The sequence below is a fragment of the Lepidochelys kempii genome, chromosome 6 (genome assembly GCF_965140265.1).
Source record: "Lepidochelys kempii isolate rLepKem1 chromosome 6, rLepKem1.hap2, whole genome shotgun sequence".
NCBI classification, from domain to species: Eukaryota; Metazoa; Chordata; order Testudines; family Cheloniidae; genus Lepidochelys; species Lepidochelys kempii.
The window spans coordinates 34705074-34831280 of NC_133261.1; the positions used below are offsets into that span (position 1 = coordinate 34705074).

The 126207-nt window shown below is 40.1% G+C and overlaps 1 protein-coding gene across 15 annotated transcripts; it reads right to left on the reverse strand.

The window, feature by feature from the left end:
* Positions 1–20634: 20634 nt before the first annotated feature.
* Positions 20635–119859, reverse strand: STK33 (serine/threonine kinase 33). 15 transcript variants are annotated; one of them, XM_073347491.1, is made up of 16 exons: positions 119714–119859; positions 86168–86257; positions 84481–84626; positions 75448–75747; positions 70505–70621; positions 66837–66950; positions 65149–65253; positions 59155–59293; positions 57977–58065; positions 47716–47800; positions 41097–41172; positions 36169–36281; positions 35810–35895; positions 24317–24562; positions 22696–22779; positions 20635–21457 (listed from the first exon to the last, which is right to left on the reverse strand). In XM_073347491.1, the coding sequence occupies exons 4-16, from the start codon at positions 75655–75657 to the stop codon at positions 21290–21292; spliced, it is 1632 nt and encodes a 543-aa protein (XP_073203592.1). In that variant the 5' UTR covers positions 75658–75747; positions 84481–84626; positions 86168–86257; positions 119714–119859; the 3' UTR covers positions 20635–21289. The 15 variants fall into 15 exon arrangements, with proteins under 15 accessions (XP_073203592.1, XP_073203594.1, XP_073203591.1 ...); XM_073347493.1 differs by lacking the exon at positions 119714–119859 and adding an exon at positions 119520–119700 and having other exon boundaries at positions 75448–75725; XM_073347490.1 differs by lacking the exon at positions 119714–119859 and adding an exon at positions 119520–119700.
* Between the last annotated feature and the right edge of the window lie 6348 nt (positions 119860–126207).

The following is a 126207-nucleotide window of genomic DNA, read 5'->3' on the forward strand; positions in this document are numbered from 1 at the left end:
ACCCCCAAATAGCCCTGAAGTATGAGGTTTTATTTACCTTCCAGAGCTCTTGGGTTTTTGTTTTGATCACCACAGCAACTTTAGATTTCCTGGTTAACCATATAAACATCCAATTCCTTTTCTGAATCTTGATAATCTTTCAACTTCGGTGATACCTTGTGGCAATGAGTTCTACAGGCTAATTGCCCTTAGCAGAAAAAAGTATTTCCTTTATCAGTTTTTAAATGTCAGGTTTCAGCCGTGTTAGTCTGTATTCGCAAAAAGAAAAGGAGGACTTGTGGCACCTTAGAGACTAACCAATTTATTTGAGCATGAGCTTTCGTGAGCTACAGCTCACTTCATCGGATGAAGCTCACGAAAGCTTATGCTCAAATAAGTTGGCTAGTCTCTGAGGTACCACAAGTCCTCCTGTTCTTTTTAGTTTCAAATGTGTTGCTTTTCAGTCTCATGGCATTCATTACGGGTGAAATTGAGGTAAGAGTTTGTGCTCCAAAGCAAATCAGTACCAACAAATGCTATATGTGTGTGTACCATAAGAAAGAGCAATTTATGGCTCTTCGATACCTTTTAAAAATAAAGAAAAACAATGTGGACATCTCTTGCCACCGATCTGTGCAAATGTCCTGCTGAGTTCAACAGGAGCTGCGTATGTGGAACAATGACAGGATAAACGCTCTTAGGGATCTAATTTAAAGATGCCTCGGGACAGCTTTACATTGCATGTCCCAGTGAGCAGAATGGGACATATCATCCTCTCCTCTGTGCACAACACCCATTAGCGTTAATTTGAATTATCCATGTTCACTGAAAGGAGAACGTGACCTGGTGCAAGCTAGAGGAATGTCTTGGATTCTCACTAATGCCACATGTTCCCTCTGCTTTTCCACCCAACCGCCATGGTGACATGTTCTTGAGAGACACAGTGAGAACTGCAGCAATACTCATCCTGACTACAACACGCAAAGAGGCCACTTCTCCTCTGTATGTCAAAAGCAATTCTAACTTGGATTGGGATCAGAAACGGATACTCTGGATATTCTACAGTCCTTAATCTGAAAAGGTCAGTTTTCTGCCTCTTTGCTGTTACTAAAAAAGCAACAGTGCCATCCCATGAACTGACTGACTTAGATCACATGGAGGAAAATACGTTTCTTTAAAACATAATTTTATAACTGCACATCTTGAGCCCCTATTTAGACAAAACTCACTTTGCAATATGCACTCTTAAGTCAGTGGCAGCTCTGCCTGAGTAAGGATCGCAGGGCTCGACCCACCATTAGCATTTGTCTTTGGGGAGCCATTTCTAACCCCCTCCCTTGCTTTACTCTAGTTCTTGATTCCCCAGAAGACAACCCTAGTGGAGCTTCATTTTATTTTATCCTAAGAATATATTAATGTGACAATGAAAATGGAAAGTTGTACAGTTAATTTACCAATAGTGATACAAACCAACTGAAATAGCTGCTAAACAGACTAACAAAAGCTGCCACCCGTATCCCAACTGCATGGGTTCCCAAGGCCTAATGTCAGTAGAACCACAATGGTTTCGCTGTGGGGGTGGAATAGTGGAAGGGAATATCCTGCACACTGCAGAGTGTCACTTCAGTGTGGCTTTCTCCCTAGATCCATGGAGGGGAGCTGGGAGCAGAGCAGGAGCATGACACAGTGAGTTCATGAGCTATGCACATCCACCAAACTAATGCCCGCAGAGAGAGGCTGAGGCATTACTGTAGCTCATGGACAACAATAAGTGGCTACGCGGCAGAGGCAAAGCTGTCCTCAGACCTGCCACTGGGTGGGCAAAAAGGAGTCCATTCCCATCAGGGCTTACATAGGTCTCCCATATAAGGCTCATTTACTCATGCTTGAGGGGTTGGAGGAAGGGGTGTGGCCAGTATACGGTCCACTGTGTGGGGAAAGTACCATAATTGAGCAGTCGGTGCTGCTGGTGCCTCTTTGCACTAGAGCGCCCCAGTGCAGGAAAGAGATACCAGTTTAGAACACTCCCGGAAAGAAAAGGACTCTGATCCCCAGCAGAATGTTATCTCAGTCTCCACCCCCCTCAGGATCTCCTGCACAAGACTCCCAGAGCCTGCAAGAGTTTTGTTATGTGGGTACACGCCCACTAGTGACAGGGGCAGGTATGTTTCACTTGTGCAAAAAAAGAGCACAAGGGGTTTACTAATGTAGAAATACTTTGAGGCCATTGAAGTCGTTAGAGTAACACCAATTTACGTCAGCTGGGGATCTGGCCTCAGGAGCGCAGATTATGATATTGGATAGCAGCATCAGCATGTCAGAAGGAGAAAGGAATGGGGCCAGAAACATGGCAGCAAAACATCTAGGTATGGCCTCTGATGTCATAAAACCAGCAATGTGATCTGAACTAGCGGGGCCGTTGTCATGGCCAGTCCCACAACCCACCTTACTGCTGCTTATGTGGGTTGAGAGAATTCCTGGACTGGTGCTCCTAATAGCATGTCTGGCAAGGGACAGGTAGCAAATGTTCTCTACTCACATCTGTTAAGTTACCTTTCTACACAAGCTGGTTTTCATGTTAACTAGACCATTAGCAAACTGCAGTTCCTACATATTACAAGTGAATCCTGCCTCAGGAAGCATTAACTTACACTGGGTTTTTAATGTAATATCAGCAGGGTTGGAGAAGGATTATATGGCATGAATATTTCCTCACACGATTCCACCTACTTCCCCACTAACCACACACCCCAAATCTCTCTTCCGCAGAAATCTGGGAGAACAGACATGCTTCTGCCTTCATGGGGCAGCCTCCTCTATGTGGTTTTTTGAGCCTGTTTTTGTGGTATCTTGAACACCACTCCCTCGCTGCACAGTGTATGAGACAGAAGATTACATGGGGTACAGCTAAGAATAACACTGATCAACTAGTGAAAGTGATTTTCATGACTAAAAGCACTAAATTCAATTTGCTATTCATTACAGAGTCATTTTGGGTACATCTATATGGGGATAAAAGCCTCACAGCACGGCTGCGGCTGGCCTGGTCAGCTGACTCGGGCTCAGAGGGCCCGGGCTGTGGGGCTAAAAATCTCTGTGTAGACATTCAGACTCAGGCCGGAGCTCAAGTTGTGTTCAGTCCTGGAGCCCCAGCCCTGCAAGCCTGAGTCACCGCAGATGTTTTATCTCTGTGTAGCCATACCTATTGTTCCATATTCATGAACACTTTGCACAGGTGCTAAGTATTTATGAAGATATTCACAAATCCTGAAAGCTTTCTGAATTTTAGCACAAATGATAAGTTAAAAATGGATATCAGATGTTTATTATTTAAACTATTTCAGTCATCCAATCAGGGAGCTATAAACAATACCTTGTGTCTTAGGGACCATCCAATCAACATGAATTATACATAGCAAATAGCTATAAGTGAACATTTCACAAATAACCGCACTGTTGACCTGATTCTCAGCTGGTGTAAATCAGCATGGCTCCATTGGATCTGGCCTTACATGTCCAAACTATTTTGCAAATGCTACCAATAATGGCTATATTTGAGGAGAATCAGGATCAGCTCACATTTGACCAGCGAGCTCCAAAAATGGGCTAAATTCTCAAAGAATATAATTGTAAACCATTAGTTCAGCCCAGCACGAGCTTAGAGCAACAATCTTTTCATCTGTTCACTTGTTCATTGTTGAGAACACTTATAGAAGAGGCATTTATAGGAATTAATGTGAGATAGGCACTAAGAACAAAAAAACCCCAAATTTGATGTAAATAGGCATCTGGAAACATTTCACAAAAGAGTCTCTAATGAAATCCTTGGAGAGCCTGGGTAATCTTTAGTTCAACAATTCAACTTTAGGTTCTCCCCCCCCCCCGGTTTTTTTCTCCCTTCCCCCTTTTTCAGATGTTCTCCAAGGTGTGTGTGCTAGGAAATATATTTATGGCTAGACAAGTTCAAACATAACTTAAAGAAAAAGTGTTTTTTATGTAAGTTTTACAAGCTGAGGTCAGTACCTTACTGTTCAGTGAAGTCCCCAGCAGATAAAGCGGAGGAGAAAGTCAGGGACAAGGCAGAACAAAGGAAGAGAGTTAAGTTAAATTGTTAGCAGACCCCAGGGCCGGCTCTAGGCTTCAGCAAAACAAGCAGGTGCTTGGGGCGGCACATGCCTGGGGGCGGCATTCCAGCGCTGGCCAGGCCTCCCCTAGACATGTGCCCCAGCTCGCCTCCGCCTGCTCCCCTGAGCGCGCCGCCGCCGCTCCACTTCTCCTCCCTCCCTCCCACCCACCCAGGCTTGCTGGGCGCCAAACAGCTGTTTGGCACGGCAAGCCGGGAGGGAGGGTGGAGAAGCCGAGCGGTGGCACGGTCGGGGGAGGCGGCGGTGGTGGCGGAGCGGAGGCGAGCTGGAGCGGGGAGCGGTTCCTCTACCCCCGCTCCCCTGTTACTTCCTGTGCTTCCCCCCCACACCCTCGCTCACCTCCGCTCCGCTAGGAGCTAGGGTGGTGTGTGGAGAGCCGCAGGAAGCAATGGGGGGGAAATGTGGCACCCCCGGGGGAGGAGGCGGGGCCGGGGATTTGGGGAAGGGGCAGGGGGCACGAAAAAAAAGTGGGGGCGGCCAAAAAATTTTCTGCTTGGGGCGGCAAAAATCCTAGAGCCGGCCCTGAGACCCCAATCTAGTTTAAATTGTGTTTTGTTATTTGAAAATAAATGTTTCCTGACACCCTCCTCCACGCCTCGTCGGCTTCTCACACAATCGCCTCTGCCACACGTCCTCACCATGTGTGGTACAACCTTCCTGAACTCATCTCAATAGTCATATTTCCCTAAAGACTTGCTTCTTCTGCCTTTGGATTTTGTCCACTGATCACTTCTTGGGCTGCTGCTCCTTTTATTTCTAAGCAAGAAAGCAAGTACAAAATAGAAATGTAGCTACTAGACCTGGCTATGACCTATTAGATCATCTAATCCAGCTCCAAGCAGGATTGTTCCCTACATTATGTTTTCCGTTGCTATGGCCAGTCTAATTTTAAATGACCATCCTCATGGAGCTCCCATTGCTTCCTTTGGGAGACCATTTCACACTCTGATAGAACGAAGTATACAATTTTCTCCCAAATAAGTACAGTATTTTCCCGCGCTCCTGTAATTTTCAAATCTATCTCATCGTAAACAGGCTGGCATTTTCAAAGACGCAGAAGGGAGTCAGGCACCCAAAGCCCAAACTCCTTTGAAAACCCTATCCATGATTCACAGCTGTGGTCCAGGCACTGTTGAAAGGTTGCCTTAAACTGTAGCACTGCAGGTACAGTCCATCCATTGTACTGAGTACTCATCTCCTCCATTATTGCTCCTAAACTCTCCTATCCTTTTAATTAAACAGTAATGCCCTGTGTGTTTGGTGCCTTTGAATTTGATGGGGTTTCCATTCATTAAGAGCAATAAAAGAACCACTTCTAATTCATAAAATTATAGTAAGTGACAGAAATACCCACTTTTTCTAATGTAAGCATCTGCACAGCTGAATGTTTTCACTATGCAGTTGGGAATCACCCATCACAGTACATTAATATTGTATTAGAGGATGTAGATCACTTTTTCGTTCTTAATTGGTACTTAAAAATTTTCCTCTAGTGAAAATACTGATTGATTTTATGTTTAAATGAACTTGTTCACTGCAACTGCAAATATCCTGCACGCAAAGTATTTTAAACTAACAAATGTCATGATAAAAAATTGATAGACCGTACCTGGGGAAAAAATGCTATTAAAATTAGCTTTATGCCGATTTCACATCTGTATTCAGAGATACTACAAATAATTGTAGGATATATATAAGGAACTTTGAAATAAGTCTGCACAACTGTGCTGCATTTTTCAGTGTTCAACCCTGAAAGTTTGAAAGTCATAACTCAGAACCCAAAAAAATCACGAGATTATTAAGAATAATAAATGCTGTGTTCTTAGAATCATACAACTGGAGGGCTGGAAAGGATGTTGAGAAGTCATCTAGTCCAGCCTCTTGTGCTGAGGCAGAACCAAGTGTACCTAGACCATCCCTGACAGGTCTTTGTATAACCTACTTTTAATAACCCCCAATAATGGGGATTTCACAACCTCCAGTGGAAACCTATTTCAGAATTTAACTACCCTTTTAGTTAGAAAGCTTTTCCTAATATCTAACCTAAATCTCTCTTCCCACTGATTGAGGCCATTACTTCTTGTCCTATCTTCAGTGGACATGGAGAACAACTGCTCACCATCCTCTTTGTAACAACCCTTAAGACATTTGTAGTCTGTTATCAAGTCCCCCCTTAGTCTTCTTTTCTCGAGATTAAACATGCCCAGTTTTTTTAATCTTTTCTCACAGGTCAAGTTTTCTAAACCTTTTATCATTTTTTTCTGCTCTCCTCTGGACTATCTCCAATTTGTATTCTTTTTATTTGCCTTGTGGATTCTGAACCTTTTTGGTTTTTATGTTTTCAGACTTTTCTCTGCAACCATGATAGCTAGAAACTATTTCTTTTTTAAAACGAGATTCTCAAATAATCACACAACTCCAGGAGCTGGAGCTTTAAGAAAAACAACAAAAATCCCAAGGTTTGTGATAAAATCACAAGAGTTTTCTAAGCTATGCATGTTGACTCACTGATGTGTGTTCACCACTTTTAGAAAAAATACCCCAAAATGTGACATTGGAGTATTATTTTCCCCAGTAATCTTTTTCACCGTTTAGGCTTCCTTGCACTCTCTTACCCCTCAGTGTAGTACAATGTGTGCAACTGTAGAAAGCAGATGAGGTTTCAGGTGGAACATATGTTGGGACTAGAGGCTCAGAAATTCAAAGCTGGGGTTTGCTCCAAAGAGCAGGTTGGCGACAAATAGAATCTCAACATATAACTCTGGTTTCTCACTACTTTCATAGATTTATAGAGATGAAGGTCACAAGAGACATTATGATCATATAGTCTAACCTCTTGCATAACCCAGGCCATAGAACAGCACCCAGGTATGTTTGCATCAAGCCCATAGCTTAATGTTACTATGACTTAAGCTTAATAAAGCCCTGTTTCTCACAAATTTGCCTGCTTGCTGAATCACTTATTGCTAATGAAACACTAAGCCCATGGACTCACTGGAGTCTTTTCCTTAGATACACTTCCCAGTTTGTCTGTGACCCATTGCAAGATGCATCCTTATCACTGACCAAGACAGTGTGTTCCCAGCCCTAGAAGGCAATCAAGTATTGGACACCTTTGCTTCCCATTTTACAAAGAAGTTAACAAAGAAGTTGCATGAGATCACTGAAATCAAAATAGGGAATGGAACTAGGGTCTCCAACATGGAAAGCCCAGGGCTTAGCTATTCAGCTCCACTGCCTGAAAGCATCAAATATGTGTTTTGGTTCTTGGATTGCTAACCACTACACGACACCCGAGCCAGCAATGGGAGCCCAGAGTCCTGATCACAAATGTTCTATCAAATACTTTTGTAACCTCCCCCGGCAAAGCATGTGTCACATCCCTTCTGGCAGATGGTCCACACACAGCACAGCAGCTGTTCCCATCTCTGAAGTGGTGGGGTGTGAAGTGGGGAAAGACCTGATTCAAATCTTGCAGCAGAACCTTGGAGGGGAATTTTGTCATCCAATGTGGTTTGCATTTGTTTTGGTTTTATTTGTTGTTTTTTGGGTTCTTTAAAAATCTGTGTCTGTGGGGACCAGGGCACTTTGGGTTGCCAGAGGCTGTGGATTTTGGGAAGCTGAGTTGCAGCAGGCACAGACAAGCCTAGTTCATGCTAGAAGCAGGTTGTGGGGAGGTGCATCATAAACCTGGGAGCGTCGTACTGTTCACCTCTCATGTTTTAAGAGCATTACGCTGGGCAATGGGAAACAGAGATGTGCCCACTGCTGGGGCTGCAACTGAGTCCCTGAGATACTTATAGGTCATTGGAAGGGAGGCAGTGATAGGGGGGGCGTGTCTCTGGGGATTTAATAAATAAATAAAGGTCATAGGTCTTAATGAACTCATCTCATTACCCTTTGAAATCAGAGGAAAGATTCCCAATCACTTCAAAGGGCTTTGGATCAATCCCTAAGTGACTGTCTAGGAAGGAGTACTGCGGAAAGGGATCTGGGGGTCATAGTGGATCACAAGCTAAATATGAGTCAACAGTGTAACGCTGTTACAAGAAAAGCAAACATCCTTCTGGGATGTATTAGCAGGAGTGTTGTAAGCAAGACACAAGAAGTAATTTTTCCGCTCTACTTCACACTGATTAGGCCTCAACTGGAGCATTGTGTCCAGTTCTAGGTGCCACATTTCAGAAAACATGAGGACAAATTGGAGAAAGTCCAGAGAAGAGCAACAAAAACGATTAAAGGTCTAGAAAAATGACGTATGAGGGAAGATTGAAAAAACTGGGTTTGTTTAGTCTGGAGAAGAGAAGACTGAGAGGGGACACGATAACAGTTTTCAAGTACATGAAAGGTTGTTACAAGGAGGAGGGAGAAAAATTGTTCTTCTTAATCTCTGAGGATAGGACAAGAAGCAATGGGCTTAAATTGCAGCGAGGGCGGTTTAGGTTGGACATTAGGAAAAACTTCCTAACTGTCAGAGTGGTTAAGCACTGGAATAAATTGCCTAGGGAGGTTTTGGAATCTCCATCACTGGGGATTTTTAAGAGCAGGTTAGACAAACACTGGTCAGGGATGATCTAATAGTTAGTCCTGCCACAAGTGCAGAGGACTGGACTAGATGACCTCTCAAGGTCCCTTCCAGTTCTATGATTCTATGCAACCAAGTGAGTGGTAAGTAACCACCAAAAGCATGAGTAGCAGAAAAAAAATTGAGATTAGTTTTGCCTTATAAACAAAGCTATGAAAACCTCAAACATGTGAAGAAAGCAAAATTGTTAGGTTTTCAGGATTAGAAAACAAGGGACCTGTAAGGAGGTAGTGAGAAAACTGGACCTGACTTACATATCAAGAGAAAGTTAATAGGCTGCGTGTGTCCTGCACCCAGGTAGCCTCTGTCTCGGGGTTACCATTTCATACCTGCCAGGCTCTTGTGCCAAAACAACAGCAGAACGTCCATTTACATGAATGTACATAACATGACATTAATTTATACACATTTACATCCATTGCTGGCTGCTGGAGCCTTGGGATGGGGTAGAGAGCCAAAACCACAAACACCAGTTCATGCCAATACTTCCCACCCCTCCCCACAGCACAGACATAAGTAAGTCCTATCCCACCAGATACATAACTATAGCCCCACCTCTTCACCAAATCAGAATGTAAGGAAATAATGTCCTGCTCTGTCAACAGACACGTGAAGAATGTGTTTCATGTGGACAGATGGACATTCCCAACAGACCTGTAGCAGGAGCTGAAAACACTCTTCAGAAACTCTTAGAACTGGCAGGTCTGCCATAACAAAGCACAAGGAGGCTTTGCTGTGGGCGCTCACAGGAGAACCTTTTTTATAAGAACTACTACTAACAAGGGGCACGTCACGAGCACATGTCCACACCAGGACCACACAATGGAAACGCTATGTTTCTATTTCAATAGGGGGAGGAACTGAGTCTGTTTGGGGGCATTTACAGTGGGTCAACCCAGGACAAATTCCACACTGGACAGGAGCGGAGAGGTGCACCTGTCCATACACTGTGTGGCATAGAAGGCCGTGAAGCCTGCGTTGGCTAAGGCAAGGAATTCTCAGCTCTCTGTTGTGCTTCAGTGCTGTTTCCCCCAGGCAAAGCTGTTGTACCTTTTGTCTTTGCTCTAGTTTTCAGGACTTGGCCTCAGGAATTTATTTGCTGATATTTGAAATCCATATTAGCAGAAGCAGGTATCCAAACCCTGGCCGATGCCAATGTGGGGGCTGTGTTTTAGGTGTCGTTGCTGAATACCACGAAGTCAGCGCACCTCTAGTGTTCTGTTCTCTAAAGAAGGCAGGAACAGAAGGGGAGAGGAAGAGGCTGGAAAGGACAAGGGTTGAAGAGTCTAAATAACATTAGAGAACACCCCCCTACTGAATTTGGAACTGAACCTATTATTCCTGGGGCAGGGAAAGTCAGGAAGGGCAAGGATGGTCTCATAGGTAAAGCAGTTAGAATGTTGCCCTGGAGAACTGGATTCTATCCCTCTCTCTGCCTGGGTTCCTATGTGATGCTAGTCAAGTCACTTACACTATACTTTCTACAGGTGGCCAGTCTGTGTCTCTTAGTTTCTGAGTACTCAATTTGAGACTCCTGGGGTCTGATCTGCAGAAGTGCTGAGCACTCACAGCGGCAATTGAGGTCAATGGGAGCTTTGCGCTGAACATATGAAATGCTATAAAATGCAAAATATTCTGAAAAAACTGACCCCCTAACCTGCTCAAATTGGGCACCTAAAATTAGTGGACACATTTGAAAATTTTTGACTTTAATCTCTGTGCATCAGTTCCTCATGTGTAAAAAAGGAATAATAATACCACTTCACCTCACTGGTAAGTTGTGAAGATAATTTCTTTAATATATGCAAAACACTAAGAGTCAAGAGCATCATAGAAAAGCGGGTGAGGAAATTAATATTAATATTCAGTGCAGGGTTGGGGTGATGTGCCGCAAAAATGGCATGGGACCCACACATTAGATGATCAAAAAATATATGCTGACGAGCAACCCAGTTAGCACCATCCATTCTGTGCACCGAATGAGGCAGGAGTCCTGTGGAAAAAATAGTACATGATTGTGTAATTAAAGTCTGTATGCTAATGCATATGCACAAAAGGGGGCAAATTAAGATCGCACAGGCAACCTTAATTCAGGCATTTCCTAACTTTTGAGTGCTTGTCTCAAATATTATTTTAGTGTCATTTCTTTGGATGTAACATTAGTAGGGCCCTACCCAAATTCATGGCCATGAAAAATGGGTCACGGGCCATGAAATCTGGTCTTCTGTGTGCTTTACCCTGTACTATACAGATTTCATGGCGGAGACCAGGTTTCTCAAATTGGGGGTCATGACCCAAAAGGCAGTTGTGTGGGGGGGGGGTCGCAAGGTTATTTTAGGGGGGTCGCAGTATTGCCACCCTTACTTCCATTCTGCCTTCAGAGCTGGGCACCCAGAGAGCAGCGGCTGTTGGCCGGGAGCACAGCTCTGAAGGCAGCGCCGACTACCGTGCTATGCCACCCATACGTCTGTGCTGCTGCCTTGAGAGCTGGGCAGCTGGAAAATGGTGTCTGCGACTGAGGGTCCCGCAGTCTGAAGGGCCCAGCTCTGAAGGCAATGCTGCTACCAGCAGCAATGCAGAAGGGTAACAGTACCACCCCCCCTGACAACCTCCCCTACACACAACTCCTTTGGGGTCAGGACCCCTAAAATTACAACACAATGAAATTTCAGATTTAAATAGCTGAAATCATGAAATTTACAATTTTTAAAATCTTATGACCGTGAAATTGACTAAAATAGACTGTGAATTTGGTAGAACCCTAAACATTAGAGAAGACAAAGTTAATGTGTGTCTTGCACTTGGAATGGTGGGTTTGGAGGGGTGTGAAGATTTAATGTAATAGTTCTTTAAGGTCTACGGGACAGATAAGTACATAAGTGCAAGGGTCAAAAACTAGGATCGTTAACCTATTAACTTTGTTATATATTTACTATGAACTAAACCAGTATAATTATAACATGGAATTTTATTAAATGAATAACTTGCACAATAAAATTAATAAATGGTCTTTCTCCACAGCTTGCAGCTCTATTTCCCGACTTTGTGTATCCTATTCCATGTCTGGTTAAGGAGAGTCAAACATATATAAATACAATGGTCCACATTTTCTAAAGTGATGTGTGATTTTGGGTGCCCAGTTTGAGATACCTTAAAAGTCCCTGATTTTGAGAAAATTCTGAGCAGACACTCTTGGAAAAATCAGGCCTCCTTAATACATCTCAAGTTGGACACCGAAAAATTGAGAGAACCAAAATCACTAGTCACCTCTGAAAATTTAAGATGTTCCATTTATATATGTTTGACTTCTTAATTAAATTAAATGTCCTAACCTATTGCTTTTTTTTTTTTTCATTTTCCAAAACTTGATTTTGTTTTTAATGGAGCTGAAATTAACATGGCTCTTTGTTTTTTATACTTCTTTGTTCATCAGCATTGTTGATTATTTCACACGGCCACAACTCAGGGGAGGAGGTTTGCGTGAGTCAATTAACGCTGCTGTAGAGCAGAGCCCAGGGGAGAAGCTCACATATGGCAAGATATGATGTGCAATTTGCTATTTTTTAATTTCTCAGTCAGAGAATGCTGGCCTGTTTAATATTTAGAAGCCAGAAGACATTCCTGATCGCATTAGGATGTTTTTAAGGTAGGTCAAATTTGGAATTTCAGTAATTTGATATTATTTTAAATTTATAGATGCCTTATGTGCTAAATATCTTAACTTCTTGAACATATACAACAGTGAGATTTAAAAATCAAGACCTTTTTGCTATGTAAAAATTTGCTTTCACTGTGCAATTCCTTAACCTGAATGTTACAGCAGAAAATCAGTAGATCTAAAAATAGTACAGTAAAGACTGCCAACATTAGGTCCAAATTTTGCCCCCAGTTACATCTGTGGAACCCATGTGGACCTGTGGGAGAGCAGAATTTGAGCCAAAGTGTTTAATGTTTCTTATAAGCATTTCATTATAACCTACGTTAGACATGAAAAAGTCCTGTTAGGCCATCGTGTTCAGTTCTTTTCTTCTGTTCAACTATGGTCTGCCCCAGGCTGAATTTTAAATATGGAAAATACCATAATCATATATACACCAAATAATATATATCAGTCAATTAATAGCAGTGTGCCCTATCACCCCCTTCTCCAAGATACGGGAGAGGATACCTCAGTAATGTTTCCTTCCTGAGTTTTTTCACTGCAGTCATTTCAGGGGGCAGAGGAGGGACACACACAAGAACAGACCACAAGCCCAGCATGGATTCTAAGGGTTAGTTGGAGGCCCAGGCCATCTATGTGGAGGCCATGTGTCTCTACCCTTATTCTGTGTCCCTAGTGTCTTTCCCTCCCTGCCCCCACCAACACTCTGCCAACTCATCTTCAAACAGAACCTGTAAAAGGGTTCTTCTGTTGACCCACCGCTACCGGGGTGGGAACCCTACAGGGAGATGCTGATGACTCATTCCGAGGAAAGTGAGAGTCTCTATGAACAGAGGTCTCTGCAAGGAAACCCTCGGAATGATCAGCCGTAAGGAGGAAGAGTAGGCTGAAGCTGAAGTTTTGTTTTTCTTATTTGACCTACCCATTAACCCCAAGAAGGGGCCAAGTTTAGACTAAATACAGGATGTGAACCTTCTCTGAAGAGCAGAGGGAGTACTTCACCCTCCTCCTGTAACACACAGCTGTTGACAGTATGGAGTATTCTCTTTTCATTGTTCTGTGCCTGTCCATTAATGTGCATTCCTCTATAGCATTACCTTTCTATGCAGAAGCTTATTCAAGTCCTTCTAATTGCCACTGAACTTGTCCACACCAACAATCTTTCTAATAAATCAGCCATCTTCATCATCCTATTGTGCATGCTTTCTCCCAGACCACTAAGAAGAGAAGAATCCCAACCGTGGCCCTTTTGGCACCTGAATCTTCTTTCTTCTGATCAAATTTCTTCCAGTCACTGGTTGCCATAAGTCAGGGAAAAACAATCCATTGATAAGTTAGGTCATTGTGACTCACTAGCAACTGACAGGATTGGGGAGCAATGGCCCCAGGAACCGGGAATACAAAATGGATCCACTCATCTTTACATAACAGATTCAAATCTAGATTGGTAGCAGCTGAAACTCATGACTATCTAATGACTTTGTGAAATGAGCCTGGTTTCTCAGTCTAACTCCGAAGTGTCCACATCACCACTGTTTGCTGGCAATCTCAGCAGAGGTGCCAACAACTGAATAGGACATGCAAACTGAAGTACCATTTTACTGCTAGAGGTGGTCCCTACAGGTTTGGTTAGGGGCATAAATAGCAGAACAGTCTAGGGAAGCTTGGACTGTAGTTGCCTGTGCTGTTTCCTATTGTAAATAAACCAAGGACATCAGGGTTCAGAGCCATCAATCAGGCACCTTTTTTGAGCACTAAAATTCACTAAAAGTAAACAGGCAAAGGGCAAATGACTGTTCTTTTTGTCTCTGACATAACTTCTCTTTATTATAAATTATGTGGAGACTTTTTTCCTCAGAAGTCATTTGCAATAGCTGGAACCGTTATGTTGCTGAGTTTTTCCCGCCTTCTCTGACTCACACCACCTCTCCTTTTCTTTGATCGTACACAGCAATGCACAATCTTTTTCAAAAAAAATTCTTAGTTTTAATGCTGAGAATGCTGCAATAACTCCCTAGTGCATTCTCTGGCAGACAGGGTTCTAATTTAGACTACTCTAGTACTATGGACTACCCTGTCCATATATCTTTTTGGATAATTAGCAAACCAGATACTTAAGAAAAATAAGTCACTTTTATTGCAATCTTTTATTGTATTAACAGACTCCAAAAATGGATACAGTGATGCTTATAGTGCTTTTCTGCTTTCTGGGCAGATTATAAACAAATGCATGATAAGCTATGCTATACTGTTATATTACATAGCATTAACATGAACGATAAATTCACTTCTAGCATACTTTTTAATTAAACTTCACTCCTATTATTAAATTCAAATTATACCAGCCAAGAATATTGGTTCAAAGTAATTTTACATCATACATCGGGCTTCCTAATAGACATTTGTTTTGATTGTGGTAGAAAGGTAAATTAATTCATTGTTCTGGTTCAGAAATCATACTTGGTGTAGATAAGTGAACAATGATGAGAGATGTGAGGTAGCCAGATCTTAGCATTCAAACCGTTACGAAAACTGGAATTTTCCAGCTCCCTCCTACATATGTGGAGGGGGGAACAGGCTAGACACTTAAGGTACGTCTCCAATGCACACTCTTTTCAGCAATGTGTAGAGTACATAGACGACATGCCCCCGCCCAGCACAGGTATAAATAGCAGTGTCGATGTGCTTAGGTGAGTAAAGACACACCTGAACTTGCTGGGTATGTACTCTACATGTACTCTACTCACCCATGCAGTGCATCCCCCATCTACACTATTTTTAAGTGTAACTCCCATCCTGTTCCTTAATATGGATAAGAATGTTCCTAAGGTCAGATCATCCCAGAAGATGTGCATGTGCAAATCCTAGCCAAATCAATAGGAGTTGTGTGTTACTCTCCTGGGATGATCAGATTTCTGGCATCTAGATTACAGAATCATCCTGCCTGGGCTCTTTTGGTCAATTAATAGCATACTGCTGCACAAGGGTGGAATAAGGCTAACCAGTGCCTGTATTCATCAACATTTTAGGCTCACCAGCAGTGTCTTCCTTCTAGTTCCCACCCTCCTCCTTCCTCTACCGGTCATTCAGATTTACACCCCAGTCCTACTTCCTAGACAGACTTCCTTCCAGCCACCCCTTACTACCTGAGCTTCCTCTTAAGCAAGGCAGGTCAGATCCCCCTAGCAAGCAGCTGACCAGCAGCATTCAGATTCCTATTAAATCTCAACCTACAGCTTGGCCCTAGACTTATTGCTTTGTCCACAGCATCTCTGACCATGGTGTTCAGAATCCAAGGATCCCACTGTAATCTACCGCTGGTACTCCATCAAACTGGCGGAAACTGATCATTTTTCGCATTTAACCGTCAGAGAGAGACAGAGAGAGAGAGAGAGATGGTAGGCCATTTTATAGTCTAAAAACTGTTTAATGCAGATAGATGAGAAAGACAGGAAGCAGATGGATCCTTGAACCTGTTGTAACTGACATTTTTTATCCAATGGACATGAAGCAGGTAGGCAAAAATAATCAGACACTCATATAATATATAATGCCAGCATGTAGGTACAAATGATGCCTAACACCTGTACTCTTTTTAAATAAGCCTGAGCATTACCTCAGGTAACATGTTCCTAGAATCAGAGTTAGGGTTATGCTTAAGTATGGACCAAATTTAAAATCCAGATATGTGGAGAGTAGTTAACTGATCCTTTGTTAAACCATCTGAATGTGATGAGTTAGAGTAACCCATTGCAAGGGGTTACCAAACAGCAAATTTTAAATGCATGCGCACACACACACAAAAACACACACACTCGCATACAAACTCTGAGGCAGAAAGTAACATAGGGAAAGAGTACAAAGAAGTTCCACAACAGGTGTCACTGGAGAAATGGGATTGGTTGTTTCAAAAAGGAGAGGAAACAAACCATCTTGTACTTTTAATCTCCTTCAAGACCAGTTAGGAAATGCTTCTCATTCCCTTAAATACTTACATACAAGATACTGTCCATACAATCAGGAAAAAAAGCTATGTAACTGTTCTTAGTCTGTTTAAAAGGATATTCAGTGTAAAGGGCTACTGTTAGAAAGTGAATACTAAGGGATTGTAGTAGAAAAGGAAAAGGATTCCTACATACCATCCTCTGGATACATATTCACCAACACACAGCAAGAGCTAACACTCTGATGGAAATGAAGGAAAATAAAATGTTACAGTGATTCTTAAATCTTGTCTGACCCGAAATTGAAATTATGACACTTTTCTTATAAAACATCACTCTACCAGTGCATGCTGCCATGTCAACAGTATATGCACCCACTGGCTTTACAGTTCAAATCTGAAAAGGAAGATACTTTTTGTCTTTTTATTCATGGGCTGTGAAATCCATTTACTGTATGAGACTTCTAATGTCACTTCCTCTCTCTCAGGTGAACCTTGTGGGGTAAAGAACAATGTTAAATGTTTTCAAATATATTTTGTGGCTGCTCACAAAAAGTGTAATATTCCTGAAAACAAGTATAGAATTTCACAACACAGTTTTTCAGAGGGGCAGATTTACCAAGCACTCAAGTGTTACAACATAAAAAAACCCAGTGAACTCTTGCTAGTAAGACAATGGGGAAAAATATGACAAATGCAATAATGCAACCATTCTGTATGGAAAATTCTTCTCTTTGGGTGTCCTGAAATCAACAGGTCATCTGTTTTGGCTCCCTCATGTGCCTCACCTATTTTTAAACATTTTGCTTGCAAACTTTATACACCTGAAGGGGTGGCAAAAATACACCAGTCAGCCTCTTCTGAGAAAAATAAAACAAAAAAGCCTGACATTGCTCTGCACTTAATTCGGTCTAACACGGCAACGAGTAAGTTTCTGATTTATAGTAAACCTGATGTTCACAGAGCAAACTACGTGCTCAGTTCAAAGACGCTGATCATTTCATACAGAAAAAGGGTTCTGCTTTGTAATTGTACATAATATTAATATTTGAAACATTCTTAAGGGTGATTGTACCTATTAAAATTGTATGTGTGGAATGAGAAATAAATGAAGTGGTGTTGCATTTTTAAAGGATCAGGTTACTGTTGATTAAAGCCTTATCTACATTAGTATTTCAGATTTCCCGCTGGTGCAGTTCCACTGGTGGTAGAAACAGTGGGAGCACTAGTGTAGACAGGCTGCCACCAGCCACCAACATTTAAACTACTATGTCATTTAGCCCTGCTCTGCATTGGGTTAGACGAGAGTCGTGGTTAAAATGCTGATAGACCAGCCTTGCTATCACTTGCAGCAAATTGGAAGGAAAATGTCAACCGAGATACAGCGCGAAAGTTAGGAGCAGCAGGAAAGGCTGAGGTGTAAGTCTGAGAAAGACACATAATATGTTGATCTGAATGTTACCATTGACTCATCTTTCATCTTGATGACACAGTGACAGGCAAGTGGTAAGGGGAAAGAATAAAAAGCACTAGGAAAAGGGGTGTAAGGAAGAGAGACACATACCAGGATGGGGGAGCAGAGGAAGAGAGCACAGTACTGGAGGCTGCTTAAGTGGATATAAGTAGGATGGAATGGGAAGCAACAGAGAGTAGGAGCAGAGGGGAGAAACAGGCACAGTGGAAAAAGGGGGAAACAAAAGGGAAATGGGCAAAGTCCCTTGCAAGCTATTGAGCTCAGTGGAGTGGGTAAGCAGTGATGCAGAAAGAGCTGGGGAGAGGAAGACAACAAGCACTCAAGATACAAAGCGGGAAAAGGAGGAAAGACCACATCAAAGAAGGAATGAAAGGGAGGCTTGATAAAAAAAAAACTTTAAAGAAGGAAGAATTCAACTGAGGGAAAATGTGGACACTGAAAAGGAATGAAGAAAAGACAGAAGCAAGAAACAAGGTAAAAGAATGCATGGAGCTACAGTAAGGGGTATTTTTAATTTAAGAATAGGTTTATCTGATCAAACCCCAGCAATTACTGATTTAATGGAGGCTTCTCCAGCCTTTGGGATCCTAACAAGGGTAGAGTCATAAGCCCTTTCCAATCCCTGCACACCAAATTGGATGCTATATTTCACCCAGAATATCTGACAGGTAAACTTAAAAATTTTATCAAGTGTGTCAAGGAGGCAGGGGCTATCACTTCTCAGTGATGAACAAGTAAGCCTGCCAGGGAGAAAGGGGAGGCCAAAACTCACAACAGTCTTTCCAAGGCCTGTGGGATGAACCCTCCCCAAAGTCATACCGCAAACCTGATCATTTGTTAGCACGCACGTGAGAAGTGCTGCTCAGGGAGCTGCACCAGCATTCCCCAGCCTGTCGGGTGGTGGGGTGGGGAACAGGTGCATCCCTGCAGCAAGTGCCGCTTGCTATGTGCATGGAGGTACCAGTGACCAGATGTCCCGATTTTATAGGGACAGTCCCAATTTTTGGGTCTTTTTCTTATATAGGCTCCTATTACCCGGCAACCCCTGTCCCAATTTTTCACACTTGCTGTCTAGTCACCCTACCTCCACTAGCACTACTGTACATGTGCCAGCTTCCTCTCTGTGGGATTCGAAGGGGTGCCGAGACAGCAGCAGCAGTAATGCAGCTTTTAAGCCGGCCCCGACCTGCTCTGCAACCAGGGGGACAATACCATTCTGTCTCCACTACCGCCAAGGAAGGCAAATACTACCTCCCACCGAAGGAAGGACAAGAAGAAGGGAAAGAACACTGGAGGACAGAGGAAGCAATAACAATTTAAAAGAAAACCAGAACTATACATACAGGCTGGAAAAAGATCGAGAGACCACTAGGAAAAAGACAGAGAATGGACTACAAACAGATGAGATATGGCAACTGCAACAAAGCACAGCATACCAGGACAAGGCAGCTCCTGTGTAGAGGGGGCCCCACGCTGATCCGCCAAACAGGCACGTTCAAATCAAAAAGGCTAGGAATCACTAAGCTCCACAGAATTGGGTACCTATGTAATTCGTCAGGAGAGTGGGAAATAAATAATTCTCCTGACTTTAAAGGTAAATGTTACTTATTGTACAGTACCAGCACTGTAAAAATGGTATACTCCTTTGATGTGGGGCAGTAAATTTTCAGGTTCCCATGGTTCAAAAGAGCAGCAGTGGCAGATTGTCAGCATGTCTGCTGGGCTTCTAAAAATTCCATATATGTTATAAAAGAGCTTATCTGAACACAGAACGCAGGCACCCTAGACACTGTATCAAGTCAGTGAAAGAACTTCATTTTGCAGCTATGCAACTACTGTGATCAGGTAGGACTGACCTGAGGTTGGCTAATGATGCAGCCACAGCTCTAACAGAGTGAGTTCCGACATGTCCTTAAAGTGACTGTCTCACTAAAGGAAAAGAATGAGCAATGCAAGTTAATAGCCACAAGAGATAGGTCAGACTGTGGCCTAAAGAACTAACACGTTGGTGTCATGAGACTCAGAAATCCGGATGGACTTTTTAAGAGGCTTTGTCCGCTTCAAATAAAAACAGAGAGACTGTTAGATCCAGTATGTGGAACAGGACTTTGCTGAGACAACCAAGACTGCATAGAAAAAATACTGGAAGGACTGCCTGGTTAAAGTGATATTCTGATAGAATTAAAATCAGATGAATATAGAAATTTATACTCTTATCAAATTTAGTATAGTCTGGAGAATTTACATCCTTGAACTCACTGTATGTTGTAAGATAAAAACACCAACTAGAAGATTAACAATCCATATAAAGGTACTTAAACATGCAGGATTTATCTATAGGCTTCAGAGAGCATTTGAGTGGTTTTTCATTGTGTTGATATTGAATGATTCAACAGAGATTTTAACGGATTTATCATAAATGTTTTTTTAAATGTCCAGATTCCTGCACAATTTGTTTGAATTTAATAGGATTATTTATGACCCAAATAGAAACAGGTCAAAATGTGTGATATCTAGGTTCTGACAAGAACAAAATAAACTCAAGTATTTTTGTGGGGAACAAGAGAAAAATCTATTTGGTCCCCAATACACAGTGAATGTCCTGAGCATAAGTGATTGAATAATTTGTAATATAAAGTTTTAACTAACCAAGAATTTGCTCCCCCAGTGGAACAATGTGAAGGTTTACAGGTAAGACTTACCTTCAGAGAGAGGCCCTGAGTTTTGAACAATAGAATACATTCTCATTTTACACAAATGCACAACAAGTAGCTTAACAGCACACTTCACTGTCCTTTTGAACAGGAAGATAAATTACCATGTAAAGGCCATTATTCTAACATCTGCTTTTATTTAAGTATTTCATCAATACATCAGAAGTTTATCAGCAAGAACCACAACAATTTGATCATGCTTCAAAAATACATCTCCCATTTATCAAGTTTAAAATAAGTTTTGTAAGCAATCTACAGTGACCTAAAATAGCAGTAACAAATTTCATTGACCCAACTATTTGTGCTATAATGCCTAGAGCAACTTTATAAGCAATTTCCTAGAAAATTCTTATAGTGCGAAGGGCATGCTGTTATTAGGAACCCCACCATTACAGATTCTGGCCTCTCATTTTTTCCCCCATAAATGTTTGTGACAAAACTAATGAATCTAAGTAAAACATAGCAAGTGGATTCATAGTAGTGAGCTACTCACATGCACAGCGCCTGCTAGCGTAGAACAAATAAGTTACATACATATTTAGACAATTTGATAATCTTCTGTGTGACAACAATACTATCAGTGGATGTCCTCTTACAGGTTAGGAGTTCACACTGCTTTGGAATCTTCTTCAGTGTTAAAGGAAAGCCAGAGCTTTCTGCCTATTACAGGGCTCAGGAAAGCAAAAAGGTTAACAGTTCAGGATGTACTTGTCCGTTTTTATGCAGTGTTCTCATTTTGGCACAAGTAAGTTGCCCCATTTCTATGTTGTTCAAAGTTGATAGAACTCCTATGATTTCTTTTTGGTTTTAAGTGTGGTAGTGGGTTTTTGTATGTTTTTATTTCCCGATCCCTGGCTTGAAGACACAGAGGACTTTTCTGTTTCCCCCTTCCTCTCTTGACTCTCCTGATTTCGCCTTGAATTTGACACTGGAGATACTGACCTACCTGCTGGGAACTATAATTAAAAAAGAAGTTTAATATATGTGTGTTTTTAAATATGAGGGACCAAAATAATGTTAGACATCACAGTACAAAAAGCAGATGAGTTATGTAGTGGTACCATGCCAGTATTATCCTACAGCAATGTAAAATAAAAAAGTATTTAAAGACAGTAAAGGACATTATAAAGTGCAAGAGAAGCTGATTTATGAAAAATGCAGCTCTTTATCTTCTTCTGCGGTATACTTACACAGCTTACATTCCACTAATCTAAAATCCCATGCTTTGGGGACAAGACTACATTCTTAATACCTGTTTAGGACTACTTACATCCAACTATAATTATCTGATATTAGTCTTCACTAGCCAGACTTCTGTACCAAGATTTATGATTTTAAGGAATATAATAATCACTATTATTGTTATTCAATTATCATAACAATCCAAATACATTTTCAAGCTCTTATCTTTATTCTTTATAAATGTGTAATTAGGACTATTTTTTCTGTTCTGCATCTTGATTAACACTTGGCCAATGCAGGACCGTACCAATATTCTTTAGTTCACCAAGTCTTATTCTCTAATTTCCAGGTTTCTCATCTTGCTAGGACTGATTTTTTAAAAAAAAACTGCTAAACTGATAAAGCAGTTAACAGCCATCCCATAAATGTCAATCATTTCATTTTTTCCTGACAAAGTGCAGTTAACTATTGTAAGAGTACTCCTTGGGCCAGAGTCTCAGCTAGTATGAATCAGCTGATGACTTAAATGGAATGATGTCAATTTACACCAGCTGAGGAACTAGCCCTTAATGTTTATCTTTATAAATTCTATTTTTTTCTTCTGCACAAATCTCATCCTTCACTCACTTGTGCTGTATCCTTTTAAGTCAAAGAAATTTTAACACAGATAACATAGGATTTACCACAAAAATTTTAAAAATTGCGTGCTTCTTTAGCAATCCATACCGAGGAACCTACAACAAGTGGCCTGATTTTCCAAGATGCGAGGCATCTACCACTTTCCATGGGAGATGCTACATCTTCAAGCACTTTTGTTTCATAACAGAAATCAATTGTAAATCTTATTGCAAAACAGTATTTTAAAAAGTGAATAAGAACTCGCCTGTCTCCAGTTAAACACTATTTTTTCTCTTATTCTAAAAGTGTCTTAAAATAAAATGTCAGCAAAGAAAACATAAAACTAAGTAAAACTGAAGATAATTGGAAAAAGTGTTTCTGAGAGAACACTTACAGCCATGGATGGCTTGGAGGTTACACTCTTCTTTTTAAGTGTCCCATTTGGTAAAGCACTTGTGTTATTTTTTTTCTTGTTGACCTGTGAAAGAAGAATCAAGTGGTTGGAGTAATAAACCAAATATACTTAGGCGGCTAGAAAAGGGCCTACAATATGTCTACACTGTGATAAAAGACCTGGGCTGGAGCCTGGGCTCTGAGACTGGTGCCACACACTGCTTAATCGTAGTGTAGACATACTGGATAGCCTCAAACATAGCTCTTGAGAGGCAGATGGATCGATTAAATATTTAACTGACAAAAGTTAGACCCATTTATGAGGCTCTTTATATATATTTTTTTACTTGCAAGTCTACCATCAGTGAACTTCGTACACAGCTCAGTTCTTCTGTGTGTGTTAAGCACACCTTTCCCTAATGGCAAAATCCAGCTCCTTCCTCCAATGGAGACCCCAGATCAAATGGTCTTGGGAATAGTTCCACTGTATGGACAAGAGGGTGTTAGCATTTGGGGAGCCCAGCTCTGCATAGCTTGTGTATGTGTCTCTCGGCAGTTGGTGTGCAGGAACATGGTGACTTTGAGGAGCGTATACTTCTCAAATGCACAAGGCATTGCCACCACCCCTCTTCCCCCACTGCAGCAGGGGCTACCACAGCATCAAGGCTACAGTTGCAGCTGAGGAGCAGCTCTGCAGTTTGAGTGAGGAGAGAATTTCTTCCCCATATCCCTATGGAACTACCTATGCAAAGTCCAGTTATATAGGGGGGTGGAGGAGCTTCTAATTCAAACAAGAATATTCTGCTCTGATATAGTCACAGAATTGCAGCTCCATATCCAAGGCTGATTCTCTGCTAAGTGGAACCTTTTCCAGAGCAGGCACCATCCTGTATAACAGTGAAGACTTCAAGGTGCTGCACAGGAACAGTCTGCATTTTGATCAATAAATCTAAGAGACAGAGAAGTCATATCTAGTGCAGAACCACCAGCATTTGCATTATGGCTTTTAGTCTCTTCAGGCCAGGGATTCAGCTGCTTTCTATGAAAATTCAATATTTTAAGCAACAAGTCATCTGAGAAATCATAGCAATGCTTATTATATGCATTATACCTTGGTATTCACTATGTCACTAGTGGCTTATACATGTGTTGCTTGTGAACTATTGTTTACCTTTTCCTTCACTTCCCCCAGGATGGTTTCTCATGACTCCTACTTACAGAATGCAGAAGGAATGTGGAAGGAAAGAATGGTGTATCCATCAGAGATTCTTCCTCATCTGCCCTAAATATCAGTTCCTTAATATCCTATTCCTTTTCTGTTAAGTTTCTGCACACACACCAGCTTAAGGAGTAAACAGGAGCAATAGATTCTTAAAGAATTAGTACTCTGAGTCAGTCTGGTTTTGTTTCTCTTCACAGGGTAATTGTACAGTTGACAGCTCATCCTGTATCCTTGTATTTATTCAGATTCTGTACCCTATGTATAAATCTTTCATTAGGTTCCAGCGATCCTCTATGGCACTAGGTCATGTTCACCATTCCTTACCTTACCAATTTATTGACCCCTAATAATATTTAGCACTTATATAGTGCTTTATTTGTTCAGAGTATTGCATACATACCTGTTTTGTGGGTGTCCAGGGTTTGCTATTCCCACTCTCGGTTTCAGTTTCTGCACCAACCTCTGAGTTGCCATTGCTGCTAACAGGACTTTCCTGCTCTTCAATCATGTTATCCTGACTCAATGCAGTAGATGGATTATTCAGTTCTTCTTCGACATTGCAAACTTCACCAATGTCCAGGTTGTTATTCCATTCCTTCATCAGCTCTAGGACATTAAATGGTCTCTGGACAATATGTGTTTCACCCTACATGGTAACAATTGAGGGTTTTTTTTCACTTATTGGATATTAGAATATTAGAAAATTTAACACCAAAGTAATTTGCCTATTTGCTGTAAGCTCCATATCTAAAAACACATGTGTTTTTGTATTGCTTTCTACCTGAGATCCCAAATACAGTAAATAAATGCCAGAACGTATCCTATTTAAAACTACTATGGCACTGATTTCTCAAGAGAGGGGCATGGTTTGAACCTCCCCCACCCCAATGCAAGCAAAATATTTGGACCAGAAACAAACAGTACAGTCTGAAATCCTATGGAACCTCCATAAAGAGTGGGAGAACTTCTAGGGGGTCGGAGGAAACAGTGCTGTGGAAGCAGCGCTGCCCTTTTTTAGATCCATCAGGCTCTTGTTCCCTCTGCTCAGGGAGGCAGAGGAGACTATAGGAACCTAAATAATTATTCTATTTACCGTCACTTCACCTTGCTTGTGCAATTTTGTAAAGCCTATACCATTCATTCATACATTCCCTCTCTCTGTGTTGTGATTCTGAAAGTTTGGAGAGAAGTTCAAATGTACAATGTGTGCAAGATAGGTTTGCTTTGAAGAGTAAAATTTGTTTTTCTGTTGAGTTTTTGAAAGGAGTTCTAATACTAAATAATACTCTGTTCATATACCATCTATCATCGAGAATCTCAGAGAGTTTTACTAGCATTAATTGGAAATACAGAGTTGTTGTGTAGTTTAATTATCTCCTCTGAAGAGATAGGTAAACTGAAACACAGAGCATGTGATTTGTCCAAAGTCATATAGTGAATCAACGGCAAAGTAAGAAGTAGAATACATGAATCCTTACTCTAAGTCCTCGATCTAATTGCTAGACACAATATGTCAATTAAGAGTTCTGACTCAGACTTTGTCTTTTTATACTTGAGTGTTAGTGCCTGGAATGAATTTCTTTTATGTGAAATAGGGCACATGTGCCGAGTAAACTAGGAATGGATTCATTTACTTAAATCTGCAATTAAATGTGGGCAAAATGGATGGCACAGACACTAAACTAACTACCTCATTTGCAGGCACAATCAGGCAGTTAAATATATAAGTACATTGAATTGTACCCATAAAATCAGGCTGAGTTTAGGCCTCTAAAAAAAAAATCTAGGCCTTAAAGAGCTCCACATAATTATTTAGCACATAAAGAGAAGTGGGAGTTTGTATTCTGACAATTTTTAAGAAAGTGGAATCATTTAAGTTAATTGTCTGCGTTGGCTCATTTGAACACCTGTTGAGTTTAATTGGCTAGCATCTGCTGCTAATTGTGGGTAGAGTGGTGGATTACTAATTGGCTGTCTTTACATTGTTTCATTTTCTTTTGTCTTCCTTTTTCAGCTTTTTCTGTTTGGGTTTTAAGAGTGTATGTTTCAGTAAGATTCAAGACACAAAATGAAGAGATGTCCAGTTATTTGTGAATAATGTAAGATGCGGTATTTCCTCCATAAAGACACCCAGCACATATCTAGAAAGACACACAGTTTCAAAGCTTAGTGAGCACCAGTAGACTGCTGATCTTAAAAGCCAACTTGCCCCACTACAGAAAACTCAGGAAAATTAAAGGTTCATCAGTGAGAATTTTCAAGAGGAAGCAGAGAGGTCTGGGATATGTTGATCAGAAACCACAGTGGGAGATAAAATCTGGGTTACAGTAAAAAGAATGAGTCACGGATATAACCAGGACTAACAATTTCACTAAATGCTTTTCAGTTTTACTGGTAATTGATTCTGTGAATCTGAGATTTAAAAAGAATAAAAACTCCCCCAAAAACAATTAAAACATTGAAAAATACACTTCTGCACACAATAAGGGCCAGAGAACTGGGCACAAGAAAAGGCAATGGCAGCAGGGAACTCAATAATTCAAAATGTAGGCTTTGACCCTCTGATGATAAAAAGTGCCATGTATCTGCTGCAAGTGCTGAGTTCCCTCCATTCCTATAAGACTTCAAGTCATTAGGAGTTAACACAGGGCAGCACTTCTTTGGATGAAAATATGGGGGAAGTCATGACTGAGTCTTTATAAGGAAACAAACTGTATATTGCCAGGGTAGCACTCAAGCACAGGCAAAATCCTGTCAGCTGTTGAGAAAGAGCCAGTCTTGAGTCACATTATAGAAATAACAGTGGAGTCTTCAAATCAGGGTGGAGATGTAGTAAGTTGAAGAAAAAGATGTCTAAACATGTCCAAATATGCTACTGACAACACGAGGAAAGCTGGCAGAGGCAGATAAAAACTTTAAATAGACTGATAAATGTGGTGCACCCGGAGGAATTTTAGGGTTAAGAAGCTGTGGAACATTTTTTTTTAAAAATAAAGAACAGAATAACTATGTAACTAGGCATGGGGGAGCAAGCGTGTTGCCTCGCACATACTTAATGTGACAAAAACACTCATTTTTATGATTTTCCATTCAGAGTGAAGTGAGAGACAATGATTAGCTAAGAGAACTCTGACTACATCTGTCAATATATAAGAGATATGTTAATATAAAGAGACAGGAGCTTCTCACCCACAGCAAATGCAATATACACATAAAATAAATAACATGGGATAAACTTGCAAGGACAGCAATAAAATCAACTAGCAAACGTAGTTCATAAAAGCAGAAGCGAAAGTAACTGGAAAAATTATTGTACAACTGCTTCTCTTCTTGAAATGTGTTATTAATAAAATATACTATTTTGCGTCTAGTGGAAAAATGTGGAAACCAAGTTCTGAACTCAGTTGTAGCATAAAAGATGTCTGTGAGAGACCAACTCCCATCTCTGTTTTAAATGCTTTGACCCTCATCATTATTTTCAAATACATGCTCTACAGAATCACAGAAGTCACAGGGTGGTGCCACAAGTACTCCTTTTCTTTTTAGGGTTAAAATGATTGTCAGATGGGTCATTTAGTCTCTGTGTAAGCTGATGAGCTATCTCACCATCCCAGGAAAGAACTAGTGCCATGCCTGAGTCTATTGCAGGCGTCTGCCTCTGGGCACAATTTATTGTTCAAACACAAAACTCGTAACGCTAAAACAAAGCAATTTCCCTGACCAACAAAGGATGTAGTCTCCAGAGACTTTCCCCTTGTGTCTCTCAGGCCCCAGAAAAAGGACATATCTTGTCCTTAAATACCTGGTTGGGCTATGTGATGGACAGGTAGTCCTTATCCCTTTCCTGGATGTTTTACCCTGTCACATCACTCCTTTGCATTCTTCCAGAACTGAAAATGTCATTATCATTATCCCTGATAGAGACGGATCAAGTGTAGTAGTAAGTATCAGTAATAATGGCAATTCCACCAACTCCTTTGGTAATCTGTCCCATTAGCTAAGCTGTTTTTATAGTTAAGTTTTCCCACATTCACTTTTTGTCGTGTTCTCTTTAAGTTCTCTTTAATTATGAATTCGTTATTGTCTCTGTCCCTCTGTCTAGCATCCATTTGATATATAGAGAGAGGGTTTTTTTTAAAACTCAGCATTTTGTCACCTCCTTCTGAACTGCTGTTAATTTGATATGGTTGTCTGTTTTCAACATCTTAAACTCTGTTAGGACTTTAATATCTGCTCTAATTGCAGACATTGTTCTTTCTTTCTTGGCTATGGAAGCCTTTTTGTCTGTGTCTTCAGAGGTGGCCTTTCCACTTGGGTTATACATTTTACATCTTTCCAACCTCAGCTATTTACCATCCCCATCCCACTGGGGATTTTTCCAGTGGCTCTAGGTCATCTCTCTGCCATGTCCACGTTTCATCAGAACAGAATCCACGGAGAGTTGTGCTTTGCCTCCTGTGGTGCCTCCACATCCTGTTTCCTGTGCAGAAGCACACAGGTTCCGAATGTGTTCAGGGTGGTTTGCAGCTGTGACATGTGTGGAGGAAGACAGGATTAAGGACAATAAAACACTAATGTTTTTCCTGTTGGTTATTTAATGAAGGGAGTGACTTCTCTGTAAGGCTCTGATTCAACAGTCCTTCCCTATTTAGCTAAGCACTTAGCCTGGAATTTTAAAGGTATATATTCATGCATTCCAAGGCCAGAAGGGACCACTGTAAGCCTCCAGTCTGATCTCCTATATAATACAGGCCATAAAATAGCCTCAAAATAATTCCTTGGGAATAACATTCAATCTTGATTTAAAAATTGCCAGTGATGGACCCTTGGTAAACTGTCCCATTGGTTAATTACTCTCACTGTTAAGTCTGAATTTGTTCAGCTTCAACTACCAGCCATTGGTTCATGTTATATCTTTCTCTGCCTGACTGAATGTGATATATGCCATCATGTGCCAGCAATGCCCCTCTGCCATGTACATTGGTCAAACTGAACAGTCTCTACGTAAAAGAATAAATGGACACAAATCAGATATCAAGAATTATAACATTCATAAACCAGTTGGAGAACACTTCAATCTCTCTGGTCACGCGATTTAAAGACATGAAAGTTGCAATATTACAACAAAAAAACTTCAAATTCAGACTCCAGCAAGAAACTGTTGAATTGGAATTCATTTGCAAATTGGATACAATTAACTTAGGCTTGAATAGAGACTGGGAATGGCTAAGTCATTATGCAAGGTAACCTATTTCCCCTTTTTTTTCCTACCCCCCCCCAGACGTTCTTGTTAAACCCTGGATTTGTGCTGGAAATGGCCCACCTTGATTATCATGCACATTGTAAGGAGAGTGGTCACTTTAGATAAGCTATTACCAGCAGAAGAGTGGGTTTGTGGGGGGGGGGGTGAGAAAACCTGGATTTGTGCTGGAAATGGCCCAACTTGATTATCATACACATTGTAAGGAGAGTGATCACTTTAGATAAGCTATTACCAGCAGGAGAGTGGGGGGGGGAGGTATTTTTTCATGCTTTGTGTGTATGAAAAGATCTTCTACACTTTCCACAGTATGCATCCGATGAAGTGAGCTGTAGCTCACGAAAGCTTATGCTCAAATAAATTGGTTAGTCTCTAAGGTGCCACAAGTACTTCTTTTCTTTTTATATTAATTACATTACCTTTCTTTAATTCTTTAGTAATTGAGTCCCATATAAATCACTCCATTATTTTGCCTGGGATCAATCCCAGGCTGACAGGCCTATAATTACCCTGGTCATCCTATTTACCCTTTTTAAAAATTGGCACACCATTAGCTTTTTTAGTGTCTTCTGGAACTTCTCCAGTACTCCAAGATTTATAGAAAATCAACATTAATGATCTTGTGAGCTCCTCAGCTAGCTCTTTTAAAACTCTTGAATGCAAGAGTCTGGACCTGCTGATTTAAAAAGATCTGGCTTTAGTAGCTTCTATTTAACATTCTCCAGAGATACTAGTGGATGCACAGACAATCCAGGATGTTTTTGGAAAGTGTAGGGGACAACTTCCTGGTGCAAGTGCTGGAGGAACCAACTAGGGGCAGAGCTCTTCTTGACCTGCTGCTCAAAACTGGGAAGAATCAGTAGGGGAAGCAAAAGTGGATGAGAACCTGGGAGGCAGTGACCATAAGATGGTTGAGTTCAGGATCTGGACACAAGGAGGAAAGGAGAACAGCAGAATACGGACCCTGGACTTCAGAAAAGCAGACTTTGACTCCCTCAGGGAACTGATGGGCAGGATCCCCTGGGAGAATAACATGAAGGGGAAAGAAGTCCAGGAGATTTGGCTGTATTTTAAAGAATCCTTATTGAGGTTGCCGGAACAAACCATCCCAATGTGTAGAAAGAACAGTAAATATGGCAGGTGACCAGCTTGGCTTAACAGTGAAATCCTTGCCAATCTTAAACACAAAAAAGAAGCTTACAAGAAGTAGAAAATCGGACAAATGACCAGGGAGGAGTATAAAAATATTGCTCAGGCATGCAGGAGTGAAATCAGGAATGCCAAATCACACTTGGAGTTGCAGCTAGCAAGGGATGTTAAGAGTAAAAGGAAGGGTTTCTTCAGGTATGTTAGCAACAAGAAGAAAGTCAAGGAATGTGTGGGCCCCTTACTGAATGAGGGAGGCAATCTAGTGACAGAGGATGTGGAAAAAGCTAATGTACTCAATGCTTTTTTTGCCTCTGTCTTCACAAACAAGGTCAGCTCCCAGACTACTGCTCTGGGCAGCACAGTATGGGGAGGAGGTGACCAGCCCTCTGTGGAGAAAGAAGTGGTTCAGGACTATTAAGAAAAGCTGGACAAGAACAAGTCCATGGGGCCGGATGTGCTGCATCCGAGGGTGCTAAAGGAGTTGGTTGATGTGATTGCAGAGCCATTGGCCATTATCTTTGAAAACTCATGGCGATCAGGGATGTGGATCGGGGATCCCAGATGACTGGAAAAAGGCCAATGTATTGCCCATCTTTAAAAAAGGAAAGGAGGAGGATCCGGGAAACTACAGCCCAGTCAGCCTCACCTCAGTCCCTGGAAAAATCATGGAGCAGGTGACACTAAACTGGGAGGAGTGGTAGATATGCTGGAAGGTTGGGATAAGATACAGAGGGACCAAGACAAATTAGAGGATTGGGCCAAAAGAAATCTGATGAGGTTCAACAAGGACAAGTGCAGAGTCCTGCACTTAGGACGGAAGAATCCCATGCACTGCTACAGACTAGGGACTAAGCAGCTAGGCAGCAGTTCTGCAGGGGTTACAATGGACGAGAAGCTGTATATGAGTCAACAGCGTGCCCTTTTGCCAAGAAGGCGAACGGCATTTTAGGCTGTATAAATAGGGGCCTTGCCAGCAGATCGAGGGACGTGATCATTCCCCTCTATTCGGCATTGGTGAGGCCTCATCTGGAGTACTGTGTCCAGTTTTGGGCCCCACACTACAAGGATGTGGAAAAATTGGAAAGAGTCCAGCAAAGGGCAACAAAAATTATTAGGGGGCTGGAGCACGTGATTTATGAGGAGAAGCTAAGGGAAGTGGGATTATTTAGTCTGCAGAAGAGAAGAATGAGGGGGGGATTTGATAGCTGCTTTCAACTACCTGCAAGGGGGTTCCAAAGAGGATAGATCTAGACTGTTCTCAGTGGTGGCAGATGACAGAACAAGGAGTAATGGTCTCAAATTGCAGTGCGGGAGGTTTAGGTTGGATATTAGGAAAAACTTTTTCACTAGGAGGGTGGTGAAGCACGGGAATGGATTACCTAGGGAGGTGGTGGAATCTCCTTCCTTAGAGGTTTTTAAGGTCAGGCTTGACAAAGCCCTGGCTGGGATGATTTAGTTGGGGATTGGTCCTGCTTTGAGCAGGGGGTTGGACTAGATGACCTGTTAAGGTCCCTTCCAACCCTGATATTCTATGATTCTATGAATGGAAAAAGTGTTATCACCATATGATGAGACTATATCATCTGTTTTTCCCAAAATAAAGAACAGGAATATTTACTGAACAACTCTGCATTTTCTGTATTATTATTTATAAATCTACCATTTCCATGGACCAATACCATTGCCAGGATTATTTTTGTACCTAAACTATTTAAAAAACTCTTTTAGTATTTTTCTGCTCAGTGTTCCAAAAACTAGCTGATTTTGGAGACTAAGTCTTGTTGAATGTCAATATGATTTAGGCTCCTAAATCACTTTTGAAGCTCAGAGTTAGGCTCCTAAGGCAGTTAAATGCATTAATTGCCTTGGGAAAGCCACAATTTCTCTGTGGCTCAATTTGCCCATCTATATAATAGATATAAATAATACTGATCTACTTTATAGGAATGTTGTATGAGTGAATCAGTTACGACCTTTCTGAGGCAATGCCTAAATACATTAAAAAATCTGGGCTTTAAGGCATTGTATACCTTTAGGAACATTTTTAAATGCCCTGGACTTAAATGGGAGTGAAGCACACCTTTATGTAATCTGCAGAATAGGAATGGGTTTAAGCATGTGCTTAAATGTTCTGCTGAATTGGGACCATAAATTAAATAGTAGAGGTTTGTTTTACTGAAGGTTGATTTTGAGAAGTTTGTAGCCAAAAGAAATGAAAAATCTCATTCTGCATGTGGAAGTTTATACTTAGAAAGATGCTGTGCCTCCAGGTTCCACGTCAAGCAAGATCATGTACTGGTAACTTCACCAAAGAGAAATTGTATCACCACACCAGAAAATGATAAAACATCCACCCTGTGGAAGAATTCACCTTCAACAGTGCTCACAGACTGAACCAAGGAAAAAAAAAAAACATGAATAGCAGGGGGAAATCCTTTGTCTGAAAGGAAACCCCTTGTCTGAAAGGAAACAGCACCCTCTGCCAGTCTCAGTGCTGAGAAAACACCTCAGACATTCTCACAGTGGGCAGTGAAGCAAAAAAGAGATGTAGTACCTTCTAGCTTAAAATATACAGTGCTAGATAGAAAGGAAATGGAATATAGGTTGTGTGCAAATATCAAGGTTGAACAGTTGATAGGAAATTATAGGATTGCACTAAACTATGCACAAAATAATAAACTATATTGGTTCTAAAAATTCCTGAAGAGAATTATATGGATGATGTTCAAAATATAATGTACCAGCAGATCCTTTAAACACAAGCCGTACAATTATTCGCCTTCACATGACCTTAACAAGATTCCTCTTTTCTGGACTCTTTTTTGCCTATTTTTTCAGATGATGAAAGGGGAAAGTGAAAAGGGTTGGGAAAAGCAGCAAAATGGTGTATATCAAAAATAATCAAAACCAGAAATAAAATTGTATTAATAAGTATTTGTAAAGAATTAATCAGCAATCCTTTGCACAGCCCACAGCCAAACTACATAGCGTCTGAAACAGACAACAGATAAACCTCTGTGGTAATTACTAACTAAAATTGGTCTTGAGGTTTGTTGATTTAACTGTAACTGCAATGTAATTCTACAATTAATTTTGTTTATTATTTTGCCACATTTATCTTTGACATGTCACTTTTTGTTATGCAGGATGACTTGTGAATGTATAACTTTTGGGTACAGGTGGTTGAGATTTCCTGATGGGAAATTGTAATGCCAAATGCATTAACTCTTATGCAGGAACTCATGTGTCACTTGGCACCGAGGGGTTAATTTTTTATTTTTTTATGCACTACAAATCTCTACATGATATTGCACTTTCATGTTACCCATCTGGACACTTCAAAAATGCTATCAAAGCACAAGCATGAAGTAGAAACTAGTGGCCTGATTTTCAGTACTGGGCACCTACAACTCCCACTGAAGTTAAACAGGAGCTACAGATCCCTCAGATATCTTAAGGAACACTGAAGACAACACATAAGTAGTATCACTTATCACTGAAAGTCCTCACTTCCTCACTCTACACTCCTTAGCAAATCTAGCGAGTTTCTTATTGGAAACTGAAAAACATTTAACTACTCCTCTTCGAATGCCACAATATCAGTGCCTCGTATACAAGAAAACAAATGTTTGGGGGCAAATTAAATAAAACAGTTTACTAATAAAAAACAGTTGCAGGACTCAGGTCTGAACAGAGATATGCATATATTCAACAGAAGTCCCATCTACATTTAAGGAAACCGCCATGATAAGTGCACCCATTTTTTAAACAGAGTCAGTTAAAATGGGTATTTTCTTAGAGGTCAGTTATGCGTTCCCACACTTAATTTATAAGAGTGGTGGTAGGAGAGAGATTGCTGTCTGCAGTACTACTGGCTCCGGAGAGTTTTGTCATGAAGGAACAGCTTTACATTATGCTTGGAACCTTGTACCTGGGGTTCTGTTAAATCAGCACATCCCCTGGTTCCCACTTTTCAGTACACTCGTTCTTGACAGAGGAGTGGTTGTAGATGCCTTCTGTAACTACACTCCCCTCACCAATGGACTTCCTGCAGCTGGGGGGGTTGCTCTCAGGGTCTGTGATAGCAGAAGCCAATATGATCTTGGGCTAAAAATCCATCCCATTATCTATAAAAATCCAAACTTGACAGAGAATCTGGGTTATTGTCCTGTGCTGAAACTAAAATTTGCAGGTGTTGGACACATAATTACTACCAGTAATTATAAAAATAATTTACATGGGGCTCAGTGAAAAATGCATAGCTAGATCTGAGAAAAACTATTCTCCTACTTACTTTTTAAATGAAAAATAACACAGTAAATTAAGTCTAGTGTTTGAGAAATGTATAGTATGAAAAGAAGGAAAGGTTTATTATGAATTAGGGGAATGTTCTGTTTAAATTTTGTAGCTCTTATACATGATTTACACTAGAACTCCACCAATGTACAGTTTGGTAAGCCACAAACCAAAAATTACAGCCGATTTCCAGGTCCACAGTTTACTGATGCACAGAACAGGGAGGTTCTCTTGGTACGTCAAGGCAGAATTAATATAGGTGTCATCACACTTCACAAGCCACTGAGAGAGTGCCAGGGTCAGCTGTGGCCCTGCCTCAAGAATTCACATGACAGTAGTTGATTGTCTCCTCTGAGATCTCCCTGCTCAGCTGGAGCAGGGCCATGTTATTGCTGCTGGAGTGGCTCTGTTGGGGCTGAAGGAGTGATGAGAAACTGGTAGCTCATTCTGAGTGACGTATAGAGGTGTTCTAGCTCCCCTACAGAGCCAATGATTCTTGATGAGCCTCAGGTGCCTCTGTGTCCTCTTAGCATTGAGCCCAGCTGCAAGAGCAATTAAGGATGGCTACCACTACTATTTTGTTGCTATCTCCCCATCTCCATCCCCTCTGCCTGACCTTCCAATTAGCTGCATAATGGGGTGCATGTGTTTTGATAACCATCTGAGTGTTTAATAGTCTCATCGTTTAGATGTTCTATACCATAGTGCAGTGATTATAGAACTTAGAGAATGGGTTTGGAACTCCTAGATTTTCTTCCTGGCTCTATAACTCACTTGTCTAGGAAAAGTCACTATTTCTCTGTGGCTCAATTTGCCCCTCTAAAAAAATAAGTATAATTATATTGACCAACTTTACAGGAATGTTGTGAGATTTAATCAGCTAGGACCCGATTCTGTACTTCCTTATGGAGATGAAACACCCTTTGAAGTCAACATAAATTTGCCTGGGCAAGAAACGCAGTCTCAGGCCCTGGTAAGAGATTAAGGGCCTTATCCAAAGCCCACTGGAGTCAGTGGATATACTCCTATTGACTTCAGTGGGAACTGGATGGGGCCCAAATAGGAGGCTATGTCTGTTTATTTATTGGAAAGGACAGAGGTGATACAGCATCCATGGCTGGAAGGTCAAAATTCAGTTAGAAAACATAAGATGGGAAGAATTTTTTAAAGAAAAAACTCAAAACTTACTGTTATCCACAGGTTATCAAGCAATTCATTAGCTGTGATTCGGTGGGCAGGATCTACTCTCAGAAGTAGCTGCAGTACATGTTTAGCTATAAAAAGACACTTTGATAAATCTAATTTCTGTTAATTATAACAAACCCAACACATCTCCCAAATGTCTGTGAATGCTTTAATTCAGCAGAGAATATTTTACTTATAATGAGATGAAGTTAGTTCATGAAATCATTTAAGTGAATTTTTTTCTTAGACTCAATTTTACTTTTATGAGAAAATTACTTAAGGAGGTTCAAAATACTGTAATTGTTTGCTGAGTTCATTGTTGTATTCTTGGTGTTTGTTTTGTCAGATAGTTGAGTACTTACCAGCCTCACTAACTGTTTGCCAGATTGGATTATTAAAGTGCAGTTCTCCTTTCTTTATTAGTTCAAAAAGGTTTTCTTCTGAGCTTGCTATAAAGGGTGGGTCACCACATAATCTACAATAAAAGTAAGGTCAATTAATAGATTCTTACCATTTTCCACTCATGGAATAACAGGTACACAAAATAAAACAGACCAGATGACTGGAGAAGGTTCACAAGGGATCTGTAAGAATATTTCAGGATCTGAAAAATATACTTTACTAGGAGAGATTAAGGGGTTTATCAAAAAGCAGGTTAAGAGGTAACTTAATTACAGTCTCAGTCACAACCCACAAAGGGAGAAGATGACTAATATCTCACAGATTTTTAATCTGGCAGACAAAGGTGTAACAAAATCCAATGGCTGGAAGCTAAAGTTAGAAAAATTCAAACTGGAAATAAGGTGCAAATTTTTAACAATGATAATAAACTATTGAAATAATTGACCAAGACATGTGATTGGTTCTCTTTCAGTTGAAGTCTTTAAATCAGGACTGGATGTTTTTCTAAGAGATATGCTCTTGTTCAACCACAAGTCACTGGGCTCAATTTAGGAATTATTGTCCTGTGGTCTATGTTATGCAGGTGGTTGGACTAGATGATTATCATGGTGCCTTCAGATCTTTAAACCTAATAAATTATTTTGCATGGGGTTGTTCAAACAGAGGTAAACACAGTCTCAGCCCGCAAAATGCACGAGTCAGAAAGAGCCTAGTTCAGTTCTCAGAGCCCAGGTTGAGTTTGTGGCACTAGCAATTAGAACATTTTTTTAAATCTGTAAATTGAAAAAAAATTGACATAAGTCATTGAGAGAGAAAGATGGAAACTCATGATATCCTTTGACCAAAGTCAATTTTCAGGAAAGAACTGCACTATAGGAAATTAAGTAACTTTGATCTTTTTAAATTTGACATTTACTATATGTAGTCATATCTCGACACTTTATTGAGCTACATAATGTGGAAATTGCCTGATGTGGTATAATCTAAACTAATGTGTCAACAGAAAAGTGATTAAGAAAATAAATCTACAGAAGTGTCAGAAAAATATCTAGGAGATACATGTGTGTAAATTATTTGCGAACACAGACATCCCTGGTATTTCTTGGTATCAAATAAATTATATAACAAATTTCTTGATAGTAGAGTAAGTACAATATTAAAACAAATGACTGGACTACATGGTATTGGACTTCATGTCCGCCAATTCAGTTTACACTTAAAGGAAATAATACAATACAGCATTACTACATTTTTATCTTTTATATTAATTATATACAGACTAACGTGGAAAGAAACAAACAAATGAACACATTCAAAACAAAGCTGGGCAAATATTAAGAAAACATTTGTGCAAATATTAAATAAATGAACTTCCTTTGCATATGTTCTTGACTCTTTTGTGTTTGGTTTCTGTGAACATTCTAGTTTACCGAAAGGAATGTTCACAGAAACTCCAAATTCGAAGTGATCACAATATAATATTCATGGAAAGTAAATTTTGGACTTGTAAATGCAAAGTATTTACCATGGAAACTACAGTCTACTGAATGATGATCAAATCAGAGAGCAGAAATATACGACTTATGTTTTGAATAAAAACTAATCACCAGAAATTAAATTTCAAATATTCATAACAAGTTACTTGTGAACAATCTACAGACAAAGACTTACATGGCAAATAATTTCAAATAGTGAATAAATTCTGCTCGTGGACTGTTTGAAAACAGAAATAAAGCCTAAATTAATCAAATAAATTATTTGCCACAAATTAAGTTTTTAGCTCTACTCTCAAAACACAGAAATAGCTACTGAAAATGTAGTTGGCATCTCCTAGTGAAGGATGTCTGTCACTTTGTATCAAAGTATAAAATTTTTATCCTGGGATTTCTTTTACTTTGTTTTAATTTTTAATTTTGTTAAAGGTAAACATAAAATTAATATTTTAGCATTTTTCCTCCCGTAAAGCTTTAATCTCAAAATCACTTTTAACAAAAACTACTCTGTTCTCTTTTATCCTTCATGGTTTTTTCCTCTCCCTTCCCCGGCACTTATCCACATGGAACTCAATTTCAAGAAAAGAAAGAATTTTAAGCGTGGCTTCATTTTAATCTATGATGCTGTAAATATTGGACAGTGACAGGATTTGTGTATCCCATATCTGCCGTCAGCTATTGGTTAGTGCTATAAGCAATGTATACACTAGCCACGGGGCATGGATGAGGGAGGGAGGGCTAGATTTGCCTCCTTAGGTAAAAGCCTTACCTATAGGGTAACATGTTAGCTAGCTGTCTATATTAGCACTCTCTGAACTGCTACAAAGCAGTGCTGATTGCACACAGGAAAGAAACTCTTTACCCCTACCCAGTACACAACAGAATTTAGGCATACACTTAGCATACTGAGCAACAAGATTCCTTTATTCATCAATAAACTAACATACTTCTACATGTTAATGGACTGTCTTCATTGATTACTATTGTTTATGATTCTATCACTTCACATTAAAATAGAAACAAAATGGAAAGTTTAAAGTACACCTCAGCTTAAATTATATATAAAAATGCATTATGCTGGCATTGTCCCATTATGCAGAGACAGTCTGAGTCACCTTATGCCCCCCAGATAAGTAGAGATCAAGCCTCTGGTGGCAATAATACACTGGGTGTCAGGATGGAGCATGTCAAAGGGAGGCATTAGTAGTAGCCTAGAAGGGTCAAAGTCGTGATAGTGGCAGTAATGGTTGTAATAGCTTCTTTAAACCCATTAAGGGAAGACCAGAAACTTATGCCATGATGCAGAGGGCGAGGGAGGCGCCACTTGCAAAAACAGAGTTAATAGAAGAATATCCTACCGCTTTCTCTAATACTATTTTCAAATTAAGCAATAAAAGAAGTGTGAAATGGATTCTATTAACTCACGTACAGTATGTTCAATCTTGTGCTATCAACACAACTAGGTGTGAATTAATGCTACATTGTTCTAGCATTGCTGTGATTATAAAATGCTAATTTAAAAATATTTATATTGCTAATTAAGGAATAAGGTCAGAAGTTCTGAGCTGTGACTGTTAGCAACACAATTCACTGTTCCGAATTTTACAAGTTCTGAGCAGTGAATTGTGCTGATTGCAGACACAGCTCAGAATTCTTATTAGCCAATCAAATCACCCAATTTCTAATGCCCATTTTAAAATATATTCTATTGTACTGAGTTGTGCAACTATAACTACTGCCATACCAACATTAATACCATAAAACAGGACCATAAAACTGATGATGCACAAGCATAAAAAAGTTCACATAACACAATACACACTAGAAATAAAAATAAGAATACAGGTAATAAAACTACGATGAGGCCTTTGTTATGCTGAGAACAAAAACAAAGGTGGGTTAGTTGCAAAGCAAAAAAAACCAAAGACAGAGGAACCACTGCACGGAGAAAGAAAACAAAATCCCCAAAATGGGGAAGGTATGAGAATATGAATTGTGTGTGTGTGTGTGCGTGCGTGCACGTGTGCACACGCGCACAAAGGGTAGAACATAAAAGAATCAGATTGCACGCAAGAGAAGTAGAAAAGTCTTGGCATAGAAAGCACACTAGTGGATCAAATAGAAGGAAGCAAGGCTCTAAACCATGAATACATTAAAACCATGAATTAGGGAGAAGGAAGCTAAGAAGAGAAAGAGACCAAGAGAAAAATTAAGAATATGCAAATACTAAATCAAAAAGAGCATCTGTAAGCAATGTCACCTTTAATTTATGTAAGTCTCACTTTTCATTCTTTATAGACTATATTATGCAAGGCACTCCTGTAAGTATTTTTGCTGTATCTTGTTTTTAATAATTGGGATATGCTTGTATGATTTTTCAGCTAATAACTAATTTTGACACATTTCTCTCTGAGAAATAACATCTCATAATTTGGTAACAATGAATGTACTGCTGTCTAGGCATGGTACTGCTGCTACATTATGAGAAGCTTTATTAAAGACATGCATACAGTCCCTCCTACAACAGCATGCTTTGATAGCATCAAGGTAAATCACAAAGTCAAATCCAGCATCTTTTCAGACAGACATGTAAGGCCCAGAATGAAGTGGAATTTCTTCATTACTGCTACATGAGGACAGACAACCTGTGCAGAGAGACTCTGCAGCCGTTGCACACCATAACTGCCTGCTAGCTACTATAAACTGGAGAAAAGGTGCTGCAGTGCAAAACAGCAGGGTGTGAAATGTAGAACGCTCTAATGTGTCATGCTCTAACTATCCCATGCAGACTGTGCTGATGCCAACTAAAAGGTATCTAGTTCGCATTGATGTAGTCACATTTCAGACAGGATTACATTAACATGCATTAGGTATCTTTTAGCTCATGCCAGCAGGATCTACACAAGGCAGCTAGAGCATGACACATTCGAACATTCTACAATTCACACCCCTCTAGTCTGCACTGCAGCACCATTTAGACAAGCCCTGCACCTTTCCCTGCACATTTCCCTGGGTATGCAGCTTTTTTCCTTGGGTTGTGCATTCCATTTGAGGATTTACCCTATAATTTGCAAGTCAATAGCCAATTCCCTCAGGCCAGCATGTTAAAAAGACAACACCTAAATCCTTAGTTTAATTTTTTAGAATGACAATGCAATGTTCTGTAATCAGATGTTATTTCAGGACTATAAACTGTATTCTTCAAAATCTGAGCATACTTTTAGCTCTCTTTTTGGGACATTCATTTGTAATATATTTCATATAGGTTATTATCTCAAAGATCTCCAGTCTAAAACCTCTTTGCACACAAGTTTACTTTTTATTTTAATGAAAATTCATAAGCAGTTTTATTATAAAGGGACAGTACATTTATATTGATTTTACAAACTACTTACAGCATGTACATAATGACGCCTATGCTCCAAACGTCACACTGTTGGCTATAGTCATGGGCACTGATAACTTCTGGGGCTACCAACCAAGCAGAAAAAATAATATTAATAATAGAAAAAATTACTTTTCAATGCTTAAACACAAAGCATGAAGAATGTGCTGATGTGGTATAATTTATTCCCCCATGAAAAAAAGAACCAACAGCAGATGTTTAAATGAATAATGTACAGGCCTTAACAATTCATGTTGATGTGTCCTCACTTTTATCATTTAGCTTCTAACAGGATTGTGACATTGTGACATTAACTGTGTGACTAAATGTGGTATTGTTTTTCAAGTCGTAAATTGTTAAAACATTATTTATAAAACACTGATTTAAAGTACAGCATGATACCACATAAATATTTTTCCTTTCTGAAAAGTAAGTGTAATATGCAAGAATATGCACTTTTTCTTCATACAGCATAAGGGCTTTTGGTAACACCTATTGTCTAACATATACTCTGTACAGTGTACAGAATTTTTAAAAATTAACAATCCTGAAAATAAAAATGTTTTTGAACACTCAAATAGGTTTATATCTTTATTTCTATGTGTACTACATTACAAAATGCACACACTGATCTATTCACTAATCATTTTTATGTTGATACAGCCGTATGTTAAAAAAAAAATGCTGCTCTAGGGGGCCAAATTGGTGATGGTTTATCTACTACATTATGGGACTGAAGGTCATGAGCTCACTGCAAGACTTGAAGTCCTTGTTCCCAGAATCAATGAAAATGACATGTTTTGCCCCAGAGAGAAAGAGAAAGCTAAATGCTTCATGGATCACTACCCCAACATACGCAGCACTGGAGCAAATTGACAGTGGCTGTCTTAGTAGGTGTTCTCCCACCATCTCAACAAAGTCTGATTAACTATCTCAACCTCAATAACATTTTAACATACTATTTAACATTCTGTTGTCATTTAAAGTCTCCTTTTCAAAGCATTTGCCCCTTGCTTTGAAGATATCAAGCTACAGAATGTACTTTAAAGTACTGTCATAATATCAAAACTGGTAGACAAAACGTTTAAAGAAGTAATCCCATTGTTGGTATTTGCCAAATTTATCAAAAGCTACAAATCAAACTATCATCTCATCCTTAAGATATTAGCTAACGTATTATATTTTAAGAATATTTTATACTAGCATTAATCTAATCTATTAAAAGAAGGGGAAAAGATGGTTCCATTGTGAAGTGCGAGAGCTGGAGAATTCATACAGTTTCATGTCTCCAAAAGAAGAAAATACAGAGGACCAGATTCTTCGCTGGTGTAACTCCAATAAAGGCAATGAAATGACATCACCAGAGGATGTGGCCCAAAGCATTTTTAAGTGCCTAGCTTGTACTTGTTACATACGCTGACTAGGAAGAACAGCTATTTCTAGATTAGCTATAAAGGTTAGCTACTGATCACAAACTAATTTCATCCTACACAGAACCCTCCTTTTAAAAAATATTTCGAGATACAGTAGCATTTTTTTGGAGGCTGACATGCCTGTGGGGCTAAATTTTTTATTCTTCATTATCTTTCCCAGAAGGAGATCTGTTTTTACTTTGTTAAACAATCCACAGTCAGGTTTCAGAGTAACAGCAGTGTTAGTCTGTATTCGCAAAAAGAAAAGGAGTACTTGTGGCACCTTAGAGACTAACAGATTTATTTGAGCATAAGCTTTCGTGAGCTACAGCTCACTTCATCGGATGCATACCGTGGAAACTGCAGCAGACATTATATACACACAGAGATCATGAAACAATACCTCCTCCCACCCCACTGTCCTGCTGGTAATAGCTTATCTAAAGTGATCATCAAGTTGGGCCATTTCCAGCACAAATCCAGGTTTTCTCACCCTCCACCCCCCCACACACAAACTCACTCTCCTGCTGGTAATAGCCCATCCAAAGTGACAACTCTCTTCACAATGTGCATGATAATCAAGGTGGGCCATTTCCTGCACAAATCCAGGTTCTCTCACCCCCCTCCAAAAACCACACACACAAACTCACTCTCCTGCTGGTAATAGCCCATCCAAAGTGACCACTCTCCCTACAATGTGCATGATAATCAAGGTGGGCCATGTCCAGCACAAATCCAGGCTCTCTCACCCCCCCCTTTTTTTTCCGGGACACACACACACACACAAACTCACTCTCCTGCTGGCAATAGCTCATAAAAACTGACCACTCTCCAAGTTTAAATAGAAGTTTAACCAGAACGTCTGGGGGAAGAGGGGTAGGAAAAAACAAGGGGAAACAGGCTACCTTGCATAATGACTTAGCCACTCCCAGTCTCTATTTAAGCCTAAATTAATAGTATCCAATTTGCAAATGAATTCCAATTCAGCAGTTTCTCGCTGGAGTCTGGATTTGCAGTTTTTTTGTTTTAAGATAGCGATCTTCATGTCTGTGATTGCATGACCAGAGAGATTGAAGTGTTCTCCGACTGGTTTATGAATGTTATAATTCTTGACATCTGATTTGTGTCCATTTATTCTTTTACGTAGAGACTGTCCAGTTTGACCAATGTAAATGGCAGAGGGGCATTGCTGGCACATGATGGCATATATCACATTGGTGGATGTGCAGGTGAATGAGCCTCTGATAGTGCGGCTGATGTTATTAGGCCCTGTGATGGTGTCCCCTGAATAGATATGTGGGCACAGTTGGCAACGGGCTTTCTTGCAAGGATAAGTTCCTGGGTTAGTGGTTCTGTTGTGTGGTATGTGGTTGTTGGTGAGTATTTGCTTCAGGTTACGGGGCTGTCTATAGGCAAGGACTGGCCTGTCTCCCAAGATTTGTGAGAGTGTTGGGTCATCCTTCAGGATAGGTTGTAGATCCTTAATAATGCGTTGGAGGGGTTTTAGTTGGGGGCTGAAGGTGATGGCTAGTGGCGTTCTGTTATTTTCTTTGTTAGGCCTGTCCTTTAGTAGGTGACTTCTGGGAACTCTTCTGGCTCTATCAATCTGTTTCTTCACTTCCGCAGGTGGGTATTGTAGTTGTAAGAAAGCTTGACAGAGATCTTGTAGGTGTTTGTCTCTGTCTGAGGGGTTGGAGCAAATGCGGTTGTATCGCAGAGCTTGGCTGTAGACGATGGATCGTGTGGTGTGGTCAGGGTGAAAGGTTTCCGGTATAGGGTGGTGTTTATGTGATCATTGTTTATTAGCACTGTAGTGTCCAGGAAGTGGATCTCTTGTGAGGACTGGACCAGGCTAAGGTTGATGGTGGGATGGAAGTTGTTGAAATCATGGTGGAATTCCTCAAGGGCTTCTTTTCCATGGGTCCAGATGATGAAGATGTCATCAATATAGCGCAAGTAGAGTAGGGGCTTTAGGGGACGAGAGCTGAGGAAGAGTTGTTTTAAATCAGCCATAAAAATGTTGGCATACTGTGGGGCCATGCGGGTACCCATAGCAGTGCTGCTGATCTGAAGGTATACATTGTCCCCAAATGTAAAATAGTTATGGGTAAGGACAAAGTCACAAAGTTCAGCCACCAGGTTAGCCGTGACATTATCGGGGATAGTGTTCTTGACGGCTTGTAGTCCATCTTTGTGTGGAATGTTGGTGTAGAGGGCTTCTACATCCATAGTGGCCAGGATGGTGTTATCAGGAAGATCACCGATGGATTGAAGTTTCCTCAGGAAGTCAGTGGTGTCTCGAAGGTAGCTGGGAGTGCTGGTAGCATAGGGCCTGAGGAGGGAGTCTACATAGCCAGACAATCCTGTTGTCAGGGTGCCAATGCCTGAGATGATGGGGCGCCCAGGATTTCCAGGTTTATGGATCTTGGGTAGTAGATAGAATATCCCAGGTCGAGGTTCCAGGGGTGTGTCTGTGCGGATTTGATCTTGTGCTTTTTCAGGAAGTTTCTTGAGCAAATGCTGTAGTTCCTTTTGGTAACTCTCAGTGGGATCATAGGGTAATGGCTTGTAGAAAGTGGTGTTGGAGAGCTGCCAAGCAGCCTCTTGTTCATATTCCGACCTATTCATGATGACAACAGCACCTCCGTTGTCAGCCTTTTTGATTATGATGTCAGAGTTGTTTCTGAGGCTGTGGATGGCATTGCGTTCCGCATGGCTGAGGTTATGGGGCAAGTGAAGCTGCTTTTCCACAATTTCAGCCCGTGCACGTCGGCGGAAGCACTCTATGTAGAAGTCCAGTCTGCTGTTTCGACCTTCAGGAGGAGTCCACCTAGAATCCTTCTTTTTATAGTGTTGGTAGGGAGGCCTCTGTGGATTAGTATGTTGTTCAGAGGTATTTTGGAAATATTCCTTGAGTCGGAGACGTCGAAAATAGGATTCTAGGTCACCACAGAACTGTATCATGTTCGTGGGGGTGGAGGGGCAGAAGGAGAGGCCCCGAGATAGGACAGCTGCTTCTGCTGGGCTGAGAGTATAGTTGGATAGATTAACAATATTGCTAGGTAGGTTGAGGGAACCATTGCTGTGGCCCCTTGTAGCATGTAGTAGTTTAGAAAGTTTAGTGTCCTTTTTCTTTTGTAGAGAAGCAAAGTATGCGTTGTAAATGGCTTGTCTAGTTTTAGTAAAATCCAGCCACGAGGAAGTTTGTGTGGAAGGTTGGTTTTTTATGAGAGTATCCATTTTTGAGAGCTCATTCTTAATCTTTCCCTGTTTGCTGTAGAGGACCAGCAGGATAGTGAGTTTGTGTGTGTGGTTTTTGGAGGGGGGTGAGGGGGTGAGAGAACCTGGATTTGTGCAGGAAATGGCCCACCTTGATTATCATGCACATTGTGAAGAGAGTTGTCACTTTGGATGGGCTATTACCAGCAGGAGAGTGAGTTTGTGTGGGGGGGGGTGGAGGGTGAGAAAACTTGGATTTGTGCTGGAAATGGCCCAACTTGATGATCACTTTAGATAAGCTATTACCAGCAGGACAGTGGGGTGGGAGGAGGTATTGTTTCATGATCTCTGTGTGTATATAATGTCTGCTGCAGTTTCCACGGTATGCATCCGATGAAGTGAGCTGTAGCTCATGAAAGCTCATGCTCAAATAAATTGGTTAGTCTCTAAGGTGCCACAAGTACTCCTTTTCTTTTTGCGAATCCACAGTCAGCTAGTCAATCTGTGAAACTCATTGCCTAAATGTATCATTGAGGCAAAGAGCTCAGTAGGATTTGAAACACAATTAGATACTGGATGATGAGGACATCCATAATATACAAGATAAAAAAAAAAGTTTAGAAGGTCATAAGACATCTACTAACTGATTTGGGAGGAGGAAGGGAGTTTTAACAAATTTGATCTATGGGCAGGTTACTCCATAATTACCAACTTCAATATTTGGTTCAACTTCTTCCGAAGCATCAGATACCAGTCACTGTCAGAGAAAGAACCACACATATGGCAGTTCCTATGTGAAGCAATATTATGTCACATCTACATTAAAAAGGTAAATCAAACCAGTTATAACACTCAGGGGTGTGAGCAATGTACACATTGGTGAACACAGTTACGTTGACCTAAGTCCCAGTGTAGACAGCGCTAAGTTGACAGAGAATTCTTCCGTTGACCTAGCTAGCGCCTCTTGGGGAGACAGATTAACTACAGCAACAGGAGAACCCTTCTCTACGTTGTAGTGAGTGTCGACAGTCAAGCGCTACGGCGGTACAGCTTCAGTGCTGCAGCTGTGCTGCTGTAGCAGCTGAAGTGTAGACATAGCCTCAGTGTTTAAACCCTTTGTACCTCTTTTTCCCTTTGCAAAGTTTAGGAAGACTAGGGTCTCCATGTCCTCCCATTTTATCTGAGGGAGGTTTGGGGGCGGGCGAGATGGTGATGTATGTGAAATTTGAGAAGCGCAAGTTTCCTGTTTCTAGTTAGGACCTTTAATTCTGAGCATGCCGAAGGCCTGAGTAAGGGTTGGGATTCTGCTTTTTGGGAGGTGGGGAATGGGTCGATGCCTCTTTCCCTTAGATCCACAGTGTGAGCTCTCGCTGGAAGACCTCAGACCTTTCTAGCCTGCTCTCCGGCTGACTGGAGAGAGGAAGGACATCTGAACAAACAACAGTCATGTACTTTGTTAGTATTCAACAGCTGTGTTATCCTTGTTATACTGGGAGCAAAAATTCAACAAAATGCATTTCTAGTCTGTGGAATCCACTGCTACCGGAGAGGCCAAGAACTTAGTAGGATTAAAAAAAGTGAATTAAACAATATGGATACTGTGAACATCCACATTTACACAAGATAGGATACGAAGTTTATAAGGAATATAAAGCCTCATGCTTCAAGGACACAAAGTTGGTCACTATAACTGCAAGGGTTAGAAAGAAACTCCTCCACTATTATTATTATTATCCATTATAGTTACTGGCACCTCCCACTGAAGCATATGGTAAAGACTATTATCAGAGACAGGATATCAGACTAGACAGATCATTGGCCTGATCTGGTATGCCAATTCCTTTAAGGGAGGGGGAAGCTCCTGACAAAAGGAGCTAAGAAGTAGCACCTCTCCATGGCTATTTGTGAGCAAGAAAGAACACGAAGAGTTATATTGCATTTCTTCATGTAATAAGAATAAAACAAACATTCATAAACTGTATGAAGTGCTGAACTTACCCATGTAGGTAGGAGTCCCACACGTAGACTGAAACATGCTTTCACTGCCACCTGCTTTCTGTACAGCTAAACCAAAATCAGTCACCTACAGGAAACAACACAGTAAGGAAACTATCCATACTGACATGAAGCTGAAGTTCTTCTGTCCAGCTTAGAGTTTATTGTTTGTAGCAAAATGGCTGTAGTCAGAGAGAATGGAGTTTGACTGGACCTCTCTCAAATCATCCCACTCAATCTCCTACCTCAAGTAGGAAGGACTCTATCCAGGGATTTCCCTACACCTCCCCAATGGGGGTGCTTACCCCCCCTGAATTTCCCCAACACCTCCCTGCCACAGGTTTGTGAACTACTTACATGCAGTTTTGCCAATTTAGCAATTGTTTGGAAATTTGAATTGAAATTGAAACATTAATACACACTTTAAAAGCATATAAAGTGTATCATAAAATATGTGTATCTGAAAAAAAGAATAGATTTGAAAAGTATGAACATAGACTAGCTTCCTTATACAGCTGTTTTTTATAACAATGTCAGTGCATTCATTTCGGTGATTGTTGGCCAACCTAATAATTTCAAATTATGATTTATAAGCAAAGTTTAAATGAGCTCTCCCTGACAGCTAGTGATGAGCTGGGTGCTGGGGGGAAAGGCTTCAGGACAAGAGTGTATTTACATTCACACCTAATCTACCTAGGTATCCAGCAAATAGAGCTGTGTTGCCCAAGTGATAGATTTTAGCTGGGGTTGGGTTACAAATCATTTGAATGCAGATGGTAAAGAAATGTTGTTATTCTTATTGTATGAGTAAAGGGCAGGAGAACTGTACTTACCCTGTGCTGATTGAGGGCATCAAGAAAGAGGGTGGGGGCAGGTGTTTTGCTTGATGGTCTGCCTGAGCCTCAAGTAGTATTTGACCTGCCCCTCTCCCCTGTTTAAAGACAAAGCTGATTAGGCTCCATAGACAGTCTTTTGTTCTGTTAAGTGACCACTACAGCTGAAATCACTGATAATCAGGTCTAAGTGCTTAGACCTGCTGTGGGACAGTGTTTCTATGGAAGAGAAGGCCCAGTCTGCACTAGCAGTGAGGTTCCCCCACTGAGAGCTCAGCTGAAATCCCTGAGAGCCACGTGGAACCTCAAGAGACCAACTCGCAGAGGTCACAATGGCAGGTGGCACCAGAAGGTGACGGTGCAGGGCCACTGGCAACAGAGAGATGGAGTGAACGGTGGCACAACGAATAACAGTGGCCAGAGTGAACAGTGAGCAGCTGGAGGAACGAGCAAGGTGCCTTCTTGCCCCCCACCTGGGATGTGAACTCATGTGAAAGCAGCGCTGAACTCTGAGTCTCCTCTGACCAAGGACAACACCGGTGAATGTTAATGAGGCTGTTAGAATGCTGGAGACACAACACAGTTCATGCGAACAAACATGGCTGTGGCATCATACTTTCTATTTAAGGAAGAGGTGACACACACTACAAACTGGAGGCCAATGTTAAGTGCATTGTCACTTGTTCATCTTGAAGTTGAACACTGGTTCCGAACAAGACCAGCAAATGCTAACTATCTTTCTGCAAGATACTCAGCTGACTGGTTAGACGCATGTGGTGCAACAGTGAAAGATTCAACAGTTGAAAAAGTGACGAACTCTCTCTTCACATTCAAATAATTGCATATATGGCTGATGAATGCACCAATGCAAATGGTCATCAAGTATTAAGTAATTGTGTATGTTATCTTGATGTCAGTGGTAGGCCAGTAGATGCATTTCTAGATGTTCGAGTTATAGAAGACAGATTGACTGCATCTGTGACAACCCACATCTTAGAAGAGTTAAATGCTTGTCAATGGGACCCCAAAGAGATGGCTGCTTGTGCACTTGATGGAGCTGCAAACTTCTCTGGAAGACATGGTGGAGCACAAGCTTTGCTCAGAGAAAAGTGTAACCCTAATCTCTCCTATACACACTGCAGAGGCCATCTACTCCAACTGGCGCTAGTACGAGCTGTAGACTCTTCAAAAAACATTTAAAAAGCTATAAATTTAATGTCTTCATTATATTCTTTTTTCAGCAAGAGTCCAGAAAGACTGAATATCTTGGAAAATATAGAAGATACACTGAGACTGAAGTTCAAATTAGTCCAACCTGGGAAAACCCTCTAGCTTTCTCATGAGCGATCCTTGGCTGTTGTCTTAAAATTACTCCAGCCATTATTACTGGCTTTGGAAAGTATCTACCAAGATGGGATGGAGCTAAGTAGTGAGGCTGGTGGATTACTTTTGCTACTACATACAGAGAAGACTATTGCCATTCTCTCTCTTGTAAGTCTACTGTTGAAACCACTTGGGTCATTAAACAATGCCATCCAGGCATCTGCTACAACAGTAGTAGATCTTTGTCCAGCAACAGAAGCTACATTTGGATCAGTCAGAGAGCTATCCATTGAAAAAGTACTGTAAGAAGCAAAGACTTCAGTCCAGAAGTTGACTAATGAAGGCATTTATATTGAATCCTTCAGTGAAGAGGACAAGAAGTGTTTGTTAAGACAACTGAAAAAGTACACAGACTTGATTCTTAAAAATCTACAACAGCGACTTCTACATTCTACTCAACCTCTACATAGCGATTACAGATCCTAGTCTTATAAAACACCGACAGTTGAGTGGAGTGAGGCACTACCAGCAATGGGGCTGCCACGTGCTCAGGACAGAATAGAGAGTTTGAACACAGAATGGAATATCATATGACAAATGAATGAAGATTTGACTTCAACTTCTTTTTTACCATCACTAGTGGCTCGACCTGATCTTTATGCTATGTTTCCTGGGCTGAAAGAAGTAGGAATTCATCTCTTGCTACTCCCAGTCACAACAGCTACAGTTGAACATTCTTTTTCATCATTGAATAGAATTTTGTGTTTTGAAAGAAGTCGCCTTCTGCCTGATCATGTGAATGAACTAATGAGCATATCAATTGAAGGAACAGAAATACTGGACACACGAGAAGCCACCAAAGATGAATGCATTGCATTCAAGAAGTTCATTAACAGAGTTGTGCAAAATTATAACAAGAAACCAAGAAGGATGTAGATGTAGTGCTTCATAGAAGGCTTGAGTAGCCAACTTTAATTTGTGTGATGATTTTAAAATCTAATAAAATGGTCATGAAACATTTTTCAGTTTTTATTATGGTGCCATACAGCCCACCTTCACCCTCATGGTCTCACCCCGCATCGACCCTGACCCCCGCCCCGCAAATTTGAACACACCCCCTAATTTCAATTCTTGGGGAAAACACTGACTCTACCCCATTCCTTTCATACATGTCTGTTACTTTGTATCAAACACTGCTAATGTTTGTTCCATAACTACCTTGCTAGGCAACCTGTTCCACTATCTAAGCATAAGATATTTAAAAGGTTTTTCCTGATATTCAAGGTAACCTTAAACCCAGAGGTCATCAAAAAACATAAGGACACCAAGGATAATGGGCAAATTCCTGTTAATCATTTTGCTTTCCATGTTGATATGGTAGGCTGGGAGGCTCACCTAAAATCTACTACAGATAGTAGAGGCAACAATCAGATACAGTCCATGGTGGGGGTAAGTAGGGAGAGGGCCAGAAGTCAGGAAGGAAAGTCAAGAGAAGCAAAACCAAAATGTCTGGAAAATGAGAGAGCTGTTTATTAAGAATCACACAGAGTTTGGACTGCTGCAGAAAACAACTCCTTACTCTATCAGTGACTAGAGAATCCTCCCATGTGGGCCCACTTCTTGCAATGATTGCATGTTCCTTGCACAGCAGTAGGAAAGTTGAGAGGGAGCAAGCAGCAGCAGGGGAGAGGGGCTGTTGAAAGCATTATTCAGCTGCCTGAACCAGAGAAAAGAGGGTGAAGGCTCTTCGGCAGCTCTTCAGAAACAGTTGCTTGGCTGGTCAGCAGCTTGGGTCCACTGCACTCTGCTTTGCTTAACACATTCTGCACTGTACTCTATGTGTTTGTGCCTACCTATTAAATCACTGGTGGCTCCCTTAACCTTACAGGCTGGCTCTTTAACAAAAAAACGGCAGGGGGTGGAAAAATAATTATTACAGGCAGTTCTGTGGGTAATGTTCTGCTGCTCTGATCCAGAGTGGGATCCCAGCACCTTCCTTGAACCAAGAAATGACAGACACTGGAAAAATTGGTCTGGAAAAACCCCAAACACCTTTTTCATTAGTTAGTTAGTGTGACGTTATTGACATGAGCTGGGACCGTATAGATCATTGTTGCAACCAAAATCCTGTAGTGGCACCAAAACTTGTATAAAGGGGGTCGAATGAGGTGTCTAAGACAAGGTTATGATTTGCTGGTTATGATTAAGCTGTCTATATGTGTATCATTTTTATAGTTAAAGTTATGAATATTGGCTCTATACTGTCTGTATTTCAAACCTGTGCTATGCTTCTGGGGAACACTCCAGACAAGTTGATGTCAGCTCTGCCTAGCCTGCTTGATGGCCCATTAAGGACCATCAGCTATACAACTGATCCATTGCGAGAAGGCAGACTTGCCTTATGACTCAGCAAGGTGTGCAGGGACCTGCCTATGGACAGAACTCTGAGGTTTTTCAGTGCCATGTGATGGACAGCTTGTCTTTGAGACAAAGAAAGACCAACCACATGGCAAGAGAATATAAAAAGCTGCTGCAGCTCCTCCATCTTGTCTTCAATCCTGCTTCTTACCTCTGGAGGAACTTTGCTACAAACTGAAGCTCTACACAAAGGACTGATGACCCATCCCAGCTGCGGATGTACTTCCAGAGACTTGATTTGAACCTGCAGTTTATTCTATCACTGCTGCAAGCCTGAACCAAGAACTTTGCCATTACTGTATGTAACTGATTCCATTTAACCAATTCTAGCTCTCATCTATATTTCTTTCCTTTTATGAATAAACCTTTAGATTTTAGATTCTAAAGGATTGGCAACAGCGTGATTTGTGGGTAAGATCTGATTTGTATATTGACCTGGGTCTGGGGCTTGATCCTTTGGGATCGAGAGAACTTTTTTGTTTTTACTGGGTATTGGTTTTCATAACCATTTGTCCCCATAACAAATGGCACTGGTGGAGATACTGGGAAACTGGAGTGTCTAAGGGAATTGCTTGTGTGACTTGTGGTTAGCCAGCGGGGTGAGACCAAAGTCTGCTCTGTTTGGCTGGTTTGGTTTGCCTTAGAGGTGGGAAAAACCCCAGCCTTGGGCTGTAACTGCCCTGCTTTAAGCAATTTGTCCTGAATTGGCACTCTCAGTTGGGTCCCGCCAGAACCAGCATCATTACAGTTAGTTAGTTAGCTAGTGTTTAAAAACCAAATTAGAGGTTTATTCTATATGAAACTGATGAGTGTGAGTAGGTTTAAAAAAAAAAGAAGAAGAAGCTGTTACCCACACTTTTAAAGATGGGCACTACATTAGCCTTTTTCCAGTCGTCTGGGACTTCCCCGGATCGCCATGAGTTTTCAAAGATAATGACCAATGGCTCTGCAGTGCATAAGGACCCCTAGATTGGGGCAGTGGCTGAACTCTATTCAGGCTCAAAAATCGTAAAACACCCCTGGGAATCCAGAGCATACAGGCTTGGACTCCCCTCAGAGCAATGGGTGGCCAGGATGGGGCACTTGCTAGGATCCGTGAAAACAAGCACTTCCAAGGTGAACTAAAATGCTGAATTTCTACTAGTCGATAGATGTAAAATGCCTGACAGTAAGCCCCTATACAACTGTGATAGTTATACACAGGAACCCAAGGAGAGGCCATCACAAAAATAACCCAAGTGGGATAGGTGAGTATCAGAAAGGAAAACATCTGGTAACAAATTGTTTTCCATTCTGGATCCTGACCTCTCCCCTAATGGGAGACATTTGGGATATAGAGAAGAGTAGGGAAAATTACAGGGAGAAGGTATGTAGGACAGAAAGAAGGTTCTTTCTTCCCTAAAATTAGCAGTATTTACTACTACTACAGGATCACCACCTGGAGCAACTGTCTATCCAAGAATGAGACTGTGGAGAATTAAAGATAAAGCTCAAAGTGTTTTCAAAAGGATGAATGAACTAGTATCTGGATTGTGAAGGAAGAATCTTACATTATATGGGCTTCATGTGGAAAAGCCCATCAATTGGGGGACTGCATCACTCTGGTTGGTATCTTTACTTTCCTTTGCATCTCTTGTAGACAAAGATTCTAGACCTCTAAAATTAATCTCTGAAGCCCTCTCATGCATTCATATCCATATAGGAATCTCCATGCAAGACTTTAAAAGATGCATGTAAAGATGCCTTGATGACTAAAGATGCCTTGATGACTCTTGGCTCTGAATCACCTTAAATATTAGTGCTTGAATGTTGCTGAATCGCATAGGGAAGACCGGCTCTCCTTGTGTTTCTCTCAACCCCCAGATTGACAATCTTCCAAGAGTGGATTAGAGAATTCTTCATATTACAAACTTGTTTATCCATAGCATGGAGAGACACTAAGTCTCTCGCGAGGTCTCTGGTGCTGACATTCGGTCAAGTATGCCATCAATGGATAAGTTTCTAGACTCCTCAGTGGATAATATCACTGCCAGTTCTTTCATAGACACTCTCAGGGATGCAGACAGAATGAAAGGTAATGTTTTGTATTGGTATTGGTGACTGCCAGTGAGAAGGGCTGAGGGTAATATGCAGACAAGTGCCTGCCAGTTCCACCAGTATCAGTAGAATCCTTCAGGAGTCTGCTGCAATCCTGGAAGTTAAATTCTGAATTTCAACTTCTTCCATCAACTTGTTCAGCCTTTTGAGAACTCAGGCAGACCAAACTCTTCCTGATCTTTTTCTTACTATCAGGTGTAGACTCCTGTGTACCTTGTGTCTTGAGGGACAGATTCATCTATCCCTAGTCCTAAAAGCTATTAAATACCTTCAGAATGATTTGATGTTTTCCCTTTTTCTCCAAGGTTGTGTAAGAGCCCATATCTTCACAGCATACTGCCCTATTCCCAGCATTCATATGTCTGAAGTTGCCAGGACCCATATGCTTGAGAAGGAATATCCTGCCCTCTAGTGCTATTTCTGGATGGAGGCAAGTCCAGCTGCAGTTTGGAATGGAAGGAGGGATTGGTCCTGCTCCTGGGTCTGGCCTTTCTCCTGGTGTCCATGGCCCAAGTTTTACCCTGGGAAGTTTTACCCAGCAGAGTCCCTCCTTTCATACTTTGTGGTAGACAGGAATTGAAAGGAGTTTCTACCCTTATACTCAGGGCTCCCCCTAAATCCAGGGGTGTATGGGGCTCTGCCTTGTGCTGGCATATGCCATACACGGAGCAGCACCTATTCCTTCACCAAGAAGCATCTGTCTCCTGGCTGTTCCTGTAGGCCAGTGGTCTCCAAACTTTTTGGCTCGCGCACCCCAGGGTGAAGACCAGAAGACCTGCCGGAGACGCGATGCCGAAGGAAGAAGAACGGAAGACTTACCGCAGGCGGGCCGCCGGAGGGGAACACCAGCCATGGACATGCAGAGCTGCTGCCGAAGAAAAAAAACCGGCGGAGTGCCATCCGGCGGCACTCCTGCTGCAGTGCACCCCCTGGGATCATCTCGCACACCCCAGTTTGGAGACCACTGCTGTAGGCCTCCACATTCCTTCTGTAGCTGTTACTCCTCCGTCTAGTGCAGGGGTCTCAAAGTGCCAGTCCGTGGGCCATCTGCAGCCTGAGAACCTCCCCACTGCAGCCCGTGGAGGAGAGATGAAGGCAGACACACTGCCGGCAATGTCTGCTGCAGGTGCCGCTACCCTCCACCCCCTCGTAGCTCCCATTGGCTGGGGGAGAGACAGAGATACCATCACTAGTCGCCAGGCAGAGTCAGCCATGGAGGCTGCATCAGTTTTCCCCCCACAATTAATATAAACAAATCAAAATACCGAACACAACTATCTGATGCACACCTCGCTGCAATCCTGAAGGTTTCAGCTGCTCAGTCAGTGAGGCTGAACATCAACAAACTGACAGAACTGAAGTGTTGCCAGGTGTCTGGCAAACGCTAAAAACTCTCTGGCAGGTGAAGAGTTGTATACAGTTGTATGACAGTTTTATTATTTCTAAGAAATTCAAAATAAAAAATAGAATATAAACATTTTCTTTTCTGAACACCATCTTCAGTGACATTATTGGGCTGCTGGGAGGATTTGATGACTGGCACTGGCCCTAAGGTAAATTGAGTTTGAGACCCCTGGTCTAGTGTCAAAGGAATAGTGAAGATTCAGGCAGACACCATTCCTCAAGGCTAGAGAGAGAGAAGTGAAGATCCCAGCATCCATACTCCCAAGTCTTGTAAGCTCCGGTGATGGGTAGGGGCAGAGTACAGATCACAGCAATCCTCCCACTTCAGGCAGTAGGCTGAAGGAAGCATGTAAAAATCTCAGGAAAGCAGCAGAAACAGGTGCAACAGCATGAGGGTTCCACAAAAAGATGATGGGGCTGACAGCAGCTGTAACTGATTTTGTGGGGTGAGGGGCAATTCATTACTTTTGTGGGGGAAGAGGCAGCAATGGCAGTAATTGATTTTGAAGGGGATGAGAAAGAGAGAAGGAAAAGAGAGAGGAAGATTGCGATTGAGAGGACAAAGGGAAAATGAGGAGCAAGGTTTTCTATAAGCCATGTACTTGCATATACATAATGCCTGGAAAACAGGGGAGCTGTTCTCCCCTGATCTCTGTGGCTCCCCTATCCTACAACCACTTCTATTGCCACTAACTATGAAAGGATCTCCACAGCTCAATCTCTCACTTTCTCCGTTGGTCTTCAGATTGTTCCATCAGACCTAGTCTACTATGAAGAGGACAAGGTAAACAGAGGGAAAGATCTCTGCAGATAGCCCCATTAAAAAATGGAGCCTAGCAAAACCTTAGTGCCCTGAGGGACAGAGGAGCGAGAGAGGAGAAGAAAGATCTTGCTTGGTGCAATTCTAAACTGAGGTATAAAAGCAAGACTACCCTGGATAAGCCAGGAGGGCTGAATCACTGCTCTATTTGCACTGCTGGAGACAGAGAATTGGGCATAAGAACAGAATAGGTGTTCTGACTCATGACAAGTCTGAAGTGCCTCTGGTATTTGCAGGAAGAGAGGTGTAGCCCACATGTCCCACACTGGGGGAGAGATCAAGATCCAGAATTTTATGCTTCTCAGAATGAAAATAAGTTATGCAAAGTGGACTCCAAGGTACATGTTGGCTGGATTTTGCACCATGGAATTTTCCAAAGCGTTTTATAAAAGCATCAGTATTACACAATGTATGAGATATAAGAACATAAGAACGGCCATACTGGGTCAGACCAAAGGTCCAGCAAGCCCAGTATCCTGTCCTCTGACAGTGGCCAATGGCAGGTGCCCCAAAGGGAATGAACAGACAGGTTACCATCAAGTGATCCATGCCCTGTCACCCAATCACAGCTTCTAGCAAACAGAGGCTAGGGACACCATTCCTGCCCATCCTGGCTAATAGCCATTGATGATATAGATGATATAGATAAAGCAGTATGTTCTATATAGATATATATGTCACAACATAGAACATACAACTTTATCTACTGGAGCAGATCAGCAATCCAACACTTCAATTCTACAAGGTTGTAATAATACACAGCAGCTGCTATTAAAATGGGGGAACAACTAGTATATCACATACGATTTATTAGCCTTCAAGGACCAATTATTACAATTAAAATCTATAGATAAAAGTACATGGTACATTAATTGTGTTTAGTTAGTATATATTTAGTAATATCCAACAAAGCCTAGAATGGTATATAATTTATATTTAAATCAAGGGCTTAGTCTAGATGTAATTTTTCTAAATTACTAACACATTTACATTAAATAGGCAATACACAATTTAAAAATTATAGCTTAGAATTCCTGCTAACTTAGTGTTACTAAGAGTTTGGAACTATCCTAAGGTAGATCTAGATTAATAAGGTATGCTTTCTTTAAGGTTTGTTTCAACTGACCTAAAGGTATACCACAGCTATCTGACCCTGCAAAAAAGTATCTTTCAGCAGTGGCACTTAGCTTCCAAAATGATTCATTTCAATATCTGCATTAAGTTGGGCAGGTTTCTTAGTGTTCTTAATAACACAATAGAGTGGCTCTATTCAAAAGCTACAAATAGGCATTACTAGGGGGCTGACTTTGATATTTGGGTATCTAAACCATTGCTCAAAGCAAACAGTTGCTACACTTTCTAGTCTTACCTTTATATTTAATTTCATTTCATTTTCTTCATCAGTTTCACTGCTTTTAACTAAAATGTTTTCCAGTTTTAGATCTCTGTGAACAATATCTGTCAAGGAAGAGAACAAAAACTAAAAATGTATTTATCACTTGTAGTCAAAATATTCTGACAAATGTTTTTATCTTGTGGAAATTACTCATTCAAATGAGTTTCAGTTTCAATGCATTTAGTTTTCCATTACTGAAAACTTAAAAGGAAGGAGTATTTGCCCTTTGATTCAAGGAGTCTTTATATGAAGATTCCAAATCTGGATCAAATTTGGATCCATCCCCCTGATGATCTGTAATAAGAAAAACAGTTTGCATTGCTCTGTGTTATACAATAGCAGACCTGTGAACATCTTATAGAAAAAACTAGTGGATTATAGATTTACAAAATGTGCATATATTTTCATAAGTCTAGTCTCATCTCACATCCAATAGACCAAAGGGGATGAGATTGTAGATTTCTTTATTTCCCTTTCTCTGCCCACCAAAAATAGAGAGAAGACCAAAGCCATATTTGCTTTGAAGAAGGGGCCATTCCACAGAGAAGGAATCATATGTCTGGGTGGGAGAAAAAGAGGAGCTGCTAATTCCTCCAACTAATTCCAAAATATAGAGATGAATACAATTTTCTGTGTTATTCAAATACAAATCTTCATACTCCTACAATATAGGGAAAAATAACTGGATACACTGAACTCTAGTTTTCTGTCTGAATTGGTTAACTCTGTCATGGGCTGTGGAGGATTTTAATGCTTCCCTGGAGTGAATTAAAATGCTGATGTTGACTGCATCCCACCAAGTGGAGGACAGATAATTAAGGAATATCTAGAGCACTACACGTCTGCTTCTTTCTCTCTGCTGTAATAGACTATTTACTTAGCTGCTGAAATAAGTTAATGCTGTAATGCAAAGTGGTTGAGACTTAAGAAGAAGAAATTCATATTATTGTCAGATGGATGGTGCTGGAACAAATAAGTAAAAGGAAATGTTAACGGTTTAAATAGTGGGGGGAAAGCACTAATGTAGGATCCTTCACTTCTAGGCCACAGGGACACCAGTACTCTAGGAAATAAATAACATTTATAAACAGAGATCACTTAAAACTGACATTCAGAGCCAATGAATAAATGTATAAAATGAACATCCTTGCCTTTTTTGTGAAGATACACTATTGCTGATGCAAGGCTTTGAATTATGTGCCTTGTCTCATTCTCTGTAAATTGTCCTTTACTGTGAAGAATTTCTTTAAGTTCTCCATCCTCGCACAGCTCCATTACAAGGAACATCCGCTAACATTAATAAAGAACCAAAATAGTGATTTTCTTGTGTGTATATATATATATATACACACACATATATATACACACACACACAACACAAGAAATACTGAATATTTTGAGTACTAAAACTCTCAAATTTTCAAGAACCTGTACAACAAAAATAAAAAATATGGATTTTAATGATTGTTCTAAGAGTTTTTCATTCAGCATATTGTCAACTTCTTAAAAAAGAGAATCCTATAGAAGCATAGTTAAACCTAAAAAGACACAACAAGATATTCTTTAATGACTATGAATAAAGCTATAAATACATATTACATGAGCAACCTTTGACTAATTAAATAAAAGATAAAATATATACTTACAGCTCATAAAAAGTGATCTGTGCCATTGTAATGGACATCATACAGTGGCATCATTACAGTGTCCTTGAGCTTTGTGCTGTCCAAAGCAGCAACAACCAACCCCCTTTCACAAACTGTGAAGTAAGTGACTAAAAAAATGACACTAAGCCCTAGTCTAAACTAGGAGTTTAGGTAGAATTTAGCAGTGTTAAATCGATGTAAACCTGCACCCGTCCACACGATGAAGTCCTTTTTTTTAATTTAAAGGGCTCTTAAAATCGATTTCCTTAATCCACCTCTGACAAGTGGATTAGTGCTTAAATCGGCCTTGCTGGGTCGAATTTGGGGTACTGTGGACGCAATTAGACGGTATTGGCCTCCGGGAGCAATCCCAGAGTGCTCTATTGTGACCGCTCTGGACAGCACTCTCAACTTAGATGCACTGGCCAGGCAGACAGGAAAATGCCCGCGAACTTCTGAATTTCAATTTCCTGTTTGCATGGTCACCTGCAGCTTGCCATGCTGGCCAGAGCTCATCAGCAGAGGTGACCATGCAGAGCTCATCAGCAGAGGTGACCATGATGGAGTCCCAGAATCGCAAAAGAACTCCAGCATGGACCAAACAGGAGGTACGGGATCTGATCGCTGTATGGGGAGAAGAATCCATGCTATCAGAACTCCGTTCCAGTTTTCAAAATGCCAAAACATTTGTCAAAATCTCCCAGGGCATGAAGGACAGAGGCCATAACAGGGACCCGAAGCAATGCCACGTGAAACTTAAGGAGCTGAGGCAAGCCAACCAGAAAACCAGAGAGGCAAACGGCTGCTCCGGGTCAGAGCCCCAAATATGCCGCTTTTATGATGAGCTGCATGCCATTTTAGGGGGTTCAGCCACCACTACCCCAGCCGTGTTGTTTGACTCTTTCAAGGAGATGGCGGCAACACAGAAGCAGGTTTTGGGGACGAGGAAGATGATGATGATGAAGTTGTAGATAGCTCACAGCAAGCAAGCGGAGAAACTAGTTTTCCCGACAGCCAGGAACTGTTTCTCACCCTGAACCTGGAGGCAGTCCCCCCCGGACCCACCCAAGGCTGCCGCCTGGACCCGCCAGGTGGAGAAGGGACCTCTGGTGAGTGTACCTTTTAAAACAGTATACATGGTTTAAAAGCAAGCATGTTTAATGATTAATTTGCCTTGGCATTTGCAGCTCTCCTGGATGTACTCCCAAAGCCTTTGCAAAAGGTTTCTGGGGAGGGCAGCCTTATTCCATCCACCATGGTAGGACACTTTACCACACCGGGTCAGTAGCACATACTCGGGAATCATTGTAGAACAAAGCATTGCAGTGTATGTTTGCTGGCATTCAAACAACATCCGTTCTTTACCTCTCTGTGTTATCCTCAGGAGAGTGATATCATTCATGGTCACCTGGTTGAAATAGGGTGCTTTTCTTAAGGGGACATACAGAGGTGCCCGTTCCTGCTGGGCTCTTTGCCTGTGGCTGAACAGAAATGTTCCCCGCTGTTAGCCGGGGGGGTGAGGGGCTAGCCACGTGGTGGGGGGAGGCAAAATACGACCTTGGAACGAAAGCACATGTGCTGTGTATGTAATGTTAACAGCAAGGTTTACTGTGAAAGAGCGTAGCCATTGTTCTAGAAAATGTGTCTTTTTAAATACTACTGCCTCTTTTTTTTTCTCCACCAGCTGCATGTGTTTCAATGATCACAGGATCTTCTCCTTCTCAGAGGCTAGTGAAGATTAGAAGGCGAAAAAAACGCACTTGTGATTAAATGTTCTCTGAGCTCATGGTGTCCTCCCACACTGACATAGCACAGACGACTGCATGGAGGCAGACAATGTCAGAGTGCAGGAAAGCACAGTATGACCGGGAGGAGAAGTGACGGGCTGAAGAGAGTAAGTGGCAGGCTGAAGAGAGGGCTGAAGCTCAAATGTGGTGGCAGTGTGATGAGAGGAGGCAGGATTCAATGCTGAGGCTGCTGGAGAATCAAACCAATATGCTCCAGCATATGGTTGAGCTGCAGGAAAGGCAGCAGGAGCACAGACTGCTGCTACAGCCCCTGTGTAACCAACCGCCCTCCTCCCCAAGTTCCATAGCCTCCTCACCCAGACGCCCAAGAATGCGGTGGGGGGGCCTCCAGCCACCCGGCCACTCCACCCCAGAGGATTGCCCAAGCAACAGAAGGCTGGCATTCAATAAGTTTTAAACGTTTAAAGTGCTGTGTGGCCTTGTCCTTCCCCTTCCTTCCTCCACCACCCCTCCCCGTGCTTCTCTCCTCCATCACCCCTCCTGGGCTACCTTGGTAGTTATCCCCCTCTTTGTGTGATGAATAAATAAAGAATGCATGAATGTGAAGCAACAATGACTTTATTGCCTCTGCAAGCGGTGATTGAAGGGAGGAGGGGAGGGTGGTTAGCTTACAGGGAAGTAGAGTGAACCAAGGGGCGGCGGGTTTCATCATGGAGAAACAAACAGAACTTTCACACCGTAGCCTGGCCAGTCATGAAACTGGTTTTCAAAGCTTCTCTGATGCGCACCGCGCCCTCCTGTGCTCTTCTAACCGCCCTGGTGTCTGGCTGTGCGAAACCAGCAGCCAGGCAATTTGCCTCAACCTCCCAACCCGCCATAAACGTCTCCCCCTTACTCTCACACATATCATGGAGCGCACAGCAAGCAGTAATAACAGTGGGAATATTGGTTTCGCTGAGGTCTAACGGAGTCAGTAAACTTCGCCAGCGCACTTTTAAACGTCCAAATGCACATTCTACCACCATTCTGCACTTGCTCAGCCTGTAAATTGAACAGCTCCTACTACTGTCCAGGTTGCCTGTGTATGGCTTCATGAGCCATGGCATTAAGGGGTAGGCTGGGTCCCCAAGGATATATATAGGCATTTCAACATCCCCAATGGTTATTTTCTGGTCTGGGAATAAAGTCCTTTCTTGCAGCTTTTGAAACAGACCAGAGTTCCTGAAGATGCAAGCGTCATGTACCTTTCCCGGCCATCCCACGTTGATGTTGGTGAAACGTCCCTTATGATCCACCAGTGCTTGCAGCACTATTGAAAAGTATCCCTTGTGGTTTATGTACTCACCGGCTTGGTGCTCCGGTGCCAAGATAGGGATCTAGGTTCCGTCTATGGCCCCACCACAGTTAGGGAATCCCATTGCAGCAAAGTCATCCACTATGACCTGCACATTTCCCAGGGTCACTACCCTTGATATCAGCAGATCTTTGATTGCGTTGGCTACTTGCATTACAGCAGCCCCCACAGTAAATTTGCCCACTCCAAATTGATTCCCGACTGACCGGTAGCTGTCTGGCGTTGCAAGCTTCCACAGGGCTATCGCCACTCGCTTCTCAACTGTGAGGGCTGCTCTCATCTTGGTATTCTTGCGCCTCAGGGCAGGGGAAAGCAAGTCACAAAGTTCCATAAAAGTGCCCTTACGCATGCAAAAGTTTCGCAACCACTGGGAATCGTCCCAGACCTGCAACACTATGCGGTCCCACCAGTCTGTGCTTGTTTCCCGAGCCCAGAATCGGCGTTCCACCGCATGAACTTGGCCCATTAGCACCATGATGCCCACATTGCCAAGGCCCCTGCTTTCGAGAAGTCTGTGTCCATGTCCTCATCACTCACGTTACCACGCTGACGTCGCCTACTTGCCCGGTATTGCTTTGCCAGGTTCCGGTGCTGCATATACTGCTGGATAATGCGCATGGTGTTTAATGTGCTCCTAATTGCCAAAGTGATCTGAGCGGGCTCCATGCTTGCTGTGGTATGGCGTCTGCACAGAAAAAAGGCGGGGAACGATTGTCTGCCGTTGCCCTGACGGAGGGAGGGGCAATTGACGACATGGCTTACAGGGTTGGCTTACAGGGAATTAAAATCAACAAAGGGGGTGGCTTTGCGAGAAACTGAATGGCCCCCTCAAGGATAGAACTCAAAACCTCAAGGATAGAACTCAAAACTGGGTTTGGCAGGCCGTTGATTTCACAGAGAGAAGGAGGAGAAAATGAATACAAAACAAATGTGGTCTATTTCTTGTTTTGAGCCACTTCATCTATCTTTATACATCTTGCTGGCAGCAGACTGTGCAGTACGATTGCTAGCCATCATCATATCCTAGGTCTTCGGCAGAAGATGGTGCAGTATGACGACTAGCCATCATCTTCTGCTGCCTGGAGGTTAAAAGACAGTGCACTGCCGGTAGGACTGAATCGTCACGAGACAAAACTTAAAAGGGAAATGACCTGGCTGAGTCACTCCCATGTTTGCCCAGGCGCCCGATTAAAAGAGCACCCAGGACTACGTCGATGACGGCTACAAGTCATACTGCACTGTCCGCTGCCAAAAGGCAATTAACTGCTGCTGTGTAGCAATGCAGTACCACGTCTGCCAGCACCCAGGAGACATACGGTGACGATTTGCTGAGCGGGCTCCACGCTTGCCGTGGTACGGCGTCTGCACAGGTAACTCAAGAAAAAAGGCGCAAAACGATTGTCTGCCCCTGCTTTCACGGAGGGAGGGAGGGAACGGGGGCCTGACGATATGTACCCAGAACCACCCACGACAATGTTTTAGCCCCATCAGGTACTGGGATTTCTACCCAGAATTCAGATGGGTGGCAGAGACTGCGGGAACTGTGGAATAGCTACCCACAGTGCAACGCTCTGGAAGTCGACGGTTGCCTCGGTACTGTGGACACACTCCGCCAACTACATGCACTGAGAGCACTTGTGTGGGGACACACACAATCGACTGTATAAAAACGCTTTCTACAAAACCGACTTCTATAAATTTGACCTAATTTTGTAGTGTAGACATAAATTCACTCTCAAAAAAGCTTCCATCAAGCTCTGGTCTTCCAGCTATTTCTGAGAAAATGGGACAAATCAAAACTGAAAGCTAGCTTCCAGCTGGGTGTTTTCTGCCTGTAACAAGTGGCAGGGACACACTGCAACCAGTGGACTGCCCCCTCACACAGTGCTACAACAAACATGAGGAGACAAAAAATAAATGTCACTATGACAGTACCAGACTATAAACTAGCTAATCCTGAAAGAAAAGAAAGAATTGGGTTGTGAATTTACAAAAGGAAAAATAATGTAAAACCCAAGGCCAAATCTATGCTAGCCAAACAGAAGAGCTGTCTGCTCCTATTAGAGACAGGCACATAAGTAAGTAAGGCCAGCAAGCTAATTCCTTTAAACAGGAAATGACAACACATGGACTTTGATTATCTTTTCAACTGCTGGCAGAAGGATTTATATTTACTGCCTAGAACAGCCTAGAAAAAACTTAGGAAAAATTAAAATGTAAATTTCTCCACAATTTTCTAGTCACCAGTGGTGAGGAGAAATGTCCCATAAGAAAGGGAAGTGTACAAGAAGGCAAGAGGAATTACCTCAGAATGAAGAAAAGAAAGCTTCTACTGATCTCTGCACCTTTCATTAAGTATTAATAGCATTCAGAGTATTGCAATTAATGAACCCTTACCTTAGGGGTCTCAAACACCTCTTCTAAATGTATTATATGCTCATGGTTCACTCTTTTTAAGATGCTCACCTCCCGTTCAAGTAGCTTCACAGCAGAGCTTCCAGCCTTAATTTTAAATGGAAAATGTATTTTACAGAACATGACAATATTCATGATATGACCATATATATGCCATAAGACAATTTCTGTTAAAGGAATCTACAGAATGTGTTAAACAAATGAACATGTCTTACATTTAGAAAAAGAGTTACAAAATAAATCCTATTGTACTTTGAGGTTGCTACCATTATAGTTTAGCTTTTTCAACTAATAATGTCTTTCATTTATATACAGTCTTTCCATCATAAACCTTTCTGAAGCACTTCATAAAATTGTGTGCATGTGTACACATGTGCATACATGTGAGAAGGAAAATAGTAATTACTTTCCCTAAGATGGAAAAAATGTGAAAACACACATATGTGTGAAAATAAAAGGAGTACTTGTGGCACCTTAGAGACTAACACAAGTACTCCTTTTCTTTTTGCGGATACAGACTAACACAGCTGCTACTCTGAAACCTGTCACATATGTGTGAGAGACAGGAAAAGGAATTACTTGACCTAACATGGAAAGAACATGACCACTGTTTAACACACACAGCAACGCTACACAAACATTCAAGACAGAAAATGAAGAAGACTATCAGGGGAATGCAGATAAACAAAACGTAATTACTCAAATTGGAAGCTGGCCAGCTTATTGGAGCTAACATCTCTAATCCCGTGAACATTTGCAAGGGGATCTCAAATGAACACAAATTATTTTTGTCTTGTTCATTATAAAGTAATAAACAGAACACCACCTCTTATTCCACACTGGGCTTTGGCTTAGTACCACGTTGGATGGAAGAATACAACCTACTCATCTTGGAGGTCTCCTATCCAAATATGATCAGACCCAAGCTTACTATTCTTGTCATATGATAAGACATGATTATAAGAACCGTATTTTCCTAACTTGTTTACAGTAACTTAATTAAGGAGAATTAATCATGGTCAGTTTAGCAATTTGATAATGGTAATACTATGAGCAGTAATACAACAATAGCTCTAAATCTGGATCAGCTAGTAGCCTGTCACACCAAAATAACAGGGGCTGCTAATATTAAAGTTTTAACAGTATTGCACCTTTTCCAGATCTGTCATTCAGCCATAAAAAAGTCTGTTACTGGCTGAAATTTGGCATGCAAGCTCTCAGACTATGTTCATATAGTTTTTTGAATGTAAATCATCATTACAATCAGTTAAGCTAATATTTTGTTTTATTTAGGATTTTTAAAAATTCTCTAGCAAAAAAGAAATAAACTTTAAATGGTATTCACTTAACGCCCAATGTTCTCTAAATAGATTTGGATAATTAAGGGTCTGATCGGGCAACCTTTTTCTTCAGTTGTGACTTCATGTAGGAGTAAGAACCTCAAATTGCATTTTTATATTACATTTTTAATAGTTAAAACTTGATGTGACTCACTTTCAACTACAAGAAACAGATAGTGAGAATATCAACTAAACAGTGAGAGTAAATACATGCACTGATTGCAATGTGAGTTTTGGATACACGGAGATACTGCAGAAACAGATTGGATAGAAAATCAAAGGAAAAGTAAGACAGGTTTAAAATAAATCAGAGATCTACATAATATTTACCTTTTCCCTGTTCACTTTTTTGATTGCCCATTTTTTGCCAGTTTCCTTGTGTGTTACTTCAATTACCACCCCAAAACTGCCTTGTCCTAATTTTCTTCCAAAATAATAGATTTGCTAAGGAAACAGAAACAAGAAAAAGACATTTTGTCTTAAAAACTTTGGTGACAAAATATAGTTGTCACTGTTAAAAGTATCTGAATTGGAATGTTTAAAAGATCTCTTTAACAGGAGATGATGAACCCTGCCCATGTACACCAACATTCATTTTTAAGAGAACACCTGTTCCAATTTTCAATGCCAGTTGATATGAGAGGCTAGACCTGTGATGAGTTATGTAAATCTCAGTATGAATTTTCCATCTGAAAATTTTGAGAATTTTGTTTTTTATCGTCTGACTATTTATTATTCCACAAATTAGAGTGTTGTCCACAGTTACAAAAGAATAATAGATAAGGTAAGTTAAAACAAACATTATGCAGACCTAACACAGGCAAGACTCCTAGCATGTTCAATGGTAGTTTAGCCTTAGAACAGCAGCATTCAAATATGCTACACACAGAAATCACAATTCCTCTATGCTTACAATACATAACAAGAGGAAAATTTAAGTTTCCTGTGTACCTGTGATTTGCAAATTTATATGTAAATAATACAACAGGCTCTGATTAAATGTCTATTGCAATTGCTGGCAGCCTTTCAACTAACTTCAATGCTGACTGGATCAAGTTCTTAATGATTTGAGATCTTAAACATTTTTTTCTTTTAAACAAAAGCTTAGTACTTTAAAGGTGACCAGCAAAGGAAAGTACTGGGTTTGTACTCCAGTTTTATTTCTATTCCAAAGATACAATTTCTAAGACAAGATATTTCTAATGTACTAGGGTCCTGTTATGTTAATCTCAACACATTTCCAAAAAGTAACAAAAACAAATACAAAAGAGAACAACAAATATCTGTTGTGAACCCTTTACAGACTTCTCAGCACACCGACAGATGGATCTTTTGGTTAACTTTTCTGCACTGGCATATAGCCCCAATCAATGAACTGTTAATTTTGGTCTGTTCCTTTTCATAGAGGGGTGGGGGCGCAGGGATGTTCTCTCAGTTAAGAGTAAATTCATTGCTCTAACAAATTAATATCCTGAGACACACGATGGACTGCAAATGAAGTGCTGCACTTCTGACCACACACAGCAGGTCATTTTAGAGCACTGGTTTCTGCACCTTTGAAGCAAAATTCATGGAGAAAACAAATGGGTGAAATTCTGTGGCCTGCGTTGTGCAGGGGGTCAGACTAGATGATCATAGTGGTCCCTTCTGACCTAAATATCTATGAATCTATGAAATCGTAGAATCATAGAATATCAGGGATGGAAGGGACCTCAGCTGGTCATCTAATCCAACCCCCTGCTCAAAGCAGGACCAATCCCCAACTAAATCATCCCAGTCAGGGCTTTGTCAAGCCTGACCTTAAAAATATCTAAGGAAGGAGATTCCACCACCTCATTCCAGTGTTTCACCACCTTCCTAGTGAAAAAGTTTTTCCTAATATCCAACCTAAACCTCCCCCACTGCAACTTGAGACCATTACTCCTTGTTCTGTCATCAGCTACCACTGAGAACAGTCTAGATCCATCCTCTTTGGAACCCCCTTTCAGGTAGTTGAAAGCAGCTATCAAATCCCCCCTCATTCTTCTCTTCCGCAGACTAAACAATCCCAGTTCCCTCAGCCTCTCCTCATAAGTCATTTGTTCCAGTCCCCTAATCATTTTTGTTGCCCTCCGCTGGACTCTTTCCAATTTTTCCACATCCTTCTTGTAGTGTGGGGCCCAAAACTGGACACAGTACTCCAGATGAGGCCTCACCAGTGTCGAATAGAGGGGAACTATCACGTCCCTCGATCTGCTGGCAATGCCCCTACATATACATCCCAAAATGCCATTGGCCTTCTTGGCAACAAGGGCACACTGTTGACTCATATCCAGCTTCTCATCCACTGTAACCCCAGCTCCTTTTCTGCCGAACTGCTGCAGAGCCATTCGGTCCCTAGTCTGTAGCGGTGCATGAGATTCTTCCGTCTTAAGTGCAGGATTCTGCACTTGTCCTTGTTGAATCTCATCAGATTTCTTTTGGCCCAATCCCCTAATTTGTCTAGGTCCCTCTGTATCCTATCCCTACCCTCCAGTGTATCTACCTCTCCTCCCAGTTTAGTGTCATCTGCAAACTTGCTGAGGGTGCCATCCTCCAGATCATTAATGAAGATATTGAACAGAACCGGCCCCAGGACCGACCCTTGGGGCACTCCACTTGATACCGGCTGTCAACTAGACATGGAGCCATTGATCACTACCCGTTGAGCCCGACAATCTAGCCAACTTTCTATCCACCTTATAGTCTATTCATCCAGCCCATACTTCTTTGGCTGGCAAGAATACTGTGGGAGACTGTGTCAAAAGCTTTGCTAAAGTCAAGGAACAACATGTCCACCGCTTTCCCCTCATCCACAGAGCCAGTTATCTCATCATAGAAGGCAATTAGATTAGTCAGGCATGACCTTCCCTTGGTGAATCCATGCTGACTGTTCCTGATCACTTTCCTCTCCTCTAAGTGCTTCAGAATTGATTCCTTGAGGACCTGCTCCATGATTTTTCCAGGGACTGAGGTGAGGCTGACTGGCCTGTAGTTCCCAGGATCCTCCTTCTTCCCTTTTTTAAAGATGGCACTACATTAGCCTTTTTCCAGTCGTCCGGGACCTCCCCCGATCACCATGAGTTTTCAAAGATAATGGCCAATGGCTCTGCAATCACATCTGCCAACTCCTTTAGCACTCTTGCATGCAGCGCATCCGGCCCCATGGACTTGTGCTCGTCCAGCTTTTCTAAATAGTCCCTAACCACTTCTTTCTCCACAGAGAACTGGTCACCTCCTCCCCATGCTGTGCTGCCCAGTGCAGTAGTCTGGGAGCTGACCTTGTTCGTGAAGACAGAGGCAAAAAAAGCATTGAGTACATTAGCTTTTTGCACATCCTCTGTCACTAGGTTGCCTTCCTCATTCAGTAAGGGGCCCACACTTCCCTTGACTTTCTTCTTGTTGCTAACATACCTGAAGAAACCCTTCTTCATTAACCTTCTTCATAAATCTTCATTAACCAAGCATTTTGAAGTTAGACGATATGAGATGTCTCACTATGTGTTTTCTTCTTTTAGGTTTGAGATAAATGAGCAAGAAGAATGGGATTCAAAAATTTCAGGAATACCCCTTTTATTTTGGTACTTGTTAAAAAAAAGGTGTTAGCCTCTCACTTAAACAGGAGGAGAATGACTTTTTGGTATTGGCTTTTTCAAAAGTAGCTGTACAGTGGTAACAGGGAAAGGATCTGGACTCCTCAATAGAGGGGTCTGTCTCCTTGTTAGCTAAATATAGTGAACAGGAGCCTTAAGACAGAAAATCATGACTCAGGTTCCTTTGGCTGAAAAACAGCTGCAATCCATTTTAGGAATAAGGTGCTAAAAGATCAAATTGTTCTTTTTGGGGAAAAAAGGGAAGCTCAAATTCCCAGAAATTATTAAATATTATACAAACAAAGCTAAATGTCTCTATCTGCTGATGCAGAACAGTTAAACCTAAGGTTCGGCAGGATATTATTAATGATAAAAGTGGCTACATACCTGAATAGCCGCTCCATCATCTATTCGTGTGTGAGGAACTTTGCTTTCTGCAGTACTGCTGCGAGTTGACTGGGTGAGCATTTTTCTATAAGGTTCTATTAGCTCTGATTTTGGCATCTTTATACAAAAATATGAAGCATGAAATTAAACTACAATTCATTATTTTAAAAATTCTTAGATTGTTTCAGATATTTCAGTACACCACCTGCTGCAAGATATGTAGTACACTAAATCACAGTATGTAACAGTTTAAAAGATGAACAAGATTTATAAAACAAGAATTTAAAACCAATTACAGGATTCCACATCACCTAAGATTAATAGTCAATAAACTGAAGTTGCAAAAGTTCAACTTATTGACTATTAATAAGTTGGCAAAATATCTATACAGAATTACGTAAAAACCAAGAATAAGTTTTGTCTTTTGCAGGTTTCTATTGCTTGTATTCAATGGGCTATATTCTGTTTTAGTGTAAATGGAACTATTCCATTAAAAGCAGCAGACTTGTATCTGCTTACAGAGGGACAGGAAGTAGCTCAAAAACTTGATCACAATAACCACATTTAATAACATGGCATCTTTATACACAATTTACTTTACTGGGCTGTTCAAAGTGGTGCCAAAATATTATGGAAATATCATATGGTCCTACACTCCCAATTTTAATCTGTGTTTTTGAATTTTTCTCAAACAAAATGATCACACTAGAGTTCCTAGTGAAGCTGGTCAGAAAATTTTCGACTAACCAGGTTTTTGTCAGAAAATACAGATGTATCGAATCCAAAACTTTTTGTGGGAATGTACCAATTTTGACAAAATTTCATCAGGAAATGGTTTTGCAGGTCCAGGACGAACTTTCTAGTCAAAACTACAAGGAAGAGGGGGAGGGGTTTCAACCACTCACTTAAGATGTGGGAGACCCAGATTCAAGTCCCTAGTCTGAATCTATTGGCTATTCTGAGTGGGTCTCTCAGTCTCTCCTATTACAGCTATTCCACTTCGTATAAATAAATATTTATTGGGCCAGAGAGAGAGAAAGGGAGAGAGACGGACTACAGCCCAGTGGTTAGAGCACTCACCTGGGATGTAGTAAATTCGGATTGAAGTTCCTGTTCCAATAAATATTTAATTATTGATACAAAGTGGGACAGCTCCAACAGGAGAGATTGAGAAAGACCCACCTCAGAAAACCAAATAGTCTGGTGGGTAGGGCATACATCTGGGATATGGAAGATCCATGCTCAAGTCCCTGGTCTGAATCAGCATATTCCGGGATGGTGCACTCTCTCTTCTTAGAAAAACTTGAAAAGGTCTTGGTTTCCTCCCAGTACCGAACAGGAAAATTTCTGAAATCTCAAAAAAGTTAATGCAATGAGCAAACCATTTCCTGCCCAGTTCTAGATCCTAGCAATTTGATTCTCAATCATTTAATTTCTTGGGTGGTAGAGTACAGGAGTGCCACAGACACATTTAAATCTTTTGTGGAGGTAAACATTACAGCCATTCGCCAAAATTAATGACCAAGGCAAGCACTTAAGTACTTAGCTGTAGACATGCATTGATGTCAGTCATACTAGTCACATACTTGAAGGCAAGTACTTACTCATGTGCCCAAAGTTAAACATGTGCCTGTGTGCTTTACTAAATTGAGACCTGAATGAAGAGGTCATAACACTCTTAAACAGAGGAAAAAGAAAAGGAGTACTTGTGGCACCTTAGAGACTAACATATTTATTAGAGCATAAGCTTTCGTGAGCTACAGCTCACTTCATCCGATGCATACAGTCAGAGGAGTTTAACTATGTTTAAAAATGATTGTGTGTTGGGGACAGAGCCGTCCTTAGGATTTATGGGTCCTATGCAGTATTATTGAACTGGTGCCCTTATGCCTGATGGCAACCTGGGCTCACATGTGTATTTTAGATAAAGGTGGTCTTTTGAAGGATTTATTTAAAAAAATAAATGTCTGAAGATCCAAGCATTTAAGGCTAAAGATGAATACTCAGATTGTGCATTTAAAAATCTATGGAACGATTTTTTAGAGATGTGATTTTATAATCTTCAGCAACACACTACCAAAATATTTTTAAAGCAAATTTTAAACTAAGGTCCTGTACACTAACATGTTCTGAGTAAATATTATAGTAATCCACAACTGTTTTTGTCACTAAATTCAGGCATTGACAGTATATACCTGGGGGTTGGCTGTTAAATGGCTTCATTACCACTTGAATGGCTCTTTAACGAAAAGAAAAGGAGGACTTGTGGCACCTTAGAGACTAACAAACTTATTTGAGCATAAGCTTTCGCGAAAGCTTATGCTCAAATAAATTTGTTAGTCTCTAAGGTGCCACAAGTCCTCCTTTTCTTTTTGCGGATACAGACTAACACGGCTGCTACTCTGAAACCTGTCATTATGCAAGGCTCTTTAACAGTTTCAATGTTGTGCTAATAGGTCTGGCAGGCTGGAAGCCTTTTTCACTTTTAAGTACTAGATCCCCTCCGGAGAAAGACTCACCAGGCTGCAGCAACCAGCTGTGGTGGGAGCCTGCAGCAAGGGTCAGAACAGGGATAGGAAGAAGCGGACGGGTGGACACTAAGACCCAGGGGTGCCCCAAATTTTCAGGTACCCTACTCAGCCGCGTATGCTGCATATGCCTAAGGACAGCCCTGGTTGGGGACACAAAAATTCTTCTCATATAGCTGGTGACTGAATAGGAGTGAAATAGCGATGAATGCAGGCCTTAGTATGAATGGTCCAACAAGTGCCCTTGACTTTCCTGGTCATAAACTGACCTACAGAAACAGCTTCAAGTGGTAACAACTCATTTTACTCATATACTAAGGTGATGGACACCATATAAATGCTTGTTATAAATAAAATAAATAATTATCTGCAATAATTATGCCTGAAAAGAAAAATATGCTTTCAATTGATGAGATATGTTACAAAATTGTTTGAAATAAAGTACTGTTATGTGAATCTGATACTGAATTAAAAAATAGAAAGGGTTTCTTATATTTTAAAAGATGATCGCCATTCTCATGCAATTTCCTCATTTATTTTCAAGCACCACATAACTCCTGGCAGGCCTAGCATTGGATATTTCCTCTATACCTGTGGCCAAATAGTCACTATAGGTTTACCATATATACAATTGCTATTTCTAACAGAGATTATTCTACAATATTATCAGATACTCTATACTATTTAAGTAGTGAGGGAATAACTGAGGCTGAATGTATTTTAGCTTTCTTTGCTAAACACATTTCCTGTTTTGTCCCCCCACTTACAGAAATGCTGGAAAAAAGTCACCGATGGTATCTTCAGATATGACTGATTTAAGAGGATACTGAGTTTGTGTCTATCAATTTAGAAGTGTTTCTTTAAAGGGGACCCATTTATGTTAATATATTTCAAATGGTGGATTTTCTTCTGGCATTCAGTTTTAAGTGCTTTTTCATTTTATTCTTTTCAGATCTATATTTAATACAAACTCCTCCAATAAAAGCTTTTAAAGCTTCCAGTTGTACAATTTTAGAACCTTCAGTATTAGAGAGATTATGTTCTGAGATAAATATGTCCCCAATAAATGCATTAACTACTGCAGGAACAATACTTAAAGAAAGAAATTCTGTACATCAATAAGAATGGCCTAAAGAGAAATTAAAGACAGACAGTCAAGTTAAAAACCATATTTTGTCTGAATTTTTTACCTACTATTATACAGCATATAATTATTATGTACTATTAAAACATTTAAGATTACTATAATTGAAAGAGATTAGAGGGGAAAATAAACTGACCAACATATTCAAACCTGGATGCCTAAAGGTTCCTACATCAAAAGCCTGATTTTCAAATGTGCACACAACAGTTCTATCGATTTCAAGGGGGAATTTGTGAGTACTCAGCTCTTCTGAAAATTAGACCACTTCTATTTAAAGCCTTGATTCAACAAAAGCTATTAAGCATGTGCCTTAGTCCGTCCTTGTTCAGGATGTGATTCAACAAACCATCCTTTAGCAAAGAACTTCAGCTTCTGCTTTACTGAATTGGGTCAAGGAGGCCTACATATGGAGTTTTCTAGATTGTTTACTACATGCATTACCAGCACCTCATTTACAGTTAATTTCACTGTATAATCTAACAGACACATTTCTTAGGGCTACAATGTAATTTGTCTCAGAGTACTACAACTCCTTGGCCTATCTCTTAGGGAGGTGGGGAAAAAAAAAGTCCTCTAGAACAAGGGTTTACTCATCATTTGTTTACAACTTAGGTTAAAAATGATATAATTCTGTATTCATATGGTATAATCTTCAATCTGAGTTAAATGTACATCATAGTATATGAATAACTTAGCACTTATAAACCACTTTGCAGTTTCAAAGCATTAACTAATTAATCCCATTAAATCCATTTAATATGTAACCTTTTCATGTCTCTTGAGGTAAGATATTAACACTACATTTCCTTCAAAAGAAAAAAAATCAGGAATTTACATGTTTTAATATATTAGATTAATTTGTTCTGCAAATTTTCTACTAAAAGTATTAGATTTTTTTTAATAGTGAAACAGCTTCTTCCGTATAATTGGTCCTATATAGATATGGTCAAGCACAATGTGTTACTTCATACTCTTCTCAAGCTATCCAAAATTTCTAGAGAACCAAGATTTTTTTAAAACCATTGCAGATTGTTACATGCAGTATATAAGAGCTAGGAATTATTATTATTATTAGGTACAAGGCTTCAAAAACATTGTGAACAGGGAAGATGTTTTAGAATGTAGTTAGAATCTGGGCCATTCTACTATACACGCTTATGAGGGCACACTGGGAAATACAGTCCTATTTGTTCAAGCAGAAATGAGCACTAATTATTATGAAATAAAACCTTGGTGGAAAGGAATGGTATCTCTAAACCCAATCTGCTCACCTCTGTTACAAGAGAGATTTGTTCCTCTGACTGGTGACGCAAGGTGTCATCATGGGAACTTGAAAACTCAGATCTCTCTAGCAGAGCACTTCCGGAGCACACTGGACCCTTGTTGCAACTGGGGCAAAAAAATACAACACCACTTGGTTGAAATGAAGCAGAGCACTTGATGCATTTTATGGTCTTCTTGCCCTGGCTGAGATCAGTCATCTGTTCAGTGTTGTAGAACTTGTTGTGCAAATTAAATGGTAGCACAAAGACTGGCAGGAATGTGTCCACTGTTGAAGGAAGAACAAAAAGCTGAGGAGAAGAAGGGGAAGGTCACAATTAGTGAATTTGTGGCACAAACTTATGTTCTGATTATGAATGTCTGCCACACTGAGAAGGAACTAGACTGGTACAACACAATATACTGGTTTGTACAGCAGATCTGCAAAAACAGACGTTGTAGTTAAGAAAATTTTCCTTCAGCTTTTCTTCTCACGCTTGGCACATTGAGGGAATCATAGAAATTGGAGATGGGAAAAATAAATTCCTGATTACCAATGCAAGATTGTTTTCCACATTTATTTTCTAGTTGTTTCTTTTTCATAAATGGGATATAACACATTTGTTAAAATACTTCAAAATACTTAATTAAACCTAACTAATTGTAATTGGCATATTTATATTCTTATTTTGACAAATAAAATATGCAGAATTTTCAAATATTGTGTGCAGAATTTTTAATTTTTTGGCACAGAATTCCCCCAGGAGTAACTACTACCGGGGAAAGGGGCATGAAGGAGGGCTATAATGGTGGTCATGAAATAGTTTTGCTCACTTAAAAGATAAATATTTTGCTCATTTTTTTAGAAAGGGCCAACATTAAATGTTATTCTACATTTCCTGCCTGGTTCATGGTTTTTGCAAGCTGGCATACTGTGGAATGGTGCTTATCGGATTAGTCTCCTTTCTCGGCTGATCAGTGAACTGAAGGATAAATTTCTGGTTAACATTATCAATTAAACTATGCAGAAAAGGAGGGATATGGTTTTACAAAACCTTCATGGATCTTTCTATCTGGCAAAAACAAACCAGAGGAAATAGTTTAAAAAGTGGAACAGAAAAAGAAAAAAGAAAAGGACCTGCTGCTACTGTAAATCAAAGTACTTCCAACAGTGGAAAACACTGATCCTACGATTGGCTTCTTGCCTGAGACTTCTTTTTCCATACACTTTAATCATGTTCAAAGAGTCATGTGACCTTCCATGCAGCCTTTAGTATATCAGTAGAACAGGCCAAGACAGGCCAGCCCTAAAAAGTTTCCGATGCTTTATTAGTCCCTTAAACTACAGGCTATTGCAGGGGATCTGATCAGTCAATTAGAGATGAACAATAAGTGACAGAGAGCTTTATTTATCACAAGTAGAAAAATGAGAAAGGCAAAAGGGGAATCCATGGGACAGCAATCCTAGTGCACACAGGGTGTGACATTACACTCCATATTCTTTATGGAAATATGCTTATGATATGATATGACATAACTGAGATGTACTTCATGCAAGCTGGCTCATGTAAGATATCACTGGAAAGGTTATGATTTACTGGATGCGATTATCCAATTTGCATGCCTGTATCATTTCTGCATCTGAAGTTAGGAATATTGACTATGTATCTCTATTTCAAATGGGCTACTTTGGGCATCATCCCCCAACTAGCCCTTCAGGTACAAAAATGAGAAAGCCAGACTGTGCTAATGGCCCATTGGCAGAAACAATGGACTGTAAAAGAGCTTAGTCTTCCTGTGGATGCTCCAGACAACCTAAGAGCAATGGTGGCCACAGCCCTGCAGAGAAATGGGTTCGAGTCACCTGGTACTGAATACCCCACCTCCCCTTTTGGAATGCAAGTAGGGTAACCAGACAGCAAGTGTGAAAAATCAGGATGGGGGTTGGGGGTAATAGGAGCCTATATAAGAAAAAGACCCAAAAATCGGGACTGTCCCTATAAAATCGGGACATCTGGGCACCCTAAATGCAAGTGGTTTTCCATTGGAAGACAAAGCATTCCTGCCTTACACAAGAGCTATGTAAGGCAGGGGAGTGACATTATCAGGGTTCTCCTCTGCTTCCCCACCCAAAGAGACACTGAAAAACACTGGAAGCAAGAACAGAACTGGGGGGAGAAGGGTTAAACCCAAGCTGGAAGGGCATCTAGCTTGTCAGTAATAATACCTGAGGTGAGACCAGTGCAGCTGCCTTTCAAGACTGTCTGTAATCTGCCTGCAACAATATCTAGTGTGAAAAATTACTATTTCTAACCAATTTCTTTAGCGAAACAAGCTTAGTTTGTGTATTTTGTTTTATTTGCTTAGTAATCTGCTTTGTTCTGTTTGCTATCTTTTAACCACTTAAAATTCACTTTTTGTAGTTAATAAACATATTTCTTGTTTATCATATAACCCTGTTTGTGCAATGCATATTTGGGGGAGGGGAGCGGGTAAGAGGCTGTTCATTACTTCCTCCACATTGAGGGAGGAGGCGGATTTCATAATATACCTTTGGGTCTACACTCCAAGAGAGGTAGACACCTGAGTGCTGGGGCAAGTCCCTTAAGTGGAGTCTTCCCAGAGCTGATCTCAGTATCTGTGTCGTTCTGCAGTTGGGTGTGGCCCTGCCTGTATGTGTGCTAGAGGAGGCTTAAAAGCCTAGCTCAGCAAGACAGGTAAAAAGGGAGCCCAGGCTGGCAAAACAGGCGGGCTCAGTGGTACCTCAGCACATCAGGTGGCATCTTGAAGGGGGGCAAGCTGTCACACAGGGTAGTTGTTAGATTTATCTAGTCTCTACTCTTACCAATAAAAACAAAACATAAGGATTTAAGATTCAAACTCCTAATTTAAAAATATAATGTATTCACATCCTCAAATACTCTAACACACAATTCCTGACATTAATATCAGCTCCTGTTTCTACCAAATTATGAAAAATGTAAGTTTTATATAACTGAAAAAGCTTTTGTGGAGAAAGGAGAGAAATTGTGTGGGTTTTTTTTAACTATAGCAGGGCAATAGGGTACATGTGGTGCAAATTGGGAAATAGCAGAGGGAGAAGAAAAAGTAAATAATTCACATGTGAGTATGCTAGCAACAGGCACCTAGAAGCATAAGGAACGTTTTTCTCATATACTTGTAGCTGTCTATTTTTGCCACTGTGAATTAAAAGTGTGATCAAAGCACAATCTGAATGTACTTTTCCTTTACAACTCAAAAGTGTTTTTAAGTGCTTTTGATCAAAGTTAACAACTGTGAGGGATCCAGGAGAGACTGGAACTCAGGGATACATACAATTGCTATTTGGCAAGGCAGGTATATTAATAGCCACTTTTTCTATTTGTGAAAACAGGAATGTTCACACACTTGAAATTTCAGCTTTCTAGTGGGTAAAAGTATTAACTTCTATTTCTCACAGGCCATGAAATATTGGACCTTAAATACGCATCTCATGAATATGTTGCATTTTCTTTTACTTCAATTTCAACATGATTTTAGCAGCTATGGTACTCAGATTTTCAATGTTATTTAAGCTGCTAAAATCATGTTGGAAATTTCAATGCTATTGCTTATTAATCTCCAATCTGAGCAGATCTGCTTCTAAACCTCACAACTGCAAACCCAACAATAACCGACTTCCTCTGTGGCCTCAAGAAAGTCATTTCACTTCTCTGCCTCATTTTCCTTATCTGTTAAATTAAGATGATTCTACTTCCCATACGACATTGTTGTCAGTGTTTGGTAAATGTTAATGTCTGCAAAATACTTTAAACAGAAAGTGCAATACAGGTGCTATATTATTATTTTGACGTGCTATTGTTATTTTATCTGTAATATGACAGCACCTAGAAAACCCAAATTACTTACTAAGACACATTCTAGTGAACCCGCAAATACTTTTAGGTTCAATATGTTTTTCTTAATTCTGGTACTGGGGCATTCATTAAAAAGAGAAGAACTAAATCCTTGCCCCTTGCTAATGAAAAACCTATCAGATGTTCAAAATAAAGCTAGCAATAATCATAGCTAGCATACTCTCAGCAGGATGACCCAAGCCAACAGAGAAGTTGACAGAAATCTTGTTCTCTGAAGCACTGAACAGGAAAAAAATAAAATGCATCTAGTAGCATTTGTTTACCAGTCTGTGATCATGCACTGCAAAGCTGATCCTGCCAATTAATCAAGTAATATATAAGCATGCATAGAAGGATATTTGCATTCATGAGTAGCTACGGGGGTACTTAGTAATACATACTGTATGTACGCCTACAGAAAAGACCGTCCAACTCTGTTTTAAAATTAATGTGAAAGTGGCATTTTTATAATAGACACCAACATAACTTCTCCCCTACTTACTAGCCATTTTTCTTAGAGGCTTGCAATTTTCTTCTTTCATCTTGGCTCCTTTGTAGGCAGCACAGGTAGAATGTTAGACCAAGAAGGTGAAGCACTTCTATATTACATTGTACCAAATCTTTAAACAGGTTCACTATCAGTAATTCACAGCCGTAAAAGTACAACGTGTAAAAAATACCATTAAACCTGGTGAAAGCAGGCCATCCAATATTTTTAATTGAGCAGGTTAAATTATCACACTTAAGAGATACGCCGAAGCACTTTTAGGTGCTATTACTACTCACAACCAATTTTTCTAGGACAACAAAAGCCAAATTAAAATAACCACAGACAAATCCTGTCATTGATTCCCCTGATCTATAACAGACAGTCAGGACATGACTCTTGAACTGGAAGATTGTCTATTTATAGTGCAATATACTTATTGTCTACTTACAGTGCAAGTGAAGATTGTCTATTTATAGTGCAACCCTTTGTTGTTAATTTGACTATTTTGGTGTCATCATAATTTTGTTTAAAAAACTGTTAACTGAGCCAAACAAGTGGCTCAGATTGATGCATACACACATCTGTTTGTCTGGTTTTGAAATGAAGTGCACTGTAGTACCAAGTAAAAGGTTAGGTTTGGGAGCAACACTTTGGTTCCAAGTTTACAAAACCAGAGAGACCAGACAAATTGTTGATATCTCTGACAGGATGGTTTTGCTCTTTAACAGTCTGTCTTTTTTATGTTGTCCCACTGGAATTCTGTTCTTCCCTGTGTTTTTTGTTTTGTTTTGTGTGGTGTGAGTGTGATATGAAGTGTGCAGTGTAGACAGGTTTTTTTAATCCCATCAGTCACTGCAGTGTTCTTCTTATCCTTCCCAGAAAATAAGGAAAAATGGCAAATACATCCTCCTGTGTAAAAGCTAATGGCGGTGGTCAAGTTGCTAATGACTGGAACAGCCATGTCAGCCAAGCCCTGGGGTACAGGAACAGGAAAAAATGCAGAAATCTCAAGAGAAAGGAAACTACCCATAAAAGTTTTCGTTCAGAGCTGACTAGTGGCCATGAAATTATTCTGGGCTAAGATCCCATTTTCATTATTTAGGGTAACTTTGTTGTGTCTGGGTACATTTTGGTTTTGGTTCATTTCTCTATGGTGAGGTAGAGATAGATATAAAAATTCTATTTTTTTTTCTGGAGCACCCATTTTCTTTATAAGCCACCACCACTTGGTCTCTGTGACCATGATATCTTTGGATTTCAAAAGACAAAAGACCATTGTCTAAGTGCTGCTTACAAAGTGATTGTTGAAGCAGTATTAACTGCAGCCCAAGATGACTGCTGAAGCAGCATTATCTGCAGCCTTAGCAGAGGCTATGTATTCCACCCACCTATAGTGAGTAACCCAAGGATACAGGTGATAGTATTATGGCAGGGGACAGGATCGACACTTTGGGGAGAAGGAAATCATTGGCCTCAGCTCACCATCTACAGCTATAGAGAAAAACAAAGAAGAAAACTCAAAAAGAGGGGGAAATGATTAGCCATAGCAAGCCAAAGCAACTACACCTACCAGAAACTAATTTTATCTTATTAGAGTACTGCTTTTCACATACATGCCAGATATGGAAATATTTCTCTTCAGCACCTACTTATTAACTATGCTTGCAAGTGTGCTTGTTACTGTCCAAAAATGACAATACTTTAACTCCAACTTAAAATATAAAGAATGCAACATTCAGCCACACAAAGCAATGGAGTGGATCGACCACACAGGCACAAATGAATAATTAACTCGGAGATATCAACTAATAACTTTTCTCCTACAAAGTGTTACTGTCTGTTGTTTTATTTAAAGTACATAATCATGTCAATTTTTTGTCTGCAGAGATAAAACATTTTAGGGTGCAATGTTAAGCATTCCCCAAATATCCAGAGAAGAATAATCTGGAAGTCCAACCAAAAATGAAAGCCATCATCTAGACCAGGGGTGGGCAAACTTTTTGGCCCCAGGGCCACACTGGGGTGCAAAACTATATGAAGGGCCAGGTAGGGAAGGCTGTGCCTCCCCAAACAGCCTGGCCCCCACCCCCTATCCCGCCCCGACTGCCCCCCTCAGAATCCACCCACCCCCCGCTCCTTGTCCCCTGATGGGACCCCCGCCCATAACCGCCCCCCAGGACCCTCCCATGTAACCCCCCTCCCCACCCCAAGAACCTCTGTCCTATCCAACCGCCCCTGTTCCCCTTCCCAACCGCCACCCCCGAACCTCTGCCCCATCCAACTGCCCCCATCCTCTGACTGCCCCCTGGGATTCCCTGCCCCTTACCCAAGCCCCTTACCATGCTGCTCAGAGCAGCATGTCTAGCAGCTGCACTGCCTGGCCAGAGCTAGACATGCTGCTGCTCTACGCTGGAGGAATGTGCAGACCGCCGCCCAGAGCGCTGCCCGTGTGGCGGCGTGGCTGCAAGGGAGGGGGAACAGCAGGGGAGAGGCCGGGGGCTAGACTCCCCAGCCTGGAGCTCAGGGGCCGGGCAGGACAGTCCTGCAGGCCGGATGTGGCCCGCAGGCCGTAGTTTGCCCACCTCTGATCTAGACAAAAGAGCAGCACAGAGAACTGTCTGTCTCTTCTGGGCAGAGCTAATTGTTTTTAGAGATATCAAGCAGATGAGCTACTAACTTCTCTTGGTGAGAGAGAGAAACTTTTGAGCTTACACAGAGCTTTTCTTCAGGTCTGGAAAACACACTCAGAGGGTATGTCTACTCTGCAATTAGACACCCACGGCTGGCCTGTGCCAGCCGACTTGGGCTCATGAGGCTTGGGCTTAGGGGCTGTTTAACTGCAGTGTAGATTTTCGAGTTTGGGCTGCAGCCCGAGCTCTGGAACTCTTCCATTTCACAGGGTCCTAGAGCTCAGGCTCCAGCCAAAGCCCGAATATCTACACTGCAATTAAACAGCTCTTTAGCCTGAGTCAGCTGGCACAGACCAGCAGCTGGTTTTTAACTGCAGTGTAGACATACCCAGAGCATCACAGCTAAATACAAGGTGGAACAGACATCTCTATATCTGACCTATTGGTTCTCATCCTCAAAGTAAACCTGCACAACACTTTCAAAAGACAAGCCTGGGATCTTAAATTCATAACTTTGCTAGACCCTAAAAATCAGGGACTGAATAGACACTGGATTTATGGCTTACTACAACAATCTGTAACCACTAACAACCCCCTACAGCTGACTTCCCTCCCTTTCTTTCCCCCCTGACTGGAAGAGTGTTAACGGGACACTTTGCCTTGAATGGTCCCTTGAAATATGTGTTAGCTGCTTATGCTAAACTATCTGTTCTACCTTGTATTTAGCTGTGACACTCTGAGTACGTTTCCCAGACCTGAAGAAGAGCTCTGTTTCAGTTCGAAAGCTTGTCTCTCACCAACAGAAGTTGGTCTAATAAAAGATATGACATCACTCACCTTGTCTCTCTAATATCTTGGGACCAACACAGCTACAACCACACTGCATACACTAATAGTTTTTATGTGGTCACTGTTAAGTGCCTAAAAATTAAGGAGATTAGATAGAACTGAAGGAAAAATTTATAACAATGCAAATCTGGAATGGTTGTTCATTAAAAGCTTGTTACAGTGTTTTAGTAGAAGGTACTTTAAATATAAAAAAGCACCTAAAAGCAGTTATTCTTTATCCCTCTTTTGTTGTTGTTTTTGCTTTGTTTTACATCTCTGTTTTTCATACATACTCTAAAGATGGATTCAAAATTAACAAGATCAACTTTTTAACAAAACTATTAGAAAATACAACTACTTTATATTTTTGTACAGTAGTACCTTTTATTCAACAATCTCAAAAAACTGAAGGGGGAGATTTTCAAAGGCACAAATGTGAAATTGTTCCCAGTCACTGCTTATCAGTCAGTGAATAATCTTTTTTTTTCTGGCCATATTTTCACAAGTGATCTCTACATTTATCCCAGAAATTTCATCAATGCATTTTTTCAATCTGCAAAATTCCAACAATTCACTTACCATGTGCAAGTTTGAGTTTTGCATAGACAAATCATTGTGGGCAAAATACTAGAGCGACTTTCAAAAATGTCCCTTTGATCCCAATTCTGCCTTGTAATCCACACACAGACTGCTGAGCCTAAGTGGTTCAAAATGCAGAATGGAGGCTTAATATTAATCGCTGCAGACCTGATCTAAAGCCCACTGAAGTAAAGGGAAACACATTGATTTAAGGGGGCTTTGGATCCTGCCTTCAAGCTGTTCACATAATACTAAATTTACAGTTGCTTTGTCAGGAAAAACAAATAAGACTTATACCAGTCAATTTATAGCCTATGGATTTCTACATTGTTCTTGTAAAAAAATAAAAATAGAGAGTTTATTTCCTCCTGTTATAAACAAGTAACATCAGAAAACATGCATAAGCAAATAACTCAGAAAAGTACATAATGAACTTTTATCAGATAATCTTAGGGATAGCTTTAAAAACCAAACTGTCGAACCTCACCAGGCAGAAATGGATTGAAAAGGCAGGGAAAGAAGAATAAAAAAAGAAAACGGATACATGGAAAAAGTGGGCAAGAGACAAACTATGTAAACAGGTTATTTTTCCTTATCTGTGAGTTATATTTAAAAATGTACCCCAAAATGTTCATAAATTAAGGCCGTTCTTCCATGTCGGGATTCTGTTTGCCAAATCAAACCACTCACACTTCTTTTTTCAGTTTGTCACCAGAATTCTTCACTAGAATTACAGTCCTGCTATGTACAGTGAAGCTATGATGTTCCTATATTATAAATTACAGCAATATTCATAAATGTAATGCAGTAAGATTTTCTTTTATTTGTCATTTGCATGTATCAGGATACAGTAGTGTATGATATATTTAACTGGAATACCAAATAACTACTATATTTCAGAACATATCTATTTATTTAGCAAAGTACTTTTATTTAGTGAACATTATAGTTCGGTAATTGTATTCTATATCTGGACAAAATTGAAGAATATTTTGCAGATTACACACATTCTGCAGATTTGGGAAAGCATTTGACATTGGCAAGCATTGTAATACCAACAATAAGAGAGGGAAAGACATTTCAGGGACAGCACCAAGTTAACAGCATATTTTAATAGTTCTCATCTCAGTCAATTAAAAAATAATAATTTATAGGATGAAAGTTTTTGGCTGGTTAATACTTTGGAGTACCTAACTGTTTTCAAAAACAAATTTCCTATACTGGAGAAAAAAAATCTACATTACACAGACATGGTACAGTCCTCTGATACAGGTAACAATTAGGGTGATATTATTAATCAACTCTGCTATGAATTAGTTAACACAAAATTACTGAATCTATGGATTGTAAAAACCCACCCCAGAATAACTACAAATGCAAAACTTTCATTGACTGCAATATGAATTACTGCACCCCAATTTTCAATACAATTTATTCTTGTGTCGTCACTTATAAAAACATATTCTAGAACACTTCCAATTAGTCTACATATTCAAATACATGTAAAATATGTTGGTATCTGATTCAAACTGACTCTAAATTCAGCACTACAGCTAATGAATAATCAGGAATTCTAGTAACAAAGTCCAAGAAACTACAAGCAACTAAGATTGGTTATGATGCAATGAAAAATCAACTACTGTGTGCATTTAGCACAGTAGTGACCTTGAGTCCTCTATACCAAAATGTTGGTAGATACATGACAATTTTAACCACTACCCACAGAGGAATGCTATTTCTATAAGTGATTTTCATTAAAAGATGTGAAAATTCACCAATAAATTTCTTTGTTTGGTGGCTTCCTAAAAATCTTACAATAGAACCATAAAAACAATGAAACTAGATTCTGATTTCATTTACATTAATATAAACCTAGAGTAACTCCACTGAAGATAATAGAATTACTCTGGATTTACATCAACCTCACCAAGATTAAGATCTGGCCTAATATGATTAAAATTAGTAGAGCATAGAGCGCATCATTTGCTGATACCCTTGCCCAGGAAAAGGCAAGAAGCCTCAGGCATGCTATTGCTCGATTACACAATTTCATCAACAGGTTGAAGGGTTTAAAAGGTAGTTGAGAAGTGTGGAGGATTTCATTTTTCACAGGCAAAGGATCTTTTTCCTCAATTAAAAGGACACCATCATGTCATTTCTTCAAAGTTAAAAAAGTTTTGTCCTTTGTTTCTAAGAAGCTTGACAATAACATTTTCGCCCTGTATTTCCCCCCAAAAGTATTTTCCTTTTTAACTGGGGTTAAAATATAGTTGAATAGGTATTTTTGTTTAAGAATAAAGTACAGTACCTTATCATGCAAAAATATCCACAGAAACCAGCAACATTGATAATACCATCACAGGTCTGGTAACAGTGTTAATAGGTTCTGCTAAGGCAACTGACAGAAGACAAAATATTGTTTTAGTGCATCCCATAGAAACAGTGTCAATGATTTTATTTATATTTCTCAGTGATAATAAGCCAAATATCATGGTGCTCACTCTGATTTTAGTAAAGTTTTGACTGAGTAAAGAGTAATGGACTTATTACAGAAGTAGAGCAGTGGCTATATATTGAGATTAGGTCTTGTTTTTGCACTTCAGATAGGGTTTCAACCTCTTTGTTTTGCATGAGGAATACAGTATATTTACAGCACATAATCTGCGTGTAAAGACTGTATTTTCAAGGAAATATGTAATTTAGTTTATAAGTTAAAATTAATTGAAAATGAGACCTCTAAGATAACTTTCTCAGTTGTCTCACCTTTTGTAGAATTCTTTTTCCTAACTAATGAGTGATTCATTACTATTCATACTTTCCATATAGTTAAAACTCATTGCTAACGAGCGATTTATGCACATTTGTAGAAATTAGGATGCAGTTAAAATTGTTAATAATAGTTTCTTTCCCATTATATTCACTGTTCCCTTACTCAAAAAGGCCACCATTTCCCATAACTTACATTGGCACTGACGTGACGTAGTAAGACTGAATCTACTCATATGCTCAGTAAAGATTTTACTGAGGGAGAAGGGTAGTATGCCCTTAATAAAGATGGTACTGTCTCCCATTCTTATGATAGACCTAAAGTCATTAGCTGCTCTCAGGAAACATAGCCACGATTCCATTAAAACCTCCCCTCCTCAAAGTAGAACCACTAACCCAGGAACCTATCCTTGCAACAAAGCCCGTTGCCAACTGTGTCCACATATTGTTCAGGGGACACCATCATAGGGCCTAATCACATCAGCCACACTATCAGAGACCCGTTCACCTGCACATCTACCAAGGTGATATATGCCATCATGTGCCAACAATGCCCCTCTGCCATGTACATTGGCCAAACTGGACAGTCTCTATGTAAAAGAATAAATGGACACAAATCAGACGTCAAGAATTATAACATTCAAAAACCAGTCGGAGAACACCTCAATCTCTCTAGTCACTTGATTACAGACCTAAAAGTGGCAATTCTTCAACAAAAAAACTTCAAAAACAGACTCCAACAAGAGACTGCTGAATTGGAATTAATTTGCAAACTGTATACAATTAACTTAGGCTTGAAATAAAGACTGGGAGTGGATGGGTCATTACACAAAGTAAAACTATTTCCCCATGTTTATTCCCTCCCCCCGCTGTTCCTCAGACTTTCTTGTCAACTGCTGGAAATGGCCCACCTTGATTATCACTACAAAAGGTATTTTTCCCCACACCGCTCTCCTGCTGGTAATAGCTCACCTTACCTGATCACTCTCGTTACAGTATGTATGGTAACACCCATTGTTTCATGTTCTCTGTGTATATAAATCTCCCCACTGTATTTTCCACTGAATGCATCTGATGAAGTGATCTGTAGCTCACAAAAGCTTATGCTCAAATAAATTTGTTAGTCTCTAAGGTGCCACAAGTCCTCCTTTTCTTTTTGCGGATACAGACTAACACGGCTGCTACTCTGAAACCATATAAAGTCGTCTCCTATTTCCCATTGTCTTCAGTAGAACTTATGCATACCTCAATCTTCTTACCTGCTGATATTCAGCACAAGCAAACAATACACGACAATTGACCAAAATTTGGAACAACCAGGGTGGATACAAATAGATGATTTAAAAAACAAATTTTAAAATCAGATTTTTGTATTTAAATAGGATTTTTTTTTGATAAAATGCTTTTTGAGGAAAAAACCTATCTAAAGATAAAGAAACATTATAGCTCAAAGATATCTCACCATGGAATAGGGATTATAAATTCTAATTCTATAGTATGAGACAATATATTCATGTAATGTTTAAGAAGAGTTTCGTAAATAAATTCCAATAGTTCATGGATTAGGGACCCAATCTCATGCGGTTCCAGGGGCTTCTGTGTAGATTATTTAGGTTAATCTTTCTGTCTACCCATGGGAATCAGTGCTCAGTCTAGAAGGTGCTTAATTCTGCAGTTTTCAAACTGTGGATTTGTCTCTCCAGAGATAACATGCTTGTTAACAGCAAAAATGTTTTAAAATAAATATATAGAGGTGAGAAATAACAGACCTCAACCCTGTTGTCCCTCCGCAAATTTGTGTACACAGAGTCAATCCCTTACCTCTCTAAAAGTGCAAAGTTTCAAAAAGTTCAATGAATAGAAGATTGTTGGGGGCAGAATAGATCTGGACAAGGAGAAGTCTGGAGATAAATATGAGAAGGGAGGGGCAGGCAGTAGAAACAAAAGTAAAAATGCATGAGCAGCATATTCCAGAAGTCTTGAGGTCTTTCTGAGTGTAGCTTTCATTGATTTGAGATCTACCATACCATTCTCTCACTAGAAGGAAAAACCTATAATGGCAGCAGGCCACAAAAGACACCCAGTTTGGGAATATTTTAATGAAGTTCCTCTACCAGAGGGTAAGACAGGCATGAGTGCAAAATGCAAACAGTGCAACAAAGAAATGAAAGGCCTGGTTGCCCAAATGAAATAACATCATGAGAAGTGTTCCTTCTCAGGAGGAAGCTACACTGAAGATGATGAAAGGAACGTGTCTCAACATGCAGGATCTTCAGGTTGGTAAACGTTTTTATTTCACACTTCTTTCTTAAGGACTGCCTGTTTTCCTTCTGGACTATTCTTGAATTCTCATGTTTGAGCAAAAAATATAGTTGTTACTCTATAGATGTTACTATCATCTGAGATGCAGTTGAGATAAAAAATAAACAGCTGAAACAGGCAGATTTTCCTTTTACAATCTCACCTTTTAAGTAGTATTGAGTATCAGTGAATTCAATGAGTAATACTAAATGAGCAGTATGGTAATAATTAAATAACTGCATTGACTTATTTTGTTTAGGAGAATCCATCCCCAACGTACAGGGTTCTGAAGACTATCCACATTCAAGATCATCATTGCCATATAGTTTCAGAGTTATCTGCCAATGATAGTGTTTCAGTCATATCATGTACATCACATAGTCACAGTATATCACCCGTAGCAAAAAGAAAATAGAAATCTCCATCATCCAGAAACAACCATAGATAAGTTTGTGATAAAATCCAGCAGATTACAAAAAGAGGTAACTGATGAAAAAATAGCCCTGTTTGTTTATGCAACAAACTCTCCTTTCCGCATAATTGAGAACCCACACTTCATTATCATGGTTCACTCATTAAGACCAGGATACAGTCCACCCAACAGAACAGATGTTGCAGGCAAATTGCTGGATAAAGTGTATGAAAGAGAAATTGAGCAGTGTGCAAAAGGTCTAGAGGGTGAAATTGTTAACCTGAGTCTTGATGGGTGGAGCAATGTCTACAATGATCCTGTTGTATGTGCTTGTGTGACAACAGAAGGGAATGTCTTCCTTACAGAAACAATTGATACATCAGGAAATACACACACAGCAGAATACTTACAAGAAGTAGCAGTAAAAGCTATAACAAACTGTGGGGAAAAAATTCAAATGTCTAGTACGCAGCTTGGTCACAGACAAGGCTGCAAATGTATCCAAGATGAGAAGAAATTATCTAGAAGAGAGTCCCAAGCTAATAACATACAGTTGCAGTGCTCATTTGATGCACCTCCTAGCCAAAGACTTCAGTGTTCCAGAAATAAGGGCTAATGTTCCTGAAATTGCAAAATACTTCCGTAACAACCGCTTTGCAGCAACTGCTCTGAAAAAAGTGGGAGGAACCAAGCTAACTCTCCCACAAGACTCGGATGGAACTCAGTAGTGGACTGTTTTGAGCACTATATCAAGAACTGGCCTAATCTGATGATAGTTTGTGAACAAAATCGTGAAAAAATGGATGGCACTGTCACAGCCAAAGTTCTCAACATTGGGCTTAAGAGAAATGCTGAACACATGCTGAGTACCCGGAAGCCTATTTCTGTAGCCTTGAACAAAATGTGGGGAAATAGCTGTTTTATTGCTGACGCTATTGAAATTTGGAAGGAACTGAGTGAGATCTTAAAAAGAGAAATATGCAATGACAGAGTTAAATTTCAAGCATTAAAAAAAAAAAAGAATGGGACAAGCACTATCTCCAGCTCATTTTCTTGCAAATATTCTCCATACTCGGTACCAGGGTCAAACCTTAACTGCTGAAGAAGAGGAGTTGGCTATGACATGGACATCCAGCAACCATCCCTCCATAATGCCAACTACAATAAAGTTCATAGCTAAGGGTGAACCACTCAAGAAACATATGTTTGCTGATGATGTTTTAAAGAAAGTCAGACCAGTGAACTGGTGGAAGTCACTTAAGCTCTTGGATTCAGAGACTGTTGAAGTGATAATCTCACTTTTAACAGCAGTAGCTTCTTCTGCCAGTGTAGAAAGAATATTTTCTTCCTTTGAACTAATTCATTCCAAATTGACAAATCATTTGGGACCTGAAGAAGCAGGAACGCTTGTTTTTCTTTTCCAGATTAACAGGAAAATGAAGGTGAAGACAACTTCTGAGTTAGCTGCAGATGCCAATATTTTAAGTTTCTCACGTTGACCTGGCTGAAATAGTCGATTTAATTTTTGTTTTTAATATTTCATTTAACTAGTTAAAAACAATTTTAACAAAAACAAACATGATTTAAAAAAACTTGAATGTTTAACTAAATTCAAAAATTCATATGCTTGTTTTGTTATAATATTATATGTTTGCTGTTGAAGAAAAAAATCCAGAATACATAACGTTGTTGTTTTAGTTACATAAAACAATTTAAAAGTCTCTCTGGTGATGTTCTCCTCCTAATACAGCATGGCAACAAAATCCTCCAAATATTAATGATTAATCTGTTGAATTGGAGATAGTTCACCTCCTAATGACTTCATAAATATCTGCTTCAATTACCTTTGGTAAATGAAATAACCAAACAATCATTCATTTTCTGATATACCTGTAACACGAATCTGAAAAGTTTTCAAAATAAATCACTTTACAAATGTATAGTGTAGGTTTCATTTTTAGAAGGTACACATCTATCTCTGAGTGGTGAAGAATATGTATTAAGGTTATAACAACCCACAAGAATGCATTTAGAAATCCATGATTAAATAGAGTCTTCCTGACTAGTGATTTAAATCAAGATTTAAATCAATTTGATTTAAATCAAATCCACCCTGGGAACAACTGGATTTTATTTTTTGTTGCACCATAATTAACAAATTATAATGGCTCTTAACTAAAAAAAGTATGTCATTCAGGATAGTCTCAGTATGTAAATCAAAGAAACTAGTTTTGTTTTGTTTGTGTTGTTTTAAAGGGAAAACTAGGGAAACAAAAATTCTATCAAGTGTGACCACTGGGACATATGTGGATTCAGCAGGGTATGAATCTACCACATGATCTACAGGAGTAATTTATCTACTGTGTGGAGCAAATACTAGAAGGGGCCATGACACGCACTTAGCCAGTTGCTTACACCAATTTTTGTTAAACTGCAATAGAATCTTGGGGATACGGATTCCTCCTTTTTGTTCCTGAATCCTGGAATTCAAGTGCAATTAAGCAGTTAGAGTAGTAGTTACAGATAGGATAGACAAGCTCATAGATCGCTCTGAAATGCTGTGTGGCTAAACTTAGTCTGCCAAACTAGACATGTGAATTTTATTCCCAATTTCCGCAGAAGTGACTATGTGCAACTTCTCAACCAACTTACTTCCTAAGGTTAGGTATGAAGCCTTGATCCATAATATGGGTGACATAGAGTATGTAATGAGTAAACAATAATGAGTGAAAGAGGTGTGATTTCAAGTCATGGTTCCCTGACTCCTAGCTCCCCTAAGCTAAAGGCTATTTTGATAGAGATCTCTGTCGCTGTCATAAATATAAAGGGAAGGATAACCACCTTTCTGAATACAGAACTATAAAATCCCTCCTGGCCAGAGGCAAAACCCTTTCACCTGTAAAGGGTTAAGAAGCTAAGATAACCTCACTGGCACCTGACCAAAATGACCAATGAGGAGACAAGATACTTTCAAAACGGGGGGGGGTTGGGGGGGAACGACACAAAGGGTCTGTCTGTCTGTGTGATGCTTTTGCCGGGAATGCTCTTCAGAACTCCTGTAAAAAGTTAGTAAGTAATCTAGCTAGAAATGTGTTAGATTTCCTTTTGTTCGATGGCTGGTAAAATAGGATGTGCTGAATGGAATGTATATTCCTGTTTTTGAGTCTTTTTGTAACTTAAGGTTTTGCCTAGAGGGATTCTCTATGTTTTGAATCTGATTACCCTGATTTTTACAGAGGTGATTCTTTTACTTTTTCTTTCATTAAAATTCTTCTTTTAGGAACCTGATCACTTTTTCCATCGTTCTTAAGATCCAAGGGTTTGCGTCTGTGTTCACCTGTACAAATTGGTGAGAATTTTTATCAAGCCTTTCCCAGGAAAGGGAGTGTAGGGCTTGGGGGGATATTTTGGGGGGGAAGACGTCTCCAAGTGGGCTCTTTCCCTGTTCTTTGTTTAACACGCTTGGTGGTGGCAGCATAGGATCCAAGGACAAGGCAAAGTTTGTACCTTGTCGAAGTTTTTAACCTAAGCTGGTAAGAATAAGCTTAGGGGGTCTTTCATGCAGGTCCCCACATCTGTACGCTAGAGTTCAGAGTGGGGAAGGAATCTTGACAGTCTCTCTCATGAATTCGAGCTCAGCCAGGAGGAGCAAGTCCTGTACCGCCACTGAGCCAGGTGAAGTGGCTGGGGGCACACACAGAACATTCACTGTTTCCCACTCCAACTAAACAGGTTGTGATCTTGAGACCAGGCTCTAGGCTAAGAGAAGAGCTGAAGGTCCCAGGGCCGTTTCTGGTACCAAGCCTGAGAACCCGATCTTATTTTGTCACAATATTTTAAATAAACTTTTACATTCATATACAACAAAATTACTTCAGACATAACCTTGCTCCCAAGCCCAGAACCCTTGGAGGTCATTCTTCACACCAAGCTTTCTTTTCCTTCTATCTCTCTTGACATGAAACCTTCACTAAAGCGTTGCTAGAAATTGTCCTTTCCTTAACTCTGCCTATGAGGAAAACCTTACTCACATTCTAATATTTTCATATTTTGACTATTGCAATTCCCTTTTCTCTGATCTTCCTAAATCCTAACTCTCTAAATTTCAAAGGTCTAGGATGCTGTGGCCTGATAATACTCTCGCTCCAGGCAATTAGACAAGACCACTGACAACTGTGTTCACAACTTCCTAGCCAGCTCTGAATTCAATTCAAAATTTCCCCCTTGTTTTCAAATCTTTATATCAAGTTGTTCAACCTGACTTCCCGATCTTACATACATTCATTAAATTTGTCCAGCATTAGTTTCCTCTGTCTTTTCTCAAATGTGAGAGAACTGCTGAGAAAAAGTCAGTATTTTCCGTGTTGAGCCCACATTATTTTGGCTCTTTGAACCCTGTTCTCTCTGACCATTCCCCTCTTCAATAATGTTTTATTATGGACTATGTATTAAAGCTATTTTAATAGACGTATTATTTACTGAATTGGCTTAATGTTGCCCTGTACAGTAGTATCAGAATTGTGATGAGTACAGTGTTTGTATGGCGGTGGGGGGGTGCGGGGGGATCTGATTATCCTAGTCCACTTGATGGGCTACCTGTTAAGAATATTTAAAAATAAGTTATTACCAAAAGCACCTGAAATGTATATTTTTTTCATCAGTGTTACTTAAACAGATTTTTTAATGTGTTTAAAAAAGAAAGCCTAACAAATTTAAACATGTATTTTGCCTATGATAATATTTTATAGTTCAGTTATAATTATAATACCTAAAAAAAAAGTTTACAATCAAAATGTTTACCACAAAAACACAAAAGCAGGTGCCAATATCGTAACATATACATAGTCGTGAAAATTCCAATTAGTTATTTTAATGTTCTAGAGAACAGAAGAACGAACACCTACTAACTTGTATAATGAAGAGTTAATCAACTGTCAAAACAAGCAAGATGATGCTCACAGAGATGTTTATTAAAAGTTATTTAAAATATGTAGTTCACCAAATTCAAATTATATACACACAAGATGAATTCAAGATATGTAATATGCACTTTCCCATTCTCGCAGTTTGAAAGATATGCTAATTTTACTGTTTTTTTCCAGAAAAGAGCCAAAGTATTTCCATAAATTTCACTATCTCACCCATGTGGCCTATGTTAGAAGAATTTTTGCAACTCAACAGTGAAAGAAATTGCACTATTATATATAGGATTTAAGGGATTGTGGACTCTATCTTCCTGCTCTTTTGCTTTCTTTATTTCCATCTTCTTGAAATGTGGCTTCAAAGCCCATGAAAGGTATTAACAGTTCTAAAATGTACAGCAATATTTTTTTTTGCAAACAGCTAAATATTTAATATCATCAAACAGAAAGAAACATTTTTTACTAAACTTAACAAAATTACAATATTTTGCTAAAACTGATATTTGGCATGTTTTTTAATAATATTCTTACCTGATTTACTCACTTTTGATTGCCCTCATAAGATAAGCAACTGCCATATCAAATTGCCCCATTAACTGGGGACGTACAGACAGTGAATAGCAAGTGTTTTATTACATCTTTCTTTGGTAGTTAAAGTTATTGTTAGCAAAATTTAGCAAAACAGTGAGTCAAAACAGAAAGTGCCCTACTATTAAGGCACAGAGAGAAAGGGCTGTTTTTTCCCCAGAGATGTCTAAGGTCTGTGGCTACTTTCATGCATCTCCATCTGGCCACACCTCCAGTTTGGGTGTGCACGTGGTCTAGGCACTCATCCCAAAGAAAATTCTAAAGCAACCCTCTAATGCTTAAAAATCAGAGCATAAACTTGTATCTATGAAGAGAAATTTATTATGACAACATTAAAACAGTATCAGACAAGAACATCAAACTTTTAGGCTACCAACCAACACATTAGAAAAAATCAGTGAAGCATATTAAAAAACACACAAGCACATACTCCCAAGGGAATGGGCAAGAAAACAGAATGGTTATAACATGGAAGAATCCTATTGTTTGACAGCCAAGGATAACAGCCTGGACAAGTGAAATTTAATTACTTACTGCCTGTTGGTTAAGCAGCTGACTAGTGCTTAAAAATCCTGGGTGCACTGATTAACCAGAATGCCTTAACCTCAGGCTGAGACTAAACACCGGCTTCCTGCCTCATTATTGCAAACTCACATCCTAAGGTTTGACATTACAAAAGTCATGGAATTTATTTTGTGTTTAACAAAAATCATACAAGCCTGTCAAAAGGATATTCTGTCCTCCGCATCTAGTGTTCCATCTTCAACTGTTAGGGATATTTGCGAATATCAGTCCCAGATGGGCCATATGCCATGGTAGGCAATCTCATCATACCATCCAATCCATACATTTATCAAGCTCAGTCATGAAACAAACTAAATTTTTTGCCCCCAGTACTCCCCTTGGAAGGCCGTTCCAGAACTTCATTCTTCTGATAAAATTAGACAAAGGTTTCTAACTAAGCCTAAACTAATTGATGGCCAGTTTATGTCCATTTGTTCTTGTGCCAACATTGGCCCTTCACTTAAATAACTCCTCTCCCTCCCTTATTTGTAGAGAGCAATCATATCTCCTCTTAGCCTTTGTTTGCTTAGGCTAAACAAGCAAAGTCTCCTCCTTAAGTTTCCTCTCGTAAGGTAGGTTCTCCATTCCTCTCATCATCCTAGTAGCCCTTCTCTGCACCCGTTCCAGTTTGAAGTCATCTTTCTTAAACATGAGAGACCAGAACATCACACATATTTCAGATGAGTATTACCATTACCTGTGCCTTTTATCATAGTGATAACACTTCCATATCTTTACTGGAAATACCTACCTGATGCATCCTAGGATTGCATTACTCTTTTCCATGGCTGCATCCCATTGGCAGCTCACAGTCATCCTGTGATCGCCAAAACACTCAGGTCTTTCTCCTCCTCTGTCTCTTCCAAGTGATATATCCACAGTTTATAGTAACATTTGTGTTTGTCCCTGTCAAGGTTCCTCCCCCACTCTGAACTCTAGGGTACAGATGTGGGGACCTGCATGAAAAACCTCCTAAGCTTATCTTTACCAGCTTAGGTCAAAACTTCCCCAAGGTACAAATTATTCCACCCGTTGTCCTTGGACTGGCCGCTACCACCACCAAACTAATACTGGTTACTGGGGAAGAGCTGTTTGGACGCGTCCTTCCCCCCAAAATACTTCCCAAAACCCTGCACCCCACTTCCTGGACAAGGTTTGGTAAAAAGCCTCACCAATTTGCCTAGGTGACTACAGACCCAGACCCTTGGATCTTAAGAACAATGAACAATCCTCCCAACACTTGCACCCCCCCTTTCCTGGGAAATGTTGGATAAAAAGCCTCACCAATTTGCATAGGTGACCACAGACCCAAACCCTTGGATCTGAGAACAATGAAAAAAAGCATTCAGTTTTTTACAAGAAGACTTTTAATAAAAAATAGAAGTAAATAGAAATAAAGAAATCCCCCCTGTAAAATCAGGATGGTAGATATCTTACAGGGTAATTAGATTCAAAAACATAGAGAACCCCTCTAGGCAAAACCTTAAGTTACAAAAAAGATACACAGACAGAAATAGTTATTCTATTCAGCACAATTCTTTTCTCAGCCATTTAAAGAAATCATAATCTAACACATACCTAGCTAGATTACTTACTAAAAGTTCTAAGACTCCATTCCTGGTCTATCCCCGGTAAAGACCAGCATATAGACAGACACAGACCCTTTGTTTCTCTCCCTCCTCCCAGCTTTTGAAAGTATCTTGTCTCCTCATTGGTCATTTTGGTCAGGTGCCAGCGAGGTTACCTTTAGCTTCTTAACCCTTTACAGGTGAGAGGAGCTTTCCCCTGGCCAGGAGGGATTTCAAAGGGGTTTACCCTTCCCTTTATATTTATGACAGTCCCTAAGTACATGACCTTTCATTTTGACTAGTAAATTTCATCCTTTTTCAATTATTCCAGTTTTCAAGGTCATTCAGATCTTCTTGTATGATATTCTGGGCCTTCTTTATATTAGCAATTACCTCCCAACTTTGTGTCTTCTGCAATTTTGATTAGCACATTCCCATTTTTTTGTGCCAAAGTCATTAATGACACTGTTAAATAAGACTGGCCCCAAGACTGATCCCTGAGGAACTCCACTAGTAACTTCCCTCCAGCCTGACAGTTCACTGTGCAGCATGAGCCATTGTACTTTCTCTCTGTATCAGTTCCTTACCCACCTTTTGATTTTTGTATTAATCCCCATCATCTCCAATTTAACTAATTTCCCATGTGGAGCTGCATCAAATGTCTTACTGAAATCCAGGTAGATTAGAACTACAGCATTTCCTTTGTCTAGAAAATTGGTTATCTTCTCAGAGAAAGAGATCAGGTTGGCCTAGCACAATCTAACTTTTGTCAAACCATTTTGTATTTTACCCCAGTTACCATTTATATCTTTCAAAATTTCTTCTAAAAGATTGCATACAACTGAGTTCAAACAAAAGGGCCTGTAATTTCCCAGATCACTTTCCTCCCCTTTCTTAAATATAGGTACTATATTTGCAATCCTTCAGTCATAGGTTCACAGATTCATTAAAATATTCTTGCTATTCAGCCTGCAATTTCATGTGCCAGTTCCTTTAACATTTTTGGATGGAGATAATCCAGGACCCCCAGTTTGGTCCATTAATCTGTTTGAGTTTGAATTCCACTTTCAATGTGGTACCTTGTATTTCCATATCCTTGTTCTCATTAGCTACCTGCCACTGTCCCCAAGCTCCTCATTACTCTTATTAAAAACTGGGGAAAAGTAACATGTTGCACCATGCCTAGAATGTCCTTAATCTCCACCTCATCCTCAGGTGTTGAGTAGTCCCACTTCTTCTCCCTTGTTTTATTTTTATACATATGGCTAAAGAACCTTTTACTATTTTAATTTCCTTTGTAAGGTACAACTCTGCTTGGCTTTTTGCAGTTCTCACTTTTTCCTTACACGCTCTGACCCATCCCTTCTTCCATTCCTTTTAGGCTTTCTTCTTTCTCTGGATAACCTGCTTGACATGCTTGCTAATCCAATTTGGTCTGAAACCCTTCCCTACAATTTCTTTCCCTTTGCTTGGGATACAGCTTCAGATAGTTTACGCAACTTTGTAATTCCAAGCCTCCTTCACATTCAGGTCCTTGAATTCCTCAGTCCAATCCACTTCCCTAACTAATTCCCTTGATTGTTGCTCTTTTGGAATCAAGGACCATAGCTGCAGACCTATTTTTCTTTATCCTTCCATTCAATTTAAACTGAATTAATTCACTATCACTCAGTCTCAAACCAAAATTGTTGTTGACAACCAGTTCTTCTGTGAGGTCCTCACTGCTTACTAGTATTAAATCTAAAATTATATCACCTCTTGTTGGTTCAGTGACTGTATATAAAGTCTGCTGCAGTTTCCACGGTAAACATCTGATGAAGTGAGCTGTAGCTCACGAAAGCTCATGCTCAAATAAATTGGTTAGTCTCTAAGGTGCCACAAGTACTCCTTTTCTATTTGGTGAAGAAATCTGTCAGGTATCACAACCAGGACTAACTGGTCCCTATCATTATTAGTAGTACTTGTCCTCCAATCTATATCTGGGAACTTAAAGTCTCCCCTAATCATACAATTCCCAGTAGTATTTATTTCACTAAAAATACTGGAGAGGTCTCTGTCAATATCCAAATCGGATCCTGGGAGGTCTGTAATAGACCCCAAGCACTATCCCTGTGGAGCCTCTGTTACCTTTCTTCCCCAAAGTGATTTTGATGCAAACAGATCTCTGTTTCAAGCACTTCAAGCAGAAACCTCAGCAATCTTAAATCTGTCTCTCCCTGGACATAATAAGCTTTGAATGACTTTTCAGAGTACATTTCCCATATCTTTTAACTTCTGAGCAGGGTCTAGAGAGGTAGTAAGCATAAAATACCGAGCTTCAATAGTAAAGCCAAATACCAAACACAGTCACATATGCCTTCAAAAACAGATATACGCAACTGAACATTTTAAATCAAGAAATAAGGTGTAACTATAATTTATTAAATGTTTTAAATATGTGCAAGGACCTTAAAACCAAAGACCAACATGTACAGTGGACTATACAAATGAAGACAGCACGCTTAATGATTATGCAAATCCAAATACAAGGAAAGCCACATTCTTAAATTGTGGCTCTCAGATACCAGACGTTCACACAACTTCTGATATAGTCAAAGGAGATTACATGCAAGGGTAGAACTGGGCACAAGGTTCCTATAGCAATGTTATCCCTGCCACTTTGGACATAATCAGTGCAACAATATAAGTCGTGAACAATCACTCAGGACAGTAATTATTAGATGTTGTGAACAGGGTGTTTATACTCTGTATCAGGCAAACAGGTTAAACCCCTTCATGGTGCAGAAATGTGGAAATTAGTCTTTAAAAAGACTTTTTGAGCTGCCAGACCTGAAGAGAGCAGCTGGCAGCAGTGGCTGGTTAGGCTGTTGAGAGGTGGAACAGACAGCTAAGTCTCCTTGCCTCCTAAGTCAGGCAACTCATACAAAGAAAACAGATAGGGTGGATAAGAGAAGATGCTTTCTGCCTAACCCAGAAGACTCCTGAATGAAGACCCAGCTCAGGGAAAGGAGAAAATGGGGAAATTATTTCCATCACTTAAATTAAGGATTTTACTGATACCCAAAGACTAATCACATTAAGAACTGGATTAGTGGTTTGTGGCATTATGTGATTTGTGGCACTACATCTAGGTGGAAAGAAGCTACCCTGTGCTAGTTTTGTTTTATTTGGAGCTGTGGCTAAAGGATGCAGCCCCACGGCTGTTTCATTTTCCTTTGGCTGAGGCTGTAATTTGATTTTAACTCACCATTTTTTTAGGTAACTGACCTAAAGAGCCCACAACCCTTGCCTTCAGGATGGCTGATGGTCCAGTTACAGATGTATATAGTATATTTAATATTGCATATAGAATCCCAGGCATCATTACAGTCAAAGAAACAAGCAATCCACCTATGCTAAGACTAGCATCTGAAAAGAATTTCAGATTTTGGGTTTCAAATCCAATTAAACCTAGGAGGAAAAAAAACAATTGTATATTCACTCATACACTTTGATTAAAAAAAAATAAACTCTTCGATACCAACTGCCAGCCCTGCAAGCTCAACCTGGGATCCTAAAGTCAGACTGGGTTCTTTCTGGTTAATTCATTACCACTAGTAATGGGGCAAGAATTTTCTAGAATGAAATGGCACTGCTCATTGACTGGGTTATCAGAAGATTTTAAAATTGTGTTGTGAATTATCTATGCATGTCAGTATTAGAAGACTGGCCGGCTAGTTAACATATTATTCATACCTGAACAGCAAAGGGGCACCAGAGCATAAGCAGGAGATGAAAGACAAACATAAGGAGAACCACTAGAAAACTGGCTTCTCCATTTTGAGCACCTGTATAAGGTTAGGGGTTGACTGGGAAGGCACCATTACTTGAAGAAGAGTCTATGTCATAATAAATAAAGCCTTTACAGTTAATAGGACGAGTGCAGAAAAAGTATACAACCTCCTTCATGAAAATTAAATAGAAGTCTATTCCATGAAGCATTCAAACTGCAGTGGCCATACCCTGCTCTGTCAAATGTTGTGTTCTTGTGCAAACTATTTTTCTTTGTGCATTTAGACTATAAACTCACCAAGGCAAGAACCTAATATCTTTTTGGCACTTGCCTACTATTATATGGTACTGTGCAAATTTACAGTGTCATATACTACTTATTATTTTCATTGAGTAAGTTAAAAGAATTATAAAAAAATGCATAGAATTTACAGAAAAAAAAATCAAGGGATGTTATTCTTGGTCTCTTTCTTTTAAAATTCAGGGTAGAGTGTGATGGTGGTAGACCAGGTGCCAGCTCATTCCAAGACCCCAGGCCTCACTGAACACTTACAAATGCATAGCTGGAAACCAGTCTTGTTTACCTGTGTGTTAGCATTACCAAAATAAATATTAGCTGTAACGTTGAAAACAATGTGTATAGTGTTTTACAAATTGTTTGCAGGATGCTGCATGTATTGTTCTCACTCAACTATACCCCCTGTTATAAAGTAAGAGCAAACATTTGCATTGTATATACCCCTGAAACTAAGTAACCCACCAAAAGCAGCCTTGTGTAATGCAAATACTGAACTGTAACAGGAAAATGCTAATTCCTGAGAATGGAAAGCAAATGGTCATTGCCTGTGAGACCAAAGTCTCAAAGTGCATTCCTCTCTCCCCTCACTGAAGGGACTATCAGCTTTGTTTTATGAAAAGAAGCTATGCATATAGATGTAGGGAAAAACTCTTTATCTCTTTGCTGTTTGAACTGTCACAGGACCGGAGTCACTAAACTGAAGCAAGAGATTCCCCCAGGATTATCCCTGGGTCTGCCCTGAAATACTTTTTGAATGGACAGATCACTACAACTTTGTCACTCTTAGGATTTAAATTGCAATATATTTGTGTTATATGCTTGCTTGCTTTAACCTGTAAATTACTCTTATATCTCTTTCCTAGTTAATAAACCTTTAGTTAGTTTATTACAGAATTGGCTACAGGTGTTGTCTTTGGTATGAGATCTAGGATACTAATTGATCTGGGGTACGCGACTGGACTTGTGGGACTGGAAGCACCCTGAATATTGCGTGATTTTTGGTGTAAGTGACCATTTATCACTAAGTCCAGCTTGCCTGGTATATCAGTTTGTTTACCTTCACATAGCGAAGCAAATATTTGTTTGAAGATGGAATATTAAATTGCAGGAAAGAGCAAATTCCCATCTACACATGCCGGTGAACTTTGGAGTCTCAAAAACTGGGACTTCTCTACCTCCCCAAGGATTATCTTCCTCCCTCAAAGGCAAGTTAATCAAAGTTCTCATCATTCCTTTGAAAAGCTACATAGTGTCAAATATGAATGAAGGTATATTGTTGAAATGTTTATGTCAGGGTTCCTTCCCCACTCTGAACTTCAGGATACAGATGTGGGGACCTGCATGAAAGACCCCCTAAGCTTATTCTTACCAGCTTAGGTTAAAAACTTCGCCTTGTCTTTGAACAGTATGCTGCCACCACCAAGCGTTTTAAACAAAGAACAGTGAAAGAGACCACTTGGAGGCGTCTTCCCGCAAAATATCCCCCTAAGTCCTACACCCCCTTTCCTGGGAAGGCTTGATAATAATCCTCACCAATTTGTACAGGTGTACACAGACCCAAACCCTTGGATCTTAAGAACAATGAAAAATCAATCAGGTTCATAAAAGAATTTTCTTTTAATTAAAGAAAAGGTAAAAGACTCACCTCTGTAAAATCAGGATGGAAAATACTTCATAGGGTATTCAGATTCAAAACACAGAGGATCCCCCTCTGGGCAAAACCTTAAAGTTACAGAAAACAGGAATAACACAGGGAAAATTCACATAAAACAAAAGATAAACTAATCCGCCTTGCCTGGCTTACCTATACTGGTTGCAATATTGGAGACTTGGATTAGGATGGGTTGGAGAAGATGGATTTCTGTCTGGCCTCTCTCACAACTCTCGCGAACACTTGCTATGAGACTCAGGGCCGGATTTAGGGGCAGCTGACTTCAGGCAGCCACGTGGGCTGACGGCCTTGGGGGACGCCAGGCTCGGAGTGCTGTTCGGAGTACTGCAAAGGATATTCATCCTGTTTTCAGCATCAGCTACCGGGTGGAAGATCCTCACAGACAATGTTACAAATCTGGCTGTGAAGCCATTAAGTGACACTCACTGGAAGAGCTGCACTGACAGCGTAAGGTCAGTTAGGTACCAAGCAACTGAAGATTACGACATCCTGATTGAACTGTTGCAGTTGAGTAAAGCTGAAGCCAGATACCAACACAAGACACAAAGCCTGGCAAACCAGATCACTGATTTCAAATTTATGGTCTCAGTTGTCGATTGGCACGTATCCCTTTCCAAGTAAATGTTATAAGCAAGGCATTACAATGGACCAGTCAATGGACATTACAAGGCATCAGTCAATGGACATCACTACCATACTACTTTGATGAGAAGCTGCCTTGATTTCATGGTGGCCTACAGAGACAACAGATTTGAACATACCATCACTGCTGCCAAAGAAATGGCAGAAAACTTAGAAGTTGAGCCTCTTTTCAAGGAAACTCATATTCATCAGAAGAAAAGAGTTTGGTTATGAGAGAAGAGCTCAGGTGATGAGAAGCTTGGAAGAAAAATTCAAGAGGGAAGTTTTTTTGCTCGCTCATTGATACTGCTCAAGTGTCCATCGAAGAAAGGTTTGGACAAATGAAGCACCACAAAAAGACCTGGTATTTTTGTATGACCTTAGTAAACTGCTGGCAGACAGGGATACACTCTTGAATGATTGCATAGACCTTTGCTGGGTGCTAACACATGGGGAATGTTCAAATGTCAATTATAAGACCTCTGTGTCAAATTGGACAGCATCTGTCAATACGGGAAGCACTCTCCATTCCAAGTTCTCCAATTCATTCATTCATGATGTAGAGCTGAAGGACAGTCTTCCTAACATGTGGACAGCTTTGAGGATTCTACTCACACTGCCAGTCACAGTCACGGTCACGAGTGGCGAGCACAACTTTTTTAAGCACAGGCTCATTAAAACATATCTTTGATTGACGATGGCCAATGAAAAACAGACCTTGCTTGCTATTTTATGGGTTGAAAATGCCTTTGGCCAGTCTTTGGATCTCTCTGATGATGTGCTTCAGTTTGTGAGGGCAACAGCGAGAAAAGCAAACTTTTGAACTAAAAGACAATGGTTAACATTCTGAGGCTGTCACCTACTGTAACACTATTTAGTATTGGCCCACCCAATGTTGGTGCACAGTTCAATTATTATTCAAATACTGATCTGGCCCAACTCTACCGAACTTGTGAGATTTGATGGGATCACACCATAAGATAGCGTTGCTGCACGTTACAAACAAGGTACCTATTTAGGGAAAAAACATGCATTTCTCCACTCCCACCCTGCATTACATCTTGTGGCTCCCAATGTTTTTGGAAATTCTGGATGCAGATGCAAACCTGAAGAAGAGGGTTAGAAACTAGTAACAATGTCTTCAATCTGTGAACCTAAAAGTTCGTAAGCTCAAAGTCACATTACTCAATAAACATTTGTGAGAGTTAGCAACACTGTAACTGTCACACTCACATTGGGATAGGGGACATGGGGAGTTCAAAAGTCAGAAGGCAGACCATAAAAACTCAGTATCGTGATTTGGGGGCCAATATAAAGATTTTTGAAGATCTGACTCACAATTTTTGGAATTAGCAATATTGGTGTCATTTCACTTTGACTCCATCCCATCTAGGAGTTGGATGCTAAGGCTGCAGTTATTCCCATGGAGCATCTCTGCTACTGTTCTATTCCCTTGGGTAAACAGCATGTGAGGGAAGAGGGAGAGGGTTCTGTGATACTGGCAGACCAGGTGGCCAGCTTATGCCAAGGCCTGTAGGCCTTACTGAGCCCTGACAAATGCATAGCTGGAAACCCGTCTGGTTCATCTGTGTGTCAGCATTGTTAAAACATATGTTAAGTTGATAAGAACGTGTTTAGACCTGATGAAATGATTTTAGGATGCTGCTTGTATTGATCTCACTTATAATACAGATATTGCCTTGGTGGCAAGATAGACCAAAGTGCCCAAGTAGATGGTCTGTGACTCCATGGTAAAGCTGTTATAGCCCATGGTATAAGGTTACATTGAATTTTTATACTGTAAACCTCTGTAACTCATCAAACAGGACAGAAGCCTTCTGTAGGAAGTTTGCATTTGCATTAGAGATGTTAGGTCGTCCTGCCCAACCAGAAGGCCTTTGAAACCAGCTAAGCCATTGTGAGACATCAAGGAACAAAGACTTTGTTAATTGCATTCCTCACCCCTTCCAGGAAAAGGAAATGTGCACATGAACTCATCACATCAGCTTGGACTCCGGGAAGAAGAGGATAAAAATCCCTGACAAGAAGAAACTTGGTTATTTTTGCTGCATAGACTCTACAGGGTCAAGAATCACCAAACATAAGCCACAGATCCCCAATTGTTTTGCCTGGGTGAGCCCTAAAGGACATATGGAGTTTGCTTATTATAGAAGACTCTATTATCTTTTGGAATCTAAGACTGTAATTCATTTGTGTGTGTATGTTACCTGCTTTAACCTTGTAAATAACTCTCACCTCTTTTTTTGAGATAATAAATCTTTCATTACAGGACTGGCTGCAAGAATTGTCTTCAGTGAGAGATCTGGGGTGCAACTGACCTGGAGTAAGTGACTGGTCCTTTGGGACTTGGAATAACCTGAATATTGTTGTGATTTTTGGTGTAAGGAACCATCTATCCCAAAAGCAGGCTTGCCTGGGTGGCAAGATAGACCAGAGTGCCCAAGTAGATGGTCTGTGACTCCATGGTAAAGTTGTTATAGCGCTTGTGCAGTTCACTCTTGCTACTTGGTTAGTGAAATCTAATTATAGAATATACAACCAATTTGGGGTTTGTACCCTGCTTCTTGACAGTCTGCCCTGAGGTTGGCACCCACATTTGTGAGTCACTCCAGACAGCTTGACAGGTTTTTCCATGAAATTCCCCTTGCATGGATCTCCACTGCCTGGCTGTGTTTCTCAGCAAGTGAAAGAAACTGATAACCCCATATTCTCCCAACACATGCTATTCCAAATTTGCTGTGACCACTTTGTTCGATTTTAAATAAATAAATAAATAAATAAATAAATGGCTCTGAGACTTAAGGGATATTCCCAAACTCCAGGTTTAGGACATGCAAGTAGAATCCATGCCTTTATCTGAAAGCCCTGGTGTGTTTAACTTAGAGCACAACTCTGTGTTGGCCAATATTTTCTAAACATATTCATATTATCTGTTTTATAAAAGTCAGACAACTGCAATTTAACACAGAAAAGCAAAAGCTTAAGGATTTTGGTGCCAAAATTATGTGGTGAGCAGGGGGCACAGAAGAAATTACATTTAATGATTTTGGTCATTCATGTAGCATATGAGCCCAGAAAGGCTCAACTGCAGTTATTATATATAGATACAGCATCCAAAAAGCTGTGTGTAAAATAAAACTGAAATGCAACTATAAGTGCTTACGATGAAAACAACATAAAACTTAACAAGCAGCCAACAATACCAACTAAATTATCTCCCACAAGGTGGCATCTTTGTTCCACATTTTCTTTCTATAATAGCATGGAAGGAATTGACTTATTATTTATAAAAAATACTGTCTCTCCTCAAACAAAAATTGTTCCTGGAGGTCACTTTACAAAGACATAAATCAGAGTTTATATTCAGCAATTAGCAATTATCTCTAATCTAAAAATCACACACTTATTGATTCCACATTTCAGAAATGAACCAATTTGCAAGTTACAGCTTTAACCTCAAAATTTCTCCAATTCTATTTAACTACTAAATGTGAAAAGGCAAAGTGCTTTCTAAGTGGCTGAAGAAATAAGCTCTTTGGATATTCTATCATTAAAAACCTACACGTTTGTATAAGATTTACTTTAAAAATAATTTATTTAGATTTTAAATCCAAGAAATGCCAGGCTTGAGGTTACATTTTGAAAAAATAGAGCACTAATTAATACAAGAAAAATAATTTCTGCAAGTAGCCAAGTCTCATACCAATAAAAACACTTACCTAATTCACTATTTACAGATTTGCATTGTTAAATCTGGGTAGGTGCATACTCTTTAGGTGTGTTCATATTATACTGAGAGTATACTACTCTAAAACTGAATGACTTAATGTGGATATGTTCTCTTTTTCAAGAATGAGCTGAGTAAAACCCATTTGTGATACTTTTATAGTAAAGAAGACTCTTACACTGCTTTTATGTGGGTATTTTCCTCTCAACATTTAGAAAAGTCAAGTCATAGTCGAATTTGGAATTCTGAACTTTTAGTTATTCACAGAAATGTACTAGTTGCCCCCAAATGTAGATGCCAGGGAGGAAATCTAATACTTGCCTTATGTCAGAAATTAAACATTAACAGGTATTGAGTTTAAGAAATTCCCAGATTTGTTTCTGGAAAAGGACTGGGTAGAAAATAGTGGAAAAAACCCAGGATGGTGGGCTTAACATAAATTCACATTTGACATGCATGTTGGACTGCATGCCTTTTCCTTGTTTCTGATACAGATACTTGATGGTCTTGAATTACTTCAGTACATTTCAGTGGATTTTCACTCCTCCTATAATAAAACTTCACTCTCCTACAACCTGGCTTTTCTGCATTGACTCCGTAGAACAGAGGTTCTCAAACTGTGGTCCGTGAGTTTCATTCAGGTTGTCCACGGATAGTTCCCTCTAAGGTGTGTGCCTGGGCAGCTGCACACAAGAGAATGAAGGGCCACCCACCTAATTAGTGGAGCCGCGCAGGCGTGGCTCCACTAATTAGTTGCCTGGACCCTGGAGAAGATGCACATGTACAGTGAGGTGGTGGCCTTGGGGAGAATATGGGGTAGGTGGGAGGGGGCAGTGGGGTAAGAAGAGAGGGTGGGGGAATTTGGGACATGCAGGTCTGCGACAGCTAGAGAAAGAGGTGACTTTCCCCAGCTCCAGGGCTGTGGCTGCCAGGGAGAGACGGCCCTCCTTCCCAGCTCCAGGTTGGGGGCTGCCACAGCGGGGGAAGAGACCCCCCTCCTTCCCAGCCCCAGGCTGGGGGCTGCCGCAGCAGAGGAGAGAGGGCACATCTATCACATTAGAAAGGTAAAACTACTGATATGAAAATATGAGCTGTGCGCTTTTATTTGTAGAACAAAAAGTTATTTATTATTAAGGTTTTTTTTTAATATGGTGCTTTTATCCAAAGTGCTTTACAATAGTTAGCAAACAGTACAAACAACATTTGGAAAGATCATTACGTGGTCCGTCGAGACCCTCAGCAATTTTCAAGTGGTCCGTGGAAAAAAAAAAAGTTTGAGAACCACTGCCATAGAATACAGCAAGGAATTTTCTGAATTTCTGGAAACTTTGTCTGAGTTCTAAAATCTTTTTAAAATGGCCTGTTTACTATCTGGAAGATACATATTTTTTGGATTCCTATGATTCACGTATCATTTACACTCCTTTGTATTAAGCACAAAGGTCAAGCAATCTGCTTCTCTAGTGTAAAATATACAAAACCTTTATCCACCAACATTAGTTATACAGTACATAATGAAAGCTAACCCAGAACATGATCTTCAGTTCACAGCTTGACAAAAGGACACTGCATGAAAAAAGGAACTGCACCAGCAGCAATGCAAAAAGGACTTATGAATAAATGAACAGGAGTGTCAAATGAGCAAACCAGAGCAATTCTTGACACAGGATATCAAAAACATTAGCTCTAGGGTTTGAAGGAAGTTCTTTCACAAACCTCGTGTCTTCAGTTACTTTCTAGGTCATTTTAGCTGGAAGCATACCTTCATTTTACATCACGTAGCTTTCTCCTTCCTCGCACCATCGATTTTCTCAAGTTGAATATATTAAAGCAAATGTGAATTATTTCTCACCAAACAGTGGTGAGCATATTTCAAAACTTCTCATCTACCAGGAATACATTCCAGGCTAGAGGCAAAGCATTTGCAGCATAACAGTTTGTTTGTATAGTCTCCAGTTCAGCACAAGAATGAGTACTTTTGGGTAACTAGCAGCTTTACTTTGTACTGAAGTTAGGTTTCTTCTTCATATCACAAAAATATCCTGAGGTTGCCACGTAACGCATTATCCAGATGCATAAAGTGGCACAAACAGCAGATTCTCCTTGCACGTCAAACATTGCAGTTCCTGAAGTGTCAGCTGGAGCAAACTCTGAAAACAGTTCCTTTGAAGACACATGCTTTTATTATGATAAATACAGTGAAAATTATATTTGGAATAAGAAAATCTATGTTGTTACATTATTAACAAAAGCATGATTAAGTTCCCCAGCCATATCAGAAATCACAAGCACATGCATTATTTACTGGACTTCTTTAGAATTCCACGCAGAAAATGCACCGGTTTAAACGGTAGAGAGTATATGTATAAATTTGAACACACTAGGGGTTCGATTTTCACATATTTTGAGCACCCACAATGCCAACTAAAGTCAACAGAAGTTGTGGTTTCTCTCTGAAAAACAGACTCACTGTAAAAATATTGATTAATGAGATCTTTTGAGGTCAAAAGAAGGCACCAACGGTGACAGAGATTACTTACCCAGATTGCTAATGTCAGAGTTATTTTACAAAATTACAGACCAGGTGTTACAGCTATGATTTCCTCATAGTAAGCACCTGTAGACCAGAAAATCTATCTCTGGTAATTCATTTTTATAATAATTTTAAAGTATTTCAATTCTAGGAGATCATGTAGTAAGTTGCACTGAGAAATGTGCCTTTTCCTGACAAATGTACTGATTGTGAGACCATCAAGAATAAATAAATAAATAAATAAAAAGTTTATTAAACAGATTTTCATCACATCTCTACTTAAAATCTGAGTCCTAGAGCATATACTGCATGCAAATCTCTGTTCCTTTGGGAAACGATCTGTTACTTAATGACAACTACAGATATAGGATTTTGCATATTTCCTATACCAAGTCTCACATAAAAAGTAGATTTTGAAATGTTACATACAGTATTTAGAAGTGCATTCTACCTACTTGCAAGGCAATACTTTTAATATGCCAAGAGAGAAGAGCACATATCTTGATATATATATATATTCTAGTATGGGCAAGTATGCTGTTATTGTCATTTTTCTCCTCTGTTTAACTTTGTTATACCATATATTATAGATGTCTTGCCTGTATCTATGCAAGGGACCTTCAAAAGAGAAGCAATGACTTTTTGAAAAACTTTAAGATGTTGCTCCTACCACCATTCCCCATCAAAGGAAGCCCAGAGGTTCCTAAAAAGTACAAAGAACATTCCACATCACCTTTGTCAATGATCATTTTATTTTTATAAAGAAGACTAATAAGTGAGGGATTGCATTTTCCCAACTTCTTGCTTGTTTTCCTAACAAGAATAAAATTATAAATGATGAGAGAAAGAGAATAACACAGAACTGTGTAAAAAGGATGATGGCCTCTTTTAACCTGCTGATTTCTTTGAGTCAAACAGTTACGCTAAATATACTGCAGCAGGCCAGGACAGCTAGTTTTACAAAGAAAACAAGGATGCTATTGGAAATATTTCAAAATGTTAATCTATTTTAATACAGTAAATAAACAAAATCAGACATACTGATTTATGAAGGATAAGTTCCTTTCCTTTATGGAACAGTTAGATATTTTGGTTAATGACATGGAACACTTCTTACACTGTGAAACACTTGAGAGGTCTAGGGATGCCAAGAGGTATAATTAAAGGTATTATTTTGTCCACAATTATAAATTATATAATTTAATACTATTTCCTAATTAGATATACTTTATTTTCTTTTAAAAAGAGAGAGAGAGAGAGAATCCTTTCAGAAGTCCACAATTCATATTTCTCTACTTCGCTAGCTAACTAATGAAAATTCTCTACACATACTCAAGAGTCCTTCAAAGTATTTTCCAGAGTAGGTATTGTTTAAAGAACATGTTTGTACTTTGCAGAATGGAAAAACATCAAAACCACACATTCTTTCCAATACTGTATTATATGTTGTGACGGAGCAAGGCCAGATGGCTATAGAAAAGGAGTGGGAGATAGATATATTAGCTCCAGGCTAAACAAATCCCTGGTACCAGGTTAAGTGAAATGGAAGCTGCTCCAGGTCAATTAAGACACCTGGGGCCAACTAAGAACTTTCCAGAAGGCAGGGAGAATGCTAAGTTGATTGGGACACCTGAAGCCAATCAGGGGCTGGCTGAAACTAGTTAAAAGCCTCCCACTCAGTCAGGTGGGTGTGCATGCCAGGAGCTGTGGAAGGAAGTTGTGCTGTTGGAGAGGCTGAGTAGTACACACCATATCAGGCACAAGGAAGGAGGCCCTAAGGTAAGGGTGAAGTGGAGCTTGAGGAAGTAAGGGCTACTGTGGGGGAAGTAGCCCAGGGAATTGTACATGTCATGTTTCCAAAAGGTCAGCTACCATAGCTGATACTATTAGGGTCCCTGGGCTGGAGCCTGGAGTAGAGGGTGGGCCTGGGCTTCCCCTCCCTGCCCCCCACCTTTGCTCCCTGATAATCACTGAGACTGGGAGACAACAGAGATTGTGCAAGGAAGGATAACTTCTCCTCCCCTCCGTTGCTGGCTTATGATGAAAATGGCTCAGTAGACTGTGACCCTTGTCTCTAGTGAAAGAAGGGTTACGTGGAGTGCCTCAGTGAGCCTCTGAGGCTAGTGAAATCCTCCAGGAAATGTGGGACCCACGGAGGCAAGGACAGAGCTTTGTCACAATGTATATTTGTGATTAAATTTAATACCATGTTATGTAAAGCATGTCCACAGGATACAGAAAGGCTTTTCTATAGTTCTGGCCATTAGAAAGCTAAGGCCCACTCCTTGCTCAGCTAAAATTTCAGTTGAGGAGAGAAGCAAAGAATGCAGGGCACTAAACATCCTAATATGATATGATGGTATCACAAACATACCAATCTATGAAATGTACACTGGACAATTTTCAAATTGCATCTGAATAGTGTCTGGCATTTCTTCAATTTTCTGCATGATTTAAAGAGTTAAACAGTGTTTGTAGCAGATAATAACTAATCTATATTGCAAGAAAAAGCCAGATACATTTGCCTACTAGAAATCATGGACTGAATCTTAAACTAAAGATAATTTTGTATATCTAGAAAAAAGTGAAAATTAACAAATGATACCATAAAGAATACTCTCATATGCCTTCATGAAGGAAAAAAGAATGGTCTTTGGAGAAAAGGTATAAAACCTGTCCCTGTTTTCCTTATACATATGAATCCAATGAAATATAACCCAGTTCATTTGAAATGCACAAGAAATCTATTAACTAATAAAGGCCAGGGGGAAATTTTCTGAGAGCCAAAGGCCACAATCCACCTTCAGATATGCAGAAGTAATTACCACATATTCACGGTCATTTTCCCATATTGACTTAAGACCTGTATTAGTGTAGAATTTAACTCTAAATGTGTCTTATAGGTAATGAAAATATTTTAGAAATTCGAGTCATTTGCATTTATTTCATACAAGTTCTTAAATTTCATTCTTATCTTACTGAAATCCGTTTTCCCCAAGTCAGAATTATAATAATTTATTATATAAACTAAAACTGTTAATACTACTTTCAACTCTCCAGCTGCAGGGTTTTCCACAAGGATTCAATAAAAGGCAAGTTCAACAAACAGAGTCAAAAATCTATTTCAGAATGACTAACTTAATTCCTTCAATGGAATTGAATCCATTTCTACTTGGACTGAATATGGCTCCATGAATTTTTCAGAGTGGGGGGGAACTTTGTAATACAGATAAGGGCTGAACCAACTGTCTTCAACACTACAATAATTTGAAAAGTGCCCATATGATCATGTGCCCTGGACATATTCTGTCTGTAGTATTGCTGGAGTCATGTTGGTCCCAGGATATTAGAAAGACAAGGTGGTTGGTCCAGAAGTTGGTCCATTAAAAGATATTACCTCCCCCACCTTTTCTCACAATGGATATATGCTCATCTCCAGAACATCAGACGAGATCAAAACTCCAGTATATGTGTACACTGCAAATGAAAGTATGATTGTAGCACAGGTAAGCGTATCCTATGCTAACTTTAATCTAGCTAGCATGAGTAACAATAGTAGAGAAGACACAGTGGCACAGACTTTAGCATGGGCTAGCAACCCAGGTACACACCCAGGGTCCCCAACAGATACTTACAGGGGCAACTAACCTCAGTGGAAGCCCATGCCACTATGTCTTTATTGCTATTGTTACCCACTTTAGCTAGAGTAAAACTAGTATGTGTACACGTAGCCATGCTACAATCACACCTTCAAATGCAACACAGACATACTCTAAGACTTTGGTTAGTTTCTCTAGTGATTGTGGCAAACTAATTTTTTTAGACAGTCCAGGAAAGACACTTGCTATCTTTGGGTCCCTGGACAAAGTACCAGACCAGAAACCTAATACATAATCTCATCCTACTCCCATTGAAGTGAATGAGGATTTACTTTCCTCAATTACTGCATTAGATCAAAACAATACAAATGTCAATACAAAACCCTAGTCCAGCCTCGCACAATGGGACTAACATACAGTAGAATCTGAGTTATGAACACCAGAGTAACAAATTGACCAGTCAACCACACACCTCCTTTGGAGCTGGAAGTATGCAATTAGGCAGCAGCAGAGACAAAATACCAAACAAACCAAATGCAGTACAGTATTGCGTTAAACATAAACTACTAAAAATAAAGCGGAAGTTTAAAAAGATTTGACAAGATAAGGAAACTGTTTCTGTGCTTGTTTCATTTAAAGTAGGATGGTTAAAAGCAGCCTTTTTCTTCTGCGTAGTAAAGTTTTAAAAAGCTGTATTAAGTCAATGTCCAGTTGTAGACTTTTGAAAGAACAAACATAACATTTTGTTCAGAGTTATTAACATTTCAGTGTTACGAACAACCTGTATTCCCAAGGTGTTTGTAATTTTGAGGTTCTACTGCAATATACATATTAAGTTTAAAAAATAGTTTAAGAAAGAAACAGTTGAAGGATTGGGGAGGGGGAGGTTGTATTGATATTAACAGAGGATTCAACATTAGGAAGCCTAATGCAAATTTAATTATCTCAAGGAATGACTCATTTCTCTAGCGACCCGCAAGGCTTCAATGTTTTTAAATGAAGATTTTTGATTAATCAAGGTTTAGGTAACTGAGCTTCCACTGTAGAGTAAAAAAATTGACACTGTAAATATGCATCTCGGAAAAGAAGCTCAATAGAAATAATTTGGAAGCTATTGTTCTTTTAATTTTTATATCACAGTTGCATATTCTCCTATAAAGAGGAAAACACAAATTGCCATGAACACCAACAAGATAGATGCAGGAGTGAAAGAAAAAAGTTGGCCATTTGAAAACTATCTGCATAACCAACAGTGGCAGTAGAGATATCACACTCCATCTCAGGCAGGCTTTAACTGTACTATTCCACTGAGTATATGAGCAAAGCTGCAATGAGCAGATGCTAACACTTTAATTAATTTTTAAGACCCTTTTGGCTTACTATAGAGAGAGAGAATGTGAAACACTTAGGGTGAACTAAATTGAGCATCAAGAACATTGAGTTTTTTTATTGCAAATTGATTTTCTCACAGCAGGCTATCCGTGTCATTTCAGACAAGCATTTCATTAAGATACATACAAAGCTCTTCATAACTTTTAACTATGTTCAACAAAACATTGGGATCAAAAAGTTAGTCAAATCTTTTAGGCTATTCTTAAATTCCAGAAGGGACATTTGACACCAGATGATCAGGTCAAGTAATGTACAATAAATTGAAATATCAATTCATACACAAAAAGCCTTCTTGTGAACCAGTTAAAATTGCTGTATTACAACATAGCTGGCACAAAACCAAATCTATGACTAGTTAAGCTATCTAATAGGACGTGCTCTCAACATATTCTGTGTGGAGCAATATTGACAACTGCACATTTTTATATGTATTTTTTGTTTAATGTTTTAAGCATTTGATGTCACACACATGCAAATCTGCTTCTCTCTTCCCCTCAGGTTCCCCTCAGCTCAGAACAGTAGCTGGAGGCAACCTTGGGCCAACTAATTTCCATTGGTTCATCGCAGTGGCTTTCCTTGTGTGTTGAATCATGGTCAGACACAAGAGCTGGTTAAGCACTGGAAGACAGCTCAGAGCTCTGTTTGGCAGGGGAGTTAGTTAGTTTTCCTCCCAGTTAGTTCTCTGACTTATAGCTTTTAGGGACTGAGACATGGGGAGGAAGACAACAGTGAGAGAGCTCCTGACAAGATGAGCTCTGAGCAATGTTACGGGGACAGCCCCAGGGTTCCCATGGTTCATCACAGCAAAAGATCCTCTGCAACAAACCATGAGAAGTTTGCTGGTCCAAGACTGCCATTGATTGCCTTCTGAGGATGGGAGAAACCAGGTCAGGAAAAATGAGATTGCATTGGGGAATAGAGGAAGGAGTGTTGCCAACCACAAAGGTTCAAAAATCATGACTCAGAGCTCAAAAAATTGAGACTTATTTTAAAATCATGTCACTTAAGAGGAATAAGTAAGTCTACATTATTTTCCATCTGACTTCTGATGTTTGAGGCATTACGGAGAAGCTGCCCAGCTTCAATTTGTATGCAGTCATTTCTTGTTCAAAATTCAACTTTGAACGCACAAGCGTATAAGCCTTTCAACTGGCCGCTTGAAAGGGTACTCCACTTCCCCTCTATTAAAACCTGGAGTAGAAGAGTAACTAATCAACTATCTCCCCTATCGCTATCCTGCTGCCATCATCTGACCCTTCCTGTTCCTCTCCTTGTTCTACCAATGCTCCTTCAACGCTCCCTCATCGTCTCCTGCCTCCCAACAACCCCAAAGTATTGGCTTTTCCCTTCTCATCATTTTCTCTCTCCTATTCCATGGCACACCTAGTTCTTCCTCATGTCCCCCCACCTTCACCTACATCTCCACAGCTTCCTTATTTGATCATCCCTGTTCCCATAATCTCCTTACCTGCCTCTCTATTAACCTGCTTACCACACTGTTCCTTCCTCATATTCACCAGCTCCTCATGGGGTCCCTCCCTGCCTCCTAAAAGCATAAGGACAGCCTGGATTCACTCCTATTGGGAACAATGGCAGGTATTGGCCATCTTTACTATGGGTAGTCTAAAAGTCCATCTGCAAAGGCTATAGGGAGAGGGCATCTATCTTAATTGAGGGGAGACTCTGGTCTATGTCCTATCAAGAACAATGAGAGATGGTGGAGTTTCTGAAAAAGAGCAATTCTATTCGTCAGTCTCTGCTGGCGCACAAACTTTCCATTTTAAAATATAATTGGAAATGATTGATTAAAAATATTCTGAAAATATTAAAAGTGGCTTTGGTGGGACAGATTATCAGAATGATGGTTAAGTGAATTTTAGTGACTGTAGGACTGTTTTTTTCCCCCTAGATGAGTTTTAAAAAAAGGACCTTCTTAGAGTTTAACCCAAACCAATTAATAAATTTACTTGAAAATTTTCAGAAAAGTCCATCTTTAAGCACATATGTTGTGTAAATTTGGGGAAATACAATGTATTCTTCATACAAAACAAAGAATTTGGATCCCCAGTTTAAGTGGAAAAACCTCAAATAAATTTAACTAAAGTCACAACCAATGCCTTCATAATACTAGAACATATTTTGCACATACACTGAAGATACACTAAATATACTGTTTGTTTCTAGTTGGCTCTTTCTTGTTGCCTTTTTATACAATGCTGCATTACCTGGGAGATTTTAAATGACAAGTAATTGGAAATTAGGGAAAAAATTTGTTCATTCTACAGCAATGATACAATAATTAATTATATTAGTTTATTGTCCCTTACGTTCTAAAACTCTGCAGTCATTAAATTATTTTAATGTAATATTTTAGAAAGGATTTAATAATCAGAGTTACACAGTTTAATAAATTGCTGGAGGAAAGGTGTACTCATCTAGTGTAACAGGTGAGTATAACTTCTAGGTTGTCTACAATATCCAAATGGCATGCTGACCAAGGCACAAGCAAACAAGCATTTCAAATTAAACAGAAAAGGGATGGGGAAGAGGTGATCTTGGGTTTGGTGGGACAAAGTCAAAAAACTGCAGACTAGTGAGCCCTGTTGGAAGGCAGTCATTTTCAAACGTAACTTTAATTTTACAAACACCTACTGCCTATACAAACTTCATTTAATTGCTTTTGAACTGCACATTGTCAACCAGGACATTTTCTAACCTCTGTTAAATTTGCCCTTTTCCAACTAATTCTTATTTTATAAGGATCAGAAATTAATAGCTATCTTTGTTTACATAACTACCACATAAAATTCACTAACCTCTTTTTTTTGAATGATGAATTTTAGAAAAATTATGAGGATTTTGAGGATCAATTTTGAGGATCCTGCTACAGTCTTGGTGGCATAAAACACATACATACAATCCTTCATTTCCATTGTAGCATTAGCTGAATTTTTACGGCTTTAGTAAATATTTCCAATGTCTGTTTTAAATCAGCAATAAATGTTTTCAGTATATTTACCTGAATTTAGAGTTTGCCAAATATACTAGATTGAGTTCTGGAAAATGACATCCCTCACAAAACAGATAAAGCAGTGGCAGCGATAGTTTACCAGATCAATTTATCAATGTACCCTAACCTTGACCTAGAGACCATGCCGAAAAAGTCTCCATGCTAACTTAATCCTTAGCCTCTCTGCTGCTACTATGGTGACAACAGAAATAGTGTTTCTTTGATGTGGAGGGAGAGCAGGAGTGTATTTTTGTAAAGTGTATTTTTAAAAAAGAAAAGGAGTACTTGTGGCACCTTAGAGACTAACCAATTTATTTGAGCATAAGCTTTTGTGAATACGAAAGCTTATGCTCAAATAAATTGGTTAGTCTCTAAGGTGCCACAAGTACTCCTTTTCTTTTTGCGAATACAGACTAACACGGCTGCTACTCTGAAACCTGTATTTTTAAAAGTTCCTATAAGGTTTCACATCAGCAAATAGTTGCAAGTTTAGATTAATGTCTCTTACCGCAATCCTCCTTTAACAATATAACTCTCTACACTGTGTATTATTAGTGAAGGAGTTTTCACAACATCTGGGAGCTCAACATAGCTCTGCTGTATCTGACAGTTAAGTGAGATTGCAGAAAAGCACAAAACTTTATGGCTTTGCAGTCAATTAGATTTGAGGGGGGTTGTCTTTGTTTTTAGTTCAATGACAATAGAATGGTAGATTTTAAATTAGATATTTAGAAAATAGATGGCTTTCTCCATTAAGTTCTTTTAAGGAAGGGCCATTCTGCACAAAACTTTAAGTTTCCCTTTAACATCATATACTTGCCTCATTTCTCTGAAGACTTATTATACATTCTGCACAACTGTTTTGAAGACAACCTCTAGCTTAATTAAAATATTGCACATCTCTCAGCTAAGTACATTGTTTTAATGATTTTTTTTAATGTTGACCTTATTTCAAAACAGATACTGAGTAACAGTCTTTATACAATTCAACTGATTTCCCAATACTTCCAAGTGACAGCAGTGTCATCCTCAGCACTTAAGTCTGTTTTGAAGTCTGCTTTCCAGTTCACTTAAAAATTGTTTTAATAGTGCCATGGAATTTACCAATTTTACTGGTAGAAAGGGCTGCAGGTAAACGAGTTAAGAGTTCTCCAGTGCCCCATAAACCCAGAAGCTGATGATCTGCCCTTCACAACACCTGTACAGATGCAGGACTGCACTGGCAACAACACCGTCACTCCTAAGAAACCAGAATGAAGCAATGGTGTTCCCGAGCTGCATTTTTAATGCAGACTAACTTTTAACTAAGACTACAGATACACGCCCCTTTAAAAAAAATAAAAAAGGCACTGAAGAAAAGGACGTGCCAAAACCAACCTCACTTTCTAGGTTTACCGCTAATGACCAAGCCATGAAATCGCAGTCCCACTTCCCACAACTAGCGCCGTTTAACTGAAAACAGCCAGCCCCCAAAGGTAAAGGGAACAAACAGCCCGCTCAGCACCCTGGCGGCTCTGCAACGGCAAAGCGCGGCCAAACAGGGCAAAAGCCTCTCCCCCGGCTCCCCCCGCCGATGGAGACAGACCGCGCCCCGGGCCGCGCATTGCCAGGGACGCTGCGGGACTCCCGAGAGGAGGCGGCGCAGCACCCGTCCCCGCCTGGCCCGCGCAACCCCCGGGAGCGGGGCTCGGCCACATGCCTTGCGGACGTGCCCAGACGTGGCGGCCGGAGGGAGCTGAGCCCCACGGGCGAGCCCAGAGCGGGGCCCGTACCCCGGCGGCACCCCGCTTTCTAGTCCGCACTGCGCGGGGCAGGGGGCGGAAACCGCTCAGCCAGCTGCGGGGGGTGGCGGGCAGCGAAAGGCGCGAGCCTGAGCGAGCCCGGGCTGCGCTTACCTCTCCGCGCACGGCTGGGGCCCGTCGGGGCTGAGGGCACGGCGCGCGGCGGTGCAGCTGCCCCCTCTCTGGCAGGGGGCTGGGCCCGCCTCCGCCGCGTTGCCACAGCAACCAGACAACTTGCGAGCTCCGGCACCGGCGGCTCCAGTCGCGGGGAACTCGGCCCTGGCCGTCGGCCTGGGCCGGACACTTACCCGCCGGCGCCGCTCGCCTGCTCTCGGGCCGCGGCCGCCCGGCTCCGCGCCGGACACTTCAGAAATTTTTCGCCCCGGCCACCTGCCTGGGAACTGTACAGGGGCCGCGCGGGGCCAGCCGCATCAGAGCGCGGAGCCGCTCCTACCCCGCCCCCCCCCCCACCACTTCTCCGGGAGGGGCTTCGCGGCGGAGTGGGGAGGAAGGAAAGACTCCCTCACGCAGAGCCACAGACATACACACACCCCACGACTGTGGAGCGGGAGAGAGTCCCCCCAGCTCCACACTCAGGGGGAAGGAGCCTCCCTCCTCACAGGTACTGGCCCCTGTCCCACCCGCACAGCTACTGCCCCCCCTCCCAGCTGTATGAAGTTAATTCCCAAAATGCATACAACATTGACATTTTGAGCTTGAATCTGCCAAATTCAAGTTAATGGCAAAACTCTCAAGGGGGCCAGGCCCCTACCTGTCTTAAGGTCAGATTTTGCCCTCAGGTGAGGGCTGAACCCCTTGCACTACTTGCCTTTGCTTAGCAAATGCAATAGTTGAGGATACTGTGTTTGAGAACTTGTGCAAATTAAAGGCCTGATGAGGCAACAGGTACTCCGACAAATAATCCCATCAAAGGTAAGGGGACTAGACACAAACAGAAATTGTAGGATCAGCCTTACAGTGTAATTTGTATTATTTTAGTACATCATCAAACCTACAGTCTAGCTTTTAAAAGTAAAAGAGGTGCATATTAGACTGAATTATAAGCATATTTCAAGAGTCCTGAAATAGACATTTTGTTAAAGTACTGTACTGTAAGAAAAAATAGAATCCAAGACAAGTTTACTATGTGCAAAAGCACTTTCTTATAGAACAAAATTGTATATATTTGGCATATGCTGTACTGCCTCCATATGAATTAATGCAATCATATTATATATACATGTGTACAATGGAGTATTACTCTAAATTATTATAAGCAGAAGATATCACTGAAATAATAGATTGTGGTACTGTGACCTTTCAGAAGATCCAAATCCTTGTCACCACTTTAGTAGGTAAAATACATTTACATTTGGTAAATATACTGTTCTTGATCTGAGTAATAATTAATCTACAGTCAGATAACATTGTGTACTGTTTAGTAAAATCTACTATGGTAACGGCAGTGATTACACTATAATGTTTAATTGCTTAGCTGTTACAGATGACAGATCAAAACTAAATACCGTTTTTAGTATACTGTAACACTAGCAACCATTGCATTTGTCAGTTTATCTTTTGTATGCTATAGTTATGGTAAACTAAAAAAATGGGTTGATTTAACAAAAAATTAAATTAAGAACTCTTTATTCTTATTGTCTATTCACTTTTAATTTTTAAAACATTTAAAAACATTTAACTTTGGAAAGTGGATACACTGCATGTGGTAATTACTCTTCTTTAACAATGATGATTATAAATTGTGCATATGCTGGACTATTGGCACTTTCCTCCTCCTAACTCTTTTCTCACTGTGGTTTACATTTAGTGAAAGGGAAAGACTAATAACATTTTATACAGCTAAACATAATCCAGGTACCATGGAGATGATTGCAGTATTACATGTACCACAATAGAAACTATACAAATTTCTCTACATCGTTCTGTCAATGCAACTCAATCCTGATGCACAACATACCTTATACTCCAGTCCTTGACCTATTTAAAACAGACAATGTCAATAATGTTAACTGGTGCAGTGGTTTTGTAACTAGAGCAAAAAAATGTATTTAGGCCTGAGATCTCCAAGCATTTTTTCACTTGGGATCTATAAAAGATTTGAACCCAGAGGTGAAAAGTTCTTCAATTAGGTTAATCTGAATAAGGAAAATAACTTTATTTTTAAATTTTCAGAAGTGGTCTCTGTCAGATATTAATGGAAGGCAAATGTAGTAAATTTGGAGTTAGGGGGAACGTTATTGTTTAGCCTAGAGAGGAACCAAATGAAATGTGAAGAGAACATTGCAGTTTTTTAGGAGGGGAACATTTTAGTAAAACGTTGCACAGAAAATTCATTTGTCCTCCCAATTGTTTCAAATTTGGAGACTAAATTTAATCATTAAAGTATGAAACAAAAGGATTTAGTCCAGCTTTTTATGTGCAAATCTCAACACAACCTTAACTATGGAGTTGCTACTTCTGTCTCCATTACACTGCGCTGAGATACAGTAGATTCTATTAATAATTCTCATCTGGAGGTTTTCTATCGTCTTAGAGTGTAGGAATGCTGTGTAGTTATTGAACCATAACTGTGTATTCCCATCTCCACCCCAACTTTGCATCAATCAATTCTGGGTGTCCAATTTGCATAATCATTGCACAGCTCTCTCTCAATAACCATACAGTATGTCCTGTATATCCTGTCTGACCGGTATTATTAACCAATCAGAAAGCAGAGATTTAGATACAATAATTTTTTATTTTTAATAACAGCACTGAAAATATGTAAATTTTTCTCCTCTGATTAGCTACTATAATCCCTCTCCTCTGATCATCTCTTCTAATCAGAATTCTTTAAGCTTTCTGCCAGCAACAATATCTCAACTTTTTTCTTCCTTTAGAGGAAACATCAATTCCAAAAGTCACATTAAAGTAAAATAAGAACAACTACAAAGCAGTTAGAGCACCCATTTTTGTTTTTTGTACTTCTTCCTTCTTTTATATAAAATTTAAATATTTTAAATTCCAGTCCAGTATTATAACAGCATCAACATACAACAAAGGATGCTTCCTCTTAGCTCAGTATTAACCACGGGCTAGATCCTGCAGCTGGATCCACTGCACTGCTGCACCCAGGTGGATCCAGTTGTAGCGCATAGCCTAAAATCCTGGGCTAGTAAATACTGGTCCACTTATAACCTTAGGCAACCTTGACACTAGGAGTAGCTACCTCCAGGTCTGCTTATAATAAACACTTTAGCCTTTGGCCAGAGCCTTTATTCAGACCCAGGGTAATTTATCTTATAAACAGTAAGTATTCTCAAGTTTCATAATATTCATTAAGAATGTCAAATATAATTGTATTTTATTAATCATTTGAGATCCTTTATTCATTGTATTAAGAAAATGGCAATAGCAAACATGATCAACTACATTAGATTTTTACTGCTTTTATGATACTGGCACTGTACATGTAATTATATTTCTACACTCTTTTACTCAGTTATTTTAACCAATGTTAAAAGTTTCAACTCTATGGGACACAAGACTAAATTTAATATTAATCTGATAACCTACAGGTTGAGACTGGAACCTATAGAAATACTGCATCTTCATTTATCTGGTGATTGGTAAGAGCTTTTGTGATTAAAAAAGCATATACTGAACTAATGACATTTGTTTTCCCAAAGATGTTCACCTCTTTGCGAGATGGTAAAACCACCAGGTACTAATCTCATAGCAACACTTAATCCTGCAGTAGCTCTCAGCAGAGGAGAAAGCACCTTTGGGGCCTAAGGCACTAATAACTAAATGCAAATAATAACTATACACTCTCATTTGTGGATTTCTCAGTAAATATTCCCCATGCTGAAAATATTTATCTGTTTCACTTACCTGAATTTTTTTCCATTAAAACTTTCAAAAGAAAATCATATTTGACAGGTTTTAATTGAAGGGAAATCTATTTTAGATGAACGTTTTTCACCAGCTCCTATCTTGATTGCTTTTTGCCCTGAGGGCATTATGAAATATACACCTAAGGCTATTGCACTTTATACTACCTAATGCAATGGTAGATTCCCTGGACATACTGGTTGGAAATGACTAACTTCTAATGTTGCTCCCCTTGTAAGGTATTAACATAAATTTTTTGACCCTAAATAGATGGTATAAACCTCTTTGCCCACCTTTTGTCCTGGAATATAAATATACACGTTATAGTAAATGGATGCTGTCAGAAAAACTGACCAGTAGAATTCCTGCATTTCTATACAGTATATGACACAATTGTTTCAATGAGTTTCTCTCATCATTTATTGCAAACATTTTGTTAAATCATAAGTATTTTACCTGAACCATGATCACAGAAGATATAAAGAGGCAAAGGTAAATATAATACTAAATTAATGAAGGGGCAACTAGAGCAGGAGAAGGAAACTACCACACTTAGGGTCCAATCTAATGCCTATTGAAGTCAATGGGAGTCTTTCCTATGGTTCCTTGACTTTGGGGGATATTTTAAAAGGGCCTGACATCTCCCACTGAAAGTGGAAAGACTCCCATTGACTTCAGTGAGAGTTGGATCAAGCCCTTAAAGAGAGAAATGATTCATCAAATCCTGAACTTGCTCTCTATGTAGAGTATTTAACATATTGAAATTTTATATAAAAGGAAGAACTACAAAAAAAACAACTATAAATGGAGACTAAAAGTGTTGATACATTCAGTACATATGGCTAGCAATTTAAATTAGACTTCAGATATGCACCATTCAGTATCTGAGGTTTTAATTATTATTTAGCCTGAGGAGGAGAATAGTTCAATTAATTCCCTCATATAAATTAATATTCACTGTACCTTAAGAAGGCCAATTTGTTTTCTAAAAAAAGCAATACTCTTGAATCCAGCAATCTGTGTTCCCTGGGTACATTGTTATGTCAGCCCAGCAAGGACTGGGCCTTGGCCTGTAGTTCTCTGGTACTCACTGTGGATAACTCAGTTTAGTACCTGCAGCTCTCTTCCCTCTGGGAGCTGTGAAAGTGGAACCTAGTGACCAGCCTGTCTTCTTAAAGCAAAGTATTGTTTATTTAAAACCAAACCATTTCAGAGAGAAAAGTCTCAAACAGTGAACAGACTAGATGCATGTCTAGCTTACCATCCCCTGGAAGTTTGGGATGGGCCCACCTACTTCAGACATTCTGACAGGACTGACTTCTGCATCCCTATCAGATTGTTCTCTCCAGGAACCACTCACTGATAGTAACCACATACCCAATTTTTTTTAACCATTTTGTGTCCCTTTGATCTCTAGGCTCCCAGACTTGGCAAACAGCAACATAATTTTGTCTGGAACCTGAAAGTAGCATCTTCACCACTAATAACCCTGCCATTATCTTATAATTGCCCCTTCTCCCCCATGTTTTTGGGAGGCTGCTTATCTAGAGCTATTGTGTTGCTTTCCTGCTAGTTTTCCCAACAAAACTTCAGTGTAGATATGGCAGCACATACCCGGGGTCCCCAGCAGGCTTATACTCTGGCTGTTAGTCCATGCTGCCACATCTACACTACTGTTACCCATGTGAAATAGATTAAAGCTAGTGCACGTACACCTACCTGTGCTACAGTTACACCACTTGCAGTGTAGACATACCCACAATGACTATTTCATTGACCAGGTTACATACAGTATTCATAAAAATATTACAAGTTATTGTTCCTAGATCCATGTCAGCCACAGGCCCATACTCTCCCTGTCTTGGGCTTTGAAGGGTTCTTAATCAATATTGCTAATCATTGGGCCCCTCCTGTTCATTCGCCAGATTAAAATGGCACAAAGGAACTTTAAAGTTGCCCTACAAGGACAACTGGGGATTCCCATGTCATAGGGAAATCTCTGGCTGTCACACAGCTGGCATGACCAGCAATGGCCTCCGCTCCCAGGGCATGAGGTATGTTAGGGATGTGTTGTCAGTGGAAAGCATCATGGCCAAAGTGTAGTATGTTTAGGCAGTCCATGCCACAGAAAGGCCACTTGGAGAAATAATTGCAGTTGGGAGTAACTGTAAGATACTCTAAATTACATCAGGGTGAAATGAATTGGCCCCAGACAGCTCTAGAGATCGGAAAAGCACTGATAGTTTAAAGCTACGACAGGCAATGTATTCTGGACTAGCCTCAGTTTGGTTACAGTGTGTAATCCCCAAAAGAGTGCATCACATTAATCTAATCTTGAGGTGATAAAGCATAGATAGCCATTTATGGTAGGAAAAGTCAAACATACCTTGCCATGGAATGTTCCACTCACAGATGGAACATTGGGGGTTTGGGGCCATTGCCACTATCCAGTCACCCAGAGGCAATCCTGGGATTTAACAAAAATACCCAAGTTGCAGATTTCTTCTTCAATCCTCAGTTTCTTTGTAGCTGCTTTAAAGCCAGCATAGCCAAACACAGAAGAGTTACCCAACATAATGCTCTGAGTCCCACACCAGCTTCCTTTCTTGCAGCTAGCAAAGGGGGAAGGAGGCATGGCTGGGACTTCTTATGCCCCAGCAATACATAGCTACTAAAACACCCTTTTGGGGCCATTGGCAACCATTGTAAATTACAGCAACCTTCTATTCCCTTGCCTCCTGAATTGCAATGTGTTTCTCTTGGTGATAGCCAAGGTCTGGGTCCTTGATTTTCAAATAGAAACAATCCCTCTATTCAGAATTGGAAGGTTCCAATAAAATCTTTGACAACTCTTCCTGCATCCCCCTGCCTATTTACATTATCTCGCTCTTATCTGGATTGGGCTGAC

Coding starts and splice junctions, on each gene's coding strand:
- STK33 (XM_073347489.1), bottom strand. CDS start 83,883: ATGCAAAACTCAAACTTGCACATG. Junction 22,780..24,316: donor CCTGGACACCCACAAAACAG/GTATGTATGCAA, acceptor CTTCTTTCACAG/GTCAACAAGAAAAAAAATAA. Junction 21,458..22,695: donor CCTCCAAGCCATCCATGGCT/GTAAGTGTTCTC, acceptor TTTTAATTATAG/TTCCCAGCAGGTAGGTCAGT.